This window comes from Orcinus orca, chromosome 17 (genome assembly GCF_937001465.1).
Source record: "Orcinus orca chromosome 17, mOrcOrc1.1, whole genome shotgun sequence".
Classification (NCBI taxonomy): domain Eukaryota; kingdom Metazoa; phylum Chordata; class Mammalia; order Artiodactyla; family Delphinidae; genus Orcinus; species Orcinus orca.
The window spans coordinates 45673697-45817875 of record NC_064575.1 but is presented as its reverse complement, the minus strand read 5'-3'; the positions used below and the strand labels follow the sequence as shown (position 1 = coordinate 45817875).

General features: G+C 43.1%; 1 protein-coding gene and 3 long non-coding RNA genes across 7 annotated transcripts; 2 read left to right on the top strand and 2 right to left on the bottom strand.

Annotated features, from left to right (window-relative positions):
• The first annotated feature begins 26796 nt into the window (after window positions 1-26796).
• LOC117203503 (uncharacterized) lies at window positions 26797-82955 on the top strand. The gene is made up of 5 exons (XR_004486284.2): window positions 26797-26967; window positions 63815-63918; window positions 77898-78070; window positions 79577-79666; window positions 82631-82955. It is a non-coding gene; the product is annotated as an uncharacterized LOC117203503 (long non-coding RNA).
• Window positions 82956-104801: 21846 nt separating this feature from the next.
• LOC125961608 (uncharacterized) lies at window positions 104802-114202 on the bottom strand. The gene is made up of 3 exons (XR_007472501.1): window positions 108129-114202; window positions 105929-106013; window positions 104802-104966 (listed from the first exon to the last, which is right to left on the bottom strand). It is a non-coding gene; the product is annotated as an uncharacterized LOC125961608 (long non-coding RNA).
• A 2289-nt stretch (window positions 114203-116491) lies between these two features.
• Window positions 116492-125520, bottom strand: PDP1 (pyruvate dehydrogenase phosphatase catalytic subunit 1). 4 transcript variants are annotated; one of them, XM_033438287.2, is made up of 3 exons: window positions 125025-125162; window positions 124211-124245; window positions 116492-120611 (listed from the first exon to the last, which is right to left on the bottom strand). In XM_033438287.2, the coding sequence occupies exons 2-3, from the start codon at window positions 124239-124241 to the stop codon at window positions 118954-118956; spliced, it is 1689 nt and encodes a 562-aa protein (XP_033294178.1). In that variant the 5' UTR covers window positions 124242-124245; window positions 125025-125162; the 3' UTR covers window positions 116492-118953. The 4 variants fall into 4 exon arrangements, with proteins under 4 accessions (XP_033294178.1, XP_049556204.1, XP_004275436.1 ...); XM_049700247.1 differs by lacking the exon at window positions 125025-125162 and adding an exon at window positions 124488-124617; XM_004275388.3 differs by lacking the exon at window positions 124211-124245 and having other exon boundaries at window positions 125025-125520.
• LOC125961605 (uncharacterized) lies at window positions 124543-143917 on the top strand. Its single transcript, XR_007472497.1, has 3 exons — window positions 124543-124693; window positions 136244-136404; window positions 139972-143917. It is a non-coding gene; the product is annotated as an uncharacterized LOC125961605 (long non-coding RNA).
• The last annotated feature ends 262 nt before the right edge of the window (window positions 143918-144179 follow it).

Sequence of the window (144179 nt, the reverse complement as noted above, 5' to 3'; positions counted from 1 at the left end):
ACTGGTCCATGTGGATCACAGAGGATGAAGCCCAATAACACATGTAAGAAGAGGACTGGCCCAGGGCCCAATCCAGCACATGAAGGGGGCTCAGTCCACCCTCGGGCGCTCTTGTTCACTCCGGGCCCATTGTGTTGCCACTTCTAGCTCCACATCTGGTGGACTGGTCTCGTTGAAGTCCTAAGAACAATGAGAGTGAACTGCCACAGCGAAGCAGAAACAGACCCAAAGAATGAAACACTGTCTGAGGGCATGTCCCAGGAGTCCAGGCACTGTTTGCTCCGAGAGTGACAGGCAGCAGGCAGGCGGTGCTTCCAGGCTCCCTCCTGTGCCACTTGGCTGGCGTTTCTCTGAGTACGTGCTGCACGTATGAGTTCTCTCAAAACACAGGCTCTCTCTTTCTCAAATGCTTCTCGGAGATCCTTGAGCTTCTGGCTTATCACAAGAAGTATTCCTGCTATTCCAGAAGTAATTTTTTTCATATCTGAACACCTGCTGATAATTGAGACTTGGACCTGTGAAGCAATCCTGGACCTTGTCATGAGTGAAAAATTCTGCTGCAGCAGCCCTCTCCCTGATGCTTTGACTATTTAAAAAATGATTTTTTTAAACTTTACAAAAGGATATATGATCTTTTACAAAAATTAGAAGTCAACAAGTAAAAGGAAGAAAACAAGAAACATAATCTTATCTGTCTAGTTAATACACTAGTTTGTTTCCTTCTAAATCTTTTCGTCTCCCCGGGTTCATATAATGCAAACTATTTTGTGATTTGCTTTTTGCATTTAATAATATTCAAGTAAATGTTTTCCTATATCTGCAAATATACTATCGCCCATAATTGTATAACAGAGTAGTATTCCACTGTGTGGGTACAACTATTTTTACATTTAAAAGTATGGTACGTGTCTTTATGTTCTGATGTCATATTAAAGCAGACATTGAAATGATTAGCTGGCAAACGTAAAAAAGAAAAATTTTTAATGGTGGTTTTCCTAGTGGTATATCGAATAATTGGTTTGGTTACTTTTTCCCGAGACCAATACCTTTTTTTTTTTACTGCATTAACTTAATTGGTCTGTAGCTCTGAGGTTCTGTGCATAGATCTTAAATGCTCCTGAAAAGCTAAACAAAAATATTAGATAAACATTGGATGTAGGTTTTCCTGCCAAGAGTCAGAGCTGTCTGCTTTGCTTTCCCTGGCAGGCTGACTGGAATGCTAGCCTTGTTTACGTTCTGGGGACCATGCAAAGTCATTAGACGTGGGAGGGAGGGTGCAGGAGGTGAGAGGCACTTATAGCCTGCTGCTCCTCTGGGTGCTTTCTCCTTGAACAGATTTCATCTTGTCACTGAAATGATTCTTTGTCATTTGTGGAGGCTTCCTGGCAGTAATATTTAGGAATAGTGCCTTTCTCGGTTTTCTGTCTTGTTTTATTAGCCAATGTGTAAGACAGTGCTCCCTTGCTTACCGTATTATTCTTAGGCTGTTGAGGAGAATGGAAGAGAAAACAGGAGTGTTTGCTAGAGCTTTTGAATCAAGAAAGAGCATCTTCCCTTTAAGGAGACTCAGGAAGGCTGTGCTGCATACGGCCACACCCCTGAAACTGATGTTTCACAACCTGTCACCCTGCAGCGCAGTGACACATCTACACAGGGGTTATATTTTGTACACTTACCTCCCTAGCCTTCCAAGTATGTGCTGTTAACCACTGCACCACCTTTCTGGGGAGCGCCTCTCCAGCAGCAGAGCTGCAGCTTCTCTGGAGGTCTTTCCCCTAATCTTGACCCTGAGACAGATCCCGTGTTGGTATCACCCTTCTGCCTGGCACTGGCTGGCTGGGAGTAGCCTCTGACACTGGGTTACCTCCATTTCAGATCTGCTAAAGAGCTTTGCGTCACTAAGTTCTAAGACTTCTTGTGGTGAAACAGATGAGTTGGCAGTGGGAACACAGCGTATTGTCAGAGAGCAGACTAAGAAAAGGATAAATTCAGAGGCAGAGGTTGTGTGAGGAACTAAGCATGTTCTTAGAGCTGGGTTTCCCCGAGACCCCCCAAGGGCACACAGCCCATCATCTGGGACAGGAGTTAGCTTGTTATCTCTGGCCCCGGCCTCCCTCTGGCTGACAGGTCTCCTCCTCTCTCTGCATTTCTAACCTTGGTTCCGGCTTCTCTTATCCTGGAGGCTCTTGCTCTGGCCTCTAAAATTTCCCCTGAGTTTAATGGTATTTCAGTACTAGGCCCCGACTCTTGTGTTTTGACTTGTGAAATTTGACCTCTCGGGCTTCCCTGGTGGCGCAGTGGTTGAGAGTCCGCCTGCTGATGCAGGGGACACGGGTTCGTGCCCCGGTCTGGAAAGATCCCACATGCCGCGGAGCGGCTGGGCCCGCGAGCCATGGCCGCTGAGCCTGCGCGTCCGGAGCCTGTGCTCCACAACGGGAGAGGCCACAACAGTGAGCGGCCCGCGTACCGCAAAGGAAAAAAAAAAAAAGAAGTAAAGGCAGAACTGGGATTAAAATAGAAAACTGTCTGGCTCCAGTACTTGTGTTCATCTCACTATGTCAGACACCCATTCATTGACTTACTCAGAGTCAGGTTTTGGGCCAGGTGATATGGCCAGGAAGTCACCAGGGCACGAAACAGCTGGGACTTGACCCCTGACCTCCCATACGAGCCCAATGTTCTTTCTCCCACACCACTGCAATCTTTGTGACCCAAAACTGGGCAAACCCTATGAGAAAGGCTAAGTGGGGTTGGGGGTTTGGTCTACCCTGGTTCAGAGGCACCCACCAAAATGGGAAACTCTTTTTAAGTCTGACTGAGTGCCCACTGGCCACCTCCCCTCCCCACTGCTGGAAAAGGACACCCACTTTGTACCTCATCCTTTGCTGCTTCTTCCTTCCTGGGCTGCCTGCAAGATGCCAGGGACTTAGTATAGGCTTTATTTATTCTTGTCTCCTTGAGGTTTTGCCTATGTGTACTTTCCACTTTCCAAAGTGCTGAAAGATATATTGTTGTTTTTTTTTTTTCTTCCATGCAGTTTATTGCAGAGCCACTCACAGAATAACTCATTTTAGAACGAGATTGCTACAAATGTAGCACGCACTTTAATTTAGGGCTGTCCTTGCTGCACTGTTAGAGCCATCAGTGTTGACCTCTGGGATTTGTCTCAACTAATGAGGGTTGCAGCAAATATGAATTTTGCCTGAATGTCTACATTTTTAGAAGGAGGTTTAGGATTGTTTAAATACAGGTTAAATCCATTTAATTGAGCAAGCATTTTAAGGTCCATTGAAGTGTAACCATTAATAATGTAATCTCCCAGGTTGGAGGCTGAGGGGATAGCAGGGATGAATGAGGCAGTCTGTGTCCCCTGGGAGACTTTTGTTTAATTGAAAGGGAGGCTGATGGAGAGCAGGGGTCAGCAAACATTTTCTGGAAAGAGTCAGATAGTATATATTTTAGGCCCTGTAGGCCATAAGGTCTCTGAAACAACTACTCAATTCTGCCTCTGCAGCATAAGAACAGCCATAGCCAATAGTAAACAAGTGGGCATGGCTATGTTCCAATAAAACTTTATTTACAGGGCTTCCCTGGTGGCGCAGTGGTTGAGAGTCCGCCTGCCGATGCAGGGGACATGGGTTCGTGCCCCGGTCCGGGAAGATCCCACATGCCGCGGAGCGGCTGGGCCCGTGAGCCATGGCCGCTGAGCCTGCGTGTCCGGAGCCTGTGCTCTGCAATGGGAGAGGCCACATCAGTGAGAGGCCCGCGTACAGAAAAAAAAAAAAAAAAAAAAAACTTTATTTACAAAAACAAGTAGTGGGACAGATTTGGCCAACCAGCTATAATTTGCTGACTCCTGGTTTAGAGCAAGGTCTCTGCCACAAGACTGCCCATTTTACAGCCCACTGCCTTCAACTGTGGGACTTTGGTCAATTCACTTAATCCCTCCAAGTCTTAGATTTCTTATCTATAAGTGGGAATGGGGATAAAAGCTGCCCCATGGAATAGTTCTAAAACTGAATGAGATACGGCTTCCTTAGGGCAGTGGCTGGCTCCCTGTAAGAACTCAATAAATGTTAATTATTACTACTAGGCCAGGAGCCCATTCAGAAGCCTCTCTGTGGTGAGGACATCACTATAGCAGTGATGACAGGGATAGAAGTAGAGAAAGGGGACTCTAAACCATAAAGTGCTGTAAACGAATTCTCTTAGAAGTGAAAGTCTTACACGAGGACCTTGTGAAGAGGTGTGTGAAGATCAGAGAGCCTTCTGAGGCTTTTTCTGACATCCCCTTCCCCCAGCAAATACGGCTATCTTTGCTCTGCTCTCATCACATCTTGTGCAAACATCTGTCAGGGCGTTGGCGGTTCCTCTGAGGTAACCAATAGTTAATGTCTGTCCCCACTCCACTGCGAGCCTCTCCTGGGATTTCAGGACCTGGAAGAGGGCTGGGCTCAATGTTAGGTGAAGAGTAAGTATTGTTTTTGTATACTTTTCAGTGTTTAGGATTCCATATATGTAAAGAAACAGCTCTGCTGTAACAGCCCTGAGCTCTCCATAGCCAGTCAGTCCAGCTGTGAGGGAGGGAGTTTTGGAAGGACCCTCCCATCGTGCTGCTAATATCCTCCTCCTTTTCACTGCAGTTCCTAAGCTGGGTCTTCCCCATTCTCTGCACATCTGTTTTCTTTATTTCTAAAAGTCAAGAACTGATCCTGTAACACTTACAGAATGTTCTTGAATAACCAATTGACCCCTGATTGTTAAATGAATAATCTTTTTCTCATAGAAATGAAAAACAGGTTAAAATGCCAAAGTCAAACAATCCAAGCATGGCAATTCTGTGGCGGATAGAGGCCATGCCACTGTACGGAGACCCAGATAAACAGAGTGAGTGCAAGCCAGACAGCCAGCTCTCCATTACACACCCGGTAGGCATCCTCCAGCGCCTTCCTGGCACAGTCTGGAAGCGTGGTGCCAACTGGGGACACGGCTGACATCCACCTCAGTTCTAACAGATGCAGATCAATAGAACTGGCAGCTGGTTCATCTTTATTTGAGTTGCTTTTGAAAGTCCAGGGTAGGGAAAGCCAACAGGCTCTGCAGCACAATGTGCTAGATTGGCCTTGGCCGAAGGCACTTCTGCTGTCTGCCTCTCCGCTATGGTGAGTCATTCTCAACAGGGGGAGGCGGGAGGGGGAAAGGGGCCTCTTTGCAAGGATGTGGAGCTGGCCTGCCACATCCCAGTTCTTTGTGCAAACTGGGCATTGTTACTCACTTTTGTCTGAGATACAGAACCAGGAATGTAGCAGAAGGAAGAATGGGGGCCTGGGAGAGGAAGAACAACACAGACACATATCGGTGCCTGGGCAAGCATAGTGCTAGAGGCTGACACACATCCTCATGTGAAATTCCCACAAAAAGTCTGAGTCCTCCATGCCAGAGCACTTCTTTACCCTGGATCCTAGGTATGAAGGCAATTATCCAGCCTGAATCAACCTCCACAAACCTCCAAGAGGTTCTGTCACTGCCCCACACTCTCCCCAAGACCAGTCAGCACTTGCTATACTTGCTTTTCTCAAACTCAGCATTCTCTCTTTCACCACAGAACCTTTCCAAGTGCTATGCCTTCTATCTGGAACTCTCTTCCCTTCCTGACTCCCCTTCCTCCAGCGTTTTGTCTCAGTAACTCAATATTTATACCTCAGTTCTCCTTCATCAGGAAAGCTTCAACTCACCCTGCAGTGGAGGTCAAGTAGCTTAGGTACAAGCTGCATTTCTCCCTTTCAAACCTCTTACCTCAGTTTGTAATCACCTTTATTAGCAATAAGTCAGTAGTTAATGCAGTGAGTGTTTTATCCCCATTGTTAGCACAGTTCCTGGCTCTAGAGTTGAACTATTAGGACTTAAATCTTATCTCCAACATCTACCAGCTGTATAACAAGGGCAAATCACTACATCTGCCTATGCCTCAGTTTCTGCATCTATAAAATGGACATGAGAATGGTGTTGACATCATAGAGTCATTGGGATGATTAAGCAAGTGAACCCCTGAGGTGCTGATGCTGCCTCTTCTCCTTGGTGTTGACACCTGGCTGGACTTCTGCATTCACAGGTACAGTCAGGACCTCAGCATGAACCACTCCTGACTTCTTGTTTTGACCAACTGTTTTTGCTGTCAGATTGGTTCATTTCTGCCTGGTCAGTCCATGATTTTTCCCTTTGACCTGGACCCTGTTTCTAGCCCCAAAGCTGACATGGACATCACTAGCCCTGGCTCTCATTCAGGTTGTGACCACTGCTCTGGAGGTAGGAGAGACAGTGGTGACAGCAAGGTGGAATTGGATGGACTGAGCTCTGACCTGGAGATACCACCATCTACAGGCTGGGAGTCAGCGAGGGGCCGAGATGACAAGCAGAACAATTTCAAGACTCCAAAAATCTGCCCTTTTGTCACATTTTCCCACACTCCCCTCCCTGACCTGGGCAGCATCCTGTCCTGTTCCCCTCCCTCTTGACCTGAAAACAGCACTGGGGAGAATATTGTTGGTGATGTTTTCCATTATAATCACTCTTCTACTCTGTTAAGATTACATTTTACATGTTTAGATTTTTTATTTTATCTTAAATTAGTTTTTAATTATAAAAGTAATACAAATTTACACGGTTTAAAAGTTAAAACTGATCAGAAGCATAGAGAAGTTATGAAAAAGCTCACCTTCACTTACCTATACTTGCATATCCCATCCCCTTCTGAAGGGTAGCCACACTCTATGGTGTGTCCTTCTAGAAAAAGTTTGGCAAATATGCAATTTATACAAAAATATGTATTATACATCCCTTTCTGCACTAATGATATATTATACATATTGCCCTGCACAAGGGTACTTCTTTTAATAAAGCTGTAACTTGCTTTTATTTTAAAAGATAAATAGAGATGGAAGGAGAAACAAAGACATTCAAAATGCCACTTGTCAAGCTGTGCTTCTTCAAACATTATTGATATATGACTCATTCTTCTCAAGGCAATAACATTCTGTTCAGAAAATTCAGAAAAGGTCGTCACCTTAAAACCAAAGGAAAACTTTGGTCTTAAATAGATATTTAACAGTACTTGTTCAGAGTAGGCATTTATCACCAATAGTGACACAACTATTGATATCATTATTAGTATATTCTAGAAGGGAAGACTGCCTAAGAGGAGCTGATTACTCCTTCCTTTCTGCCACTGTTATCCCTTAAATACACACTGTAGTCACATCTATATTTTAGGTTTATAACTGTGTGTTTGTATTTCTTTCCTTTTGAGTCTTATTTATCTTTCAAGCCCCATGGGCTCAACAGTGTCTGGTACATAACATGCAATGAGTCTTTGCACTGTCAATCCCTATGTAAAGACACAGCTTCAACCCTTAAATATAAACAGGCAACCAAGGACCATCAGACTTGAGGAAAGCTAAGTCATGGGATCCAGGAAATAAGGAACCTAACACAAGAAGGAGATGAAGAGAATAACCGGGATGATGGCAGAAGTAAGTTCCAAGACAATAGCTCTGCAGCAGGCCTAGAAAGAAACCAGAGGAGATGGTGCAAAAGAACAGAGGATGTCTCCAAGGAAAAAGTGTATTTAATAGGTTACCTGATGTATTTGACCATATAGAGGGAAACTTTACAGCTTTGTAAGTGAATCTGGCTGTAAGTTGGCGATAAGTACATAAAAAGAACTAAAGGAATAAAAAATAACACAATCCTTAGCTCCAAGAAAAACAAGAAGTTCTACAGGAAAGCAAAATAAATAATGCTTGTATAGTCATAAAAATATAAACACAAAATAGTAATTTAACCGAAACCTGGGATATAAACATACTTGGGATATAAATATACTTGGAAAATGAGATGGAAGAGAAGTATAATAAAGCTTATCTTTCACAGTATGAAGTCAATAGATAACGTCTATAAAACTGAAGAAAGGGCTTCCCTGGTGGCGCAGTGGTTGAGAGTCCACCTGCCGATGCAGGGGACACGGGTTCATGCCTCGGTCCAGGAAGATCCCACATGCCGCGGAGCGGCTGGGCCCGTGAGCCATGGCCGCTGAGCCTGCGCGTCCGGAGCCTGTGCTCCGCAACGGGAGAGGCCACACAGTGAGAGGCCTGTGTACCGCAAAAAAAAAAAAAAAAAAAAACTGAAGAAAAACCAGCAAGAAACTTCTGTTAAAGCATATTACTTAGACAGTATGGAGGTCCCTTAAAAAATTAAAAATAGAATTACCACACGATTCAGTAATTCCACTTCTAGGTATATATCCAAAAGAAGTGAAAGCAGGATCTCAAAGAGATATTTGTATACCCATGTTCATTACAGCCTTATTGACAATGGCCAAGAGTGAATATCCATCAGTGAATAAATGGATAAAGAAAATGTGGCATATACACACAATGGATTACTATGTAGCCTTAAAAAAGAAAGCAATTCTGCCATTTATGTTCAAATGGATGAACCTGGAGGATATTGTGTTAAGTGAAATAAAAGTTACAAAAAGACAAATGTTGCGTGATTCCACTTATATATGATATCTAGTCAAACTCATAGAAACAGAAAGTAGAACTGTGATTGTCAGGGGCTGGTTGCGGCAGGGGGGATGGAGGGTGTTGTTCAATGTGTATAGAGTTGCAAGATGAAAAAGTTCTAGAGATCTGTTGCACAGCACTGTAAATATAGTTCACACCACTGAAGTGTACACTTAAAAATGGTTTAGAGGTAAATTTTTTGTTTTTTACCCAATTAAGAAAACTCATTGGGGGAGTTCACTGGTGGCACAGTGGTTAAGAATCTGCCTGCCAATGAAGGTGACAGGGGTTCGAGCCCAGGTCCAGGAAGATCACACATGCTGCGAAGTAAATAAGCCCATGCGCCACAACTACTGAGCCTGCACTCTAGAGCCCACGAGCCACAACTACTGAGCCCTCGTGCCAGAATTACTGAAGCCCTCTCACCTAGAGTCCTTGCTCTGCAACAAGAGAAGCTACCACAATGAGAAACCCACACACTACAATGAAGAGTAGCCCCCACTCGCTGCAAATAGAGAAAGCCTGCGTGCAGCAACAAAGACCTAATGCAGCCAAAAAAAAAACCTCATCGACTGTACAGTTAAAATATATGCATTTTATTGTATGTGAGCTATACCTTAATGAATTTGAAATGAGCAAAAAAGAAGAAAAAACATGTTACTTAGAGAAAACACTAGAAGAAACAGCTCTTTTAAAAAATCTCTTTAAAGAGGTCATCTCTGGTAGTGGGGGGCGGTGGTAGAGCAGGGACTACTAGTTCACACTACGTGTACAATTAACTGTTAAATGTTATATTATGCTCATATAGTGCCCAGAAAAAATAAACAATAAATTTTAAAAATCCATTCAAGGACATGAGTAAACACTGAGGTTTCAATGGAAAAATGGGTCAAGGTTATGATTCAAAAAGAAATACAAAGAGCTAATGAAAATAAGAAAAAAGTGTTCAAAGTTATTAGTAACAAAAGAAATCCAATGATACACTCTTTTTCCTATTAAAATAACAAATAGTAATAAAAATCATATAATTCAATGATGGCATAGATGGAATGAGATGAAGGGTTTCACACATTGTGGTGAAACCTTCCAAGAGGGCAATTTGGGAATGTGTATTGAGGTCCTTCGGGTCATACCTTTTGACCCAATGGCTCTAGTTTAGGAATTCATCATAAACAGAAAATCAAAGGATTAAATCAGAGACATGGACAAAAAATTTCCAATGTTCTATTATGAAAAATTTTAAACACAGAAAAGTTGAAAGTACAATGAACACCCATATACTGTTCACCTAGATTCAACTATTGATAACAATTTGCCACAAGTAAATGGTATGACCTCAATAGTTAACAGTGGTTATGTCTGGTTATTGGGATTATAGGTAATTTTTACTTTTTATAGTACATTTTTTAGTTTTGAGCAAAAACAGGAATCAAAAATTCCCAATTACTATCTTAGCAAAAAGAAATTCCAGGTAAGTGATTTCAACAAATATTACATAGTCCTTTCCTGTGTGTAATGCCATATTGCACTCCCACTACTAATACCATTTCTGAAATCAAAATACCAGTCTTCAGAAGCGTTAGTAACGTCTGTGGCGAGCTTCTCCAGCTTTTTGTCAACAGCTTGCCCTTGAGAGAAATTTCTAAGATGCACATCGTTTATCTGAAACTAAGAGTGAGTTTCCGTCTGGGTCAATCCAAGAATGTGTTTATTACTATTTTTCCAATTTCTTTTTTTTTTTAATAACTCCAAGTGTTTTATTTTTTAAATTATTTATTGATTTATTTATTGGCTGTGTTGGGTCTTCAGTGCTGCATATGGGCTTTCTCTAGTTGCGGAGAGCGGGTGCTACTCTTCGTTGCGGTGCGTAGGCTTCTCAGAGCACAGTCTCAGTAGTTGTGGCACACGGGCTTAGTTGCTCCGCGGCATGTGGGATCCTCCGGGACCAGGGCTCAAACCCGTGCCCCCTGCATTGGCAGGCGGGTTCTTAACCACTGCGCCACCAGGGAAGTCCCTATTTTTCCAATTTCTAATGACCCTGGAAATCGTCCTGAATTCCAAATGGTCACCTCTCTTAACTGGTCTGAATCGCCTTCCTCCACCCTTGCCTGCCCAGCTCACACATACCCACTGTGGAAGGCCTTGCCCACATCCATGGTACCTGATATTCCAGAGCAACGAGAGGGATGCTCTTCCCACCTCCTGCGTCCCTGAAGCGCTGCGCATGCTTTCTTCCCGCGCGGGGTTATCACTCAGTCTCCTTACCTGCCTCCGACACTGGGCTCTTAGCCCTTGAGGACAGGGCCTGCCTTACCTCAGTGTCCCAGGACCTAGAAGAGAGTGGGGCTCAGCCACCAGGGCTTTGAATGCCTACTATGTTGCTTAGAAGATACATTGTTTCCGCCGGAAACCGTTCAAAATGCCTCCAGAGCGTCCCCCTTTTGTCTTTTGTATTTCCCCTTAACTTTACTGAGAGAAATGCCTGAAGAAGTTGTGGTTTACCGTCTGGCTACCAAGCAGGAGCTCAGAAGTTTTGTCCTGCCTCTGATTGAGTGCCTCGGTACAGGCAACTTTTTCTCTTCCAGAGGGAAAACAATTTGGGAATGACGTGGATCATCTTCTAGACGGCTACTGTGGGAGGAAGGGTGGCGGGGGAGGAATGGAAAATGAAAGTTCCTTTTGAGCTCACAGTGAGCTGAATCCACTCAGCAGATTTACCCCCTCTCTGGGCTCGTTTCCTCATCTGTGAAAGGTTAAGTCTGGACGTGATGGCTTCTCAGGCCCCCTAGACAATGTGAGTCAGAGGCAGTGGCCCTTGCTGGGAGTCCCGGATAGGGGTAGAGAGGATACCATCAACACGAGCCCCTAGAGAACTCCAAGCAAAATCAAGAGAAAGGAAATTCAGAGCATGTCCCCACCCTGGTCAGGTGACCTCTCCACTTTTGGAGAAAAAAAAAAAAAACCTCCCAAAATGAATGAGCCTCACTCAGAGGCCTTGTGTGTGTGTGTGTGTGTGTGTGTGTGTGTGTGGTGCATCTCTGGCTGGGGTTCTTCCTGAGCAAGCACAAGCTCATCTCGACCTGTAGACTTAGTGCAAGTTCGTGATCGCAGGGATGGCGCAGTAATACTGGGGCGTTTCCTGCCCAGCCTGATACAAAGTTCTGCACACACCATCGCTTCATGGAGAAGGTCCAGGGACTCTGTTAGCTACGACCTCCTGCTCACTGGCCTTTGCCCAGGGCCCAGCTACCCTGCCAGGCTGCTCAGTCACCGGTGAAAAGATTGCTTCAGTTCCGTGGCAGCCTGCTTTAGGATTTGGTTAGGTTTGAATCATTTTCAAAAACAGAAAATGGACATCGCATTCCAACTCCCTCACATCCTGTGTGTCTCAGTTGCCTTCACAGAATCGTCACAAACGAGCAGACGTAAAATCAGGCAGGAAGTTAGGGCACCGTTTAGAAGAGGGCAGATTTACGCAAAGATCCTCAAAATTTATCTCTTTTGAAACACAGAGGCTGCCTCAGAGCTTGAGAGGATGTTGTGCTGGAATGAGCACTTCCTGTGACAAAATAATTACCCTGTGGCTCCCCAGCCGGCGGCACTATGGAAACCAGCGACCTGCTGTGCATGGCCTGTGACTAATGTGAACTGAATTTTAAAAGGCATTATTTTGCCAAATAGAAAAAGCAGGACTATAATAAAATTAATGAACTTTTAAATATGACGTTTATGACTTTTTTCCTTACGTGCTTGAAATATTTGTCTTTGCTGAAATCCAGGGCACAGAGACTTAGGATCCCAATTATTCAGAATTACCTCAGACTTTGAGCGATACTGATTTGTGACAAAACAGAGAACTGGGCAAAAGTAGAACTTCTAGCTTCATACTGTCATAAAAAATAAAACAAAAGCGGTAATACAATGTTCTTCCCAGTGCCTTTTAAGACCTGCTTCCCTGGCTGCTCACAGACACGGCCTGCCCACACCACCTGATGAGAGCCTGGTTGAGTGGCCAGCCTGAACTGTGGGGTAGACTTAGGTCCCTTGGTGGTGCCTCTCAACGTCTACCACGCGGATATCCTTCGACCTCCAGGGAAATTTGAAAACTGATGATGTTTTGCTATGGAAAGTTCTGCTCTTGGGACTATGCCCAAGCTTTTGATAATGTTTACATCTATTTCTTAATAATTCCCAACACACATCATAAAAAAACCCCACAATTTAGGGTACTTTAGTTCACCCTACCAAAAATAAATCAATTAATTTAAAACAACAAAGGGAATTTATTTCCCACAGTAAGTTGAGGGGGAGAAACCCACAGGGCTGTTGTTCATTCCCTGGGGCCAGTTAGAAGTTTTTACTCCTCTTTCCCCATAGGGGAGGCCTTTGCACTCACTCCCTTCCTTGCTCCCTGAGAGCTGATAATCTGGTTGTTCAGATTCTAGAACACTGATTGGGTCACGTTCAAGGGGACAAGGGTGCTAGGAATGAGTGGTTGTCTCCTCCTCTGCATGTGGCTGAAGCAGTAAACTGATTCAGGGCAGATCGGCCCATCTTCCTTTCTCTGCTCAGTGGGAAAGGAGCTGAGGTCTCGGCCTGTTTGGGAGGGAGCCAGGGAAGCTCTCTCCCCTCCCTGTAGGGGGGCTTCTCTCATTTGCTGCCAACTAGAGGATGGCGAAAGCCTGAGAATCAGATGTGGACCTAGGAGGAAACTGAGGGCTGCCCTTCAGGCCTCAGGCTGCGCCCCTTTCTCCAATTCTTTTCACTGCCATTTTGCACAGAGCAGTGGTTCTCCAACTCTAGCAAGCATCTTAATCACCAGAAGACCTTGTTAAAACACAGACTGCTGGACACCAGCCAGGATGTCTGATTCAGGAAGTCTGAAGTGAGACCTAAGAATCTGTATTTCTAATAAGTTTCCGGGTAATGCTGAAGTCGTAAGTCCGGGGACCACACTGTGAGAATCACCGGCTTAGAGTTTCAGATACAAGCCCAGTTTATGATAAAGTAGTATTTTGCTTTCTTTTACAAACTAGGTGTTTCTGGGTCCCTTGCTGAATACCATCAAAGCCTCACTCTGACTCCTAAAAAGAGTAATAAAATTATTAAATTATCCCAGTAATAGACAAGGGGTTTTATGATGTAACGATAAAGATCTCAAAGGTTTTTACCCTAAAGAGGAAGAAGTCAAAGAATCTCAAGTAGAAAGCTGCCCACATGTCCTCCACAGATGGTTAAAAAGGCGTGAGTGGCCACGAGGGAGGGCCTGGCAGACACAAGGAAGAACTTGTAAGTGGCAAGGATGATTAAGCAGGCATGGAAATACTGTCCCTGGGGGTCTCTAAAAGCAGCATCAATGACCAATCTCACTCGCATGGCTTGAACCTGGATGAAAACACACATTTCTAGAAGAGTTGCAATTAATTTGACCCTCATTCTCTTCCAGGAACTATGCTAAATGCTATATTTTATTTTATTCTTGTAACAACTCTGTAAAGTTGGTGCTAATATTATCACCATTTTACAAATAAGGAGGCAGAGACCACAAAGCCCTCTTGCTCATACACCTGGAAAGTAGCAGAACTCAGGTTCAAACCCATGTCTCTATGATTCCCTGTCCCGATTTTAGGTCATACACGAAGCTATAATTAGCTATTGGAGGTTTGTATTTTCAGATTAAAGAGTCGTTCCTGTCCCAAGAGGTCAGAAGGAAGAAAGTTCCCTGTAACTGAATGAAAGATACATGATCGGCAAGCTTTGATGGGTTGTGGGTGAGCGAGGTGGGGTAGAGGATATTGGAAGCACAAAGGCCCAACCAGTGAGGAGCTGGGGAATGATATGAAGAGCTGGGTGCCTGTGGGGGGATTACACTGAAGAGGGTGGAGAGAAAGGAAACTCAGCTCACAGTCTGCCTCTTTCACAATTTTGCTTGGGCCAGATATGCGGAGTGTAGCCAATAAAAGAAACCCAGATTCAATAAGGGCTTAACCAGGATGGAAATTTATTTCTCTTTGATGAGACAGTCCAAGCTGGTAGAGCAAGTTTCCTTTGTGAAGATGTCAGGGGCCCAGACTCTTTCCATTTCATTGCTCTGCCATCCTCAATACGTGCATCTGTCTTGTGTTGTGGATGGGCTGCTCCACTTCCACTGCCCTATTCCAGCTACTGGCACCAGATCCAGAAGTTACACGTGCAACTTTCCTCTGTATATCTTTGGCTAAAACTTAGTCCTGTGGCCACATCTGGCATCAGAAGAGGCTAGGAGGGCTTCCCTGGTGGCGCAGTGGTTGAGAGTCCGCCTGCCGATGCAGGGGACGCGGGTGCGTGCCCTGGTCCGGGAAGATCCCACATGCCGCGGAGCGGCTGGGCTCGTGAGCTATGGCCGCTGAGCCTGCGCGTCCAGAGCCTGTGCTCCGCAACGGGAGAGGCCACAACAGTGAGAGGCCCGCATACCGCAAAAAAAAAAAAAGAGGCTAGGAAATGTAACTTATGTTTGTTTGTTCATTTTGTTGTTTTTTGTGGGGAGTTGTGTGCCCAGCTGAAAATAAGGGGTTCTATTATTATGAGAGAAAGGGAAAATGGATAGTGAGAGAAATTCAGCTGTCTGCCTCAGTAGGCCCTTTCAGCGTGGCTTAGGGTCCCTTCCCTTTGTTAAAAGCAGAATATCATTACAAAATACATTTCAAGGGCTTCCCTGGTGGTGCAGTGGTTGGGAGTCTGCCTGCCGATGCAGGGGACACGGGTTCGTGCCCCGGTCCGGGAAGATCCCACATGCCGTGGAGCGGCTGGGCCCATGAGCCATGGCCGCTGAGCCTGCGCATCCAGAGCCTGTGCTCCGCAACGGGAGAGGCCACAGCAGTGAGAGGCCCGCATACAGCAAAAAAAAAAAAAAAATTTCAAAACCTGCTTTTTTCCACCATAACAGAGGTCACCACCAGCTACCCAGCCACCTGACCAGAAAACCTGGGATTCTCCTTTGCCGCCTTCTTGCCTGTTCTCTGACAGGAAGCAAGTTCCATGAAGGCAGAGAATGTCTGTGCTGTTTGTCATGTTCCAGCGCCCAGCAAGGGGCCAGGAGTGTCACTTTCTGCTCAAACCCTGTCATATCCCCATGTTCTCAGGATGAAGTTAGTGCTCCTTTGGCGGCACTCAGGCCCTTTATCGCCTGCCCCTGTCCAATCCTTCACGCCTCCTTTCTACAGCCTGCGGGTCCCTTCCCCGAAGCCATTCTGCGTTTTTCCCGATGCCCCACGTGCCGTGTGGCGCGCTGTTACTGTCGCCTGACCCAATCCCATTCCTCAACCAACTATTGAGGACTCAGCTCCGATGTCACTCTCTCCAGGAAGTTTCTTGTATCCTGTTCTCATTCTAAACCTCCAGGCCCCTCTCTTCTGTTCCTGTCTCTGCTGAGCGATCCTCTATTATAGCATTCCTCATTTTTCTATCTTCTGGAGGCCTGAGACCTCCAGGTTTTGTCTCTATCCCCCCAGCACATTACACAATGTCTGATATATCGCTTAATAAGTGTATGTCGAGTCCACTTAAAACTCCAAGAATCAAACCGTGCTCAACACTTGTGTATCATGCACCTCACAGACCAGGACCAAGCAGAGTGTGGTCAGGACAAAGCCAAACCCATTCCACAGACATTTATTGAGCACCTGCTTTGTGACTGGGAATGAGAGCCAGGTGTGGAACAATCCTTTCCCACAGAGAGCTCCTAGACCCATGGGGAGGACAAGCCACACACCCAGCTAAGAGTTCTCACCTAACAGATATGTCATGACCGCCTTCTTCTCTCCCGCGGGGAAGTCGCCCTCTGGGGCCTGGAGGTGGAGCTTGTACCAGCCTAGAGCGGTCTTCCACCCCAGCTGCCCCAGGCCACGTGGGGAAGTGGGCCAGCGAACCCGCTTCAGAGAACAACTCAGGGCCCTGCGCTTTTCACACTATTTCAGATTTGCAACCTTGTCTCCTGCCTCAGTGCCACTGAGACATCTCAGGGCCTTTTATTCAGTCCCTTAACAATGGCGATTAAAGGCAAGCAAAGTGAGGCACCATCCAGCCACTGCAATGAAAGAAAATATCAGGGGCAATTTAGCTTCAAGTCTGAGAACAACACAGGCAATCAGTTTTTTGCCCCTTAGTATTTTTCAGGCACAGAATGAAAAAGTATCTCAGATCTGGAAAGAGATCCAAATCTGTCCCAACACATCTGGTTTCAAAGAAAAAGGTCACGTTATTTTTTTCCTGGTATTTGCAAACCCAAGGATCCGACACTGAGCGGCCTGGCTGCCTTTGCTTGGGTGAGGAAGAGCTCAGAAGAGAGCTCTGAGCTCTTGGAAGGGGATGAAGGCCAGACGTTGCTCATTGGTTTGTCACCCAGCAGTCACCCGGAGCCTCCTTCCAGACAGCCCCCGTGTCAGGCGCTTCAGAGACAAAGGTCCATTCTGCCGTGCTTCCACCAGGCAGGGCATGACACGTGTGCAAGGTCATGTGTTATTGTAACAAAAACCTGTAGACAAGTTAAGTGTCCATGGCTAACAAGCCACTTGATAAATTATGGTCCTCCCATATTATGGGATGTCAGGCAGCCATTAAAAAATATATTATCTCTAAGATATGTTGTTATGAGAAGAAAAGAAGCTTCGGAACAGTGTTAGATATTTGTTGTTATGAGAAGAAAAGAAGCTTCGGAACAGTGTTAGATTTGATTATTACAAAAAAGGGATCTATCTGTCTACACACACATACACGTGGGCATATGCGGTCTGTTTTTTTTTTTTTTGGCCGTACCACATGTGTTCCCTGACCAGGGATCAAACCTGCGCCCACTGCATTGGAAGTGGGGAGTCTTAACCACTGTGCCGTCGGGAAGTCCTGCAAATATGCAGTCTTAGATGCTTACTGGCTTACTGTTGATGCTCTGGGAAGGGAAACTGGAGACTTTAGGGTGAGAAGAAGACTTAAGCTTCACTATATATGTTTCAATAATGTCTGAATTTTAAAAAAACAATCTTAAAAAGAATGCTCCTTCTTGAGTTAAAAAAATGCAACATGAGTTGGATACCACTCTTGAATACCCTGCCAGGCAGTGGACGTGCGTCATCTCAGTCACTCTTCACAAAACCCATGAGGAAGGTATTGTTACCTCCAAATAACAGGTGAAGGAAGACAGCAGCAGCTATGGAGAGCCAGCAAGGGCCAGCGCACCAGGCCCAGGGCCTTCAGAGCTGACTGAGCCCCAGTTCCCAGAGTAAGTCTGGGAAATCAGGCCAGGAAGGTAATGCCCGGTGAAGGGGCCACGATCTGGCCAAGGGGACAGGACTGCTTGGGGCAGATAGCACAGGGACATCAGGGAACGCTTCTTCCTGAGGTCTGAGCCCTGAAGATTGAGGAGGATTAGCCAGGAGGAGTGGGAGCGAGGTGAAGGGTGAGTAGCACATCTGGGGGACAGAGCAGCAAAGGTCAAGAAACAGAGGCTGAGGGGAAATGGTGCCCCACAAAGGCTGCAGGTCCGGGTGTGATGAGTGGTGGAGATGAGACTGCAGACAAAGGCTGGAGCACAGGAAGGAGGTCGTGGGTGGCCAATGCTGAAGGTGGCCAGGAGCCACTGCAAGGTTTAAACAAAGGAGGAGGGCTTGCTCCTTCCTCATCACCTTCACTCTTTTTTTTGCGGTACGCGGGCCTCTCACTGTTGTGGCCTCTCCCGTTGTGGAGCACAGGCTCCGGACGCGCAGGCCCAGCGGCCATGGCTCACGGGCCCAGCCGCTCCGCAGCATGTGGGATCTTCCCGGACCGGGGCATGAACCCGCGTCCCCTGCATCGGCAGGCGGACTCTCAACCACTGCGCCACCAGGGAAACCCACCTTCACTCTCTTGTCTGTTCTTTTTAACGCCGATTACTGTCTACAAAATCCTGTTCATAGTTTACTTGTTTATTGTCTGTCTCCCTCAACTAATACATAAGCTTTGGAGAGCAAGGACCACATGTGTTCTGTGGGCTCCACCACCTCCATGCCTAGAGCAGTGCAGGGCACGTGTGGACACTTGGCATTGGATAAACGGATGCAGATTGACTGAAGGCCTGCTGTGCACCCCACACAAGCCACAGTCCTTGTCTCCCAGGAAGGAGACAAGACAGTGCACTGGGAGTATCCACCTGCCCCTCCAGAGCTCCTCCCTGTCTTCTCCATCCCCGCCGCATCCTGGGAGGTGGGCCTGCAGGGGCTGCCTCACCATTGTAGAAGTTCCCTTATGCTCCCGCTTCTGGGAGAGGCCAGCCAATGGACAGCACCACCAGGAGATCAGAGAGAGGGGGCTCCCTTAAGCCTGTCTTTTATTTTCTGTATCCTGAAGCTTTGACGTCTAGGGCCTTGCAGACCCCAGAGGATGCCTTTATATGCAAATGTACCCATCCAGAGTTCTTATTCCCAGCTGCCTTCTTTATCAGCTCTCTCACTCTGGGCCACTGTCCCTCTGCCCTGGACCAGGTACCAGGCAACTAGAGACAGCCTCTAAACCCCATCGTTTAAACTAGCCAATCCTAAGCTTGCTTATCCTGCCTCCCTTTTTCCTTCCAGTAGAAACCACAATAAAGGCTCTGGTCACGTTTTCTACTGTCTCCCTCTGCCTCCTGACCAATTCTGGTACCTCCCTATGGACCCCTCGCACAGTGGCGTGCTACGCCTCCTGTTTCTAGGGAACTGTAAGTATAAAAACTTCTTGCTTCATGACAGTCATTTCATGTCTGTGTGTCTTAAGGTACTAGATAAAACAAATCCTGAGTACCCTGGAAACTGGGCACAGTAAGGTCAGGGTATGTATTCCCTCGATGCCCTGCCCATGGAGGGCTGGCTGCATTCCTCAAGCGAAGGTCACAGCTCCCGTCCAGGTGACTCTCTCCGCGTCACTCTGGCCTCCTAGGTTCTGGTAACCACCCTCCCTTATTGCCCCTTCAGGCAGTGGTGATCAGCTCTCACTACTTTCCGCGTTTTCCCTATACCTTGTCCACTCCTTAGTAAATAGTCCCTTTACTAAACTCCTCGAATAATCCTCATCTGTGTGTGCCATCTGCTTCCTGGCAAGACCCCAGCTGATACAGAGCACTGTACCATTGTGCCCAGCAGGTTCTTAACAGTTACTGAATGAAGATAGAATGAAATGCATCAGGGAAGAGGGGTACAAGATGCTAGAATAAACAAAGGAGGTAGAAACCCATTGTGTTAGGATCAGGGAAGTTTTCAGGCAGGAGTTGGCACTTGCATCGGGCCCGGAAGGATGAGGAAAATTTCAGCAGGCATTGGAGACTGGGGGATGGGGAAATATTTCCCAGATGGAGAAACCAGCTCACATGGAATGGTGACAACTGGAAAAAAGCAAGGCTTGTGTGTGGAACAGCAAGAAATCCAGTTTGATGGAAGGACAGTGTTTGCGAAAGGGAGTGGTAGGTGATGCAGCTTGAGTGATGGGTTGGGAGTGAACCACGGACGGAGGTCAAGGCAGGCGAAGAAATTGGGATTTGCTGCCATTCTGCAAAAGTACGGCCATGGAGACCCACCCAAGCAGGAGTGCATAGCTGGAGCACAGTTTAGGAGATGACGGGGAGCACAGAGGGCAGGGGCAGCGGAGAGAATTCTGCAGGGAGGGAGACCAGCAAGGAGGATCCGGCAGGAATGCACTCAAAAGTCAAGAGAATGAGGATGGAGAGAACAGGCGTGATAGCAGGGGTGGGAGGAAGGGGGCAAATGTGTCCACGAAGCAGGCCAGGTGAACAGTGCCCCACGTCAGGGTTCCTGGAGGTGGGTCAAAGGCAGGAGCCTCTCATTGCTGCTCTTTCCTCAGGCCCGGATTCCATCTTCTTGGGAAGCCCTCACCTGTGTTCCACCAAAGAACAGTGAGAGAGGCTGGGGAGAGGAGCTCAAGTCCCAAAGTGATAGGAACCAGAGGTTTTGAACCAGTTCTGTTGAGTTCCCAGGATCATTGTCACCCCCATGTAGAGAGGTGGGGAGGGGTCCACTTAATTTCCTCCAAAAGTTAGGGTGAAAAGAGCCATTCTCCTAAGCACCATTTTTCTTTCTCTTCCTGATCATAACGGTGATAAGACCAGGGGCTCTGTGGTGGAAAGAGCTTGGGCTCTGGAATCAGACCTGGGTCCCGGTCCCAGCAAGCTGTGTCAGACTGGACAAGTTACTTAACCTCTCTGAGCTTTGGCTTCCTCTTAAGTAACGTGGGAATACTAATACCTACCTGCCAGAGTTGTTCTGAGGGGTAAATAGACAATGCACCATATATGCTTGTATATAAGGTGAGCTTTTTGTCTCCCTGAAAACTTAGCCCTCAGAAGGAAAAAGGAACTACCTTATATTTGTGTCCCTACTAAGTCTTCCTATTATGGGGTGTGTCAGAGGCCTCTTAAAGGCCACTTCATAGCCTCTCAGACTCACTTGTTTCCAAGGTAACTCCCAGCTGCTGTGGCCACCAGCTGTGTGGCTTCACATGGGAGTAACTCATCGACAGTGTCCCACTTCCTGCTGCACCTTCTTCCTGCCCCTTCTGGGACTCCCTGCAGACACTGCCATTTTGCTGTGAGGTCCATTCAGTGCCCATGCTGAGCATCCCAGGAGGGGAGGGACGATAGCTCCCCAAGGGCGAATATTGACCCCGGGGAGACTAGGGCAGGGGTATGAATTCTTCCCTCTCATCCCCCCTGAGCCAAGACACAATTATAAGGCCTCTTGGAGGGTGTCTTGAGAGATGGAACACTTGCTTGCCTTGATACCAGCAAGGGTGCAGCTCAGGAATGCACCTTATACCTGCCCCTGCCCAGCACCCGGCTCCTGCCTGCGCATTCCCTGATAAAGTGGTAGCTGGAAGACTTTGCCCGAGGAATTCTTTCCCTTTAGATTATTTTGATAAAGTACTGTTTGAGAAGGACAAATTGTTCTGAAACGATGTTCTGTCAGTGCAGTTTGGAATGGTTATAAGGGTCGCTTTACACAATGGATTTTTCAAAGGAGGCAAATTTAATACAGATATAGTCATAAATCTGTATTATCTGAGGATAATACAGATTTAGTCATAAATCTAGGGATATGACCTCACAATAGCAAATACTAGATATCATTGAAAACAGGCCTTTTAAGGATCACTTTAAAAAGCAATACGAATGGGGTTATTTTATAAATATCGTAAATACACATTTAGAGAATGAATGAAAAAAACCAACTGTACTAAGTCTTATGAAAATAGATGTTTGGAGCCTAAGGTAAATTTTCATTAACAGCATATTGTATGGATTCAAAAAGCAATGTTATCTCAAAGCAACTGAGTGGGACGTAAAGTCGCCGTGTTTTGGAAAACTGTTAGATGCCTCAAAAAGTGACTTTAGTTGTGACAAATACAGTGATAGTAAAGGGAATATGAAGAACTTATGTAGGATGGTTTTATGAATATGAGATTGGGAATGTTTAAAAGCAGTATTTCTAAATTACTATAATTTTTATAATACATCTTGATAAATTAATAAATATAACAGGTAGATATTTGTCTATTTCATTTACATTTCTAAAAGTTTATATCCTCACATTGGTCAAAACCTTTTTTTTGATCGTTAATCTTTCAAAAATGGAGGCTCATCATTCTTTTTGTGTTTGCTGTGTATTTAAACATTTGTGGTACATAAAGGGCTTGGCACAAAGGAAGGAGTTAACAGATGCTAGCCCCTTTGCCTTCTTACTTCCTAATTAATGGCTCAATTCTCCTTGCTCTTTGCGGCTCAGATTCCACCAGGAGTTAGTTTGCTTCACTTTGCTTTGTTTTCTCTAACAAGGGAGCCAGACTTGGGCTAGAAAAAGCACCTGAATCTTTTTACCTGATATGTCCTGGCTGTCTTTCTACCATACAGCTGATGAGGGGTGATGGTGGGGTGCTAATTAAATTGGGATAATCTAATTTTTGCGGATGAAAATGATATATCATTTTGCCCAAGAGATATCATTCTTAGGAGACCTCACTCTGCTTGCCTTGAAGAGGCAGGACACCTGCCAATTGCAGGTCAGAGCCACACAGAAAAAAAATGTGCAGGGAAATATTTCTTATTGGGAATATTTTCTCATTACCACAGAGGCAATGGTGCTCAGTGGTGGCTAAAACCAGACGGACATTAATATGGCTGCTTTGGGTAAAGAGAATCACTGAGGGGCTTCCCTGGTGGTCCAGTGATTAAGACTTTGCCTTCCAAAGCAGGGGGTGCAGGTTCTATCCCCGGTTGGGGAGCTAAGATCCCACATGCCTCACAGCCAAAAAACCAAAACATAAAACAGAAGCAATATTGTAACAAATTCAACAAAGACTTAAAAAAAAAAATGGTCCACATCAAAAAAATCTTTAAAAATAAAAAGAATCACTGATTTTTGCCCTTCCTAATCAGGGATGCCGCTTAAGAGGGCAGTAGGTTGCTTCATTATTATAATTTATTATCGCATCCACTTGGGGACTTCAACAGCACCTTGGCTCCCTAGCAGTTTGTTACTGTAGACAGGATCCATGCATTGATGGTACCATGTTCTTAGGAGCCACAGGCAGAGAAGGTGCCATTTGGGTATCTTCTTACAGCTGGAGAAGGAAAGCAATGGGTAGATGCAAGCCCTGGGACCAGGCTCTTGAGCGGTCTCTGGGTCTCTGATCACCCAGCAGGTGAGTCCAGGGCAAGGCTCTGAAACCAGCTCCAAAAAGGAAACAGAAAAATGGCTTCTTATTAGCTGACCAGGTGACCAGGGATAGCAGAGTGGTTTGGGGTCAGGCAGGCCAGGTGTGAATTTCAGGTCCTCTACTTACTAGCTATGTAAACTTGGGTGTATTAATTAATGTTTTTGCTTTCCATTTCTTTGGTTCAAAATGGGGATAACAATAGCCCCTCTCCCTTTCCCCATAAAGTTGTTGGAAGGATGAAATAAGGTAAATATGGGAAATGCTTTGCATATTGTCTGGCCCCAACTACTCCAGAGATGTGAGCTATTATTATTGAGTATATTACATTTTCTTTAAATCGCATTTGGCCACATCCTACTCATGTGTTATTAAGGAATTCCTTCTCTGAAGATACTGTTTCTCCTAAGAAAAATGTACATACAGATACCCCCCAAATTTTACAGATAATTTTAGAGAATTCAATAACCCTCTGAGTTCCAGACTGAAAAACATCGTGTGGCGTAACACAGGGCTTTACTTCTAAACATCCTAAAACATTCACAGTTTCACAAATAGAAATATTACCTCACATATGAGATTACCTTATATTCAACCATTTCCTCTGTACTTTAATCTCTCTATTTCCTTTTCAGTGGAAGACGTCAACTTGGTTAATTACCTTTAGAGCTTCAAATATCTTAATCAATAATTGGACTGTTCACAATTTGTGGGTTAAGAAGTGGAAATCTGTGCTGCAAAGTAGGCTTCAGTCCTCAAATGCACGCGCAGGGTAAAGTGTTTCTACCTTTGGGAAAACGTTGGAAATGAGAAATCCTTCCAAGTTGCTTGAATACCTGACATCCTTTTGGGGGAAAATATGGGGAATATTTTCTCAGTCTTCTGAGGTTAGATGCCCTGATTTCCTTAGAGGTCAATAGAATTCTGAGGGACACATTCTGCTGGAATTTGCCAGTTTCTGTTACTCAGTTTTCAAATATTTTATGAAAGACTCTTTCTGAATCATTGGTAATTTCAAATGCCACAGATTCTTCTAGTTGGTTTAATGAATCAAATAGGTCATGAAGAATGACTTTACTAACCAAAATGGCGCCTAAGTAGAGCAGTCCAAGTCTCCATATCAATTACCGAAGCTTTGTTTTATAGTGCTGCCAGATGTGGGGAGAAGTGCTGGATAAGAGTCTGAATAATAATTAATAATAATAACAACAGCAGCATTAATAGCAGCTGTTATTTACAGAGCATCTACTATTATAGCACTGGGCTAGGCACTGTGCTCATCAGTTCACATGCACTGTCTGGTTTAATCTTCACAACAATCCCATAAGACAGGGTTCACAGATGAGGAAAATGAGGTGCCAAGAAGAGCTTCTTTTTCAACTTCAGTGGCATCAAATCAAGAATATCCAAACTTTTCCAGAGAAAAAGCAAACCAAAGTCTTACGATTGCCTGCATTATGGATGGAATCGAGTGGAAAAGAAGTAGGAAGTTAGGAGAGATGGGGGAAGGAGGACTTGCTGAAAATTAAAGTTACCCACAAACGTGCTGCTGGGGAGGATTTCATCACAACTCGCCGTGGAGGAGGCCTTGAGGTGGTGGTGGCAGACTGAGGACCACTCCGGGTCTGTTGAAGTGGGGATTCTGAAGTGTGAATTAAACATAGCCTTCTCCCTTCTGCCCTCCAGATTCTGAATCCATTGAGAAGTAAAAAGGAGTTATATAGGGAGCAGAGCATCCACTTTCTAGATAGCCAAGCTGATTGGAGAGCATGATTAGACCATTGGAAAACATAGTGGTTTGACCCCATTCCTCCAAATCAAACCTGGGGTACTGGGCACAGGAAAGCAGCATGGAGCATTAGGCCTGGCCTTACACCTGTGAGTCTAGGAGACTGTAAGACGGGCATAAGGAGGGAACCTCAAGTGTGCCTTTAACCCATTAACCTTGCCCAACAGAGGACATGCACATCCAGGGACCAATGGATGTCAAACTCTAGTCATCTCAGCAACCAGATAATCACTCTCCCCACAGGAGGAGGGTTGAGAGGTTAAGAGTGGGAACAGAAGCATTATTCCAGAAGTCTGTCTTCTGGAGAATAGAATGGAGGAGGATTGAGAGGTTAAGAGAGGGACCAGAAGCATTATTCCAGAAGTCTGTCCTCTGGAGAATAGAATGGAGGTTCCCTCTCCTCTACAGAAATGTGAAGACAGGTTACTGAACCTCCTGCCTCAACCCTCATGTCACCCTGACGCCCAACAGGAACCTCTACCATAAAGCCCTATGTGCTCAATTTTCATTCGCTTTTCTCTAATGGATGCCACATATCGCAGGAATCCAAGATGTAGACTCAAATAGAAATAGATAAAACAATAACAGGAGCATAAAGAAACAAAGTGCTTCAGGCAGACTCTCCACCACCAATGAAAGAATAAACTGCTACTCATATGCTGCTCGGGTGTGGACGTATGAAAATTGTATGTAAAAACACATAAAGCATATAGTTGTAAGTCTATCGATGACGTGGACTATGGTGATGATTTGTAAGATACAACACCAGATGCATGATCCATGAAACAAACAGTCGATTATTATGAAGTTAACCTTATGGGAGTTCCCTTGTATGTTATTTGTCATTTTTCCCTTGCTGCTTTTAATATTTTTTCTTTGTCTTTAATTTTTGTTCATTTGATTACTATATGTCTTGGCATGTTCCTCCTTGGGTTTACCCTGCCTGGGACTCTCTGCACTTCCTGGACTTGGGTGACTATTTCCTTTCCCATGTTAAAGAAATTTTCAACTATAATCTCTTCAAATATTTTCTCAGGTCCTTTTTCTCACTCTTCTCCTACTGGGACCCCTGTAATGCAAATAATGGTACATTTAATGTTGTTCCAGAGGCCTCTTAGACTGTCTTCATTTCTTTTCATTCTTTTTTCTTTATTCTGTTCCATGTCAGTGATTTTCACCATTCTGTCTTCCAGGTCACTTATCCGTTCTTCTGCCTCAATTATTCTGCCATTGATTCCTTCTAGTGTATTTTTCATTTCAGTTATTGTATTGTTCATCTCTGTTTGTTTGTTCTTTAGTTCTTCTAGGTCTTTGTTAAACATTTCTTGCATCTTCTCAATCCTTACCTCCATTCTTGTTCCGAGATCCTGATTCATCTTCACTATCATGATTCTGAATTTTTTTTCCAGAAGGTTGCCTATCTCCACTTCACTTAGTTGTTTTTCTAGGGTTTTATCTTGTTCCTTCATCTGGGACATCTACCTCTGCCGTTTAATTTTTTCTAAATTTCTGTGATTTTGGTTTCCGTTCTGCAGGCTGCAAGATTGTAATTCTTGCTTCTGCTGTCTGCCCTCTTGTGAATGAGGCTATCTACGAGACTTGTGCAAGCTTCCTGATGGGAGGGACCGGTGGTGGGTGGAGGAAGGTCTTGTCCCTCTGGTGGGCAGGGCCATGCTCAGGAAAACCTGCTTGTCTGCTGATGGGTGGGGCTGTGTTCCCACCTTGTCGGTGGTTTAGCCTGAGGTGACCCAGCACTGGAGCTTACAGACTGTTTGGTGGGGCTAATGGCAGTCTCTGGGAGCGCTCACGCCAATGGGTACTTCCCAGAACTGCTGCTGCCAGTGTCCTTGTCCCCACAGTGAGCCCAGCCACCCCCTGCCTCCACAGTAGACCCTCCAATACCAGCAGGTAGGTCTAGCCCAGTCACTTATTGGGTCACTGCTTTTTTCCCCTGGGTCCTGGTGCACATGAGATTTTGTGTGTGCTCTCCAAGAGTGGAGTCTCTGTTTCCCCCAAGAGTGGAGTCTCTGTTTCCCCCAGTCCTGTGATCAAACCCCACTGACCTTCAAACTTAGATTCGCTGGGGACTCTTCCTCCCATTGCTGGACCCTCAGGCTGGGAAGCCTGATGTGGGGTCAGAATTTTCACTCCTGTGGGATACTTCTGTGATATAATTGTTTTCCAGTTTGTGGGTCGCCCACCCAGTGGGTATGGGATTTGAGCTTATCACAGTTGTACCCCTCCTACCGTCTCGCTGTGGCTTCCTCTTTATCTTTGCATATAGGGTATACTGTTTTGGTAGGTTCCAGCATTTTATTGTCAATGGTTGTTCAGCAGTTAGTTGTGATTTTGGTGTTTTCATAAGAAGGGGGCAAGCTCGTGTCCTTCTATTCAGCCATCTTGAGCTAATCTCCCACTAACATTTGACAGAGACGCAAAGGCAGACAGAGGAGTGGAATAGCTTTACAGGTGTAAAAAAAGGGGGAGGCTTCAGGTATGTCCTGATTGGAGGCTGTTGGCATGGGGAAGCTCCAGAGGGCTAACTAGAAATGCGGCAGCCTAGGTGACTGGTTAGGGGATGTATTTGGCTTTCTCTGGTTGGTCCTAAGTTGGAAGCTGTCAGTTATAAATCAAGTCCTGGCAGATTGTTACAGAAGTTATTGTTTAACTTCCTGGATTGTCACTGGAGATAGCAATCTGGCTTCCTCAAGTCTGACTTATACCAGGCTGGTTTCCTGGGTTGCTTATTGCAGATAAAGAGGTTGGTTTCCTGGGCAGGTTACTGTAGATTGTGGGTCAAAGTTCTTTTTTTTTTTTTTTTTTTTTTTTGCGGTACGCGGGCCTCTCACTGTTGTGGCCTCTCCCGTTGCGGAGCACAGGCTCCGGACGCGCAGGCTCTGGACTCAGCAGCCATGGCTCACGGGCCCAGCCGCTCCGTGGCCTGTGGGATCTTCCCAGACCGGGGCACAAACCCATGTCCCCTGCATTGGCAGGCGGACTCTCAACCACTGCGCCACCAGGAAATGTTGCACAACATTGTGAATGTACTAAATGCTACTGAACCGTATACTTCAAAAAGTTTAATTTCATATTATGTGAATTCTGCCTCAATTTTAAAAAGTGGGGGCATATAATTAAACCAAAATAAAACCTATAGTGAGCATCCTACGTCTTTCTAAGAGGATTCATTGCTGGGATTCAGACATGTCCAGGCCTGCCTAGAAATTATGAGCTGGGCTGCCTGAGGGACAGAGGTCCGCCTGAGAAAGGATCTGCTCCTACAGGAAGAGAAAAAGGCAAGCTTGATCCAGTAGGGCATGGGGGAGGGTGATTCAAAGAATTAAGTGTTTCCGGCCCTCACCTTTCCCTGATGTAACTGCATGTCCCCTGTATTCTAGGCCACCTGGGTTGCCCTTTCCTTTAGTATCAGGCCCCAGCTCTGTCTTGACAGTAGGATACACTCCCAAATAGTGCGAATAGCTCCAAGGGGTAGGGCCGCTAACACAGACTGCCAGGGTGCTCTCATCCCTTGTACCAAAGTTCTGCTCTGGTTTCTTCTCACACTGCCTCTGACCAATCTACTACCTCTCCACGCCACATTAGCTTCTTCCCAGCATATGTTCTTGTTGCTTGCTGGAGGCTTTTGTAATGATGGGATTGCTACCGGACGGGGAACCCCTTCCAGGGCCCGAGAGGGCTCCTGTCTAACACTCGGAAATGAATTGTCCGAGGAAACACACATACTGACAAAGCAAAAGACTTTATTGGGAAGGGGCACCAGGGCAGAGAGCAGCAGGGTAGGGGAACCCAGGGGAACTGCTCTGCCACATGGCTCACAGTCTCAGGTTTTAAGGTAATGGGGTTAGCTTTCTGGGTTGTCTCTGGCCAATCATCTTGCTTGTGCCCATATTTGGTCTGACTCGGGTCCTTCCTGGTGGTGCCCACATCTCTCAGCCGAGATGGATTCAAGTGTGAAGATTTCTGGGAGGTTGGCCAGACATATTATGGGCTGGTGTCTCCTCCCTACTTTTGCCCCTCCCGAATTCTTCCAGTTGGCTGTAGCTTGTCAGCTCCGTGTTCCTTATTGGGACTTCCTGTTGTGATATAACTCAGGGCAAGCAGTTATTATCCTGCCTGGCCAGGGTGGGCGGTTTCAGTCAATTACATCATTAAACAAGGAACCTGGCTGGGCACCAGGCATCACTTTCCCTAAAGTCCTGGGTCAAATCTACCCAGGCCAGTCTCATGGCAGAGGCCTCCTTCTGGCCCTGACCATCATCATGCAGCTGGAGCCTATTCCCTCAGTACAGAGGTCTATTTCCAATTTTCTCTCTCCTTGAAGTCTAGAAACATTTTCACTCCTCCCCCATCTCTTTTCTCCTGGACTGGCCCAGACAAAACCAAACGTCAGAGATCATCAAAGCCAGGATAAGCTACTAGTAAAAGCAGGACATTATTTCAGAGAGGGAAACATTACACAAACTTTAAAAAGAACTCAACCTAATTAGCAATCAGAGAAATACTAAATACAACCTGCACTTTATACACACCAGATTGACAAAAACGAGAAAGACTAACAATACCAGCTGTTGGCAAGGAAGTGGAGCACTCTGACTGTCAGAGTGAAATGCAGTAACGAGGGACAGTGTCCAGCAAGAGCACATGCTCAGTGTCACTGGCCTCACTAGCCCTGCGTCCTTTCACTTCATAAAGGCAGAACAAATCCTCTTTGCATCAACAGAAACATTCCAGACCAAGGTCTGGCCTCCCCTTCACGTAACCTCTCTGCCAAAGCAAAGTCTCCGTAGGATGGCTCCGCCCTCATCCCTTCAGGCGACTGGCACAAGAGGCAGGCCTGGGGTTCTTCCTGCCTCTGCTCCTCCTCGGGGCTCCCAGTGAGCCAGGCTGGGACCTGGGACCTGGGGCCCTTTGCTGCAGTGCTTTGCACCTGGACAACCGTCTCCTCAAGTAACAGAATACAAAGAAACTATAAGGGACTAAAAATAACGGCACACATGTGCAGCTGGGGCAAATTATGAACAATAAGATACAAAAAAGGCCAAAGTCCAACTGCCATTTCTGAGGTGCTGGGATTAAAAGCAGGGTATTACCCATGATCCCTGCACACAGCACCACCAAAGGGGTGAGCAGACCATCTAAGCCAGCTCTCCAGCGGACCCCCACCCCCCACCCCATTTAAGGAACCAGCTCATTCTTCCCCCACCACCCGGGGATCAAGCATGGGCACCTGTTACTTTGTTCTCTCTCCCTTGTGCTGAAGCATGAGTCCCAGTAAAGCCTTGCCTGAATTTCTCTTCTGGCCTCTTATCAATTTCTGTTGATTAAAGAGTCCAAGGACGCAGCGTTCCTACCCTGGGTCAGTGTCACAAAGGTGGATGAAAGGATTTCCAGCTCCTGCAGTGCCCTCCTTCCCCTGGGCCTTGCCGCTTTAGGGCTGGCATGCTTCGTGCCGGGGTCAGCAGCACCTTTGGCCCTGGGCACAGCAGGGTCACCAGCGAAAATGGAAAGATTTAGCGGGGCTCCAACATCAAAGGGGCGTCAGCACCAGTGTGGGAGGCAGGGGCCACTCATGCCCTGACACCGTGCCTGTGATGGCTTTCAAGTGGCCCTGGGCTAGGTCTCTGCAGGGAGCAGAGTGGGAGCACAGACATGCAGACGCCTTGGGTAGATGAGGGCATCCTCCTCGGCGCTCCAGGAAGCTGGAGTAAAGGCCCTTCCACAGAGAGAAATAAAGGCTAGGACCAGCTGGTGATGAAGGATGGTACATATTGGTTCTCCAATTTGATACCCTGCTGGCCTGGCTGGAAACCAACAACAAAATGCTAGTAAATCAGGTAATCCTCTGGAGCCAATTCTGTAGAATGCTTCTCAAAGGGAGGTCTTCAAACTATTAGCATCAGGACTTCCCTGGTGGTCCAGGGGTTGAGATTCTGCCCTTTCAATGCACGGGGCACGGGTTCAATCCCTGGCTGGGGACCTAAGATCCTGCCTGGCGCAGAGAAAAAAAAAAAACAAAACTATTCACATTAGCATCAGGTGCAAATTTGTTTAGATCTGGATGCTCAGGTCCTACCCTAGGCCTCCTGAATGAGAGCTGAGGAAACTACACTTTAAGGAATTCCTCAGGGGACTCATGTTTCCCCGCCATCAGGGGATTCAGGAGCCTCTCTGCGAAGACAGCTGAGCCTCGAGGACACCTGGGCTCCGCCTCCTCCTATTAGCTCAGCCTCTTCACTAATGATCAGGGAGCCCCACACATCCAAGGGACTCAAGGATTGTTCTCCAGGCGCATTCCATCTGCAGAACGCAAACTCCTCGTGCCAGAATTCCTTTAAGAGGCTTTGTTTTGTAGAATGTCTGAACAGTGTCCTTCAAGGAGATGTTCATATCCCTAATGGGTTGTCAACATCATTTTTTGCTTTAATTGTGATTTTGTGAAACATGAGATTTGGGACGCGTCTTAACACAGTTTAGTCTGTTATATCCCGAAAGCCGCTTGGGATTTGTTCCCTTAATGTACGTATCACATAAAGGGAGGAGGGGGCAGGGGGCTGTGTGCAGAGCTTCAGGTGCCTTCACCCCCTGCCCTCGCCTCACAGAGGTGGGCTCCAGGTCAGCTTGCCCTGAATTTTTTCGGGTTGCCTGAACTTTTTCCCATGGGTACGCTCTGTATCTTCTTCTTCCCTCATTTCCCCCCTCCAGCTTTTACTCTGGAGTCTGTAAAGGTAATAACGCCAAAGACAGACCAAAAGCAGGATTTTACACATTGACTTGAATCTCTTGTTACTCACAGTTTGGAATTGTTACTTAGTTACCAGAAGAGTCTGGCTTGGACTCCAAGAAAATTAGTTTGACGCTAAAAACTTAAAAATGCCAGATGTGCTCCAATGTTTAGACAGGCTTGGCAGATGAAAAGTTCCAGAACTGGAAAATGGTACAAGCATGAAACCCACTCAAAATTCACAGACCTCTGCATTTACGCATTTTCCCCTCTTTTTTCTCCTCCTGGTCAATTAATTGCGTATGGGTGGGCCGCAAATCCGTGCTCTGACAAACATTCCTTCACCTGCAACAAATGATTTATCGTGGCTTTTCCCAGAGGCAGTCTACATTTCTGTGAACTTAAAAAAGCAGTGGGGCTTCCCTGGTGGCGCAGTGGTTGAGAGTCCGCCTGCTGATGCAGGGGACACGGGTTTGTGCCCCGGTCCAGGAAGATCCCACATCCCGCAGAGCGGCTGGGCCCGTGAGCCATGGCCGCTGAGCCTGCGCATCCGGAGCCTGTGCTCCGCAACAGGAGAGGCCACAGCAGTGAGAGGTCCGTGTACCGCAAAAAAAAAAAAAAAAAGAAGCAGTGGTTCCTGCTCTAGAAAAGGAAGAAGGGGGAATCTCGATGGAGCCCCCCTATTATTTTTGATTTATAGAAAATCATAGATGAGAAAGCATTGCAATTTGTAAATATGTATGGTATGTCTCCCCTGCTAAACCTGTGTTATTAACACCACAGATCGAAGTCTGATCCAGTCCACCTGGGGTGGGACCCCTGAGGATTTGCATTTTTAACAAGTTCCCAAGTGGCGCTGATGCTGCTCATCTAGGGACCCCACTTTAAGAACCACTGGTCAGAGCAGCGATTCTCTCAGCCTTGCTGCACTTCAGGAGCACGGCGGGGTGGGGGTGGGGTTAAAAACCTGAATGCCTGGACCCACCTCAGAAGAGCAGTTGGTTGTGAAAGTCATGTCAGCGCTTTCAATCACTCTAGGGCTGTGTTTCCCCAATTTTGGCTGCACATCGATCACCTGAGGAGTTATATATTTTTTAAATTAATTAATTAATTTTTGGCTGTGTTGGGTCTTCGTTTCTGTGCAGGGGCTTTCTCTAGTTGCGGCAAGCGGGGGCCACTCTTCATCGCGGCGCGTGGGCCTCTCACTGTTGTGGTCTCTCTTGCTGCGGAGCACGGGCTCCAGACGCGCAGGCTCAGTAGTTGTGGCTCGCGGGCCCAGTTGCTCTGCGGCATGTGGGATACCTCCCAGACCGGGGCTCGAACTCGTGTCCCCTGCACTGGCAGGCAGATTCTCAGCCACTGCGCCACCAGGGAAGCCCACCTCGGGAGTTTTTAAAACCCTAGCGCCCAGGCTTCTGCTCACCTCAGGCCTATTCCCAGGCATTAGTGGTTTTCAAGTCTCCCCACGTGAGTCACACATGCAGCCTGCAGCATGGAGAGCTGCCGGAACGGAACGCAGGACCCTTATCACTGAACAGATGCCATGGCTCTGGGAGGGGCGCGTGCGCTTCAGAGTTAAACCCTAACCGCGTCAGGAGCAGTTTCTTTTTTCTGTCTTTTCTCCCCTGAAGTGGGTTTTGAATTAGAGGCTCTAAATCCGCTTATGTTAATGCTGGAGGGGTTCGATGGCATTTTAATGGTCACAGAAGCAAAGAGGATCACTACACTCTTTCGAGGTCAGGGAAGTTTCCACTTTGAACGAAAAAATGGGCTTGACTTCGCTATTACCTTCTTTGGGGAGTGGGAGCAGAGGCTGACCGTATCGCCTCATTGGGAAGGCGACGTTGGAGGGACACTGGGTGAGAGGTGAAGGAGCCTGTTGGTACGTTTGAACCAGCCCCACCCAATGTGGCTGCAGGCTGTGAGAGAGGAACAGAAGAAATGGAAGTAGGGAGGATGGTCTGGGGAGGCCTGCCCGGTGCTCAGGACAGCTGGGGCATGGGGGGGTCCAGGTGCCTCAGGACAAGTCAGGAGGGGACTAAATGGGGACTCAGGAGGCTTGGAAAACACCATTTGGCTTAAACCTGGCGCTGAATGTGACTTTTTTTGATGAGGGACCCAAAGAACACACTTTCCCTTCAAAGAAGGTGACTTAGACAAAGCCACTTTCTGGAGTTCTTAATCACACATGGGCCCTTAAACCAGAAAGGACCCCAAAGATCACCCAGTGTAGTTCTATCCAAACTATGTTTTGCTGAGCTCTGGGGATTCCCAATGGTTCTCTGAGGGGCCCAGAGATGGGAGGGGAGGGGAGAACCGTGGTAGAGCCCAGTAGTGGCCTGAGGGGGGGACCCTACCCCTCACCCATAGGCATAAGGTCTAGTTAGTACTGCACATGCTGTGCAGCATCAAGACAATAAAAGACAAGGCAGGGCACCTGCTCGCTCCCGCCAGCCACCCTCCTAAACACTTTCCACGTGTGAACTCATTCAGTCCTCACCAGCTCTGTGAAGTAGTTCTATCCCCCTCTTAACAGTGAGCAAAGGAGCCCAGCGAGGCCAGAGAAGTTGTCCAAGGTCACAGTCATAAGTGGCTCGGCTGAGACTCACATTGGACAGCCTGGCTGCAGAGCCCAGCCTCCAGCACTGGGCTGTCCCCCTCTGGCTCACTGCCGTGGGCATTCCTGAGTCTGCTTGGCCACACGAGGGAGGCTCAAGGCTTCCCCACCCACAGTTCAGCCAGTGTTCCTCCCAAGCCACTCCAAGGTGGCAAGACCCCTCCTCTTTATCTCCAAGAAGACACCTCTGTCTTTGCTCCTACAGATGAGTGGAGGGTGTACGTCTGCTTCCGTGTGGTGGGGTGGGCACCAGCTCCCTCACAGCCTGTCCTTCTCCAGGGCAGCCTGCCTCACAGGCCTCCTCCAGGCCAAGCCGGCAGAACCACTGTGGACAGGTGCTTCACTGAGGGCTGGGCAGGTCTCAGGGCGGACAGAGGCAGGGCAAAGGCTGCCCTCTCTCCAGCTCAGCTGTTGTCCTCTATTTTTCCCGAGAAGGTCCTTCCAACTCCGTCCCTCTGCAAAGAGAGGGCCTCTTGGGGTGTCACCTCCTTCCCTCCTTCCCTTTCTCCCCAGAAGAGGAACCCCCATTCACATCCTCAAGTTCTTACTCTGACGCTCGCTGCCCCACTTTATTTGCAGAAGTAAATGAGGAGACAGAGGTTCTGGCTGTGGATTCTGGTAACTTGCCCTGAGGCTGCTTTGGGCCCTTTGAGGTTTTTCTCTGAGGTTTTTTTTTTTTTTTTTTGGTACGTGGGCCTCTCACTGTTGTGGCCTCTCCCGCTGCGGAGCACAGGCTCCGGATGCGCAGGTTCAATGGCCATCGCTCACGGGCCCAGCCGCTCCGCAGCATGTGGGATCTTCCCGGACCGGGGCACGAACCCACGTCCCCTGCATCGGCAGGTGGACTCTCAACCACTGCGCTACCAGGGAAGGCCCTCTCTGAGCTTTGTTCAGGTGGAGGCTTGAGAGGGCACTGAGCCCACTTGGGTGAACCGGGACCCTTTCAGATCAGCCTCCTGATCTGAAAAGAGCCATCTGGGGGAGGGGAGGGGAGGGGAGGGGAGAGGAGGGGAGGGGAGGGGAGAGGAGGGGAGGGGAGGGGAGGGGAGAATAACTTTGCCAAGCAGAGGACTAGTTACTAGTTTCTGTGGGAAAGCATGCAGCTTTGGATCAAAGGAGGCTATTGATCCCTCAGCAGACCTCACACCTTGTGGAACCTTGTGGAACAACCTTTGTCCTCTAAGCTTGGCTGTGGGCCTCGCCACTGGGGTACCACCGTGATCATGCTCAGAAGCATTTGCCCTCCCTGCCGACCTGAGGCTGCGTGCCTCGTACGTGAAGCCACTCTCACTGTAAACGGCTCTTCATTCCAGGAGGAATGGTGCTGGATTCTACTCTTAAACTTGTAAACTATACACCAAGGCTCACCTGATTTAGGCGGGAGTTGCACATGCTCTTCACACCAACATAAGTTTGTTGGATCCATGTAACTTTTGGTTTCAAAAAAGGAGCCTGTGCATGGGGAAAAACATCTGAACCGTGATATTGAGTCTTTGTTCCTCATTTTAAATTTAAGAAAACCCATTCCAAGGAGAGGAGACACCTCTGGCATGGTTATCGAGCTCACCTTTTATGAAAGAAAACTAAGCCTCACATTAGGAAACAGTTTATGCAGAGAAAGAAGCGGCTGCGAATCTTTCTAGAATGATGAGAACAGTGCTGATCACAGACATTCCTTGTCCTCTCTGAGGGCCTCGCTCTGACAGGCTCTCTCTCCTTTCTTTTGGGATAGCTTGGATAGAAAGTGTGGCATTTCAAGCCTATATATAAAGCCAGACCCTTCAGGTTTCCATCATTCTCCCTGCTAGGCTGTTTTGAGGCCTGTGCCTAGATTCCACAAGGCAAAATCTGATTCTCTGGAATGTAGCCACTGTTCCCTTTTAGACTCTGGGGCAGTTTGTTTAAGATCAGGAGATGAGAAATAGACTGGATTTAGAGTTGCAGGCTATGCCTGTACGGGCACGATGATGTCATCCCTGGGGAGGGGCGCCAGGGGCGGGGGAAGGGACTCCCTCCACCACGGCCTCTGGTCACTGCCATTTAAAAGAGAAATTGTCCTTAACTTGGTTTCTTTCTTCCTCTAGCGATGTCCCTACATGGTAAATCCTTACCCCAGGAGCTGTGGGATTCAAGAGTGAAGTGGAGTGAGAGGCAAAAGAATTGTGCTTAAGAACTCAAACTGTTGCAGGAAAAAAATGGGGCACAAGAGGATGGTCACGTTCCAGGTTTCAGGGGAGCCCCTGGGATGGGCCGCCAAGTGAGGGTCCTTGGCTTCGCGTGGGAAGGAATTCAAGAGCGAGCTGAAGGAGAGTGAAAGCGTTACCGAGTCCAAGCCCGCTCTGCTCACCGCACGACGGGCCAATAAATCGGGAGATGAAGTGGTGAGGCAAGGAATGATGACTTTATTCGGAAAGCGGGCAGACCGAGAAGATGGCGGACTAGGGTCCCCCAGAAACCACCTCATCAGGGTCTGGATGCCAGTTTCTCTTATAGAACAGAGAGGGAGAGGAGGTGAGGAAGTAAAGGAAAAAAGGCCATTTATCTTGCAAAATAGGAGGGGATGTGTTGATTTCTTCTTTTCTGCAGCCATTCACAGGGGGGCAGGGTCAGAATGTCTCTCTGTGAGCTGAACAAAGTCACTTTAGTTTAACATTTAGGCAGAGGGGCAGGGTTCCCTGAGGCAGGCCATTAAGTGTATGATTATAATAACAAAAGCAACGGTAGAGCAAAGGTTAAAGTCAAAGAAACAGATCCAAGGTGGAGTCTGATTTAGCTCTTCCCCCTTACAAAAGCAAATTTATTCAGGGAGATACACACTCCATAAACAGAGTGGGGGCCATCTCAGAAAGCGAGAGGCTCCAGGGTATGGGGTTGTTAGTTTTTATGGGATGGGTAATTTCATGGGCTAATGAGTGGAAGGATTATTCTAGCTACATTGGGGAAGGGGTAGGGATTTCCAGTCATTGGGTCACCACCCACTTTTTGGCCTTTTATGGTCACCTCAGAACTGTCCTGGCACCTGTGGGTGTGTCATTTAGCATATGTTAATGTATTACAATGAGCGCATAATGAGGCCCAAGGTCCACTGGAAGTTTCATCTTCCGCCATCTTGGGCCTAATCCGTTCTAACCAGTTTACGTCATGTCCTTAATGGCTATGTCATTCTTTTAAAGGTTGTGCCCTGCCCCCTTCCCTCCTGTCTCAAAACTGTGAGTCAAAAACCAACTCTAATCCTTACTGACCGGTGATCTTAGGTCTCCATTTTCTGATCCTTAAATGGGGTGAGACTAACACACCTTTGTATCATAATTATAACAAGATAATGCAATATTTCTGGAAAGAGCTGTCTTTCATCCGTTTCACATTCTTGTTCCATTGTGTCTACTCAACCCTCTTCAGCTGGTTTTCTGTTACCAAACACTCCATATGCTGCCTTTGCCTTTGTCTAGATCACTGATGATCTGCGTGTGGCATAATGCAGTGGACACTTGTTTGTGACCATCTTCCCTGACCCATCTACCAAGCTCAACAAGCTACTCCTCCCTCCCCACCTGGCATCCACAACACGCCTCCCACCTTCCTCTTGTTCCTCGGCCCCTCCTTCTCAGCTGCCTTCAACAGCTTCTCCTCCACCCCTCCACCCCTCAGTGCTGAGCCATTCTTTCCCTCCCCCAAGGTGATTCCATCTAGTCTCCAAGCTTTAAGTTGGAAGCCAATGACACCCATATCAGTATCACCAGCCTTGACCTCTTCCAGGAGTTCCACACTTAGGTATCCAACTTCCTCTAGGACATCACCACTTAGATGCATAGTGGTCATTCCATACTTACTATGGCCAAAACAAGACCCTTAATTCGTACTCCCTCACCCCTCCCAGGAAAAGGCCTGCATCCCAGGCTTGCCTGTAGGAGCTATCTTTGATTAGTTTTTCTTTGCAACCCTCTTCCCCTCCCCATGGCCCCCTTCCCCACCACCATAGTCTAACCCATAGCCCGTCCTGTCAACTGCATCTCAAATCCTACCTCAGTCCACTCCCCTCTTTCCATCTCCACTCCTACCACCCTAATCCAATCCCTTGTATCTTATTTTGGACTTCTATCATCATCTCCCTGTTTTTTTTCTTACCCCCTGTAACCATTCTTCCTACCCTGGCAGGATCGTGCCCTCACCTACCTTGGCAACCATGCCTAGTCCATCCTCTCCCTCGTCCATTCCACTGTGGCCATATTGACCCTGTTATGATTTCTCATACTTGCCAAATTCATCCTCACTTTAGATCATTTGCTCTAGAGATTCCCTCCGTCTGGAATGCTCTTTGTTCTGACAGGGCAAACAGCCCCCACCCCTCCGAAAAGAGCACTATTTGAAAGCAAAGGGCACATACATTTTCAAATAACTTGCCACTTTATATAATCTACACTATGACTACATTTTTTCATCTGGGATGATTGGGAGCCGTCGAGAGAGAAACACACTCAGAAAAACACCTTTCTTGTTAATAAGGTAATGTGATCCCAAACGGAGGAATTCTATGAGGTTATGTGTCCGTGACTCAGAGTGACTCACACTCCACTCTGAGTGTGGTACAAATACCTTCCTGATGCCAGTGGGAGATTTCCGTGGGTAATTTAATCAATTGGACCTGTTGCTGTGTTACTGTCACATCACTTCTTGCTAAGATGTATTCCCTCCCCAAAAAAGTCTTAGTGCTGTCTCCTAAACTCTTAAATTGGCAATGAGCAATACCTCTAGAACAGACGTTGTAAGGATAAAACATGAGTGTCACAAAGGTTGAATCCAATTCCCTTCTCTAAAATGAGACACAGAGGAAATGACACAAAGGAACATTTTCCTGGATATGACAGGCTCAGTTGTTCTGCTAAAAGGGCCTCAATGCACACTCCATCCTCCCAGAGGGTGAAGCCAGGTGGGCTGCAAATGCTTGGTCACCATTAGACATCTTTGCTGGTTGTCAGTTGGCTTTTGAAGCTCCCATTCCTTGGCCCTTAGAGGACATGGCTGCACTTCAGGTTGCACTGCTGGCACCTGGGAGCACACGCAACATGTTGGGCATTTTCAGATATCTGCATGTCTGCCCTGGGAAATAAGAGATGGTGGCAAAGATCATTCCTCCACTCCCCACAGGCTGTGTGACCAGCACATTTCCTAGCCCAGGGGCGGGGCAGAGACTGACAAAGAATACAGAACACTTTGATCTGATTAGCCAAGACATTCTGAAAACCCTCATTCCCCCAATATTTGAGCCACGCCTTATTTGCCACCTTAAATTACTTTTGACCTACTTTGCTGAACAGGGTGTCAGAGGCAAAGTCCAGGCTCCAAGGCAGTACGTTCTGAGAATAAGCTCATGAACTAAAACGGTCACAGAGATGATTTGAACGTGAGCAAAACACTAGGCTCATGCTATAGCTGGCAAAAGTTTGGATCTGGAATTTGCAATGTTGACCCACCACTTATTTCTCCAGCCAAAAAATGGGTTTGTTCCGGATCAGCAGAGAATTGAAAAAGAACAAAAAGAGAAAAGAAAAGCAACATGGAGCTCGCGACTATGGTGAGCTGCGCGCAAGTCCTTTCAATGCAAGGGTAGGAGAGCACTTTTATAGAGGGGAAAAGGAAATTGGGAGGGCTAGAGTAAACCAAGTGTCCATGGCTTTTCATTGGCTGAGTCGTTGCCAGGAAAGAGGAGGATTGCTTCTTCCTGTCAGGCTCTGCTGTGGTCGCAGGACAGGACAGCTCTCTCTTCTGGTCTCCCAACTCTATAAACTTAGGTTTCTGTTTATTAATTTTTCACAGCAACTACTATGTGAAACCCTCAGATGTGTATTTTTACCTTTTACTCTTTTTTTTTTTTTTTTTTTTTTTGCAGTACGCAGGCCTCTCACTGTTGTGGCCTCTCCCGTTGCGGAGCACAGGCTCCAGACGCGCAGGCTCAGCAGCCATGGCTCACGGCCCCAGCCGCTCCGCGGCATGTGGGATCTTCCCGGACAAACCCGTGTCCCCTGCACCGGCAGGCGGACTCACAACCACTGCGCCACCAGGGAAGCCCCCACCTTTTACTCTTTTTGAAGAACAGAAGCAATACGGAAAAAACAGACAAGAGTAAAAAGTGATTAATTCCCATAAGATTTTTAATCTCAGCACCACAGAATGAATAATTACCTGTTACCCAATAACAAGCTCGAGTAGGGCAAAGGGGCACAGACAGCAGTCTGTTCAAGTCCACAACTCATTTGCAGCTGACTATAGGTTTGGCATAGACTAAACACATTCTATTCCTTCTCTTATCTAAACTCTAATGTTCAAACTAGCCCGCTCAGATAGGTGTTATTACTCCATTCAATGGATGCAAAAACAGGCACAGAAAGTGAAGTAACTTTCTCTAGATCTCAAAACTAGCCTATGGCAGGGGTCTGCCTGACCTCCAGTTCTCTGATCTCTGCACTACCACCCCTGCTTCCTTCTCCAAGTTGACTTCCCTGGCTTTCTCCTCTGGACATCCAAACATGCCCAAGCATCTCCAGGATTAGAAAAATCAAAGAAAAGGGCACAACCGTCATCAGAGCGTTCATTCTCTTCTGGTTACAGTCCTATCATTCTCCTTTCTTTTAATTAATTAAATTATTAATTCGTTATGAGATAGATTTTAATATGCTCTGACTTCGTGCTTTGGATCATTTTTGCTGTGTTGTCAATAGGAAATGATTCGCAAATTAATTCAAGCAACAGGATCATCTGAAGGAACTTAAAAAAAAATACAGATCCAGGGCCCCATTTCAGACCCGAATTAGAATTCCGCTGGCCACAACACATGTCTCTGTTTTGGTGGTGGAGGGGTGGTGGTGGTTGTGTGTGTGTGTGTTTGTGCCTGTTTGTTGATAACACAAGATCTACCTTCTTAGCAAATTTCAAGTATACAATACCAATAGCTTACCATAGTCACGTCGTTGTACATTAGATCTCCAGAACTTAGTCGTCTGATAACTGAAACTTGGTTCCCCTTGACCATCTCCCCATTTCTCCCTCCCCCAGGCCCTGCTCTTCTATTCCCATGAGTTTGACATTTTTAGATTCCACCTATAATTGAGATCATGCAGCGTTTGTATTTCTGCATCTGGCTTATTTTAATTAGCATAATGTTCTCTCAGTTCTTCTATGCTGTTACAAATGATAGAATTTTCCTTCTTCATTTTAGTTTTTTGGCCATGCCTCGTGGCTTATAGGATCTTAGTTTCCCAGCCAGGGATTGAACCCGTGTCCCCTGCTGTGGAAGTGCGGAGTCCTAGCCAATGAACAGCCAGGGAATTCCCAGAATTTCCCTTCTTTTTTTAAGGCTGAATAATATTCCATCGTATATATATGCACCATACTTTCTTTATCTGTTCACTGTTTGATGGACGTTTATGTTGTTTTTGTATCTTGGCTATTGTAAACAGTGCTGCAATGAACGTAAGAGAACAGATGTCTCTTCGAGATCCCGGTTTCACTTCCTTTGACTATTTACCCAGAATTGGGATGGTTGCATCATAAGGCAGTTCTGTTTTCAGTTTTTTGAGGAACCTCTGTATTGTTTTCCATAATTCTCCTTTAAAACCAAGCATCTTCAAGATACAGAACAGTGTGTAAAATACACCACAACTGTGTTTAAAGGGGGGATTCTTTTTTAACCTGTTTGTGCACAAGATATATATGGAAAGATACCCAAGAAACTGGTATTGTTGGTTCCCACGGGGAGAAGTGGATGGTCAGCTGCTGTCTCTCATGGAGCAGAGCCACCCAGCTGAGCCCAGTCAAGGTCAACCAACCCTCAGCAGATTCACAGATGTATGAACAATAATAAATAATTATTGTTTAGAAGTAATAGAAATAAGTAAATCTTGAGAGTGCTGTGTATCTCACCATTTTACTGTAATAATTCCCTGCTTATATATTTATTCAAGTAAGCTACAGTGGTAAGAGTCAGGCTCTGGAACCAGACTGCTTGGGTTTGAATCCCAGCTCTGGTGCTGTCCAGCTGAGTACCGTGCTCTGGTCACCTAACGGCTCTGTGCCTGAGCCTTCTCATCTGTAAAGTGGGAATTACAGGGCTTCCCTGGTGGCGCAGTGGTTGAGAGTCCGCCTGCCGATGCCGGGGACACGGGTTTGTGCCCCGGTCCGGGAAGATCCCACATGCCGCAGAGCGGCTGGGCCCGTGAGCCATGGCCGCTAAGCCTGCACGTCCGGAGCCTGTGCTCCACAACGGGAGAGGCCACAACAGTGAGAGGCCCACGTACAGCATAAAAAAAAAAAAAAAAAAGTGGGAATTACAATAGAGCCAACCTCAAAGGGCTCAGTGTTTTATAATATACATTTAAAACTGTGTAACTATTAACATAAAATGTGTTTATACATATACAGCCAAAAATCACGTGGTAAAATGCCGGTTGGTATTGTGCTGTATTTGGGGTACATCACTATTACATAAAATTAAGAAAAGGAAGGAAATGTGCTCAGTACAAGTCTGTCCCGAGCCCTTAGGAGGAGGGCAGTGTTACGTTCATGCGACTGATCAGTGGCTCCAGGACTAGCCTCACCCAAGGCTGGCAAGAGCAGAGATGTTCGTGTTATCTCCATGAGCCCACAGGTCTTCCCATCTGTGTAGCACCTGCCCATTCCAGGAACTGTAAGATATTACAAAATCATTCAAAATGTCTCTGCCGGAAGTTTAGGCTGAAAATTCGTCTTGGGATAAGATGGATTGTGAGGAATCAGTTTCTTTTCTTAACTATTAATTCTGCTTTTATTCCAAACTCCATCAAATCTAAAAAGCCTTTGGTCACCCTTTTAAGGCTTTGCTAATATCATAATGATGAGAGAGAGTTATCAGGCTTCCAAAAATCTAAGCATGAAGTACTAAAAGGGAAATCTGGACTCTCAGTCACAGGGGAAGAATATTTTGTGGCTTCTGAATTTAAGCATTTTAAAGGTGCTGAAGGTATCAAATGTTATACCTCTACGAGCCGAACAGAACTTAACAATTTTTTCACCTTCATAAACGTGTGTGTAAGGTAAGAAATATATCTTTAAGAACTACTGATAATATTTTTTGAGAAATTTTTAGATATATTTGAAAAATGTCCAAAGCAAAGAAAAGCAGAGACATTTGGATAAAAAGAATGATAAGAGCATCAATGAGAACTGAAAAAGGTGACAGTATGCCTCACACCGCTCTCTTCTAGTTTCCCACAGCTCTGGTGAGTTCTATAGTGGAATATTAGGTCTGAGCTAAACCAGAGGCTGAAGGCCAAGGTCTGTACTTCCTAGTTCTGTCTCTGCTGTTTACCTCCTGCAGAACTCTGTGCATTATCTCATAGGAAAATAGAAATAAAGGCTTAAATGAGCTAGTTACAAAGCAGGTTTAAATAATAAAAATAATTATGATGCAGAGATAATACTCATATATATCTACACACATGAAGAGTTGTAAACATGCAATCTTTGTGCTAAAAGAGACTTCAGTCCAGTCTCTTGTTTAACAGAGGAGGAAACCAAAGCACAGAAAGGTCAGGTGACTTGCCCAAGGTCACACAGTAAATTAGTGCTGTTGGAGATTAGAACATAGGTCTCCTGATGCCATTCCAGGATGCTTTGCCCTCTGGTACCTGGACTGCAAAGTACATGGCACAGCTAGGTCAATGTCAAGTCTGAAAATGGAAAACAAATAGATATGGTTGAAGAATAATTATTTGTATAAATTCTTCTTATGAAAAGTAGGGACAGATCATTTTTTTTCTCTCCTTGATAAGGGTAGAAGGGCAAGGAAATTAGTATAGATTTTAAAGGTTAAATGATAGTAAAAATAATAATAGATATTAAATAGTATGTAATTTAGTAATAATAATAGTAGTTAATAAAACACACTAAATATCATGGTGCCAGGCCCTGTGCTTATTACTTCACTTTTTCCTCGTGACATCCCTATGAGATTGAAACTATTCTTATCTCTATTTCAGCAAAGAGAAAACAGTTTTATGAAAATTTTCCAGTGAAGTGGTGGGTGGTTGGATGAGCTCAATTTTATAACCTCACTTTAACGGACACTGACAGGTGGGAGGCCATTCCAAGAACAGAAGCCAGGGATTTAAAACCTGTCACGGCAGAGGGAGCTGAAGGACCCCTTTTTGAATGTTCCTGCTAAGTTAAATGCATTTATACACTCATTTAATCCTCTCAGCAACCGTAAGACCTCGTTACTAAGGTTTTATCGGCTCCTTTTTATAGATGTAGAAACTAAGCAAAGAGAGATCAAGTACCTTGATGGAGGTGGAGACAGGATTCAAACTTATTTCTGTTTACTTTTGATTTCATGCTTCTGACCACCATGCTCTGCTTGCTCCTGAGCATCAATTCTTTCATCCGTAAAGCAGTTTATAACACCCATCATAAGATTTGAGAGAGGATTATACCGCACAGTGCCAAGTAAGTGAAGGAGCGATAGCTATTAGCTGCTATGGGAACACTATTTTTGTGGAGATGAGGTGGGAAAGGAAGCTTTGCTGGAAGCGTAGAACTTAGAACTTGGAGTTTTCCTAGGAATGTTGGCTAATTGTTTTTTTCTCAATTCTTAATGCTAAAATTCTCCATACCTCCTTGCAGTTTTCCTTCTGCATACATTACTGAAATACGTATGAAACTCCAAGATGCAAATTCAGCTTTCTTATGAAAACCGTTACCAGTGAAAACACTTTATCAGACTGATGAAGAGGAGAGTTAAAATCAAAACAGCAGGCTACTCCCAAAGGGTTGTTCCTGTCGACCCTGGGGCTCTGAAAGAAAATAATTAAAGCGGGGCCTGTGCAAGGTTCCCACAGAGACTTATGAACAGAAACTTAAATACCTCAGCGATCCTGCCTCTGTTTAATCACTCCATTGTCAGTGACCTCCACAGTGGAAAATCTGAGAGGGGAGTGTTCTGAGTGCTCAGAGTAGCAGAGACACCAAGGCAAGAAAGTGAGAAGCCTCACTCTTGCAGAGGCACTTGGACACCTGTACACACATCAGAAGTAACAGCTCTTGAATTGAATTAAAAGGTCAAGCTGTTAGGGACCGAGACCTGACCGGCCACAAATATTGTAATACGTTGTCTGTCCCTAGTAGCGTTTCTTGTCTAAATCTTGACCACAGATTCTTCCGCCACTAATATATATACTCAGACACATGCTTAACTTTCCAAAACAGAACAGTTTGCCAAAAGAGAACTCCAGGACATTTCTTGTTTAAAACAGTATTCATTTCTTAGAATTGCTACTAATCAAAGCCAATGGTGACTTAATGTCTTAAAACTGCCACAGTGAGATGTTTCTGAATTCAGTCTACGGGGCATTCAGAGCGTGGAAAACAGAAAGCCTTCAACTCCAACCCAGATTGTCGCAGTACAGGTAGTTTGTTTTCATTCAGAGAACTGACCTTAAGCTTCGTAGTATCAAATCCTTTCTATTTTTCCCCCCGTTTTTCTATTTTTCAAAATTTGTTCCAGATAATGCTTCCATGATAACCAGTATAAATAACCAGTCACCCAGCTGAAGGACTTCCCACAAGGGAATGTGGAAATAAGGGTACAGGGACACTGCTTGCTTGCTTTTCTGAAATGATTTTATAGATGTACCTAAATCCAGCTTTTGTGCTCAAAGACAAGACACACGCACGGCGCTCACCCACAGCGAAATTCACCGACCCATCCAAGTAAGTTCCCAGTAAGGCTGAGATCCTTACTGTGAAGAAAAGGGAGACAAGGGAAGGACTTAGGTCAGCTCCCTCGGATATCCCCAGAAGCCAACTTCTTCAGCTTTGGCCAAGTGGATGCACAGTCAGCTCTCCCTATCCACAGATGCCGAACCCATAGATCCAGAGCGCTCACTGTGCGATACCATCTTGTATAAGGGACTTGAGCACGGTGGGGCCCTGGAACCAATCCTCCACGAATACTGGGGATGAGTGTAGTTATGTGGTCATCTTAAATCCTTTCACAGATGTTTAGTGTAAAGCGGTTATCAATTTCCTCTGGAGACCATCGGGCACATAGAGTCTCTGGGACTCAAACTGGCGCACTGGTAAAAGAAGCCCTCATGAAAACGGATGGGCAGCAATTCCACTCCTAGCTACACACTGGAAGACTTGACCACAGGGACTCAAACACACACTTGTACACAAACGATCATAGCAGCCTTAATCACAATAGCCAAAACGTCGAAACAACTCAAATGCCCATCAGATGATGACTAGACAATCAAAATGTGCCAGACACAAAATGTCACACATATTGTATGATTCTACTTATATGAAATATCCAGAATATGGTAAGTCCATAGAGACAGGAAGCAGATTAATGATAGCCAGGGCCTGGGAAGCGGGCGGGGTACTGGGTATAACATTTCCTTTTAGGGTGACGAAAATTATTTGGAACTAGGTAGAAGTGATCGTTGCACAACATGTGAATGTACTAAATGCCACTGAATTGTACACTTTAAAACAGTTAATTTTGTGTTATGTCAATTTTAGCTCAATTTTTTTAAAAAAAGGCCAGGGAATGAGATACAGATCCCACCAGAGAGGAAGAAACTTTGCTGTTACTACTTGTCCTTTGTCCCCAGCCCAGAGCCTCTCTGCCCCCATCAATGATCTCAGTAGTTGGTATGGGTATGCAGCACTGTTACCGAACCAGTTTTGTTTTAACCTACACAGCGCAAGCAAAAACGCAGCAAAGAGAGGGTTTATTTGCAAGGTGGCCAAGTCGGGAGACAGGAGAACAAGTCTTAGATCTGCCTCCGCAAAGGCAAGGGGCTTGGGTATTTATGGGATGAAGAATACAGAAGCAGGGGGAGCATAGGGAAAGGTAATTGGAAAAAGGTACAGTAATCGTCATTCTGCGTGGGTGTAACTAAGCTACAGACCTCTGTACATTCAAAAATGGAGGCCCTTAACACCATCTGAGGGTGGAGTTTTCAGTCCTCTGACATCAAAAGGTCACCCGGTGGACACTTGTGTATGCCCAGTTGGAGGGTTGGTGGTCCTAACCAGTCTTAACTAGCTCTGCCTGAACTAGGCACAGCTAACTCCAAGTTCCTGGAAAACAGTTCAGGCAAACATTTATCGCTTAGGCTATGCTCCACTTGGAGAACCCGCAAGTCTTAAAAAGCCTTGATTAGCGAAGGCAGGTGAAATGGATTTGACTAATGATTACCCTTGGTTTCAAGTGCATTGGAAGTTGAGAAATTTCCTTGCTACTGCTTGTTCAGCCCATCAGTGTGCTTCCAGTCAGCTGCCAACCTAGCCTCGCGCTTGCCTCTCACATCTGAAGATGGCTTCTGCCCTTCGTTGCTCTTCTCAGGGAGGGTTTGCCACTACCCATTAGACCATAACTGGTGAGGCCTTGGAATGCTGCCTTTACATGAGGACCACGTGCTCATCCTCACTTTGCCCCGGAACTTCAGGGGACCAGGGAGTTAAAGGACATGGGAGGATTTTAAGGTGTCCTTCTTGTTGCCAGAGGTGTCTGACCTATATCCAGGTGGTTTTCCTGAACCAAGAAAACACTGTCAGATTCGAGGATATGAAAATTAGATTGTTGTCTTAGCCTGGGTCACCCAGAAAGCAGGGCCTGAGACAAATGCACATGTGCAGGTCGGTTATCACTTGGGAACTGATCCCAGGGAGGAGTGAAGAAGGGCGGAGTGGAACTAGGAACCAGGGAAGAGGGAAAGCCAACGTAAGCATGCGTTATCAAGTTGGCCCCTGCAACAGGTGACTACTGCTTGACCTTGCCTGAACTTTCTGAGGAGCCTCCTGCAATGTGTCATCTCGGAGCTACCAGCCCCAATTACAATAGGGGGAAATATTTGTGCATTGATACCTGTCCCCGTTTGATGAAGGGCGGCTCCATCATGCTCGCATTTCTGAACTGCACACTTATGAGTGTCCTGCAGGTCACTGTAGGATCTCACACGCTGGCATCAGAGAAACCCAGGCAGGAAAGGACAAGTGTGTTTGCAGTATTAGTCTGCTTGGAGCCCTGTCTGGAAGCTGTTTGAGTAGTGGCAGCTGGAGCAAGGTGTGGGGCTCATGGGATCTGCACTGGCACGAGGTATAAGTGCTGCAGAGGTATCGGGAGAGTGTTAGACTTAAAGAAACAAACATCTGGAACGCCCGCCACAGCATCTGTGAATGGCTGGCGTACTCTGGCATGTGTTTCTGCAGTTCTTCATACCCACCCACCGGACAGCCATCACCAGATAAGCTCTGCCTGGAACCTCCCTTCAAGCCTCAGGTATTGACTGAGCACCTCTGTGACAGGCAGTGTGCTAGGAGCTGGGCATGCAGCAGTGAGTAAGACCACAGCATCCTTGCTCTTAAGAAGCTTATATTCTAGTGGACAGAGACAGACAATATAAACTACAAAATATCAGAGAAGTAAGTTCAGGAAACTGAAAATAGGGTGGTGCGATGGGGCTTGAATGGCCAGCTTATCTTGTTACTTTGAAAGGTCAGACAGGTGGGTAGTTTGGCTTCTGGTTCCTGTTTCCAATAGCTCTGTGACTCAGTCACATTTTTTAAAAAATCCATTTCAATCACTTAGTCAGACACAGTTGCACAATTTTAAGGTCTAACATTTTAAAACAATTTCATGATTCATAAGGTCTTATGACACATAACTAATACCAACAGTGTCTTCTTCGGCAAAATGTGAGAGTCATTCTTAATTTATTGTTCTCCCTTGTATGCCACACACACATACACACACACGTGTCACGTCAGCTGTACTTCCTGACACTTCTCAAACCCACTCTCCCTTTACATCCTCTCCATCCCCATAGCATGTGTGGTCCAGGCCTTCACCACCCCTTGTCCAGGCTCTGTGGCAGCTTCCTGATGACTGTCCAAGTTTTGCTTTGCTCTGCAGCCCCATTGTCTGGTATCTAGAAGAATCTTCCTCTTTTTAACTTTTTTCCTTTTTTTTAACTTTTACCCATTGGTCCTGGTTATGCCCTCTGGAGTTTCAGTGAATAACTACACGCATTTAACCACACAACTGCCCTCCCAATGAATGAATAGAAGGACACAACACTCCCCACTTGTCTTCTCTCCAGCCTGCATCTCCCCTGTTCCTCACCTTTCTCATTGCATCATCACTTCCTGACCCTTCTTCCTCCTGGTGGAAGGAGGACGTACTTTGATTTATTGTTGTTTTTAAATCTGAACGTACTTTGATTTATTGTTGTTTTTAAAATGTACTAAAGTGTGGTCTGAACAAAGCACAGTGGTTCTATTTCCTCTTTTGAACTAATTCTCTGTTTTAAAAATATATATTATAGAGTGCCTCTCTGAGTTTTGACAAATAAATACGCCTGTGTAGCCACCAGTCCGGTCAAGGTAGAGAATGTTCCCGTCACTCAAGAAAGCTTTCTCTTGCCCTTTTTTAGCCCACACCTACCAACAGTAGCAACCACTATTCTGATTTCTCCCCCTGTAGATTTGTTCTGCTTATACAAGAATTTCACATAAATAGAATCACAAAGAACGTACTCTTCTGTGACTGGCTTCTTTCAGTCAACATAATGTAATTGAGATTCATCCATGTTGTTGCATGTGTTGGTAGTTTGTTCCTTCCTCTTGTTGAGTAGTATTGCCTTGAATGGATATGCCACAGTCTGTTTATCCATTCTCCTGTTGATGGTCATCTGGGTTGTTTTCATTTTGGGGCTATAATGAATATAGTTTCTATACACAAGCTGTTTTGTTGACATTTGTTTTTATTTATCTTTTTTTTTTTTTTTTTTTCGGTACGCGGAACTCTCACTGTTGTGGCCTCTCCCGTTGTGGAGCACAGGCTCCGGATGCGCAGGCTCAGCGGCCATGGCTCACGGGCCCAGCCACTCCGCGGCATGTGGGATCTTCCCGGGCTGGGGCACGAACCCGCGTCCCCTGCATCGGCAGGCGGACTCTCAACCACTGCGCCACCAGGGAAGCCCTGGGACCTGCCTTCTTAACTGAGTCACTGAATTCGGGGGGTCATTGACCTCGGCAACATCCCAGCCACACCTTGCTCTTTGCTGACCCCATGGAAGTGCTATCCTAGCCTACTTTTACCGTAAACTGAATGCTCTATTAGCCCCACTTCACAAATTAGATAACTTAGGTTCAGAGACACAAGAACATAAAACAGTAAATCACAGTGTCAAGAATCAAATCCAGTCTCCTGCCTCCAAAACCAGTAACGTCTCATAGGCTGTCTCATTGCCTTTCTAGGTAGGTAGTCCCCTGTCCAAGCAACGGGCCATCAGAGGTGGGAGGACTGTCAGAGCAAAGTTGTTCAAGGCCCTTCAAAGTACTAGTTTAATTATAATTGTAATCATAATTCTGCCCAATGACTGGGAATATAATATCAACCTCTAAAAGAGAGAGAGAGAGAGAGACAGAGAGAGAGAGAAAACAAAGTAGAAAGTGTTGTATTACTAACAACATAACTCACAGCCTGTCCACTTTTTTTTTTTTAAGATTTATTTATTATTTATTTACTTATTTTATTTATTTTTGGCTGCATCAGGTCCTAGCTGCAGCATGTGGGCTCTTGGTTGTGGTGCATGGGCTTCTCTCTAGTTGTGGTGTGCAGGTTTTCTCTTCTCTAGTTGTGGCGCACAGGCTTCAGGGCGCATGGGCTCTGTAGTTGGTGGCATGCAGGCTCTCTAGTTGAGATGCGTGAGCTCAGTAGTTGTAGCACACAGGCTTAGTTGCTCCGCAGCATGTGGGATCTTAGTTCCCTGATCAGGGATTGAACCCACGTCCCCTGTATTGTAAGGCAGATTCTTTACCACCGGACCACCAGGGAAGTCCCCTGATTCATTCTTACCAGCAAGAATTGCGCCACTAAGTCGGCCTCTATTCCCATTATCTGATAAAGATGAAAGCCCATCTCCAAGATGAGATATCTTGGAAAAGAAATAGAACCACAAAACTCTGGTTTGCTGGAAGTAAACCAGATAGAACCTGACTTTTGCTGCTTTGCCCAGTTCACTGAATTTATAAAACAAAAATAAAAGTTAAGCCTTAGAAGGAAGGAGGGAGGAAATACAAAGAGAGAAAAGATTCAAAGCTGCATCTGTGAGACTCCCCTAAGCTTCCCTAAATTTTTTCCTAAACGAAGAAGAAACATGAAGGGTTTATTTGTGTATTAATCAGAATTCTTTCAGTTGCAAGTAACAGAAACCCAACTCCAGCAGTTTAAGGGAAAAAATAAATGGATATTGGTAGGCTCACAAGACTGGTAAGAGTAGATAGCGTCAGGTATGGCTGCATCTAGTTAAGGCAGCAATTCTCAAAGTGTGGTCTGGGGATCTTGGAGAGTCACTGAGACCCTTTGAGATCTGCAAGGTCAAAACCATTTTCATAACAATACTATGATATAGTCTTAGTCCCTTCCACTGTCAGCACCTTGAGGCAATAGGGTTATTTTTCTCTCGCTGGGGAGGAGAGAGGATCCAATTTCATTTTCTAATTAGAGTTTGAGTCCAAGTCACGTTCCCTTTTCCACTTGTTCTCTCACAAGTGTACAGTGGAGTTTTCCAGGGGTTACATGACATGTGATATCAAGCAGATAGAATGCAGAAGTAGATAGTAGAGTCCAACTGCTCTTCTAGTAAACTGACCATTAAGGAGATTTTCAAATATGTAAAACAATGTCATGCTTCTCAGCAATTTTTTTGTTTGAGAAAATGTAATTATTTTTCATAAAAATACATTAGTTATTTTAACCAGTAATGGATTTATTGTTACTTTTAAATGAATTAATATTTTAATGTTCTTTTCTAATTTTCAAATACAGTAAATATTGATAAATATAATACACATAAATAAAATTTCTTTGGAGTCCTCAATAAAAAAAAAAAAAATCAAGCCTTTCTTCCATGTCTAGCAATCTATTTCTGTGAGTCTGTCTTTATGCCCAGAACCTCTGGATGGCAGAGTTCCAGGCCATCATTCTGCTGTTTTGACAGCTTTTCAGTTGTGCCCCCATGTACTGGAAAGCTGGCGAGCTATGCGCAGTGGCTTGGTCTTAGAACTGTAAACATTTTCAATGTGATGAGGCATTTATAAACTGGAAGTACAGCTAGGGTCCAGTGCTTCCAGGAATAATGTGTATAACCCAGAGGCTCTTTTTTTTTTTTTTAATAACCCAAATTTATTTTAAAAACTCAATAACCTACACATTCAGGAAACTCAACAAACTCCAAGTAAAATAAATGCAAAAAGAGCCACAATTATATACATCACATTAAAAATACTGAAATCCGGGCTTCCCTGGTGGCGCAGTGGTTGAGAGTCCGCCTGCCGATGCAGGGGACACGGGTTCATGCCCCGGTCCGGGAGGATCCCACATGCTGCGGAGCGGCTGGGCCCAGGAGCCATGGCCACTGAGCCTGCGTGTCCGGAGCCTGTGCTCCGCAACGGGAGAGGCCACAACAGTGAGAGGCCTGTGTACTGCAAAAAAAAAAAAACAAAAAACGAACAAACAAAAAAACCTGAAATCCAAAACAAAAATATAATCTTGACAACAGCAAGAGAATAACCACTTGTCACTTATAAAACTCAGAGGCTCTTAATAGGATACGTCGCGGATTTCTCCTGCTCTTGCCTCTGGGTGGGATCACGTGAATTTTTATGAGTTTACCCACGAGTCATGAGCATGAGACTGTTACACAGACAAATTTGGATCTTCATCCAGATTGATAAATTCTATAAAACCCACCCTACCACAGTTTCAGAAGGTAGTTTTGTAGAAGGCATTCCTAGACATTTTGTAAAACTCATTAGCCCTGACGTGGTGGAATCAACACATCCCTACATTACACATATCTATATAACACCAAAAAAAGGATGGAAATAATTCTAGAATAGAAATACAGTTGATGAGGTAAAAAGCCTTTAACTTTTATTCATTCACTCCCCAATCATTTTTTGACCACCTGTTATGTGACAGGAACGCTCGCTTGCTAAACATACAGAAATGATAAACACACTCCCTTCTTTCAAGGGGGCTCATATTTAACGGGAGAAACAAACCTATGTGCAAATAATGGTAATCCAGTCACTATGATGCCAAAGGTCCTTTGGGAGCACAGAGGAAGAGTGGATTAGCTGGGAGGCTAAGGGTGGACATCACAAATGAGGCTGCATTTGAACTTGGTCTGGAAAGACGGGTAGGTGTTTGTCAGGCAGAAAGGTTACTGTGGGATTCCAGGTAGAGGAACTCCACATACAAGGACAAAGACTGTGGTGAGGAATGGTAAGTTTGGAAAATAGCAAGTCATTTAGCTCTATTTAGGACCTAAATTTCGAACAATTGCAGTGAGAAAAACTGAAAGCCTTCTGCAAATCATATACACACACACTCTGATGCTAAAATTATGTATCCACAGTAGATCTAGGTAGAGCAGCATGGGTCATGGAAATAGGGCCAGAAATAGACTGAGACCAAAAAAAAGAAAAAGGATAATCTGTACTCAAGTAGTCTAACATATGATCCCAGTGACTCTGGACTATGGGTTTTCCCTAAATCCCGTGGGAAATGAATGGATGTTAATATTAGAGTCACAGAATATACTATTCATTTATAGATAAAATAGTTATGTTGCATACATTAACTCTAAAATAATTATTAGTTCAGTTATCCTCAGCAAATACCTTTGTTTTAATGGCCTAAAACAAATATCCCCTTCAAGTATTGATAAGGAGAGGTGCAAAAAATGGGTAGAGCACACTGATATTTGCCTTGTGGATAGAGAGGCCCCTATAAAATGGTGTCTGCAAAAGATCTGGCACAAGATAAGCACTTAATAAACGGTAGCTCAATGGTGACAAAAGGGCATATAAAAATAACAAGTGAAAATTCACAAGGCAGCCCAGGAAAGCTTTGAGCTTGCTGTCTGGGGTTTCAAGGAGGCCGGAATCCATTCAGGAAAGTTGAAAATCCAGGTCTGCGTACCTGCACATCAGAATCCACATCTATTCTATCTGTGTGGCACCAGAATCCCAAGCTAAGAAATTAAAATGGAAGTAGTATAGGAACATTGAAAACACTAGGGTTCAGTAGATGCAAATGTCGAGCTGCTCTGTAAAGAATTTGCAGCTTGCTTCCCTGGTGGCGCAGTGGTTGAGAGTCCGCCTGCCAATGCGGGGGACACGGGTTCGTGCCCCGGTCCGGGAAGATCCCACATGCCACAGAGCGGCTGGGCCCGTGAGCCATGGCCGCTGAGCCTGCGCGTCCAGAGCCTGTGCTCTGCAACGGGAGAGGCCACAACAGTGAGAGGCCCGCGTACTGCAAAAAAAAAAAAAAAGAATTTGCAGCTCTAGGTTCATAGGACCTCCTCAGGAGGGGATAAGAACAAAAAACCTTTTCTAGGGATGAGCTCATAATCAAAGAATTCACAGAAAGAGACAAACGGCCATAGAGGAAAATTAAGAGGTATAAGAGCAGGAAATAATACAGTGGCCTAAAAATGACTTGAGGACAAGAGGTTTGAGAAAGTATTGCAAACAAATACTTCTATAACTTCTACCCACATACTAAACTTAATTGAAACCTGTTAAGAACAATAAAAGGTAATTCCATCTGTAAATTCCTGACAGCCTCTTTTGTGCTTCCATCTTGAGTTGTGGACTAAATCAGATATCAAATTCAAAATGTAATTTGATACCAATCTGGCCAAAACCTACTCAGTTTGGTCAAAACCAGTCTTTTAAAGTTAGGTCAAAAGTTTTCTTGGGGACTTCCCTGGTGGCACAGTGTTTAAGAATCCGTCTGCCAATGCAGGGGACAAGGGTTTGATCCCTGGTTCAGGAAGATCCCTCAGGCCACGTGCACCACAACTACTGAGCCCACGAGCCACAACTACTGAAGCCCGTGTGCCTAGAGCCCGTGCTCCACAACAAGAGAAGCCACCGCAATGAGAAGCCCATGCATCACAACGAAGAGTAGCCCCCACTCACTGCAACTAGAGAAAGCCTGCACACAGCAACAAAGACCCAACGCAGCCAAAAATAAATATATAAATAAATTAAATTAAAAAAAAATAAAATAAAAGTTATCTTGGAAAAGGCAGAGAGATAGAAGATGCCAGAGTCAAGTTAAAACAGGCACCTCATTTTGCCCAGTGAATTAAACCGGCTCTGAAATTGTCATAAGTAATTTTATCTATTCAAATTTCAGCTGGTGGGTCCATTTGGTTTAAGTGTAGACTTCTTAGCCACTTACTTCGTTAATAAGAGATGTCAGAATCTCGACAAAAACTCAAAAAAAATTTTTTTGTATCTTACTGCTTCATTAGAACAACATTCCAAAATGGCTTTACATGATTTTTTTTTTTTTTGACCTGTGGAATTTCTAACTCTTTCTGTGACTGCCAAACTTTAGTGGGTTGAATAACCCGATAATGACACTGAAGCAGGGGCCTCAAATTCCTGTGTGTCCACCCAGAACTCTCCTGGATTAGCAGGTGCTGAATCTGGGGGCTTTTTGGATGAATACAGTTTAAGGAGTGATAGATAATTTAAAGGAGTGATGATAGATAATTTCCATTTTATTATTAAAGGAGTGATAGATAACTTCCATCTTATTATTTGATATATAAGGACATTCAAAATAAATATCTACTACTGCCCTAATTTTATTTTTAAAAGAATATTTTGACACCAAAATAAGGAAGAACATAATATCGGAAAAAAGAGCAAAGTCCTCAAATTTGTATAAAGGTAGATTTATTAAAATATATATTATAGCACCTTGTTTTCCCCATTTTGCCATGAACTAGTAAAATACTGGTCATGGTTTCAGATTGTGAGATAATAGAAAAAATATGTATTGATCTCTGCCTCCAGTTACTAACACAGAGCTCCTGAAGCCCTTGTAATTTCCTGGGTGACAGGAGTTTCTTTTATTCTAGCGAGGTGACTCTGGATGGCTCCTGATTGAGGGCTGGTCACTGGGAAGCACCAAGCTATGATTAGAAGCTTAAAATTTCCAGCCCTGCCCTCCACTTTCTTGAGACGGGAGAAGGACTGGCAATGATGCCTCCATAAAAGTTCCAATAATGTGGGACTCAGAGAGCTTCCTGGTAGATGAATACATCCACACTGGAAGGGTAACATATCCCAGCTCCATGGAGATAGAAGCGCCTGCTCTTGGGATCCTTCCAGACCTAGTTCTATGTACCTCTTCATCTGGCTGTTCATTTGTATCCTGTATCATATCCTGGTAAACTGGTAAACATAAGTAAGTGAGCGTCTGTGAGCTGCTCTAGCAAATTAATCAAACCCAAGGAGGGGGCATGGCCACTTCTGAATTATAGCCAATGGGTCAGAAGCACAGGTGACAGCCTGGGACTAGCAACTGGCATCTGAAGTGGGGTGGGGGAAGTCCTGTGGCACTGAGCCCTTAACCTGTGGGATGTGATGCTATCTCCAGGAAGACAGTGTCAGAATTGAGTTAAATTGTAGGACATCCAGATGATGTCATGGAGAATTGTTTTGTGTGGGGAAAACACCCATATATTTGGTCACCAGAAGTGAAGTGTTCTTGTGTGAGTAGTAAAAGAGAAAAACTCACAGGACATAGACTGAACTGTAGCATTTTCCAATACACAGATTCAGTGCTCTTCACTTGGGGATGCAGGGTACGTGTCCTCATAGCTGTGATACCAAAGCAGTGGTTGCATAACTCTAGAATCCCTGTCAACTTAGACTCACATTCAACATTAACATGGCAGACTCTACACCTCCTGACCTATCTTTATCACTAGACTGACTATAAAACTATTGGAGTTTAGAGGATTCTTTATGGTTTCCATAGAGCTAACATACATATGCATTCTCTCCTTCAATCTAAGGAAGAAAGAAAAGAAAAGAGAAAAAGAAAAAGAACCCTACTTCAAGAAGATCTTATCTTATCACAATCTTGCAGACGAAGAAACCGAAATTCAGAGCAGTCATTCATTTACTCATTCATATGCTCATATAGTCAACAAATATTTATTCCACGTCTCCAGGCCCTGTAGCATCCTGTTAGCTCCTGATGATGTTACGATGAATAAAAAATCATCTACATTCTTGACTTACTTAAGATATATGGGTAGTTAGCGGCAGAGCTGAGACTGAAGCCCAGGTACTTTGACTGCAAATTTTGTGCTCTCTCTAGCAAGCCATGCTACCCATTGTATCTCTCTCTTCAGTGGAAATAGTTCTACTACAGACACACAACCTGCTCCCTCCCATACAGTCCGAGCTCTGCATCTTGGCCAGATTGAGATGTGTGGCACTCTGGATTGGCTCCCATATTCAAACCAATATTCTTTAGACACTTGTTCAACATTTACTTAAGATAACTGAGCTCTGCAAAGGGGCTGGGGTAAAGATTAAGAATGGGGAGGAGGACCACTAGAAGCAGTAACCCAATCAGCAAAATAAAAGGAGATTCAAAGACCAGGTATTGTTATTTGAACATGAACATACTTACAGGCCCTTAATCTCCTCCCACCATCCCAAGCAGCTTATCAAAATAGTCTTTCCAAACATTTGTAGTTCTCTCCCTGAATGAAGATCCAATTAGTGCAATTTTCTCCACTTCCTTATATTCTAGTGATGCCTTAGTTTAACTCCTTGGCTGCCCACCCTTTAATCTTCCTCTGCACCCACTTCTTGTTTGAAACAACCTTTGTTCGGCACCTTGCCGAAACATATCCTCATTGTGCACCACCCAATTCAAGACTCATCCTTTCCAAGGAGACCTCTTTGATGCACCCAGAACATTTCATTTTCCCAGCTTGATCTCCACACATCTCAGCATCTGGTGTCCATATATTCCAGGATTATATCCAAGCCTGCACCCAGCAGTATGTGATTGGACTGACAGGTGTCCTGGTCACATGGTTGTCACAATTTTGAATATCACTCTTACATATACTGCTGGGTTGTAAGTACTCTTCTTCCATGTTTGTCAGACTGAGACATGTTAGAGGGCAGAGGCAATTTATAAATAGATATAGATGTACAGATACAGATAATTGTAATATGATTAATGCAGTGCCAAGTGATGGATCATTATACATTCGTTCATGACAGTTTTGAAGTTAAGAGGAAAAGAGAAATACCACCTTTAACCCTTCACTTACAACTCCTCTCTACGCTCTGTTTAATGGGATGTTTAAACTCTTCTATTTTTTCTGAAATAGAAAATAATTGGTGCCGTACTGAAAATATGTTAGGTCTGTCTTGAAAAATGTCTTGAAAAGTTCAATAGACAACATTTGAGAAATGCATTATCAAGTTCATGCAAGGTGGTTTTAGGTGAAAGCTTCTCTAAGGTGAACAAGACCCTCTTTCAATAGCAGTGCAAGCTCCTCTGTGAGGGAATTGTACAGTACTTTAACCACTCATTGCATTGTGGCCTCCACAGCTTTGTCAGAGGCATTGAGAGAAAAATACTTGTTATCAATCCATCACAAGGTATAGGAGTTCTGCAATATGTTAAGACATCTTAACTAAATCATCAAGTCCATGTGACTCTAGGTGATGTGAGCTCTCATGTAAGTTCCTAGACTTCACCCTAATGGACACTGAATAGCCACACACAAGATAGTCCTAACTCTTGTGAAATGTACAGTATTCATCCTCAAAAATGCTACACACAAATGGGGTAACTAACAAATATTTATTGAACAAAATTGAAGAATTGAATGAATGGAATTGGACTCTGTAGCCAGGGGTTGCTACCATCCTCAAATGACAATGAGATTAAACGATGAGAATTGTACTTTCTAATCCTAGCACTGGTCCTGGGGAAAGAGATCTTGGGTCCTGTAGATTGTCAGTAATTTATGCTTCTCTTTAAGCCTTTCCACTTCACTTATTTCAAGATAGAATTAAAGCCTACCAGCATGTAAATTTCAGGAAGTAGGTTAATTTGGAGACAAAGATTCTCCATAGCAGCCATTCTAAAAAAGGCATCAACTATTCACAATAGCCAAGACATGGAAACAACCTAAATGTCCCTTGACAGGTGAAGGGATAAAGAAGGTGTGGTACATATATACAATGGAATACTACTCAGCCATTAAAAAGAATGAAATAATGCCATTTGCAGCAACATGGATGGACCTAAAGATTATCATACCAAATGAAATAAGTCAGGAAGAGAAAGACAAGTACCATATAATATCACTTACATGTGGAATCTAAACTATGACCCAAATGAACTTATCTACGAAACAGAAACAGACTTACAGACATAGAGAACAGACTTGTGGTTGCCAAGGGAAAGGGGGGTGGGGGAGGGATGGATTGGGAGTTCGGGATTAGCAGATGCAAACTATTATATAGAGAATGGATTAAAAATAAGGTCCTACTGTATGACACAGGGAATTATATTCAGTATCCTGTGATAAACCACAATGAAAAAGAATATGAAAAAGTATGTATATATATATATATGTGTGTGTGTGTGTGTGCGTGTGTGTGTGTGTGCACGTATGTACATATATATATATGTATAACTGAATCACTTTGCTGTACAGGAGAAATTAACACAACATTGTAAATCAACTATACTACAATAAAATACATTTTTTAAAAAAAGGCATCAACTCAGTTTCCTGCATGAAAGCCATATTTATTTGTTCAATCCCTTCATTCCCTGTTAATTCCTTTTCTCTTTTCCTAGTTGAATAACAATTAGCAGAAGGTAAGATATCAAAATCCCTTCTACCTTGTCCCCAACCAAAGTAACAGGAATCCTGAGTCACAGCACTTTGGCCCACATACTAAATTTGATTTTTTCTCTATTTTCCAAAGAAGTAGATGCTTTCTGCAGAGAGAGTGGCTGGGAGAGGCATGAGATCTTGAATGAAACCCTGTGTCTCCCAAAGAATCTTCACGGGCCAACTGAAATTATGCACAGAGGCAGCTGGTTTCTGAAAGCTGCATACAGCACCTTCCTTGGAACATAAATTTTTGCAGCCTGTGTAAATAGGAAAGAGACACCAGATGTGGGAGAGGGGTGCAGAAGGATGGGTGAAAGGACATTAGAACTGAACCTGACCTTTCTGCTTGCTCCAAAGGATGAGAAGGCCCTAATGCTGCAAAGATTTATTTGCACTAACAAGCTCTTATTTCAAAATGCAATTACCCGTAGGATGATTAAGCCTACAGCACTGGAGATTGCATTAAACTCAATTAAGTCCCTGAAATCAGAGTCATTATTTGGGGGCAAGGGGAAAAAGATGCACATTCCAGTTACAAGGGGATGGAAAAGAAAATGATCTAGGGCAGTGTTCCCCAAATCTGCTGCATAAGATTCATCAGAAAGACTTCTTAAAAACAGATTCCCTTTTCTCCTCCCCACTTCACACCAGCTCTGAATCAGGAAAGACTGATGTGGGGTCCAGGAATAAATATTTTTAAGCTTCCTGGGTCATCTGATGCTGCCAGCCCAGGAATGAGAATTGGGGAACCATAGGTCTTGGAGGCTGGTTTGTTGCCCAGACCAAACTTCAGTCTGATCTTCAGCTGGACAGACATTAAACTTGATGTTGCACTAGGACTGATTGGGACCGATCCACTTACAAAGTTCACAAGAAACATATGTATAAACCAGAAAGCCAGCTCACTAATTACAAGGAGGGATAATCCTTCTCAGAGTTCAAAGTGTCCATGTTTGCCATGCAGAACACCTGGACAACCACACTCTCAATCAGATGAATGTCTGTTATTGATATATGAAATCAGATCAAAGGGATGCTCCCAATGGCATTTTCATTCAGGCTGTAGAAGTGAAGCAATAATCCTTGTACTAAATGCCCCAGACCAGATCTCCTTAACCTTGGCCAGAGCTGGAGAAATGCTGCCAAATTCTTGCCCTCAGACATATTTTTCTAGATTCTGTAGCTCCTAAGAGCAAACCCAGGGAAGGTTCTGCTGCCCATCATGCTTGGGCAACTTGCCTCCTCAAGGGCAGCTTTTCCAACCTTGCTGGGAGCAGTGTTGTGCCACCCCTAGTGGGCATGACCAGACACTTCCTGAGATGTTGCTTCTTATTGTGTTTTATAAAATAGTGTGTAGTTTACATAAAAATAAAACTTAAAAAAAGTTATCCACGTGCAAAACTATAGGTGATGAAAATGTTGGGGTTTTTTTCATTTTTTGTTAATTGATTTACAATGAAAATGATTCTGATGGTCATCCAGATTTTGCTAAAATCTTTTCTTTTGTTGTTAATATGTTTATTCTCCCTTCAAATAGCACACAATATATTTTTACTAAATTTCCATTTTCTTTGTTGAAACTGCATTCCATTCATGCACCTCTGGTCACCTATGTCATATTCCATGTGTTCACATCACTAGTACTTGGTGACTCCTTGACAGGTAAACTTATTCTCTATCCTTCTGCTCTGATCTGACACAATCTTGTGAACTTACATCCTAGTGGGGAGAAGACTTGTAATAAATATATCTTAAGAATCAAAAAATAAGAAAGTGTGAGTGCTTTGAAGAAACTAAACTAGAGTGAGAGATAAAAAGAGGTAGAAAGACTGGAGCTGGGAATTAGTCAAGGAAGACTTCTCTGCAGATGTGACATTTATGTTGAGAGCCAGAACCTCATAATTACACTCTCAAAGCATATTTATTTACAAAGTCACACAAAGCCTTATATCTCCATCATAAATACTGACATCGTTCAACTAAAGGAGTCAGTTCACGGTTTTGTAAAATTTGTTATAAACAGCTAATGGGAAAAATACATGTCTAGATAGTTTGAAAACTCTTCCACTACTAAACACAAGGAATACTGGACAAAAAATAACAAATATTTATAAATACACTATTTTAAAATGAAATATATATTTTAAATTAAGAGACAAACTCACAATAAGGTAAGAGAAATCATCAGTCACCAAAAATAATGAGGGAAGTGAAAACCAGTAAGGTCAACATGAGCCTTGAAGCTTCAGCTGCTGCAGGGAAGGAGTTTGGATACTAATCCCTGTGTAGGAACAGGAGATAAAGCCTTAAGCCCTAGAGACAAGAAGTTGGAACTGAAACTGCAACATGAAGCCAGGATGAAGCAGTGCAGAATTTTAAAATAATTTTTTTAAAAATCCATTAGCTTTGGATAGGAGTTTAAAAAAAATAAAAAAGATATCTCTGAGGATTTATAGCCACATAACCATCTGGTGTTGAAATTCATGCCATGGGCAAGATGTAGGAAACTTGAAATTGAGATAATAGCATAAAAAGTAGTGTTTAGCTGGTGATACTCCTGGAGTACCTTACAAAAGTAAAAGCAACACCTCTCTTGAACATCCCCTTAATGTGTCTCTGTAGGGATTTCAAGAGATTAAATTCCAATGAGGCCAAGTTCATTGTCTAAAACTGTGAAACATATGAGGAAACAATAATGTGAGAAAGAGTCAGCAAACAATACAGAAGACAGAATTAGAATTTTAAACATTATAATTCTTGAATAGAAATGATCTTTAAAAGGACTTAAAGGATTAACTATATAAAGAAGGTCTTAAGGAGAAAGTATAAGGTTCTCTGAAAAAAGTTCAGGCTGACCTTGAAAAGAGAATTAAATAGAACTTTTCGAAATAAAAAGTAGGGCAGTAAAAGCTAAAAGTTGTTGGAGGTGAAAGTATTTGCATATTACATATCTAACAAGGAACTTGTATCAGGAATATGTAAAGAACCCTCTAAATAAATTATTGATACATATAACAATTTGGATGGATCTTTAAGGCATTATACTGAGTGAAAAAAAACCTGTCTCAAAGGATTACAAACTGTACAGTTCCATTTATATAAAATTCTCAAAATGACAAAATTATAGAGATGATGGACAACAGATAATTTTGTCATTTTGAGAATTTTATATAAATTTTTATATAAATTTTATATAAAATGTCCAGAGTTAAGAGAAGGTGGAAGGGGGGTGTGTGATTATAAAAAGGTAACATGGGGGAGTTCCTTTGTGGTGATGGAACAATGCTGTATGTTAACTGTAGTGGTGGTTATATGAATCTACACTTGTGATAAATGTCATAGATTTATACATAAATACCTTAAAATACGATTACATGCAAAAACTTGCAAAATCTGTTCTTTAGTTGATAGTATTGTGCCAATCAACTCCTTAGGTTCTATAATGCACTCTAGTTATTTAATAGGTCACCACTGGGGGAAGCTGAACATAGGTATACGTGAACTCTCTGTACTATTTTTGCAACTTATAATTCTATAATTATTTTAAAATGAAAATTATTTCAAATTTTAAAACTACGCAATATGTATTCATTTTAGAGCTCAATGGACATGTTAACAACAAACAAGTCACAGAAAAAAGAGAACTATTGATCTAGAAGATTGATCTGAGGAAATCACCCAAAGCCCATCAACCCAGGAAGGTAAAGAGATGAAAAACACAAAAACATTGAGACATAGAGGACAAACCGAGGTGTTCCACATACGCTAATAGGAGTTGAAGATAGAAAAAGCAGAGAAAATATAGGAAAGAGGCTATTTGAATAGATCATGGTGAGAAGTTTATAAAATTGAAGAAAGATATGAATCTGCAGATTCAAGAAGCCCAACAATTTGCAAACTGTGTAAATAACAATAAACTCATCCTCAGACATATTATAATGAAACTACAGAATACCAAAGGAAAAGAGATTTTTAAAAACAACAAGCATGGTTAGTTTTATCTGTTGCTAATCACAAATTTCTTTTCATTGAAAAACCAACTGACTGGTGCTTCTCTTGTACTTACATTTGAAATCTGCTATCCAAATACACTGATACCTAAGAATGTCTAGAGTTTATTACTTTGGAGAAAAAATTAAAAACACTCTGCACTGCCTAAACTTTTGTGCAATCTCAGTAGTAAGAGCTGAGTAAATATGACAGGCACATGATCCTTGCTGGCCAAGAACCAACCAACAAACTGTAAATCTGCCTTAATTTCACTCAAGTTGTTTTCACTGCTGTAAACAGCGAATAAATCAAACCCACCCTTCCTCACAGCCTGGTCTGCAGCATGATGACAGCTCAGTATAAACACCCTTCAGTTAATTTGTCGAGCACTCAGAGGGTACAGGTTTAGCCCCACATGTCCCTTCTACCTGAGCTACCAGGCTCTGACTTTGAATTGGGAAAACTGAACTGAGAGAAGAATAATGTAGTTCTTTGTTCTTCTTTTTCTTCTTCCCCTTCTCCTTCTCCTTTTTCCCCCCTTTCTCTTTTTCCCCTCTTCCCCCTTCCTCCCTTCTTCTTCATCTCTTATACCTAGTGAACATGAGGCTTCTTCTCTGTGAATCAGGCAATTTCAGTCAAAATGGGGTGATTTACAATATAGAGCAATGGGCTGTTTCTGACTCTTCTATAAATCTCTTAAATCTCTGAGTCTTGTTTTTACCCATCTCTAAAATGGTGCAAACCCAAAACTCTATCATACTGCTTATTTCAGAAGAAATACACCATTACAGCCCTAAACTTCACAAACATATGTTTTACCATTCTACTCCACTGCAACTTAAGCTGCAGGGGAAATGAAAAGGATTCAACTTTTTAATTTATTTTTCTACAGACATTGATTAATTTGTCAAGTTAGAAAATAAAAAGACAATCCCTGAGGATTAATTGGGACAATGTGGAAGGATCATCCATCTCTTCCTGTTTGAATTTTTGGTGAATGTGAGGGATGAGGGGGCATTTCCTTTGGAGTTGCCCAAAAGTAGGATTGCGTACATGGAATATGTCCTTAAAGAAAAGGAGTCATATGGAAAATCTACTTATAATTTCCTCATTTGGGTGATTTCTGTGACTCTTCCCCATTGGACACTTTCTCCATTCTTTACACTGTCCATGACTTTGATGGACTCTGACAAGTGTATTTCTATAAACAGCAGTTAAAAGGCGGTATATTATGAACTTCTCAGTTCTAGGGGTATGAATAACCAGAATGAACCATGTAGGGAAGAAGGGTGTATCATCTCTTTCCATGTCAAGATCCTCATACACATGGATGGAACATGTTCCCAGGCTGTCTTCTCAGATCAGGAATGGGGGTTTGCTCTGTTTCCTGAGGACATGCACAAGGGAGTCATGTTGATGCCATGCAAAGATGATTCAGTCTCTGGCCAGAGGTCATCTTGATGCCTTCATGGGTGGTTTTTAATTAGAAAAGATTTGGCCTAAAATTCACAATAGAGACATATGCAAGATTTTTACTTAATCTTTACACTTATTGGCGTGTGACTCTACCATTTTCCCATCTCTTATTCATTTGCCTACTCTCTTTCTCTCTCTCTCCTCTCTCTTCTTTATTCTCTCATCATTTACTTAAAGTGCTGAAATACTTTCAAAAAATTCTGTTAAATAAAAACAATGATGAAACAGAAAATCGCTGCCATACCCAGGCTAGGAAATGACTGGAAACTCTGACAATATCAAATAAATACACATATGTTTTACCATCTCTATACATCATACCAGAAAACCACAGCTGCCTAACGAATGTCACACCTACTTTTGAAAAGTAAACATTGTGACAATAAATGTTCCAAGATGACATGCAAGTATTTTCATTCCTTAAATTTCCTACACAGATGATATGCATAGAGTCAGTATTTCAGTTGTTCCAGATAATAAATTATTCCACCAGGTTGCATCCTTCACTTACACCAACCCCCAGGCTCTGTTTGTTTCAATACTTCCTGCAGCTCTTACTTAAGTTTTTGCTACAAAATTATTGTTTATTCAAAAATCTCTCACTTGTTAGGGGATTTACCTACAGAGCTCTCACATTCAGCTTTCAAAACGTGATGATTCTTAAACATTTTGTCCTTTGTGCTAAATGTTGGAGGCGGCTTTTAGCCCTAACCAAAATATTTGCATGATGCTAATTACATTTCTGTGGACCATCAAAATAAAGTCCGTAGAAGAATAAATGAAAAATGTGCATCAAACTTCATAGTTGTAATTTCAAATCTTATGGAACAAAGGATCTTAAAATTGGAGGAAGTAAACAGCTGAGTGCCAGGCCTATGGACCAGGCCTGCTCTGAGTGCCTTCCATATTTAATCTTTAATTAACCACAGGAGATAGGTGGTATTATCAGCCCGTTGCACAGATGAGAAAACTGAAGCACGGAGAGGTTAAGTCACTTGCCCAAGGCCCTGCAGCTAGTAAGTAACGCAGTCTGAATTTAAACCCAGGCATTCTGACTTCAGAGTCCACACTTGAACCACCACACCACACTCTCCTTATGAAAGCTATTTCTCCACATTGCTATATATATATATATATATATATATATATATATATATATATATATATATATATTTTAAGTTCAATATCCTGTGTACTAGATAAAGGAGAAAGAAAAAAGGCAGGAGACTCCTTCTCCTGCCCTGATCCTGGTCCCCTTTTCAATTCATCAACCCCTGATGCCTCCCCCCTACACCCTCTACCTTCGCAGTAAACGGGAAAAGCCCCTGTAGGGCACCCAGATCCATAACATCTGCTTTTCCGATTAAAATTTATTTAAAAGATCTAGTCTCTGTCTTCTAGAAGTTTGTAATCCAAATAAACAATATAAAGAGGCATATAATTTATAATTCAAGAAAACAATGGAAGGAGGCAAATAAAAAGATCATAGAGGCATGGAGGAAAACGTGGAGGAAAAAATAGGCAAAGTTTGCCCCAAATTTGACAATAAGACAATGAGATTTGACGTGTGTAATTGATAAAGAGCCTCTGAAGGCAATTCCAAAGCCAAATTTCAACAGGGTTTCTGCCGACTTGTGGGGACAGCTATGAAATGGTAGCCCACACTTAGAATATTTGTGTAAAAGTATCTCATTCTTTTATACATACAACTCAAGTGGCTTTCACCTCTTTCCAGTCAATTTACCCGGCTTTCCCTACCTCCTCTTCTTCTTTTCATCTCCCCCTCTTCCTTCATGTCTGCATTCATTCCTCTTGTCCAGGTATTCATTTAACAGCTCCTTATGGAAGACCCTTTTCCAGGCACTGAGGGCCACCAAGAGCTAAAGGCAACATCCGCCTTGTTGAGGAGCTTACCTGCCGCAGGATCATCTTTTAAAACTGAGATTGTGATCCCGTCCATAATATTTAAAACCATCCAATGGCTCCATTGCCATTAGGACAAAGAACAAAGTCGGCCACAGGGTCTCCCTAAAGCCCTGAGTGGTTGGCCCTGCCCCTTCTCCAGTCACAACCCCATACTGTCCCCTCTGTTCATGTCTCTCCAACCTGTGGTCAGCTCCTTGAAGGTGCCAAACCAAGATTTTAGTTTTATGACTTGATAGCATCCTCTCTGCCATTCAGAGCCCATATCCTAATTTACAGATGCATGCTCCTGTGATCATTGATCAGTGTTGATCTCCCCCACCGGACGTAATCTGTAGGAGTGTGGGCAAGAGAGCCCCAAAGAGGTAAAGCAGAAATGTTAGTGGAAGTCAGATTGTGAAGAGGTGTCCAGGTGCCAGACTGAGGAAACCGGACATTACTTTGTATGCTCTGGGGAGTCATTAATGGTGTCTGAGCAAGGAAGCAAGGTGATCAGAGTTGTGCTTTAGGAATAGAGTTGAGTCTAGTAGCATAAGCGAGGTGGGATGGAGGAAGACAGAGCAGGGGCCCATTTGGGAGGCTGTTGATGTAGTCTGAGTAACTGGTATGAGATGTTGCACAAAGGTGATGGGGAAGAGAAGGAGGGGACAGATTCAGGAGACTGGGCCAAATCAGCATTTGATCTTTGTTTGTCTGTGGAACTTAGGGACAGGGAGGGTCTGAAAAGATTCAACTTCATAAGTAGAAATCAATAGGTAAGAGGAGGCCCCTCTGAGGAGAAGATGATAGAATCAGTTCTGGGATTGTTCAGCTGGAGGCATGCCTGGGGGTGGACAGATGGAACTGGATGTCAGAAGAAAGAAAGGTCACAGCCGGTGAAAAAGATCTGGGCATCATGTGCATGGAGATGGTCCTCATAAATAGGAGGAGGGGGAGGAGGAGAGAAAGGAGCTGGGAAACAGGAAGAGTGATGGGAGAGAAATAGTAGAAGCTGTGGTCAGTAACACAAAGTGTTCTGCCAAGACTGAAGCGGATGAAGCGTGAGAAAAGCCGACTGACATAGAGAACAGACTTGTGGCTGCCAAGGGGGAGGAAGGTGGGAGAGGGAAGGATTGGGAGTTTGGGGTTAGCAGATGCAAACTAGTATATATAAGGTGGATAAACAACAAGGTCCTATTGTACAGCACAGGGAACTATATTCAGTATCCTGTGATAAACCATAATGGAAAAGAATATGAAAAAGAGCATGTATATGTATAACTGAGTCACTTGGCTGTACAGCAGAAACTAACACAACATTGTAAATCAAACCTACTTCAATAAAATAAAATAAGAAAAAAAAAAGCCAACTGAGATGGCCAAGTTGCAAGGGAGGTCTGAGTGAGCAGCGTGGTGAGGGTAAGCCCACATTGCAGGGGTTTTATTGAGACTGCAGAGGTCGGCAGTGGTTCTACTGCCCTCTGCTGCGGAACTTGATTTAATTAAGTAGGACAAACACCGGTATTTACTTGACCACTGGCCATGAACCAGGTGCTTCAGGCTATTTAAATAACTTTTCACAACAGTCTTGTGAAGAAAACATCTTTCCTCATGGTAGTGTTTTAGTGTCCATTATTGAATAATTTACAGTTTAAAATAGAGCTCAGGGAAGTACTGTAACTTGCATAAGGACAGTGAAAAAAGTTGCTAGGCTATAAGTTCCACAAAGGCAGGACCCGTGAGTTTTATTCATCATCACTTATGCCTAGATAGAGAGCAATGCTCAGCATATAGGATAGGATGATTTTTCAAGTGAATGAATGAATGAACTAATCAAGTTTGGTGTCAAAGTTAGGTCTAATTCCACAGCCCATAAACCTTCCAGATATCCACTGCTGTCTCTTACACACTCTTATTCCAACAGAAGGGACTGTCCTATTGCCGATTTCCTCAAAAACTCTTAAGAAACAAGAGTGAAGAAGCTGACGTTGTGAGAGGTGTTATTTCTGAATAAAAGTATGTGATTATAACCTTACTTTGAAAATTACCCAGCTGATAAACCAATCAAATAATCAAGTCAATCAAAGCTAAATTCATCATGTGTATGTCAATGTTTACAAGTAAGTAAATTTGTATGAATTTTAAGAAATGTATTTTAGGAAGGGAAGTGCCCCTCAGCCATCCCAAAAGTCAATCTTGGGCCAAACTGTTTCAAATTATAGGCCACAACTTTTCACATATTTTTTAGAGAGAATTATTTTCCTAAGGTGACATTCCTTCATACATTTTTCAGAAGACAAATTCATGGGAAATAGTGGTCACATATCTGAAACTAATTATGAGAAGTTGAAAGGGAAGAGATTCAAAAATATTTGAGTCTGTTTCTGAAAACATTTGGAAAGGACATTTCATTATAAGAAAGATTTGAACCACAACAATCTATGTGTTTCCTGTCATGGAGGCAGGCGTCATACTGATATTCAGATTCTTCCAAGTTCGGCTGGGAGCTGGGAGGCTGGATGGTCCATTAAAAAACATCGTAGATGGAAACAAATTTCAGGTCTGTCTGTAATTAAATTCAAGTTTGGAAAATCAGCTGGACCTTCTAAATATCAGTTTTCCCACCTGTAATATGGGATTAAAAGTGCCTGGTCTACTTAACTGACAGAGTTGTAGGCAATATAAATATAAAATTGAAAGAACTGTCAAAGCACTACACAAATGCAGTCTCATAAGCATTGTCTCTTCCCTAAAAGATGCTTCTCATCCATTCCCATCCAAACAGTAGAACAATCTTCAAGGAGTCGAGTTGCTGTTGGGTTTTCTCTGTGTCATCATTATTATTATTATTATTATTATTTTGCGGTACGCGGGCCTCTCACTGTTGTGGCCTCTCCCGTTGCGGAGCACAGGCTCCGGACGCGCAGGCTCAGCGGCCATGGCTCACGGGCCCAGCCGCTCCGCGGCATGTGGGATGTTCCCGGACCGGGGCACAAACCCGTGTCCCCGGCATCGGCAGGCGGACTCTCAACCACTGCGCCACCAGGGAAGCCCTCTGTGTCATCATTTTATAGAAACACAGAATTGAGTGACTCGTCAAGAATTCTCCAGGTCAGGCTGCCTTTAAGCACCCTGGAAAGAAAATTGTCTTCATTCACCTAGAGTCTACCTCTTGGAAGCTTCCAGATGGTCCTGAAGTTTTGAACTTCCATGAAGCTTCTAGAATCATATATCTCCTATAGATTTGAGTATATGACTTCCAAATCTTGAGGTGGAAGCCCCCATTAGTATCTTTCCCAAAGTAAAGTTCAAGGAGGCTGTGGCCAGTATTACCTTTGGGAGTATCTTTCCAACCAGGGAGGCCCCTGAGACCTAGGGTTAAGCTTAGACTGCAGTGTTCTTCCTCTGGGCCCTACCTTGGGTTAAGGAGATGGTTGGAAGTGGGCCTGGCTCCCAGGAAGCCAGCTGCCTTCTCCTGGCTGAGCAGTGCAGCTGCAGCTCTCTCTCATGTTGCTAGGGGCAGATCTCCAGCTTTGGGCTAAAGTGGATAATGATCTCTGGTCAGGGCCTTCAGAATTGGGACACCCCTTGAATGGCTCTAAGTGCAAACTAAGATGAGTAGAGGGTGTGTAGGAGAGGACAGGTGGAATGCAGACAGCCAGGTTCACGTTTGAGGGTTACCTGGAGTAAGGTAACAGAGGGCAGTGGAGATGTTTGCCAACAAAAATAATAGTTACCATATATTTATTCAACCCTTCTTATGGGCCGGGAACTTTAAATATATCACCTCATTTAATCTTTATAACAGTATGAAGTATGATTAAAAAGCATTGTAGATGGAAACAAATTTAATCCTTCTAGGTAGATATCATGGTACCCCTTTTACAGATGAGTAAACTGAGGCACAGAGTCTCATTTCCACAAAATATTTATTGATCACCTATCATTTTTCAGACACTGAGAATATAGTGACAAATACAGCACATTATTGTTGAAGAAGTAATGACCAAGAGGAGGTCACATAACTTCCCCAGGACATTGTCCCTGACAGGATTTAAGAGCCGGAATTTAAGAATAATCTGTATGCTGGAAGCCTTCCTACCTGGAAGCTTCATTCAGTCATTTGTTGGTTCATTCAGTCAAGAGTCAAGTATTGAGCACCTATTGTGTGCCGGGCAGGATGTCAAGGGTAGAGCAGATAAAACCATGAGTCATATCAGGCAGAGTCAGCTCCCAACTTCACAGAGCTTAAACCCTGTGCTGCCACAGGGGTGCGGTTCACCAGGGGAGAGCCGCGGTCCTCCCCTCCCAAGGAGCCCTGCCACTGATTTTAGGCTGCTCTCCAAGGCCCTAGTTCATGCCGGTTTTGTGGTTATGTCAGGCATCACAATGGGGACGTTTCTAGCTGATTTTTCTTTCCATTTATGGACAAAAACATTTTCTTTCGGAAAATGCCGGTTCTGGACAGATGAGATCATTCAGAAGTGAGAGAAATACAAGTAAGTAAATTAAATAAAATAAAAGGGACAGATATCCCGTATTTCCAAAGTTGTACCCCTTGAGGTCCAGCCTCTGTCTCCGTGACACACATCCTCTGGGCTGAAGGTAGCAAAAGGGCCGGCTTTGTCCTGGGGCTGCGTCACAGCCCACGCAGGATCCATGCACATCACTGTGCCGTCAGCTGCCCACGCCTCACCTGGGCTCGAATCATATTTCTCTGACCCCATTAACAGGATTGTGCGGGATGTGTGTATATTTGATTAAGCGTGATTGCCACCGCAGGAAGCCGAGCTCTCTGCGCAAAAGCCCTGCTCCCTGCTGAAATCTTAGGGGTTAGCAGCCCACTAGCTCCATCTGTTGACTACTCCCCGCAACTGTCATTGCCTCGCCAAGAACCCTCTTAAGCGTCCCAGAGGCTCTGATTCTCTTCGTTCTAATTTCCTTTAGCTTTTGACCTCAGAGTTAATTGTAGGATTAAATTATATATGACTAACCCTTGCACTGCTGACAGTAATTTTGTATTTCTTCTTAGTATTCAGAAAGGAAACTGTTGGTGCCATTCTTAATTTTTTTTTAATTTTACTGAAGTACAGTTGAATTACCATGTTGTGTTAATTTCTGCTGTACAGCAAAGCGACTCAGTTATACATATATATTGCTTTTCATATTCTTTTCCATTATGTTTTATCACAGGATATTGAATATAGTTCCCTCTGCGGTACAATAGGACCTTGTTGTTTATCCATCCTATATATAATAGTTTTCACCTGCTAATTCCAAACTACCAATCCTTCCCTCCCCCACGCCCCTCCCCTTTGGCAACCACAAGTCTGTTCTCCATCTCTGTGAGTCTGTTTCTGTTTTGTAGATATGTTTATTTGTGTCGTATTTTAGATTCCACATATAAGTGTTATCATGTGGTATTTGTCTTTCTCTTTCTGGCTTACTTCGCTTAGTATGATCATCTCTATTTGCATCCATGTTGCTGCAAATGATGCCATTATTTCCTATTCATACAACAGAGGTGGACTGATGTTTGTGTGGTTAGGGTCCTGACAGAAAAGCTGTAGTCATTGTCACACCTATTACTTTTGTCACATCTCCTGGCTCTTGTCCTATATCCTGGCTTTCACCACCTTTCTGGTGTCCCTAAAAAGCCCGTTCACACGCCCCTCCACTCTCAGTGATGGCTGTATAGTCCCTCCTTTTCTGGGGTTTGTCTGGGATGTCTCACCATAGCACTGAAATGTTCTCTTTGCTATTTACCCAACTCTTTTCTGTTATTCTCCCAAGTTTTGTCTGCATGTCACATCTCAAGCCAGTCAGTATTTTGATGTATGGAAGAATGGATATCTACCTATCTCAGCCTCTATTTTTCCATAACAAATAGGTACCAGTGATGAAGATGGAATTTTTCTTAAACTGCTTTTAGGTCAAATTTAGCCTTGATAGGCTGGGTTGCCAGATTTAGGCTTAATAACGTAAGGGAAAATTCTTAGCCTATTTCCCCGCACAAAACAAAATTTAATAAATGTTTATTTTCTTCCTTCCTTGGAAGAAGTTACTTAGCCTAGACTGTCTTAGAGAGTCTCCATTCTTAGATATACATGAGCCTGAACTCAGGATGAGAGCAATCAGAGTTCGGCACATGGGCATCTCCACCTTTCCGAAGCAAACCAATATGGCAGACCTTGTGAGATAACAGAATCTTGGAGCGAAAATGGCCCTTTGAGATCATCTCTATTGACCCTTAGGCAATTTTACAGGCTTTAAAATAGATTAGTAATGTTAAAAATAAGCAGACAGTGAGGTGATGGTCATTGCTGGAAGATCTCACCTTGGTGTTTTTCTTGAGCAGTCTCCAGTGAGATAACCATGTTGATTCATTGTGCCCGGGAATGATCCCCTTCCCAAGAAATGATCCACTTCTCCCAAGAACTGATCTGCTTCCCTAGGGTTCGTCTCCTTTGATATATCAGTTGTTTTTTAAAAAGAATTGCCACTGACTTAGGGTCGTCCTTAAAGAGACACTGCAGGCCTCTTGTGAGATCCTGTAAGTTTTAAATTGGGACAACTCCCTTCAGAAACCACAGTGCATCTAAACACAGGTATGCCAAACAAGAGGGGGCTTGGCCTACGGCAGAAAGCACAGGTTTTGGAGTCAGGCACACCGGGATGTGAGTTTGGAGCCTGACACTTTCTGGTTGTAGAACCTAGCATCAGGGAAGACAGCAACTTCTCTGACCCTCAATTTCCAAATCTGCAAAATGGGAGAGTAATACCTATCACTGGAGATTGCTGGGGAAGTAAAATGACTTCATGTATGCAAAGTGCCTCGCACATAATAATCACCAAGTGCCATTCATTTACATTCCTTGTGGCACATTCGAACATCACAGTGTCAGACAGTCTCAAAAGATATGTTATTGACTCCCTATCATGTCACTGAGAGTGGGAAAGGGTTTCGGACAAGGCTTTGCTAACAACACAAACTATAATTTTTTTCATGGTGGTCTACAACCACTGACAGAAATAGATTTCCTGATAGATACAATAAGAAGGCAAAAGAAGGGCACTTTGCTGTTGTCTTAAATGTTGAATTCCACTTCTGCTGTGTTACTAAATATGCCTTGTCTTGCTTGGAACTATATTTACACAAGATTTTCTCTTTTAATTTGCTACCGTATTTTTAGCATCTCTCATATATTTTATTAGGTGTCTTACATACATTTTTCTCACTTAAGACTCCCAATAATCTACGGAAGGAGTGTTGTTTTTCCAAGATTACAGATGAATCTCAGTGAAATTAAGTGACTTTTCTGAGGTGACGCAGGCTTACCTGACACGAAGCTCCCTCTGCATTTTGGAGTGTGTGTGTGTGTGTGTGTGTGTGTGTGTGTGTGTAAGGCTGGCTTTTTTATGTGCATGTCACTATGTTTAGCAGGCATGAACTGTGAGTTCTTTTTCCCATGACGAAGGTGATTGGTGCTCAACAGCTATTTCTTGTATAAATCAATCTTCTCTTTCTCTTCAGACCTTACTTGTAATCAGCACCGGGTCTGTGATATAGCCAGCAAAGTCCAAGTTTGGAATTTTCCTCTCTCGGCAAAGTACTTATTTTCAATTTTGCTCCGCTAACCATGTAGGATGAAGGGAAGGGTCATGTACAGTCTCTTCTTACCAGCCTTGTACTGTCCGGCCCTTATCTACCCTCCAGCCTCCACACTAACTACTCTCCCCCAGGTTCCCTACTTTCCAGCGACACTGGGCTTCTTCCAATTCTTGATGGTGCCATGATTCTTCGGCTCTTCACATGTTGCTCCATCTGCTCGGAGCACCGCCCCCTTCTACCTATTCTTCAAATCTTAGCTAAAATGGAACTTCCTCCAGAAACCACCCTTGGCCCCCTGTTTCAGTTATCTAGTGCTGTAGAACAAACCTCCTCAAAAGTTAGGGGCTTCAAACCACCACCATTCATTTGTTTGTGAGTCTGCGATGGAGTTGGGCTTGGTGGGGACAGCTCAGCTCTGCTCCACGTGGCATTCGCTGGGCTAGCTGGCTGAGGCCGGAGGATCCCAGGTGGCTTCACTTATATGTCAGGCACCTCAGCTGAGATGGCCGGCTGGGACTCACTCTCTCCCCACGAAGATTTCACTAGTGGGACTTCTCTACGCGGTGGTTGACTTCTAAGACGGTGAAAATGGAAGCCACAAGGCACCCTAAGGACTATGCTTGGCAGTCATATGGTGTCCCTTTTGTCACATTCTGCTGATCAGAGCAAATCACAGGGCCAGCACAGATCAAGAGGAGGGAAAGTAGACTCCATTTCTTCGAGTGACAAGTGCTTAGAGGATTGGAAGGAAAAGCCGGTGGCTGTCTTTGCAGCAAACTTCCACACCCTCCCAGACTAGATAGTTCTGACTGTTATATAGAGCACCACACCTTCTTTGTAAAACTAAGAGCACTTGTAAGTGCTTATTCAATGTCTGTCTACATTCTCCTGTCACCTCCCACACCAGCCTGTAAAATCTATTAGAACAGAAATCCTGTCTGTCATGTTCATTGCTAATTATAAATACGGAGTGAACGAATGAATGAATAGGTGAGCGTACTGTAGTCCAGACACACAATACAAAGCAGTTCTCACACATGCAATAAGTGTAGTGTTCCTTTCTTGTTGATCATAAGCTTGACATTTAAAGTCCTGTGGCCCTCCCGTCTCCTCTGGCAATATTGACGTGCATGTCATGAGGATTGAAATTTGGCAATCTCTAAAGGTGCAGAAAAGCTTATGGTCCTTTAGACAGCTTGGAAAATTCTGACTTCTCTAGGAGGAAAAGGCAACGATCCTGTTGTCAGTAATCTTTCTTAAAGTTTTTGTGACTTGTTTTGGGTGCCTGCAAAGCTGTTACTGCAATGTTAGAATATCTTGCCTTGTTGATGTTTGTCTAGAAGTGACTGTTTTGGAAACACACTGGAAAATCCCTTCGCCCTTCCCCATCTGTCTTTTTTGTTCTAAATATTAACAAAAACCAGAAGGGGATTTCAAGAGAATAGCAAAACCAAACATGGCTATGTAGCGTTCATGGGAGTTTGTTTTAGAAACTCACATTTCAAATGCTAAATTAATTGCAGGTTTATGCAAGGGAAAAAGAGAAATTTCTTAGAACCAGAAAAAAAAGAAAAAAAAGTAAGCCAGGGAAATCAATCAACGTGCATTTTTTTGATGTTCTTTTCCATGAAAACAGAACAGGATGTGAGGCACAGGGAAATTGGGACTTTTTCAGCCAGAGCAAGTCTTAAAAAATCTGGTTTTGACCTATGAGTCATTTGATGCACAGATGCCAAATCTGGGGCCTCACTGGTCCCTGCCCATCTCCTTGGCCTTCATCTGCCTGAGCAACTGAGCCAGGCCAAGGCAGACGACAAGCAGAAGTCGGATTATCAGCCACTCTTGCATTGTGTCTCCCATGCTCATCTCCATGTTAATTATGCTTAGGTGCCAGGAGTGTTTGCAAGCATTTCTAAGAATAAATGAATGCCTGTTGGCAATAATGGTTCATCGCAAACTTTGAAAAACAGCTTAATAAGGAAGAACTCTGATTTGCTTCAAATTCCTGTTAAATATATATATATATATATATACACACACACACACATATGTTTGTGTATGTGTGTATGTGTATGACTTTTCTTTTTCAGCAACTTGAGAAGATAGTCTGGAAATAGAAGAATGAGGCAAGCATGGCCTCTTAGCATCCCAGAATAAATACAGCATCTCAGAGCTGAGAAAGGCATGTTTTTCATTTGGATTTCTAGGCCTAAGTTTATCATTTATTTCTTTATAAATACATATAAACAAAGTTTCTAGGCAACCATCATGAAATAAAGCAACTAGCTCTGAAAAGCAGAATAATGATGTTCATTTTATTCTTATTTTTTGCTACTTAGAAAATCTCTCCCACTCTATACTCACCAACCGCCCCACCCCACTTTCCTTGATAAAAACAATAGTAGTTAATAGGGTTTTATTTACCACCAAACAGGGAAAATTTTCTTGGGCCTCAACACATTATCAGAGGCAAATGCCTTCACAAAATTCCATCAAGGTAGCGCCCTAAATTGGTGAGTCTTTCCAACCAAAACATAAATCAAAGACTGCCAGTGATTTCACTGGCTTCTGACATCATGTGCCTCAGCGCAGGTTTCTTTCATCACTGCATGGTTGCCTAGCAACCAGCCCCACTCCTTCCTGCTCTTTTGCTTACATTGGTCCTCACAGGGTTTTTTTTCTGTTTGTTTTGCCCCACAGGAGCAGGATCTGAACACCCAATACCTGCAAGGATGGCTTAGAAGTTGTCCAGGATAGTGTGGCAGTCCTCAGATGCCGAGCTGTGGAGTCTCTCCCTCATTTGGGAAATGACAGAGAGCCACTGTTATTCTGAAGCAGCGACAGGATCAGAGCTTGCTCCTGCTGAGGAAGTTGTGAGTAACAGACCACAGCCATGACCATCAGAATGGGAAAGAGGGTGCAGATGAGACTCACGTGCCTGCGGGAGAAGCAGTGCCAGGCTGCGAGGGCCCTGGAGATACCAACGGTGTGGGCATAGCTTCAGACCTAGGGGCGGGGCCGTCTACAGGAGCAGCGAGTCAGGAAGATGTGTGCCAAGTCAGACATAATGAATCTGAAGTGTCAGAGGAACAGAGAGGCCAAGATGCCCACGTTTTTTCCCCTAAGTGTCCTCCAGGAGGTCTGTCACCAGAGAGGCTATTCCAGAACAGGAACTTTACTCGGTGACTTCCTTCAAATCATAAAGATACTGCGAGGAAGTGGACACATTGGGACAGCTGTTAGTGATTTCCTCAGAAGCCCCACCATGCCACCACCCACCCCCAGGGCTGTCACATGACCCAGGCTGATCCGAGCGTAGCACCTCCTCCCACTGGCCCCATGATTGGTCCAAGCTGGGCAGGGGTCCTTGGCAGAGGAATCAAATTCCCTGGAAATGTCTTCAATGGAAGCTCAAAGAACAAAGGTTTTTATCTGGAAAGATTTGAGTCTAGAGCACGTTCCCTGCTATTGAACGCTGCCCATCTTCAGAAGCAGAGAATGAAACCAGTTTTCAGAGTCAGCAAAGAAGAGAACCTGACAGTGCTGGTGGTGATCCAGTCCTTGAACCCAGCCAGCTCTGAGGCGAAGCTTTTCCTTGGCTGGGCTCCATGAGCTAACAAGAGTCCCTTTTTGGATGAAGCCATTCAAGTTGAGTTTCTATCACTTGCAACTTAAGGAGTCCTGAGCAGTATCGTATTGCCATCTTGATTTGACAGAGAGGGGAAATGATGCTCAGAGAAGTTAGCTAAATCCCTTGTGATCACAAGAACACATTAGGGTACAAGCTTCGGAACCTGAGTTTGCCTGGACCCCAAAGCCAGTGTTCTTTTCTTTTTATCATTCTGCCTCTCAACTTGTCCCACAATTGTGATGCTCAAGAGAAGAGGTAAATAAACAGGTGTGTCTGGATCTCTGCACACTGTCCGTAATCCTCTAGTGAAACCATCTGTGACATTTTTAAATGCCCGATGCCGTGGAAAACAGGAGATCTGCTCATTTTACAAATATTCTCCGTTCTTCTTTCAATGATAACTCTTCCACCTGCTCCAGCTTTACAAACAAAACACCTACTTTCAGCTTGAGAAGAACCGTCAGACAGGCTATTTGCAGTTTGCCACTTAGAGGGAGTGTGAGAGAACTTTGTGTTTTGGGGCACAATTCTTCACTAAGGACCAGGGTGGAGAAGGGGAAAGATGCTCTAAATGGGGCAGCCATCCACCTTCCAGCTTGAGAAGAACAGGAGCTGATGCGGTTGAAGAGAGTGTGGCTGGGGATTCAGGATTGCATAACATCATGAAACCTTCTCTCTAGAACATTCTTGTTAGCATGTGTTGGTTCCAGCAAAGACAACTTCTGAGCTTGTTTGTTCCAAATTTCAGATTCACAGAAGACAGATACTGCTTCATACAGGACAGATCAGAGGACAAATCCTAAATTACCCACCCACGGAGGGGGCCAGCGTCACACAGGTTAGCGGGACCATAGGGGCCAGAGGAGAGAGGGTGGTGGTGAGTCAAACAGACATCCTAGGAGAGGTCCACTGCAGCATGATGGTGGCCCAGAGGTGGTGATAACATACTCTCTTGCTCTGCGGGCAGGGCCGTGGGAGGACCAAGAGATCATGGCAGATGTTACTTGCCTGTGAGCAAATGTGAGACACAACCTGGAGACCCAGCAACATGAAGGATGAGGCAGCTAGTGTGGTTAAAAATGAATAGTAATCGTTTTCAGTTACTCAGCCTGCATGTACACAGCCCTGTCCTCAGCTCTTACTTGTGCTATCTCATTTAACCCTCACCACCACCCGATACAATAGGCACTACTGCGCTGGACAAGTGAGACAAGGATGGAGAGATTGAGCGACTTTCCCAAGGGTACATGCAGGGGAGAGCAACATCTTGGCTTTGAAGCCAGACACTTCAACTCCAGAGGCCTTGTACCTTACAGTATTTTACTCAGCAAATGGGGCAATGAAATACGGGTACTGCTCTTACTGGGGCCCCATTTGAAGCCACAGACCACAGTCAGGCCTGCTGGGGGCATCTGGCTTGTGTCCTGTTGTTGCTTTAGATCAGCCTTATTCACCACTTTACAAAACACGTCCAAGGAGTAGTTAATTACTCAGAAATACTTTACTCTTCAGAATCCACATATGTCCTCACATATGAAACCGTCCACATCCTTGTGGCTACAACAACCTTTCTCTGTTGTAACCCATAATGATGATACCATTACATCCCATAGCATGCAATCACTCTGTCTCATGTACAGATACTCAACTGTGTCATCCAGGGGCTTGTCCAAAGGGCACCTAAGTCTGGACTCGTATATTCACAGAACCACCCGGTCCTTTCTAGAGGAGGGCACGGTGTACACCTGCTGGGATTTTGTGTTTATTTAGAAGTTGCTGCTACTGTTGTTTTTAGTTCTTCCTCTGGCATTCGTCTTAATGGTCCAAATAGCATTTACTTTTGAACTAGACCTTACCATGCTGATACACATCCGCTAGAGGCTTTCCTAAGTCAACAAGTATGGATTTGTACACATACATCCAGAGTCAGGAATGGGGCTGGAGGGTGAAGAAGCAGCTTGTGCAGGTGGGTTTTAAACAGATACACCACCAGAGGGAGCTACACAGGAATGCCTTCAGGGAATGGAGCAATTCATATTCACAATCCCAGGAGAGTCGATGAGTAAGGTCTTTATCCAAGAAAGACTGTGGTCTGGGGCTACATTTCTGTCATGAAGAAGATTTGCCATCTAATTCCTGCATGTTTAGCTAATTATATTTTCTCAGCTCCCCTTAATTATACAGACCAGATTCTTTATGACTAGAAATAAACTCAAAAACAGAAAGAGCATCAAAGACAAATCATCTGTGATGAAGGGTCATAAATTGAAAGAAAACAACAAATTAAGTAGTCTAGTCACAGTCACAATTCACTTGTCGCAGTTCACCTTCTGAATTCAATTAGTTTTAGCACTGACTGTAATGATAAGCTTTTTTTTAAAATTGGAGGCAAAGGGGCTTCCCTGGTGGTGCAGTGGTTGAGAGTCCGCCTGCCGATGCAGGGGACACGGCTTCGTGCCCCAGTCCGGGAAGATCCCACATGCCACGGAGCGGCTGGGCCCATGAGCCATGGCCGCTGAGCCTGCGCCTCCGGAGCCTGTGCTCCGCAACGGGAGAGGCCACAGCAGTGAGAGGCCCGCATAAGGCAAAAAAAAAAAAAAAATTGGAGGCAAAGTATTTTGGTTGTTTTCTTTTCTTTTTTCTTTTTTGAATAAGCAGTAAAGGAAGATATCAATGCTAATTTCCATCTCCCCGGCAATAATCAGGATTTCCTGTTAGTGTGTTTTCTTCTGGACTCTTCTCTAATTGTTTATGTGGGTGATGATACCCTATCTGAAGGACACATTTCCCTTATACCTTCCGATCAGCCAGGCTTGTGTGAGGCCTTACAAGACATTGTAAAAAGCACCGGGCTTGGATTTTGTTGGCCTACATTTGAATCTCTACTCTGTTCCCTGTTATGTGGCTGACTTTGGAAAAGCCATGTAAAGTGCCCTGCAAATGGGATTAGCAAACCCTGTTTCACACATGTGCTCGTTCATTTATTCTACAAATATTTTACTGGATTCCTTCTAAGTGCCAGGCACCTGGGCAAAGCTCTGGTCTAAGGCGGCTCACAAAGAAGTAAACAGACAATTAAAATATGATATAGTATAATAAGGAGCATGTCCCAGAAGTACAGGGTGCTCTGGGATCATGGCACGCAGGAGTCAGGGATGGCTTCCTGGAAGAGGTGATGACTAAACTGCAATCTGAATGATAAGAAGGCATTAATCGGGCAAATAGGAGTTTGGGGTGTGGGTCAATGTGTTGGAAGTTTGGGGAGGTAGAAGCAGTTTTCTAGGCAGAGAAAGTGTTCTGTCCAAAAGCTCCCTGGCTGAAGAGAATGAAATACATTTTAGATTAAAAAAAAAAAAAGTTCAATAAGCTGAAGCTTGGATGAAACAGATAATTTGGAGGGGACATAATTAAAGATGAGGTGGGAGAGCTTGGCGAGGACTTTATATACCATGTGAGGGAGTCAGAGCTGATACCATGGACAGTGGGGAGCCACTCAATGTAACCAGGTGCATGCTGTGTTCAGATTTGCCCTGGAAATGGTGAGTGCTGATAATATTAGCTGTTACTCACACACTATATTCCTTTAGCCAACATAGCCTGCACTGTTGTCAACAGTGGTTGCTATCTAAGAACCAATTTCCAAGAGAAGAAGGAAAAGAAAGAGAAGGCTGGCTGGAGAGGGGCGGTGTGACAGTTGCCAGTGGTCATTTGGAATCAGTACTCCTTTACTTGAACCCTTCACCCCAGTGGTCGCTGTGGAGTCCAACTGTGACTTTCATCTTTTTCCTTCCCTTAAAACCAGAGACCGAGAAAAGATTGAAGGAGAAAGACAGGCAGATCTCCCTAAATCTGCCCAGGAGCACAGAATCCAGAGACTCAGGGCTCCAGGTCATCGCTGGTCCTGTCCTGTTGGGAGAATTTCTGCTGTTTAGGTAACCCCCTGGGAGTCACGTGAGTGGAATCATCGCGTTAGAGGCCAGGCTCCACTCACCTCACACATGACACCCGGAGACTTGCTGCTCTCAGGAGCTCTTTCAGCACAGGACCAGGTCATCAGACGGGAGAAGAAGACTACAATTCGTGTGGTGTGTTCTTGAAGAGGCCACCCCTCATTTCTCCTCAATTCACTCTCCACATCTCATGTCTTCGTTGTTAAAGAGGAGGGAGATGGGAGGGAGGGTGTGAAGAAAATGGTAGACATTGCCATCTTTTCTCGCTCACACATCCCATGATTCTTGCATTTGGTGAACCTGTCCAAAACAGCTCAGTAGGAGCCAGTGTCTCCGATTCTCCTGGGAAAATCGCTACCTTCATAGGGTGCTGGAAAGCGCACTGCACCAGTCCCAGCCAGATGTCTACCTGGGGATGAAGCCACAGAAGCACCAGCAGGAAGACAGAGATAGTGCCATGGGACCTCTTGAAATATTAATTGAGGCATTTTCCCTTCTCATCACTAGAACCAGACCAGACTTACTGTGCTAAGGAAGGGAAGACACAAAGGAACCCCAAGAGAACAGTTCCATTCTTGACTTTGAGTTCCAAGAGTCTTCAAGTCATGGTTCTCAGTTGCAAGAACCAAGCAATAGGGTGGGAATTGGGAAGGGGTAGATTTCTTTGGATTCAAAAAGCTTAGCTTTAAATATCTGGTGCCAAACCTAGAGAATTCAGAGCCTAGAACAGAGGTCAGCAAACTCTTCTGTAAAGGGCCAAAGTCCTCATCTCAATGACTCAACCCCGCCATTGTGCAGGCAGCTCACAGACAGTAAGTAGACAAATGAGTGAGCTGTGTTCCAATGTAACTTCATTCACAAAAACAGCCTTCAACCGGATTTGCCACATGAGCCCTAACCTAGGGTGTTTTTTGGAAACCAGAGAATAGGAAAGAATAAGGTCCTTTTCTCTTATTGGTCTGGGGGCAAAGTTTTAGAAGGGACTGGAACAGGAAAGCAAGAAAACTGAATTGCTAGTGTAGCCTTCATCTCTTTGCCCTCACCTGAGTGGACAAGGGAGGTGGTAATAAAATCCTGGATGGGCTTGGAGATTTTGAAACAGAGGGCCTTGTACCCATTATTCTTCCTAACTGTAGGAGGAAACAGTCCTAAAGAATACCCCACATCATCATAGGATGGCCAGAGGAGAGCAGAAAAGGCAGTGTGGTGAGTTTAGCAGAGAGGGTCTGGGTCAGCCCTCCCACACCCCCAGGTCTTCCTTGCCTCCCACAGTACAAAGAGGAAATCTGAACTTTCCACATGCCCAAGTAGGGGTGTGGAAGGAGTCTTGGAGAGTCCTGGTCTGGTCAAGAGGACGGCGAGGAATGAAGAGAGCAGACCCCATAGCAGAGCCAGCAGGTGCAATGCACAGAGAGAAATCACTTTGGTCGGAGCCAAGTGGATGTTGGTCAGCAGAAGACCTCACCCGGCTCCCAGGCAGTCCTCAAGATTGGCCTTGCTAAAAGAAGGGACAGGTAACATCAGTGATGGATGCCCGGGGAAGAGAATCCGTGGAGCTCAGGCTTCTTCCCCGGCACCATCACATGTGTGATGATATACTAACTCCTCGGCTTAGGTTCCTGCTGGGCAAGAGGAAAGAAGAGAAAGAGGGAATCAGAGATTGTCTAGGGATTGAAATATTAATTGAGGCATTTTCCCTTCTCATCATTAGTACCCAGAGGGACATAGGGTCTAAACTGGAATCACCTGGAATTGGCAAGATTAGGTTTTCTATCACAGCGTGAGAAGAGGCTCTTTGAGAATGGTCCTAAGTTCAAGTACAGGGAAACAAAGTTATATTTGGGAGCATCAGACTTTGTGACTATGAAGTTGAACTTAGCTGTTTAGGATAAGAAGGGAGAAACCAAGGCAAGAGCATGAAAATGTGCGCAGGTCCCTAAGGTAGACAGTGTCTGCACCTCAGGGACACATTCAAGTCTGTCCTGGGCTTCAGGTTACATAGACGGTCACCTCGACCCCATCACTGAGGCCCGACGGAATTTGAAGAAGGCATAATTTTTGAGTGGAGGATTGCAAGGCCTCAGAGGCTAAGGTGTAGAGTCTTTCCGAAGTCTGTGGGTCCGGCTGGTCCATACCTGCAAGTGTGTCCAGCCTGTGTAGGTGTCCTCACTTCAAACAAACATTGACATCTCGGGGGCAGAGACGGGGAGGCCCTGAGTGCTTAGAGTTTCCAGCAGATTTCTTTTCACAGCTTATGATTCACAGGGTAAGTAATTATCCAGCATCTGACACGGGGCTTGCATGTTGCAGTTTGAATAAATTAATTAGTTAATGAATACCTCTACCATTTCCTCCTGGTTCAGTTATTTGCTCATCTTGTCATTGTCTCATAGCAATTATGCCGCACTGTAATTATTTGTTGAGCTCTTTGTCTCCCCAGGTGAACTCAAGAGCAAGGACTGTGCCTTTATTATTTTTAGCTTCTATTTATGCAAACAGATAAAACGTAAAACAAATTTCCAAATACTCGATCCATCACTGTTTCCTGAGAGAGAGGCAGGAGTTCAGGGACAACTGAGTGGCTGGCTCAGGGCTGACTGAGTCCCGGCAGGGTGGGTGACGGGGCTTGTCTTCTGCCAGCCACATACCGCTGTCTTTCCCGAGTTCCATTTCACAACCTGTTTTAAATACGTAGATCCATAGTTTAAAACATTGAAGACACTGTCTTAGATGGAATATTTATAGCATTTTAAGGTATTTTTGTGTTTTCATTCTATCTCAGTTTATTTCCACAAAAGGACTCTCAAAATTTGGATCGGTGATGATCAACACTGAACTTTACACAGAAAATGTACAACTGATGTGAATTGATTGGGGATGAATAACCTGCTCCATCACAAGGAAGAGTTAAGACGATTTTTGCTGAGAACATAGCATAGACTTATCACTAGCATCACAAAACAGCCCCCACTAACGACAATAGTTAGAGGTAGAACTAGATGATAAATCCTTGTGGTTACACTGGGGCTACCTGGGTAATCTAGAATAATCTCCCCACCTCAACATCGCTAACTTAATCACAACAGCAAGTCCCTTTTGCTACGTATGGTAACATATTCACAGGTCCCAGAGATTAAGACATGGACAACTTGGGGGTGGGGGGGGATTATTTAGCCTATAATGCCACCCTTGACATGATGTCAGAACCAGAGCAAGCCTGCCACAGGAAGGCATCCCTTGATCTGCCTGACCCTGGATGAGAAACTCAAGGTCTAGAACAACCAGAAAAATAAGCAGCTATAGCTCTTCTCATCCTTTCCTCTCCCTTTGCTCCACCTTGTTCTACATTCAGTCCGAGATTGTCAGAACACAATTAGAAAACAAGTGAGATTGGGAGTGGGGGACCAGCAGAGGCACATTGCACCCTGGGAAATGTATTTCCTACAAGTAAAGTGCTGTGGGAAGGGCTGGTGACCAGGGGACCCTAATAGAAGTGCACTCTGGTAGTTGTAGGCTGTTGTGTCCTAGCTCTGCCAGAGAATCTGAGGACCAGGTAATGGGGATAGGGATGCAGCCTGCCTCTAGTCAGGAGAACTGACTAAGATAAAAGACAGCTAGAGAGGGTATTGTGCTCACCCTCCTGCCATTTATCTAAGGAGCTGAAAGGGGGCTTTGGTCTCTTCTTTTGGTTTGGCTTCTTTCAGTCTGGGAGTCCACCTAAACAGTCTAGAGAGATCTTTTCATATCTGACCCACAACTGAGAGTTAAATTCAAGTTTTATCCCTTGGCATTCCTAGGTCCAAGCCAAACAAGGAATAAGGATTTCCACTTATGTTATGAAAGATAAGGTAATTAGGACCAATCCACCCACTGAGGACAACCAAAAAAGCTGGAAGAAAAAACATTTCTTAAAGCATCAAAGAACAAACAAGTTAGTGAGGAATTTCTGGGTTCAAATCTAGGGAAGGATAAGAACTCAAAGAGGTAAGCCCAGTGTTCAAAGCTCCCTTTGTCCTGGAAGCATTTGCTGATACAAAAGAAACAACTGAATACTGTGTCTGGCAGATATCCAGGCTCAAGAAGATAAAACTCAAAGCCCAGAACACACCAAAAATACATACTGTGTTAAAACATCCCCTATTTAAGCTGGGACCCCAAAGGGCCTTAGCCTCGGAATAAGGTGAACCAGAAGGAAGCCTTGTAGGGACCCATAGCCTAGTTTTATCACATCCTAGCAGTGGGAGAAAACTCAAGACTTAAACTTAGATGAACAGGGTCCTGGACTAGAAACACCCCTAGGCACCCAGCAAAAATAAATGAAAAAGCTCTCAGGAAAGACATGTCCTCATCCTAGGCCTCATAATTAATATTTCAAAGAACTTTTCAAAAACAATGACCAGCACATAGTGAAAGATAACCAGACATACTCAGAAACCAGAAATTCAAACACCAGATTCCATAAGTAAAAAGGAGCAGAAAGACCAAACAATAGAAATAGATGTACAAAGACCTAACTACTAGAATTATCATATTCAAACTATAAAACAACTAGGCTTACTATGTTTTTAGAAATAAAACACAAGCTTAAAAGTTTCAGCAGGGACCTGAAAATTGCATCTTAAAAGTAATATGGCAGAGCTGAAAAGAACCAAATAGAAATTATATAATTTTAAAATGCAATAAGTAAACTTAATAGCTCAGCAGAGGGTTTAACAGTAAATTGTACATAGCTCAAGAGAGACTTGGCAAAGTGGAAGATGGGAGAGAAGAAACTATTAGATGCAGCACAGAGAAACAGAGAGATGGAAAATACGAAGCAAAGAATAAGAGACTCCAAGGATCCAGTGAGAAAATCTAACAGGTTTTGAAGTTCTGGAAGAAGAGAGGGGAAAGAATACAGTAGAAGCAATATCTGAAGAAAGAAACAATTTGGATATGGATATCAGATTCCCTGAATATTCCATCAGAGATTAACTTCCTGAAACATTCCCAAATTAGTTGCCTGGTTAGTTCAGAGCACACAGGAGTCCTCTAGGGGGCAGCGTTGCCTAATGCCAAACACCAGTCTGAACACTGCAGATACGAAAATGTCCAAATGCTCTGGTGGAAGAGGATGCAGTTAGCCAGAGGAACAGGGGAAAGAGAGTTCCAACCTGAGGAAGTTGCATATGCAGAGGCTGGAAGACAGAAGGAGAGTAAGAGACAAAGACAGAGAGGGAGAGAGAATATGAATAACTCTTTCTAAAAACAGAATGTCTGGGGCATAGAAGGGGATGACAAGATGATTAAAGAGCCCCCAAAGGGACATGAAGAACCTCATGGACCATGAGGACATTTAGGTCTCATTCTGCGGGCTATGGAATTTAAAAAGGGAAGTTAGAAGAATCAGTCTGGGTAGAGTATGGAGAATTGATTAGAGTGGGGAGAGTGATGGCTGGGGACCACTAAGAGACTGTTATAAGTCATCCAGGTGGGAGCTGAGGGTGACCTGCTTCAGGTAATGGCATTTAAGAAATGACAATACCTAATGTTGGAGCAGGTGCAGGAAACAGGCATTCTCAAACGCTGCTGTTGAGATAGTTGCAACTTTTTGGAAAGCAATTTAGTAAAATGTAACAAAACTTAAAAATGGATATAACCTTTGATTCAATAATTCCCCTTCTAGGATTTATTCTAAATAAATAATTAAGAATGTGCAGTTCATCACAATATTAATTATAAAAGAAAAATGTTGAAAACAACCTAAATGTCCAACACTGGGTATCAAATATATGTACACAAATAATACCTTAGACATTAAAAACATATTTTAAAAGATTCATTTTCTTCTTTATGCTTTTATCTTTAAAACTTTAATGTACATGGACTACTTTTGTAATTAGGAACAAATCAATGAAAATGTTTAGAATTTATGAAAACATATACAAAATTCACAAAGAACACAGGAATGTTTCAAAAATGAAAATTATGCAAGGCATACGCTTCAGCCACTAGAAAATAAAATTCAAAAGTAACGCGATATGTGTAACTCGCTCCACCCAGGAGGGATGCAAGTAATACCACATTTTATTTATTTCTTAAATTAATTGGAACTGGTTTGAGTCCCCACATTCCAGACTGGTGAGAGGTCATGGACTTCATTCTTGGGCCTTTCTCTTATCTATGGGCCCTTACACTCTTCCAAGGGGTTCATTTAGGCAGTTTAAAAAGGAAAACAGGCAGGCTTTCATTCTGAAGCAAAGAAGAACTCTAGCTTCTTTAAGCCTGCTGCCACCTTCACCATAGTTGCTTCTTGCTTCACAAGACAATTTTGCTAGCCTGGGTCTTCCTCTAATTTTGCTAGCCTGGGTCTTCCTCTATCTGTCCAGAACTGCTGGTCCCTGTATCCCAAGTCATGCCTCAACAATGTCCTTCAAAAGGGAGCAGCATTGTGAGCAAACCCACTTCTTCCATGTGAATCTCACTCCCCTTACATGGGCCCCAGTATTGCAGCTCTTGGTATCTGGACCTGTCTTCACACACAGCCACTTTCCTCCAAGGTCCTACACTTCAGCGATGTTTTGCAAAAGGGGGTTCCATCATCCTCTTTTCCTTAAACCAGTCTCTATTCCCAGGACTTGGAGATCACACCTCGGACTGGAGTGCTTTATTTTTTCATCCACTATCACACATCTCCAAACCCTCCTCCTGAAATTAAAGGTCCATCAGGTTCCTTGCTTTTATAATAGGGCTTGCTTGTCTGTGATGAAGTTTCAAACTTTAGAAATACACACACACACACAAAGCCTTTCTACTCAAAGAGGGATGAGGATGGAAAGATAGTTTCCATTCTTTCCTGATGAGTCACTATTCCTCAAGGACAGATCAGAAGACTTTCTGCTGAAAGAGAAATAAGCAGTGTAAAGATCATCCTAACTATAAAGATAACAAAAACTTGAAAGAATCTTGGACAATAAGAAAACAAAACAAAACAAAACAACTCTCCTAAATACTTGGGGCAAACCAAAAGCTAAAGCATAGTTTATAGACAATACTATACTCATTTGAAATTTATGGAATATTGTCAAAGCTATGCTCAGAGGCAAATAAGTAGCCTTAAATGTTTTCTTTATTAAACAAGATAAAATAAACTCCAATTAAATATTCAATGTACAAAATTAGAAATCTAACTTAGGCAAACTAAAAAAAGGTCAAATTTAATGAATTAGAAACAGAGAAACTGTAAATTGGTTCAAGTTCTGTTTCTTTGCTGGGAAAAAGAGCAACAAAAGCAGTTACAACAAAAAATCTCTAGTAAATCTAATTAGTGAAAAAAAGGAAAGCAAAATAAACATAAAGCGTTAAAAGGAGGGAATGCAAGAAGAAATAAATGTAAAAACTTTAATAGAATAAACTATTCTCTGGAAAAATGTAAATTATCAATGTTTATCTAAAATGTTGAAAGTTGAATACACTGTCATGTAAGAAATTAGAAACTTTTTCAAAGAAGTATCTGCAAAACAGGGTTCAGAGCCAAATAAATGTTACCAACTCCTTGCTATGTGAATTACTTCAGAAAACAGAAAAGGTTAAAAAAACTTCACAAACTATTTTACAAAACCAGTATTACACTAATGCCAAGAGATCTAAGATAACAACCAAAAAAGTAAAATTATTGAGATGTATATATGTGTATTTATGCCAATTTATATATGAATAAAGTTGCAAAAATCCCACATAAATACTAGACAATCAAACTCAACCATATTTGGGGGCTGGGGTTAAAGGTACTGCTTTTTCAAAAAAAAAGTTTTTCAATTTTTTATACAATTTTTAAAGTTTACTTTCCATTTATAGTTATTACAAAATATTGCCTATATTCCTCATATTGTACAATAATCCTTAAGCCTGTCTTACAGCTAATAGTTTGTACCTCTCACTGCCCTAACCCTATATTGCCCCTCCTCCCTCTCTCCACTGGTAACCACTAGATTGTTCTCTGTATCTGTGAGTCTGCTTCTTTTTGTTATATTCACTAGTTTGTTGTATTTTTTAGATTCTACATATAAGTGATATCATACAGTATTTGTCTTTTTTCTGACTTATTTCGCTTAGCATAATACCCTCCAAGTCCATCCATGTTGCTACAAATGGCAAAATGCTGTTCTTTTTTATGGCTGACTAGTTCTTTTTTTATTCCACCTTTTCTTTATCCATTCATCTGCTGATGGACACTTAGGTTGCTTCCATATCTTGGCAATTGTAAATAATGCTGCTATGAACATTGGGGTGTATCTTTTCAAATTAATGCTTTAGTTTTCTCTGGATATATACCCGGGAGTGGAATTGCTCATTCCACTCATATGGTAGTTCAATTTTTTAGTTTTTTGAGAAACTTCCATACTGTTTTCCACAGTGGCTGCACCAGTTTACATTCCCATCAAAAGTGCACAAATGTTCCTTTTTCTCCACATCCTCGCCAACACTTGTTATTTGTATTCTTTTGATGATAGCCATTCTGACAGGTGTGAGGTGGTATGTCATTGTGGCTTGATTTGCATTTTTTCATGTTGAACTTCTTTCCATGTGCCTGTTGGCCATCTGCAGTTCCTCTTTGGAAAAATGTCTGTTCAGTTCTTCTGCCCATATTTTAGTCAGGTTGTTTGATTTTTTGATGTTGAATTGTATGAGCTGTTATATATGTTGGATATTAATCCCTTATCAGTCATATAATTTGCAAATATTTTCTCCCAATCGGTACATTGGTTTTCCATTTTGTCAATGGTTTCTTTTACTGTGCAAAAGGTTTTAAGTTTAATTAGGTCCTATTTGTTTATTTTTGCTTTTATTTCCTTTATTTTAGGAGAGGAGTCCAAAAAGTACTGCTGTGATTTATATCAAAGAGCATTCTGCCTATGTTTTCCTCTAGGAGTTTTGTAGTATCCATATATTTAGAAATGCTATTTTAAGTCAACCATATATTTTAAAATGCTATTTTAGTTTTTAAAAACCTATGCCATAATACATTTCAAAAAGAAAAAAAAGAGACCAGCCCAATATATGTCAAAATTACATTTGATAATATTCAAAACCTAATGCTGGCTTAAAAATGTCTCACTAAAATAGAAAAAGAAGAATATTTACCAAATATAATATAAAAGTACAGAATACAATATATATAGTAAATACAATGTATCAAACCACCAGTCAAGATCACACTTAATGAACACTGGAATCATTTCCTGTGAAATAAGGAATAAAAAGGAGTTATTCATTACCACTCCTCTTATGTAAATTTTTTTCCTCTTACGTAATTTTAACTTGAAAAATAGTGTAATAAGAAACTCCAATGGAAGATTGGTTTAAGATGGCGGAGTAGAAGGACATGTTCTCACTCCCTCTTTTGAGAACACTGGAATCACAACTAACTGCTGCACAATCATCGACAGGAAGACACTGGAACTCACCAAAAAAGATAACCCACATGCAAAGACAAAGGAGAAGCCGCAATGAGACGGTAGGAGGGGTGCTATCACAATAAAATCAAATCCCATAACTGCTGGGTGGGTGACTCACAAACTGGAGAAAAATTATACCACAGAAGTCCATCCACTGGAGTGAAGGTTCTGAGTCACATGTCAGGCTTCCCAACCTGGGGGCCTGGCAACGGGAGGAGGAATTCCTAGGGAATCAGACTTTGAAGACTAGTGGGATTTGATTGCAGGACTTGGACAGGACTGGTGGAAACAGAGACTCCACTCTTGGAGGGCACACACAAAGTAGTGTGCACATCGGGACCCAGGGGAAGGAGCAGTGACCCAAGGGGAGACTGAACCAGACCTACCTGCTAGTGTTGGAGGGTCTCCTGCAGAGGCAGGAGGGGACTGTGGCTCACAGTGGGGACAAGGACACTTGCAGCAGAAGTTCTGGGAAGTATTCCTTGGCGTGAGCCCTCCCAGAGTCCACCATTAGCCCCACCAAAGAGCCTGGGTAAGCTCCAGTTTTGGGTCACCTCAGGCCAAACAACCAACAGGCAGAGAACCCAGACCCACCCAGCAGCAGACAAGTGGATTAAAGTTTTACAGAGCTCTGCCCACCAGAGAAAAAGCCAGCTCTACCCTCCACTAGTCCCTCCCATCAGGAAACTTCCACAAGCATCTTAGATAGCCTCATCCACCAGAGGGCAGACAGCAGAAGCAAGCAGAACTACAGTCCTGCAGCCTGTGGAACAAAAACCACATTTACAGAAAGATAGACAAGATGAAAAGGCAGAGGGCTAGGTACCAGATGAAGGAACAAGATAAAACCCCAGAAAAACAACTAAATGAAATGGAGATAGGCAACCTTCCAGAAAAACAATTCAGAATAATGATAGTGAAGATGATCCAGGACCTCGGAAAAACAATGGAGCCAAAGATCAAGAAGATGCAAGAAATGTTTAACAGAGATCTAGAAGAATTAAAGAACAAACAAACAGAGATGAACAATACAATAACTGAAATGAAAAATACACTAGAAAGAATCAATAGCAGAATAACTGAGGCAGAAGAACGGATAAGAAATGTTTTTGACAATTCTGACCTAGAAGACAGAATGATGGAATTCACTGCTGCAGAACAAAATAAAGAAAAAAGAATGAAAAGAAATGAAGACAGCCTAAGAGACCTCTGGGACAACATTAAACACAACAACATTCGCATTATAGGGGTTCCAGAAGGAGAAGAGAGAGAGAAAGGACCAGAGAAAATATTTTAAGAGATTATAGTCGAAAACTTCCTGAACATGGGAAAGGAAATAGCCACCCAAGTCCAGGAAGTGCAGCGAGTCCCATACAGGACAAACCCAAGGAGAAACATTCCGAGACACATAGTAATCAATTTGGCAAAAATTAAAGACACAGAAAAATTATTGAAAGCAGCAAGGGAAAAACGAGAAATAACATACACAGGAACTCCCATAAGGTTAACAGCTGATTTCTCAGCAGAAACTCTACAAGCAAGAAGGGAGTGGCATGATATACTTAAAGTGATGACAGGGAAGAACTTACAACCAAGATTACTCTACCTGGCAAGGATTTCATTCAGATCCGAAGGAGAAATCAAAGGCTTTACAGACAAGCAAAAGCTAAGAGAATTCAGCACCATCAAACCAGCTCTACAACAAATGCTAAAGGAACTTCTCTAAGTGGGAAACACAAGAGAAGAAAAGGACCTACAAAAACAAACCCAAAACAATTAAGAAAATGGTCATAGGAACATACATATCGATAATTACCTTAAATGTGAATGGATTAAATGCTCCAACCAAAAGACAAAGGCTTGCTGAATGGATACAAAAATAAGACCCATATATATGCTGTCTACAAGAGACCCACTTCAGACCTAGGGACACATACAGACTGAAAGTGAGGGGATGGAAAAAGATACTCCATGCAAATGGAAATCAAAAGAAAGCTGGAGTAGCTCTACTCATATCAGATAAAATAGACTTTAAAATAAAGAATGTGACAAGAGACAAGGAAGGACACTACATAATGATCAAGGGATCAATCCAAGAAGAAGATATAACAATTTTAAATATATATGCACCCAACATAGGAGAACCTCAATACATAAGGCAACTGCTAACAGCTATAAAAGAGGAAATTGACAGTAACACAATAATAGTGGGGGACTTTAACACCTCACTTACACCAATGGACAGAGCAACCAAACAGAAAATTAATAAGGAAACACAAGCTTTAAATGACACAATAGACCAGATAGATTTAATTGATATTTATAGGACATTCCATCCAAAAACAGCAGACTGAAATTTCTTCTCAAGTGTGCACAGAACATTCTCCAGGATAGATCACATCTTGGGTCACAAATCAAGCCTCAGTAAATTTAAGAAAATTGAAATCATATCAAGCATCTTTTCTGACCACAATGCTATGAGATTAGAAATCAATTACAGGGGAAAAAAAGGAAAAAACACAAACACATGGAGGCTAAACAATACCTTACTAAATAACCAAGAGATCACTGAAGAAATCAAAGAGGAAATCAAAAAATACCTAGAGACAAATGACAATGAAAACACGATGATCCAAAAGCTATGGGATGCAGCAAAAGCAGTTCTTAGAGGGAAGTTTATAGCTATACAAGCCTACCTCAAGAAACAAGAAAAATCTCAAATAAACAATCTAACCTTACACTGAAAGGAACTAGAGAAAGTAGAACAAACAAAACGCAAAATTAGCAGAAGGAAAGAAATCATAAAGATCAGAGCAGAAATAAATGAAATAGGAACAAAGAAAACAATAGCAAAGATCAATAAAGCTAAAAGCTGGTTCTCTGAGAAGATAAACAAAATTGAGAAACTGTTAGTCAGACCCATCAAGAAAAAGAGGGAGAGGACTCAAATCAATAAAATTAGAAATGAAAAAGGAGAAGTTACAACAGACACCACAGAAATACAAAGCATCCTAAGAGACTACTACAAGCAACTCTATGCCAATACAATGGACAACCTGTAAGAAATGGACAAATTCTTAGAAAGGTATAACCTTCCAAGACTGAACCAGGAAGAAATAGAAAATATGAACAGACAGAATGAAATTGAAACTGTGATTAAAAATCTTCCAACAAAAAAATGTCCAGGACCAGATGGCTTCACATGTGAATTCTATCAAACATTTAGAGAAGAGCTAATACCCATTCGTCTCAAACTCTTCCAAAAAATTGCAGAGGAAGGAACATTCCCAAACTCATTCTATGAGGCCACCATCATCCTGATACCAAAACCAGACCAAGATACTACAAAAAGAGAAAATTACAGACCAATATCACTGATGAATATAGATGCAAAAATCCTCAACAAAATACTAGCAAACAGAATCCAACAGCACATTGAAAGGATCATACACCATGTGGGATTTATCCCAGGGATGCAAGGATTCTTCAATATATGCAAATCAATGTGATACACCATATTAACAAACTGAAGAATAAAAACCATATCATCATCTCAATAGATGCAGAAAAAGCTTTTGACAAAATTCAACACCCATTTATGATAAAAATCCTCCAGAAAGTGGGCATAGAGGGAACCTACCTCAACATAATAAAGGCCATATACGACAAACCCACAGCAAACATCATTCTCAATGGTGAAAAACTGAAAGCATTTCCTCTAAGGTCAGGAACAAGACAAGGATGTCCAATCTCACCACTATTATTCAACATAGTCTTGGAAGTCCTAGCCATGGCAATCAGAGAAGAAAAAGAAACAAAAGGAATACAAATTGGAAAAGAAGAAGTAAAACTGTCACTGTTTGCAGATGACATGATACTATACATAGAGAATCCTAAAAATGTCACCAGAAAACTACTAGAGCTAATCAATGAATTTGGTAAAGTTGCAGGATACAAAATTAATGCACAGAAATCTCTTGCATTCCTATACACTAATGATAAAAAATCTGAAAGAGTAATTAAGAAAACACTCTCATTTACCATTGCAACAAAAAGAATAAACTACCTAGGAATAAACCTACCTAGGGAGACAAAAGACCTGTATGCAGAAAACTATAAGATACTGATGAAAGAAATTAAAGATGATACCAACAGATGGAGAGATATACCATGTTCTTGGATTGGAAGAATCAATAGTGTGAAAATGATTATACTACCCAAAGCAATCTACAGATTCAATGCAATCCCTATCAAAGTACCAATGGCATTTTTTACGGAATTAGAACAAATAATCTCAAAATTTGTATGGAGACACAAAAGACGCCAAATAGCCAAAGCAGTCTTGAGGGAAAAAAACAGGGCTGGAGGAATCAGACTCCTTGACTTCAGACTATACTACAAAGCTACAGTAATCAAGACAATATGGTACTGGCACAAAAACAGAAACAGAGATCAATGGAAAAAGATAGAAAGCCCAAAGATAAACCCACACACCTATGGTCAACTAATCTATGACAAAGGAGGCAAAGATATACAATGGAGAAAAGACAGTCTCTTCAGTAAGTGGTGCTGGGAAAACTGGACAGCTCCATGTGAAAGAATGAAATTAGAACACTCCCTAACACCATACACAAAAATAAACTCAAAATGGATTAGAGACCTAAATGTAAGACCAGACACTATAAAACTCTTAGAGGAAAACATAGGAAGAACACTCTTTGACATAAATCTCAGCAAGATCTTTTTTGATCCACCTCCTAGAGTACTGGAAATAAAAACAAAAATAAACAAATGGGACCTAATGAAACTTAAAAGCGTTTGCACAGCAAAGGAAACCATAAACAAGATGAAAAGACAACCCTCAGAATGGGAGAAAATATTTGCAAACGAATCAACGGACAAAGGATTAATCTGCAAAATATATAAACAGCTCATGCAGCTCAATATTAAAGAAACAAACAACCCAATCCAAAAATGGGCAGAAGACCTACGTAGACATTTCTCCAAAGAAGACATACAGATGGCCAAGAAGCACATGAAAAGCTACTCAACATCACTAATAATTAGAGAAATGCTAATCAAAACTACAATGAGGTATTACCTCACACCAGTTAGGATGGGCATCATCAGAAAATCTACAAACAACAGATGCTGGAGAGGGTGTGAAGAAAAGGAAACCCTCCTGCACTGTTGGTAGGAATGTAAATTGATACAGCCACTATGGAGAATAGTATGGAGGTTCCTTAAAGAACTAAAAATAGAATTATCATATGACACAGCAATTCCACTACTGGGCATATACCCAGAGAAAACCACAATTCAAAAAGACACATGCACCCCAATGTTCACTGCAGCACTATTTACAATAGCTAGGTCATGGAAGCAACCTAAATGCCCATCGACAGATGAATGGATAAAGAAGTTGTAATATATATATACAATGGAATATTACTCAGCCATAAAAAGGAATGAAATTGGTTCATTTGTAGATACATGGATGCATGTAGAGACTGTCATTCAGAGTGAAGTAAGTCAGAAAGAGAAAAACAAATATCGTATATTAACGCATATATGTGGAACCTAGAAAATGGTACAGATGAACCAGTTTGCAGAGCAGAAATTGAGACACAGAAGTAGAGGAAAAAACGTATGGACACCAAGGGGGCAAAGCGGCTGGGGATGGGGGTTGTGGTGTGATGAATTGGGCAATTGGGATTGACATGTATACACTGATGTGTATACAATAGCTGACTAATAAGAAAATAAATAAATAAACATAAAAAAAAGAAAGTCCAATGAAGTAAGAAAGGAAAGTAAGAGTTGTTGGAAAAAGAGATAAATGTATCATTATTTTCAGATTGCATTATTTTCTATCTATAAAACTCAAGCAAATTAATTTAAGCTATTATAATTAATAACAGAAGTTAGTGAAGAATTAAGAGAAAGAGAGAAAAGAGGAGAGTGATAGGAAAAGTGAAAAAGAAGAGGAGATGGCAAAGGAAGGGGAAAAAAAAGAAAAGAGAGAAACCATTGTCTCTGCTTTGTCATAGACACCAAATTCTTCTATTCTTTTTTTTTTTTTTTTTTTGGCTGCATTGGGTCTTCGTTATTGTGTGCGGGCTTCTTTCTAGTTGTGGTGAGTGGGGGCTACTCTTCATTGCGGTGCGTGGGCTTCTCATTGTGGTGGCTTCTCTTGTGGTGAAGCACAGGCTCTAGGTGCTTAGGCTTCAGTAGTTGCGGTGTGTGGGCTCAGTAGTTGCGGTGCATGGGCTTGTGCAGGCTTCAGTAGTTGTGGCATGCGGGCTCAGTAGTTGTGGCTCACTGGCTCTAGAGCGCAGACTCGGTAGTTGTGGTGCATGGGCTTAGTTGCTCTGTGGCATGTGGGATCTTCCTGAACCAGGGATCAAAACCGTGTCTCCTGCATTGGCAGGTGGATTCTTAACCACTGTGCCACCAGGGAAGTCCCCATAGACACCAAATTCTAAATGCTATCCCTACTGTTGGAAGTCTAAATCAGTAATAGAAGATGCTTTCCAGGGATCGTTTATCGAGTGCATTTTATGAGACAAGAATTGTTTATGTACTTTGTGTGAGTTTTGGGCATTTTTGACTTGTTAGCTGGGACTCAGACACTGTGAACAGAGAAAACATACCCATAGCCAGGCCCCAGAGTCTCTGTGCATTCACTCATATATCTGGAGCTTCATTTGTATAACTTGTGATTGAAAGAGGAATTTGAAGAGAAACGATGAGCAAGGTTTTTTTTCTGGCTCCTTGAATAATGTTTAAGCCCAGAAACTGAACTATATTTCTTGAAATAGTTAGTGGGCTCATGGGCCAGAGGTTATGCCCAGAGGTGAAGAAACAGAAAAACTTTCGAGGCTCCCGGCATAGTCTGAGCTATTTCAGGGCTCAGGAAACAAAGTTGCAAGAACTAGGGAATAGGCTATTGTCTTTTTCATGGAACCCAACATTACTCTCGTACCCACCAAGAAGTGGAAACTTGTTAACAACTATAGGGATAACCTTGATATGAACATTGGCATTCTTGTGAGCAGGACGGGCTTCCACCCAAGTGACTTTCAGGGGCTGCAGACTTGGATAACTGGGAGTCAGAGAAAAAGAGTGGGAAGACACTGGATGGTCACCCTGGAGACAATCTGATTTGGAAACTCATACAAGCCCTGCCCTTCTGGACTCTCAGATACTAATGTGATACACTTCAAGGACACTAATTTCTAGTACTTCAGGGCATAGGAGACTGACTCACTGGTTCTAAAATTCATGTGGCAATGCAAAAGCTCAAGGAGAATGAAGGCAATCTTAAAGAAAAAGACTTAAAAAAAGCCTGAAGACTTAACCCCCGCCAGATACCAAGACCTATTACAAAGTTTTAGCAGTTAAGACAGTGTAGCATTTCCACCAGGATAACCAGAAAGGCCAATGGAGCAGAACACAGTTGTACATGAACAGAAACCTAACTTATGACAAAGGGGACAGTGCCATATCCTTTTCAGAGGCGAAAGGATGATTTTTTCATAAATAGTGCTGGGTCAGTTGGATATATAATGGGGAAAAAAATGTATCTTGACCCCTACCTCACATCATAAACAAAAATGCATTTCAGATGAATCACAGATCTAAATGTAAAAGGTAAAATAATAAAGCTTTGAGAAGGTAACACAGGACATCCTCAAGATCTTAGAGTAGGCAATGATTTCATAAACAAGACAAAAAGGGACTCACCATAAAAGAAAAAACTGAAATACTTACAATGTTAAAATTAAGAGCTTCTGTTCACCAAAAGACATCATTAATAGAGTGAAAAAGCAACCAGAGTAGGATAAGATATTTGTGATACATATATCCAACAAAGCCTTATACCAAATATATAAAGAATCATACAAATCAATACAAAGAAACCCACCACAGATGATTCAATAAAAAAAGTGTGCAAAAGATTTAAACTGATATTTCACAAAAGAGAATATCCAAAATGTTCAATAAACATATGAGAAGATGTTAGATTTCCTTAGCCATGAAATGTACTTTAAAACCACTATGAGATAACACTATACCTCCATCAGAATTGCAAAAATGAAAATAAAAATACCAAGTTCTGGAAAAAATATGGAGCAACCAGAACCCTCATAGACTACTGGATATATAAATTGGTTCCAATCACTTTGGAAAACTATTTAGCAATATCTACTAAAACTTAACATATGCATAGCCTGTGACCCTCTAATTTCACTCCTGGGTGTATACTCAACAGAAACACAAGCATATGTTCACCAAAATGTATGTACTAGACTTTTTAGAATTTTCGTGAACCGTACTATTTTTAGGAGCCAAAACCAGAAAGTTACCTAAATGTCCATTAACCAAGAAAGGGTAAATAAATTGTGGGGTATTCACACAATGGAATATTATATGGCATTGAAAATGAATGACCTCGAACTACATGCAACAATACGGAAGAATCTCATAAATGTAATGTTGAGTAGAAGAAGCTGGGCAAAAATTGTACCTACTATAAGATTCCACTTATATAAAGTACAAATAAAGGTACAACTAATCTATGCTGTTAGAAGTCAGGATAGTGGTGACCTGGGAGGGTGGCCAGTGACCAGAGGAGCATAAGGGGGACCCCTGGAATGATGGTATCTTCTGTTTCTTGATCTGGGTACTTATTACATGGATGGAAGTTCAGTTCATTAAAATCCACTGACTGCATATTTATGATATGTGCAATTCTGAGTATGTATATTATACTTCAGTAAATATTTTTTAAGTAAAAACCTACGTGACCTGTAGTCATGTGACTATTCTGTAGTCACAACCATATGGTAGAGTTACTATTATGTCCACTATACAGAATAATTGAGGCTCAAAGAAATTAAATAACTGGCACAGAGTCACACAGACCTTATGTGGTAGAGCTTGGACTGGCATTGAAATCTGTTGAAATCCAAGGTCACGTGAAAGATTACTCTAGCCCTTCTTCAGGCTCTGATCCTTCCCGATAACCTTCATAACTCTATGTCTTTTGTCTATTTGTCTTTTCTACCTAGAGTGCTCTCCTCTACCAAGAAAATTTCTACTCAGTTTTCAAGGACCAGCTTAAGGTCTTAACCTCTGTGAAGTGCTCCCTTATAACTCTACTTCCTTTCTCATCTCCAGCTGTTTACAGTAGAGATTCCAAAGGACCCCAGCACATATTGTAAATGAGGGAAGCAGCAGCAATAACAGGGAGAAGTGAGGAATGTGACAAAATGCAGTGGGCAAACTCCATCTAAAGGTAGGAGGCAGCTACTCCATTCCAACCAATTGCTGCAACTCAGGAATACAATATCGCTGAAGCCAGAAGTCTAGATTATTCTATGAAATCTTTGTTTTAAATATTACTTTTTAAAAATTAACACAAACAAAAGACACCATCAGCCAAACGCAGCATGTCCGAGGGCCAGATTTAATTTATGAGTCCCAAACTGCAACCTCTGTTTAATTTGGCAGGGTCAGACAAACTCCAGCTGATTAAAAACTGACAGACTTCTTTCCTAGGGGTTTTGCCTTCTTCCTGCTGGAGATGCTCTTCAGATATGGCAGAGGAGGTTTGCTTACTAAAGTTCCAAGCTTTCATTTTTACTTCCGCATATGTCCCCCAAAACCTGTGAGGAAGGGATGGAAGAAATATTTTGGGTTCCCTTCAAGCCCACCACTGCCCCTCAATGTCCTATGATGTACTCACTCAGAAACCATTCCTCATTAATAGGTTGTTTCTCAAGGAAGCATGAGAGAAAAAAATGAGGCAGCATTTGAAATAGAAGGAAATCTGCCACATCGGGGCAGTATAACCACATCACGGCACCAATCCCCAACCACCCGGGATTCCAGGTCCCAGCCCCCAATCCCAAAAGAGCAGCCCCAGGTGATGAATGAAGCGCGCAAACAGGGAGAGGCTTACAGAGGGCAAAGCATCCGTTTGGGACATTAAAATCTCTAGTTTAGAACAAAAATTGAACTTGAACATACGTAGATCCATATTGTGAGGGAGAATCAAGAGGGAGTTCAAGAATAGAGGAAAATGCATCATCAAGGATCTTACTGGTGTTTTTCTCTTGGGGGTTTCAAAGTGGGTAGTTTTTCTCTATGAGTTAGCCAGGTAAACACCTTGTCACGGATCTGTTGTGTTTGGAAGCAATCTAAGTGAAATCTGCTTTTATTAGCAACAAACATCCAATTTCTGTTTTCTATTCAATAGACAGGAGAACTGAATAAACATACCCGAGCTTACAAAAAGGTCATTTCCAGAAGTGTGCCGTTAGGCTAATTTTTTGGAAGTTAGAATGCATTTTTGCACAGAAACAAAGTGATCTCTGAGAATTAACTTTTCATGAACAAGTCAAAAGAAACGATTTAGCCCATAATGAAACTAAAATATTACTTTTGCAATTCAGAATAGAAAATAACTCTGTACTAAGAAAGAATAACTTAGAAATCAGCCAACACATTGAATAATTTAGTAATCATTTATTACATATGTGCTTGTGCAAGATGCAGCTGATTTGAGTTTTATGTTTGGAGGATTAGCAGTAGCCTGTGAGCGCAGACTTAGTGGGGTGAGAGAAACAAAAGCCTGATGAAAGTGGATGAAGGTGGAAGAGGCAGTGAGAAAGTGGAACCAAATAAGATTGTTCTTTCTAGGACCCTGACTGGGGAAAAAGGAGAATGTCATCATGATAGCTGGAGAAGGATTCAGGACCAAGGGGTCAGAGCTCTTTGAGTATGCTTTTAGGCAACTGGAAAGCCAAGACAGAGGGAGAGGCAAAAATACAGGTTAAAGGGGGTATAATCAATGGATCTATATTCCTGTGACAAAGACTAGTAGTTGTCTCTGCTCTCTGATCTCTGCCTATCTAGAATGAGAACCCTGATTGTAATCAGGGTACTGATGCACTTAGCTAGAAGGCCACATTCTCCAGCCTCCCTTGCAGCTAGGTGTGGTCTTATGACTACGTTCTGGCCCAAGGGATACAAGCAGAAATTTTAGGTGGGACATTTCGGGAGATTGTGGACTCAGGTGGGAGAAAGCCCTTCTGTCCTTCCTGCTGTTGAAAACTATAAATGTTAAAAATGTAATTCCCACACATTATCTGAGCACATGCCACAGTATAATTAATTCATTAATGAGGGGAGCCAGCAAGATGACATAGCTGGTTTAGTAGGGAAAAAGAAAGAAATCCTGGAATAAGAATGCTAATAAGATACAAAAATGGCAAATGTTATTCAAGGTAATAAAACCATCTATCCTGAGAAAATTTCATTTGCGTCTTATTGATTTTTTACAAATTAACATCTAATTTTAGAGTCTGAACCCTGATCAAGAGTAACTAAAGGGCCATTCTCCAAGTGAGATGACCCTTGGGGGAACTTGACAGTGTTCTCCTATGACATTGGTAGGACACACAGCCATCCTTTTGCTTTCTTTCCAACTTTTGGGTAACTTTCCTGAACATCAGCTTCCTTCTGCCTGCTGTCTGGAACGTGGATGCAGTGGCTGGAGCTGCAGCAGTCACGAGGATGGAAGCCATGAACTGGAAAGGCAGGGCAGAAAGGGAGAAGGAGCCTGGGTCCCTGATGACTGTGGAACCACCAAAACGGCCCTGCACCACTTTACTCCTGGACTTTTTTTATGAGACAGAGAGAAGGAGAGAAATACACTTCCCTCTTAAGCCACTGCTGTTTTGGATTTCTTTTATAAGTGGCCAAGCTTAATCTTCTAATGGGGCAGGAGGCAGACAGAGAGAGAAATCATTATTAAAGAATGCTGGAAATCCAGTGGACCATCGCACTCAATGAAGTTGCCTATAGGAAGGGATTCAGGCAGGGAAGCCTCTTAGTGAAACTACCAGTGGAGGTATGGAGGACGTGGGGCTTTCCAGACCACACACAGTGAAATGCGGTGTCATTCACTACCCACTAGTGGGTGGTGGTGGCTTTACTACAATCTGGAAGAAGAAACTGAAGAACCAACTAAGGGCTAGAGAGGAACTGATAAAGTTATCTACGAAAACTAGGATGGTGACAGCAAATGGGAAGATGGAATATTCATTAGTTTGTTCAAGGTTCCTAAAAAGCTTACTTAAGTAATCCCTCTTTGGAATTTCATGCTATATATTACTGTATACTTTGTGTAGTCTTATGCAGTATATATACCTTACACCTATATATTACTGTCTGCTTGGTACATTCACACCTATATATTACTTTACAGGACTGTATTCTCAAAGCCACTTTTGACCTATTGTTATGGATTATTTAATTACTATGTGTGACTTTTCCCTATGTACTGACTTCAGAATCTAATCTCCACCTTAAGATGTGATTCTACCCTAGAGAAGCTGAAGGTGGATCTGATTAACAAGTCTGGTGGAGAGGTGAGACTTAAAACAAGAGAGAAGGAGGGAGGTATAGAAACAGATAAAGTTGCTGGCTAGGAAGTAGGAAATGAAGCAAGTTCTCACTTGATTACCTCAATGTCCTCAGTATGAGACAGCCATCTGTTGAAAGGTGATGGGGAGCTTGGGGAAGTGATGGTGCTTTGAAATAGCTGCTCCGGGGAATGGGCTTGAGAACTGACCAAGGACTTGCAAGAAGATAAGCAAAGGGATATGCTTAAGCCTGAGACGTGATTGTGATTTGGCTCCAAACTGGCATCCTCTTCCTCTCTCTCTGTTTCTAGTCCCCGCTGGGGGAATAGGGGGACAGGGAGGAAAAAGATCGAGCAGTTATGTATTAAACCTGCCCACTCAGAGTAAATACAGTCAAATTTGTAAATAAGATAACATCTGGCAAGTTGTACAATTTGATTACATTTGGCTAAGAGCTGATATTTTAGTCACTTGTTTTAAACCTAATTTTATTTAATTTTTAATATTCTTTTTTAATTGAAATATAACTGATTTACAATATTATATTAGTTTCAGGTGCACAATATCATGATTCAATATTTGTATAGATTATACTCCATTTAAAATTATTATAAAATAATGACTATATTTCCCTGTGTCACTCTTAAAAATCTAAGGATGCATGGTTGTCCCCCTCATATGTCAATTTAGTTCACTAGTTTGTCTCCTATAAAACCAAATGGATCCTAGGAGTGGATTCCCACCTATTCAACTAAGCAGAAGCTCTAATTGCAACTGTCATGCTGGTATCATTACTAAAGTATGTCAATGTGGCTTCTGGCTCATGGTATATGACCACTGATCTGGCAAATGTGTTGTCGTCTATTCTCATCAGAAGAGAGTAGTAGAAGCAGCTTGCATTCACGTGGGATAGTATACATTTACAGTCTCTCTTTAGCTTTTAAGTTAACTCATGCCCTCTGTCACAATATAGTCCCAAGGGCCTCAGACTAACTGGAAATTCTGTAAAACATTTTATTGGTCTGCCATACTGATGATATTATGTTCATTGAACTGATGAGCGGGAAGTGGCAAGTACGTTGGAGGCCGTAGTAAGTGTTTTTAACTTATTTTAGAATTAAATTCTGTTCCTGATGCACAGTAGGCACTTAATAACTGTTAGAATGATTGGCCAAATACAAGCAACTGAGTGGCCTGTAGCTGTCTGAATTCTGCAGAAGCCATTGTTTAGAAGAAAGACTTGTCAAGAAAAGATCCCCCAAAATGGCAAAGAATTCACCTGTACCCCACCTGTGAAGACCTGGGGAGCTTGCATGTCTGTGGCTGCTGTTTCTTCTTGCTTCCAAGGGCGTAACTTCCTTTTTCTTAAAAAAAAAAAACACAAACATCCTTTAAAGTCAAAAAGAATCAGGGAAAGGTGTCCTGAGAGAAAAGGATTTACATGAAGGTTAGAATCTTACATAACATATATTTTTTTATACCACAGTTTAAACCTAATACCGTTTCCTTTAGTGTCTATATTTATTTTTGAGAGCACCGTATTTTAAAATTGCATGCTGGGCTGAATTGCTCTACACTGTCTAGTCTACCCCAGGACCTTCTGACATCACTGGAGTAGCTGGCTGTGTTGGGCGTTCACAAATGCTAATGAGGCAAGGCAGCATCTTTTGTGGATCTAAAGGTGGGAAGCACCTTTCATCTCCCCCAGGGTTTTAGACAACGATCAAATCAAAGAGGAGGCAGGAGGCAGAATCTGGCAGCAGCTGCCCAGTCTTATCAGCCTTTTCTCATGAACATGGAGCTCAATTTCTTGGTGTCTAAGGGAGGTAAAGGTCAGTTTGCCATGAGAGGAAGGAAACCCATTTCTCTCTGCAGAAAGTAAATGTCTTCGGTAACTAAAGGAATTTAGTTGAGCCAAGACAGGGAAAGACTTCCTCTTCAGGACATGGGCAAAGGTGACCCTGAATGGAGAACAGACTGGATATAGGACAGAGTTGACAGACCCAGAAAACTTAGTTTGAATTGTCTCCCACAGTGATCAAACATGAACTTTGCATCCAACTTTTGTGATGGCAGCCAGCTTTTGGCTGAGTTACCCTCACCGTTGTAAGAGAGCTGGTGACGTGACAAAAAAGAGACCAGCAAGTTTGCCGCTAAGCTACAAATGCAGAGCCAGATCAGCTTTCTTGAACTCTTACTATGTGCCAGACAAAGAGGCCAGCATACGAAACTCTAAATGGGCTCAAGCCCTGGAGCAGCCGCCACAAAGTCAGGAAGCAGCTGCCCCCTCACCCCCAAGTGGGCTTGGCTGCCTGTCGCCAAGGTTGGGGAGCTGTGAGAGGTGAGGGGCAGGCCTTTTCTCCAGAAAGGGAAATGAAACTAGGCAAAGATGGTCAAACTCACATGCAGATGAGGTACAGCATAAAGGGGCATTGGTGAGGAACACATGAGCCACTGTCCAAAGAAAGAAGATAACTTGCCAAAGTACAATAACAATAATTCTTTTACGAACACGCATTTTAAAAATATACACAAAAACACTAAGATGAAGTCCAAAACCTCAGAAGCTTAATGTGACTGAAACGCAACTGGACAAAATCATTTGGGTGTTGTCCTGTTAGCCTCCTGCTTTGTCTCCTCTGCCAGCTGCATAGATGGGGAAGGGGGAGGGGAGAGAAGAGGTGGGAAGTGTTGGATCGGACTCACTAGAGAAGAGGGGCAGAAGGGAGGGATCTGGCCAAGCCAGGAGGGAGATGTGAGGCCCCTAGGATTTATTAGGTTTGAGAGAAGAGTTGAGGGTAAAGGGTTTAAAGATTAATCATGAATTATGACTTGGATTATTTAAAATTTTTAGAGATGTGAGACTGAAATGCCTGTTTGAGCTGTGCTTCTTCAAATAAGTGTCCATTTTGAGACTAGACTGTGTGGGCTGTGACTGTGTAAGTATTCTCCAAGCAGGATCACGAGGCTGACTTTTTGCCCTTTTGTGAGCACAGGAAATTGCAGAAAATGGAGTCATTCTCTTTGATTATTTCAAGTACCTTCTCTGCTACCCAAGACCAATCATGTGCCAACTTCTTAATAACCTCCAAATGATGGAACAATACATCCTTACATTTATCTGGGGGCAGGGAGAGGCAGGGAGCAGGTCATAGCTCAAATGCCATAGATCCTCACTGTTCTGAGATTTAGTAGGTTTTCTTGAATAAATGTTTCTTCATTTGCTGTATGACCTCAGGACAATCTCCAGAGATTTTTAAATGGTTGCGTTTTAAAAAATAACTTTCACCAGTTATGATTGTTTCACTGGACAGCAGGTCTGAGAAGTTCCTCCTGCCACCATTCCAGAATTGGATCTTTGGTACTTGTATTTGGCATTTTAGTAGAGAGGCAAAGCATAGTTCAAGTCAGGTTGGGAGCCAGAGAAAATAAATGAGAACTTGGAAGCCAAAAAGAATCCATTGGTCATGGTTACTTACCTTCTGGGGATTTTGTGGTCCAGCTCACTCTAGAGTTAGAACCCTTCTTGGCTGAACCAGCACCAGCAAAGCTGTGGGCAGTGGTGTATGACAGCCTAGATCCACTGTGAGGCATTGATGTTACAGACAGGTTGCTCTTCTGACCAGAGACCAGAAAAAAAGTGGGCTAGAGAGATAAGGCAAAAATGGGGTGGGGTGGGTGTGGGATAAGGGTCCAACTTCATTCTTCTGCATGCAGATATCCAATTTTCCAAGCACCATTTATTGAGAGACTATCCTTTCCATTTTGTGTGTTCTTGGCACCTTTGTTGAAGATCAGTTGACCATGTATTCATGTTTTTATTTCTGGGCTCTCTATTCTGTTTCATTGGTCTATAGCTATGTTTTTATGCTAGTACCATAATGTTTTGATTACTGTAGCTTTGTAATGTATATTGAAATCAGGATGTATGATGCCTACACCTTTGTTCTCCTTGTTTAAAATTGTTTTGGCTATTTGGGGTCTTTTCTGGTTCCATATGAATTTTAGGATTGTTTTTTCTATTTCTGTGAAAAATGCCATTGGAATTTTGATAGGAATTGCATTGATTTGTAGATTGCTTTGGGTAGAATGGACATTTTAACAATGTTAATTCTTCTAATCCATGAACATGGGATAACTAAAAAGATATTTGTCATATATTATTAAGTGGACAAACAGGTTACAAATCAATATGTATAGTACAATCTGATTTTATATTAAATGTATATATGCATATCAAAAGATCTGGAAGGATAATAGTGAAAACGACTCCCAGAGCACTTTATATGCATTATTCTTTATAATCCTCACAAAAAGCCTATGAAGAAAGTGCTATTGTTATCTCCATTTTACAGATGGGGAATCTGAGGCACCAAAAGGTAAAATAATTTCTGGGAGCTGGTCAACTTGGGACACATATTTAGGTCAACCTGTATCTAAGCCAGTGTTAATTTCACTATACTATACTGTCTCCTGATATACTGACTTGTTAATAATTCTTATCGTTGAATAGCAAGATAATGGTTCAACTTGATTATCTATTAATTATGTCTGCTTATGTGTATTTTCTAATTTTCTACATTGAGCACTTATTATCTATATAATAGAAATAGAGTCTTAAATTTATTTTTTAAATAGGCTTGTAATAAACAGGATCGTACTATACAACCTGATTTTTTTCACTCAATATATCTCAGAAACGTTTTCTGCATAAAAATATATATTTGGTCATTGCACATCTTGTTTACCAGATAACGTTCAAATTGGAGACATCATCTGTTCAGAAAACAGTTGAATGACCAATGTCTGGGTAACCAAATGTAAAATTTTCAAGAGCATAACAAATTGCTTCAAATCGTAATGTCAAAAACAATGAACAGTTATTTCTGTGAAAATTAATATAGGCATACCCCAGAGATATTGTGGGTTTGGTTGCAGACTATCACAGTAAAGCAAATATTGAAATAAAGTGAGTCACACAAAATTTTCGGTTTCCCAGTTCATATAAAAGTTATGTTTACATTATACTGTAGTCTACTAAGTGCGCAATAGCATCACGTCTGAAAGAACAATGTACATACCTTAATTTAAAAAGACTTTATTGCTAAAAAATGCTCACTATTAACTATCATCTGAGCCTTCAGCGAGTCACAGTAGTGACATCAAAGACCAAAGATCACTAATCACAGATCACCATAATAAATACGATAATAATGAAAAAGTTTGAAATAGTTTGAGAATTGCCAAAATGTGACACAGAGACAGGAAGTGAGCAAATGTTGGAAAAATGGCACTGATAGACTTATTCAACTCAGCGTTGCCACAAACCTTCAACTTGTAAAAAACACAATATGTGCAAAGCAAAATAAAGTGAAGCACAATGAAATGAGGTTTGCCTATAAATAGAAACCTCATTGAAAATGAGGAGGTCCAGGGACTTCCCTGGTGGCGCAGTGGTTAAGAATCCTCCTGCCAATGCAGGGTTCGAGCCCCGGTCCCGGAAGATCCCACATGCCGCAGAGCAACTAAGCCCGTGCACCACAACTACTGAGCCTGCGCTCTAGAACCCACGTAACGCGACTACTGAAGCCCACGCGCCTAGGCCCGTGCTCCGCAACAAGAGAAGCCACCGCAGTGAGAAGCCCGCGCTCCGCAGCGAAGAGTAGCCCCTGCTCGCCGCAACTGGAGAAAAGCCCGCGCACAGCAACGAAGACCCAACTCAGCACACCACGCAAAAAAAAAATTTGAGGAGGTCCAGAAGGGGGAGCTCTCATGCTGTACCACTGTAAATCAATTGCAGACCCAACTGGAAGACATGTACCTTTGCAGTTACAACAGGAAGAAAGTTACATTACTACCCAGTAGGAGGAAGGAAGAATTTCTCCTTGCCTGGCAACAGCCCAGCCAATGAGAGACTGTCACAACTCAGCCAATGAAACTCCACTATACTTCAAACTCTCAGTTTCCTCCAATGGACTCTTGTTTACAACAGCCCGTCCCCCTTCTCCTCTATAAAACAAAAAGGTCCTCTCTTGTGTTCTCCGAATCTGCCTGTGATTTGCCATAGATTGCGTGTCCTGAATTGCAATTTTTTACTGTTCCTGAATAAACCCATTTTGCTAGTAGAATAACTGGCTGCGTTTTATGAGGGTTTAGAATTTGGGTGCAGCTTTTCTGGCTCAGGATCTCTCATGAGGTTGTTAATCATGCTGTCAGCCAGAGTTGCAGCCTTTGGAAACTTGACTGGAGCTGCAAGGTCTGCTTCCAACTCCACTCATGTGTCCATTGCCAGGAGGCACCGGTCTCTTTCCATGTGGTTCTCTCTACAAGGCTGCTCACAACATGGCTCCTCCCAAGAGAGAGTAAGAGTGACCAAGACAGAAGCTGCAGTGTCTTTTATAATCTGATCTCAGGAGGGACATGCCATCACATCTGCTGTGTTCCACTGGTCACACAAACAAATCCTGGGAGCATATGACACAGGGCATAAATGCCAGGCGATAGGGACCATTGGGAGCCATCTTGGAAGGTGGTTACCACACAGCCAAGTACCCAAAACAATGAACAAGCCCAATAAACACTTGCTAGATTGGACTGAACTAACTGGTGGCTGGCAATTCAATCCAGTTACAATGTTCCAAGACTTTGATGCGTGACTGGTTAGGTCTCCCAAGTTCAGTTGTCAAGTTACCCCATACCCGAGTAGAGCTCAGTGATCGTGCACTATGGTAACTAAGGAATCAAGAGGAACAAAAATATGACTGTGTTTGAACAAAATGTGAGTGTACACACGTGAATGACTAATGGCAATATGTAAATCACAAAGATGTTCTCTTGCCTAACCACCAATCCTTCCTCACTTAGAATTAGTCAAGTCTCCCACCTATGAGTGGCTAGAAGCCAGATTTCAGCCTGGCATGGCTCTGGCTAACATCGTTTTGTACTTCTTCCTCCCACCCCTGCCTCTACCAACTCTTGCATCCCACGCCTGCTTGGCGAGTCTTTGCCATCTCAAGTAGTTCTCTAAATGTATGCTAGCTGCAAGGATGCTATGGCCATTGTGTACAGTTGACCCTTGAACAACAAGGATTTGAACTGTGCAAGTCCGCTTATATGTGGATAGTTTTCAATAGTAAATACGACAGTGCTACTTGATCTATGGTTGGTTGAATCTGCAGATGTGGAATCACAGATACAGAGGAACCGTAGATCTGGAGGAATGAAGTATATGGAGGGCTGACTGTAAGTTATATCCGGATTTTCCTGTATGCTGGGAGGTCTGGGGCCCCTAGTCCCCTTCTCGTTCAAGGCTCAAATGTACTATCTACCTAAGGCTTTTTCTGCAGTTCCTATCTTTCTACCTCATCTCCCACCGTGGAGATTTCAACAAATGAATTGGGAAACTGAGGAACTGCACACCTGGACACTGCAATGCATTCCTCACTTGGCACACTCTGTGGGTGGCTCCATTCCCTACGTGCTAGACTAACTGCTGGCCTACATCAGTCTTTGCTGCTTCTTCTGAGGATCGTTATCTCAGCTTTGCAAGGGCTCACTTGTCTATTGGCCACTTGACAGTCCTCGGGTCTTCTCAATTCCAAAGGGATCATTCTGGTTACACGGAGAGGCTGGGCAATGTGATGTGATTAAACATGCAGGCTTTGGAATATACAGGTATGGCTTTGTTTGGTGTGTGATGCTGGACAAGCTACCGTGCCTCTTTGCACTAGGTAAAATAGGGGAAATCATACTTCAGTTTGTTTTAAGGATTGTATTGGTCAGGTCCTGGTAGGAAACTGATTTCACCTTACATTGTTCAAATGAACGGATTACTCACAGAGGTGTGAGCAAGGACGAGGGAACAGACAGGGTTGTTGAGGCACCCAGAGACGAGCAGTAGTAGGAAGTCTTTACCATCCCTAAGGCTGAAAGGACAAAGGGAGGAATAGCGTGACCTGAGCCCACTGAGAACCGGAAGTGTGGAAGAGGTGCAGCCCTAAGGGGCTATAGTGTGGAGGGACACAGCTAAGGCTGGAGATGTCACTTGAAACATGGAGAGAGCTAGGAAGAACTATCCCAGCATCTCTCTCATCCCACCCTCCAATCACCTGCTGGTGCTACCCACTGGTTGAATGGAAATGATAATCAGAAGACAAGCGAGGGACTTCCCTGGTGGCGCAGTGGTTAAGAATCTTTCTGCCAATGCAGGGGACACAGGTTCGATCCCTGGTCCAGGAAGATCCCACATGCTGCAGAGCAACTAAGCTCGTGTGCCACAACTACTGTGCCTGCACTCTAGAGCCCGCGAGCCACAACTACTGAGCCCGTGCACCACAACTACTGAAGCCCGCGTGTTCTAGGAACTGCGTGCTGCAACAAGAGAAGCCACTGCAATGAGAAGCCCATGCAATGCAACAAAGAGTAGCCCTGGCTCGCTGCAACTAGAGAAAGCCCGCGCACAGCAACAAAGACCCAACGCAGCCAAAAAAAAAGAAGACGAGCAAGCCTGGGAGGTGCAGCCTGGAGGAGCTTCCAGGCACACAGGGCAGGGCAGAGATGGCTTAGAGAAGGGGTTGAGGGGCCAAACAGAGACTAGCAGCACAAGTATTAAATGAGAAAACACAGAGCATATTTTCCACAGGACCTGGCACACAGTAAGTGCTCGAGAAACAGTAATCGTGGTTACCTTAGCATTACTAAGGCTGCGAGGTCACTGGACTTTCCCGTTATACCTGAAGCCATCTTTGCCCGTCTAAGCAAGAGCCATAGGTGTGTGACCCCACAGTCAGGAGGCTTGGTTTAGTAACATACTCTCTCTGGTCTGCTCAGTCTCACAGCTCTGTTTCTACTGACACCAGGGCTTTAATGATCTAGTCTCTGTTTTCATCAGGTGAAATTAGGCTGTTTAACTTGTCCCCAGATTTGGAGCAAGAAAAAATAATTTCTAAGCAACGTTCCTTTGAGAAAACTGTCCATCTGGTCAGTTTCCCTTTCCATGTGGTCAAAGACTTTCTTTTTTCCCTCTTATCTAATGAGCCAAGACAAAATGGTCACGCTAATGGAAACTGCCTTGCATTCCAACTGCTGCTGCCCTAGCATAAAATCCATGATTTCATAAGGGCTTAAAAATGTTTTTTTCAATCCTTTATGTCACCACTATTCAGCTGGCTGCTGTTTTTCCTCTGCTTTGCTTTCATCCCTGTCACTGGTCCAAGGAGTCAGAGGATCTGATGCTCCCTGCCCCCATTACTGCCTCTAATCACACCACTCTCTTCCTTCTCTCGCCTTTTCTTTTTTCTTTCCCTTAGATCTGTCATGTTTCCCATTATTCTCAGCTTTTATGCTTGAAGGCTCGCCTCTTAGTCAACACTGCCAGCCAATCAAATTGGTCTTGTCCTTCAAGGAGACAGATTGATTCAATCACCGCAGGTGAGATAAAATCTTTGGTTCTTTGACTCTTCTTGGCTGCTGGTGGTGGCTCAGTGCTCCAGGTCTGAGGTTTCTGAAAGGCTGCATAGGATCACTAACCTCCTTGCACTGTAGTAAAATCTGATTGTTTGGGTTGGTTGAGCATGTGATGCAGGCAGGAAGTACGTCAGTGAACTGGGTATGGCTTAGAAGAGAGGAGAGGTGTGACTCTAGGGCAGGGTCTTATGGCTCCCTTGGGGTAAGAAGGTGACGTGAATTACTGAGCTCTTTTGGAGCTAGGTGCCAGGTGCTTCCAAACAACAGCTAGAGTTCTTCGCAGGCCCTCAGAGGGCACGCCTCCCACCGTGTGTACAAAAGGAGCTGGGGAAGAGGGCAAGGGTTAGATGGGGAGCAGTTAGCAAAGTTTTACTGGGGGAAATGAACTGACTTTTGGGGTCCGATTGACTCGCTTGACTATTGAGTCTTTGAGGTCTCTCCCAATGAACACAAGAAGCATTCTGCTGTCGAGGGCTAAAGGTGTGATGGGCCAATTTGTATAGTGATACTTTTTTTCTTTTGAATATTCTTTGCAACAGGAAACTAGTTCAATTTTTAGAAATCATTGACTTTTAACTATAAAAGTGAAACTAAATTTCAGGAATAAATTATTTCTCTGCATCTAGATTGATGTTAACTTCTGACGAATGAAGAATTTCTTAAAGTTCACTTGTTTGTTTTTTTTTTTACTTGATGGTATGTCTCTAATGTACAATAAAGTGGATGCAGAACATTTTTTATTCAACATCGTGTTGGCTCAGAGAGAGAAACAAAATCCACGGGCCCTGACCTTAAAGAACTGAAAATCTTGATGGACAAACAAGGTAAAGTTAAAAATTAGAACAATTTTAAACCAGATATGTGCATATTTTACGAACCTAAATATTGGCTACATAACTGAGTCTAAATTGTGTGGTCCTTAAAATATGTGCATTGGATAATCGTTATTAATGGCACATGAAATGCATGAATTTCATCATTCTTAATATATTTACTTTGAAGACTTATAATTTGAAAGCTATTTAGAAGACAGTACTGTGTATTGTTAGGATTCAATCCAAGGTATGAATTTTGTCATAAGAACCGGGCTGACTGGATTTAATAAGATTAAGCTTGGCTTTCAAAGTAAACTCTGAATGGAACAAAGGAAGTGACCTTCATACTGTAACAAGTTAACTCAGATATCATTAACGTCTTCATTTACCCAGCTTGCCCAGGCCTCAGCTTTTGACGATCTGAAAAATTCTATAGTGAATAGCAATTGTTTTATTTATGATAAAGATCATAATTAAGGTATGTTCACCTACAGACTAAGGATAGCAGTTACCTAGACCCTCTTGCTATACCCAAAGACAGAGCTAACAATAACCCATATTCAGGCATGTGTTTGACTAGTGAGCAGGAAAGCTTGTTCTAGGAAGTATTAATTTAGTTTAATAAAAGCAGAGATATTCAAGTCAGCTACACCATCCCAGTCCTAACTTAACAGTCAGCATTTAAGCCACTTCCTTCCCCAACCCTAATCACAGCAATGGTCGATGGAGTGATAAACCAGGACCATCAAAAACTGAGGTATTATTTGTCTTTTTCTTATAGGATAGTCATTAGCTCAATCACTTAATGAACTAAATCAACTCAACAAGATTATCAGTGGGAGCGGTACAGAGAGGTCATTAGCAAAGGACCACTCCCTAATCCCTCCAAATTTTTCACCATGAAACATTTTCATCACTTGTTTAAAGGGCATTTTTTAAAAAGTCCTAGCATTAAGGTACAGAACATAAAACTCACCTGTAATCAATCACATCTGCAATGTTAAATCTATACTTCAACCAAATAATATCCCTGGGAATTGCTAACCTAAAAGTTAGCTCTAAAAGGGGAGAGGAAGGGGGCTAATAATGCCCATCAACAATGGATAAATTGTGATATATTCATACTATGGAATGCTACTTGGTAATAAGGAAGAGACTATGAATACACTCAACATAAATGAACCTCAAAAAAATGAACAACCGTCAGATACAAAAGAGTACATATTATATGATTTCATTTGTATGAATTTCTAGAACAAGTAACACTGATCTATGGTGACAGAAGTCAGAACAATAGTTTTGTGGGGAAGGATTAACTGGAAAGTGGCATGAGGGAATTTTCTGCTGGAGTAATGGAAAAGTTCTATATCTTTATTGGGGTTGTGGTTACCAAATCTCAAACTACACATTTAAAACCTGTGCATTTTACTGAACGTAAATTATACCCTAGTTTTTTTTTTTTTAAGTACTATCTATCTAGAGGATCCTAAAGTTAAGTATAATCTACCCCCACAGAAAGCATCTAATGAATCTTACTATTAATTAAAAACCAACACAGGTCATTCAGAAAGCAGATATGAAGCTTTAATTCACTGTGGGCATTTCTCTGACCATTCTCTATATTATATATGAACTTTTCACATTTCTTCACACAGATACAAGACAGTTGTTTTCCCCAAGTACTGTGTACCATACCACCATCCCATTTAACTAGCTAAGGACGTATTATAAATACCGTGAGCCACTGACTAAATACAGAAGTTGATACATATGTTAGAAAGTATAAATTAAAAAAAGTTTAAGGCTAAATACCATGAAAGTTTACACATATTCTTTAATTCTAGATATCAAATCACAGTGACAACCAATTATAATAAAATCTCAACTGTTTTTAGATGATAATATTCATATTTCTAACATCCAATTATTTTCATTTTCATTATTTTCATTTCCATACTGTTAACTCCACACTGCATTTTCATTTCTATAGAGAGTAGACAGGCTTTTGGACTGCAGACCAAGTTTCTTGTGTAATAATAAGAATTACTATCTTGATCATGACCATGGGAAACCAAATTTATATATACTGTACTATATAGAGACGAGACTTTACTAAGTATAAGATAATGTGGAATTCTTTAGTGGTGGTGTTCAAGAGAAATTCAAATAGTAGCCTGAAAATGAGTTTTAACTGCTACTGCATTCTACATATATTTCATTAAAAGATGAAGTCTCTGTCAAAACATTTATAAGTAAGTATATAGTACAATAGCTTTTCCCCCTCCAAAATACTGCCTGGGAGGAAAGTTCCAAGCTGACTCAAGGGAAAAAAAAAAAAAAGGAAAAAAAATAGACCTCAGAAAACAAACATATGGTCTTCTGAGCTGCAATCTTCCTGAGTCTATTTTCAATTGGAACAAATTTTGCAGCCAATTCTACCTTGCTTCAGTGTCCACAGTCCAGAGGGAGTCCTTGAATATCTAGTTCATATTCTACAGAAATCCGAAAGGACCTAAACACCCCTCAGCTAATTACACAAGGGAAAACTGATCATGTTTTGTATTAAAATCTATGTGAAAATCAAACATAGTCATAGCCATTCTTTTATCAGTGATGCTACAATAAGTGATGAAAATATATGCACAGCTGTACATGGATCACCATTAAACACGGGAACAAAATGCCATTTGATGCATATTAAATAAGCTCCCAAAAAGCCAATTTGAATATATTTATTTTCATTTACTTTGATACAGCATTGGAAGAGACTGCATATAATTATGGCGACTGCTGCAAACAATACTTGATGCTGCTAAGTGTTCCATTAAGCATGAGGCATGCACAATAGTTACCTTTAAAAATTTCTCATGTATATATCTTAACATTCCTATTTATAAGCTGTAATATGTTTAAAGCATTTAGTAATTTTTAAACCAATGATTTTAATTGACCTACATCTAAGTGGGGAAAAACAAAAAACTTCCTCATTTCAGCACCCGAAGGTAATATTAAACCTTACTCCCCAAAATTATATATTTAAATTTATTTTATATGTGTCATCCTTAAAAGTCCAAAAGTGATGAAAATTATTATCACTACTAAATTAGAAGTATGATTTCCCAGCAGCAGTCTACCCAGCACACACAGCATGCCACGCTTCGGGGGATTACATGATAAGAGTGACGTGCTGGTGGCTGCAGATGACAGTAATTGAACATATCAGTCTCTTCTCTTCATTCTGGATCTTTTATTTCAAACTAAATAAAGCTTTTCATTAATATAAACTGAAAAAATTATTTTTCCTTTATTTAACATCAATAAGAGTAGATAAAACTAAACACCTTTATTGTCTTCAAGTGTGTGGCAAGATACAAAATGTTTCAATCACATTAGGTAATCAGGGGTGGGGAAGGGGGTAGCGTTTGTTTTTCCATTTAAGCAGGATTCCAGTCAAATAAGCACACACACTTACAAATTCAGATTACTTGGTTCTCGGTCCTTTATGGCTTAAAGCACTGGATTTGAAAACTACTTCAGGTTAAAATAAAGTTATATGAATAATGCACAGGCTGTATATCTAGGAGATCATGCAATAAATAAATGTTCTCAGGTACAGTGGAATCTTGGTGATGAAAGGGGTCTGCAGGTGTGAATAATGTTTTTTCGTTTTACCAAGAGAATATGCCCAGCAAGTTCCTTGCTTTGGGCCTATTCAAGATCCTGTTTGTAAGGTCATCCTGATTTTCTCAGGTTGAAAAAAGAAGCCAATGTCATAAGACATCTGCAGTAAGGAACTGACGTGCCTCAACTGCAAGTGCTGTGAGGTCCGAGCTAAGCAGAAGGAGACTCAGGATCCTGCCACCTGGCTACAAAGTCAACTTGGACTACTTGGCTGACTAGAGTATCAAATGGGGAAATGCTTAGAATGACCCACTGGAAATGTTTACTATATTAGTATCTTTTAAAAATCTATCTGCTCTTTAAATCTATTTCATGTGAGAACTGCCAGGGTAAGATCCACTCACTATTCCTGGTTTTGATATGCCCCTACGACATGAGAATTGAACTGAACTACAATGATTGTAATGTCATCCCTGTACATCCTAGCAAGCTCTTCAGGAAGACTAAGCATTTTGGAGAGGCGCTCGTGATCAACAGCCCCAAACTCGTTGTTGCCCACAGCATGGCGAATTAGATGGGTTGCTGCATTCTGATCCTCAAATACCGATGACATCTTGGCTCTCCTTTCTGTTAAAAGGCCATGCATCTGTCCCAGAGTCACCTTATAGCCGCCAACAGCTATTGGCTGTTGGTGATGCATGCCTGTTAGGTACTCGCCCACAATCCTAACCACATCCTGCCTATGCATTGTCTCCCACAATCCATCAGTCGCCAATACCAGAAATTTATCCTGTGGCCTTAATCGGTGGTAAGTTACTTCTGGCTCAGCAGTGAGATAAGGAGGTGTGTAATAATTAGGAGGGATAAACTTGGTATATTCGTTGTCATTCAGCTGGTCTGGGCCAGATTCTATCACTCTCTTTTGAAGGTCAATGCTCCATTTGAACTTTACGTCTCCAAAAGCCCTAAAAGGCATCAGTAAGCCAAGCAGCCGATCCTGTTTCACCACACTCTTGGCCTCATTCTTTGGGTGCTCCAATTTCAGGCGTTCCACTTCTCTTTCATTCTGAGCATTGTGGTCATTAGATAGAGTGACTGCTGACCAAGAGCCGTCCTCTTCCTGAACACCCAGCATGGCTCTGCTATCACCAGTATTGGCCACATGAAGGTCAACACCATCCACATGGGCCACACAAGCTGTGGCCCCAGAAAATGCCACTCGAAGCACCAGGTAGTTGAGGAAAGAATTGGGATCACCGACTTGAGCCTCCAAGGAGATGTCATTATCAAGCCTCTTGAAAGCATTAACCAAAGCCTCCTTAACATCAATTTCAGTCGACTCCCCAGTGTTAAGGTCTATAAGCTCTTGCCAGTAAGTCCTCAAGCTGTTGAAATATAATTTGGACGCCTCCTTACTGAAGTAATCATTGGGATGCTTGTGCCACTGGAGAATGGGGAGCAGTGCTCGACCGCTCTCCACCGCATTTTCGATCTCTAGCAAAGTCTCATGGGGTAACAGAGAGACAGCAATATAATAAAAGAGTCTTTCACTGACCGCCTGGGAGCAAGCACAGCCTGCATGGCCATCGAAAACCCCCAAAAGCATCCCTCTGGTCTGCAAGCAGGTTGCTGCACTTCTCCGGTCCTCAATGGGTGCATTCGCAGGCAGCTGATTGCTGTCAAATCCAAGGACAGAACTGACATTTTTGCCATCAAATTCTGGCACTTTGAAACTGTATTCATTAGCTTTCAGGATGCTGTTGACTTGTGGAGGTGTAAGGTAAAATTTCTGTGGTGTGGAAGCATATCTCCTTCCTTGGGTGTACTGCCACCAGCTCTCCTTTGGCCTATAAAAGGTAGCATATGCCGGATGGGGTGTGTATCTCAGGCGACTCTGAGGAATGTAAGGGGGTGAGCAGCAGAGATGTCTGTGGTGGCAGTAACATGCAGTGCCATAGATTCTGCTCAGTTCACAGTGACGGATCAGAGGGAAAAACAGTTGAGTTGGTGCTGGCATGGCATCAGAGAACAGCGGCAGGCTGGAACTTCTGACTGGGATTCCTAGACAGCAAAAGTTACATTCTGATTACTTAATCTATTTTTGCTTTCATAACAAATGTTTAGCAGGTGAATCTACAGGCTCCCTGTGCCTCCTAAGGCACTACATTTTACACACATATCATGTACTATTTCTACAGGATATACTCTGTTAAGCACACCTCCCAATCACTTATGGAGCCAGGACTGAACTGTCGTCGAGCTTTACTTTTCTCTCTTCCTTGTATTTCTTTGTGCAGCACAAACTGTGCAGAATGTACAATAGATCTGGCTGGGGAGAGTGGAGGAGACCAAGGTTATATAACATTATGCAGTGGCAGTCTACCTGGCCAATCACCCTTCTCCCTATCCTTAAAAAAGGCCGTGGATCTCCCAAATTGCACAGGGACTTCTCCCATTTATGAAAATCCTGTTTCTAGACCAGTGGTCGATTGTTAGCATTTGATACACATGGCTACTACTATAAAAGTGTTGGGATGCAGCCCCAACCTGTGTGTATTCATGAATTATTTGTAAGTTATATACGTATGCTACTACATTAATATAATGTTCGTTATAACCTGTACAAGAAAAATTTTACATAATGAATAAAAATAGAAGTTCCAAAATGCCCTCCCTGCATCCTAGTAGATGGTCTTGAAAAAATGTTTCTCCAGACCACTGTGCCAATTTGGCAGGTTTAGGGACATAGGTCTGCCACCAATTCACCACATAATCCTGGAAAAGCTGGATCACCGCTTTGAGCCTTGCTTTCCTAAGCTGTACGTGAACACATCAGAGCAGATGCTATCTGAGCACGCTTCCTGGACTCTGTGCCTTTATAAAAAGTGTGCACTGAAGTGAGGCTTTGATATTAAATGCAGGGTTCATTTATTTGTTGTTCAATTTTAGTGTATTCTTTGTGATAAAAAAAAAAGTAAGTATTCTAGCAGCTCTAAAACTTTGTTAATAACATAAATGGTCGCAGTTCTGGAATTTAATTTACTTGCTACCGTTTTCCTCTGCTTATCAGCCATGAAAGAAAGCTACAGAGATATGATTTTCGTCTACAATGGAGCCCAAGTAGAATTCACCCCTAGAAAAATATTTTCTCTTACATTTTATAAAAAGGTTATCTATTTGCACTTGGAAATTAATAAACAGTGAAATAGTAGTCTAATGGTCTAAGGTTTGGCTAAAAAAGGTAGAGCATTATAATCATGAATAAACCAAAATCATATCACTTACTATATGACGCTGAAAACATTTTGCTGGGCATTTATCTAGAAAATTTAATAAACATGTATCATTAATTCAGGTAATTTTTACAAGAAGAGAATCCCTCTTGTAACATATATTGCCCCTGAATTCTTGAGGTATTGCATCAAAGTATTCATCTGGCCTATAAATAAACAGGCTTTATATTTTAAATAAGAAAACAAATGCAGTAAACAAAAGGGAATAAGGAATATAAAACCATCTGAGTCTGAATATCAACTATTCCTTCCTAGGGTTGAACACATTAAGAAAACATTTTACAAATATCATAGAGAGTGTTAGAATATATTACATTATTTTCACGCACCCTCTTTTGAAACACAGTTAGAAAAAAGATAAGTGGAATGCGGTGAAGGGGGCAGAGAAAACACTGAATTTGCTTCTGTAATAAGTGCTGTATAAGCCAGTCATATAGAACCCCTTTTGCATGTGATAGAAAGTACTGTTATTTTAACTACACTATTTAAGAAGGGATTTGTTTACAAAATTGAGGACAAGATTAGGCAACAGAAGGAAATGATTAGAATTTTGGAAATAAAATCAATAACTAAGTAAGTATTCTGAAAGGCAGTCATGAAAAACAGAAATTCCAGAAGAACAGGAATCTATCAAGACTAACCACTTAACTAACAGCACTTCAAACTGAATACCTGAAAGTCATCCAAAGGTTAAGTGTACATGACTGAGCCAGGAGATGTGCTCAAACGTGGGGCCACATGACACTGGCTTCTAGATATGAATCATATCTCTTGCTAGGTTTGTATGCAGAAAGCACATTAACTTATTTCATACTTTGTATAAAGATTTTTTCTGTTATTAAAAATGTAAACAGACACCAATCTTAATGAAAATAAATTTTCTCTGTAACTTTATATACGTTTGCATTTATGCTTACTTTAAAACTTAAGAATCTTAGAGGGAAAACGTGTATTTCTGTATGGAATGTAGATTGAATCAAAGCACTGTGTGTGTGTGTGTGTGTGTGTGTGTGTGTGTGTGTGTTTGGAGGGGGGTTTTCACAGATAGATGCATACCAGGATTTGGCTATATGGTGTCTGATCAAGGAATAACAAGTCCAGGAAACCCACACTTTCCTTAAATTCCTTTGCTTTGACAATCCTCCTGCTTTTGAAATTGACTGCAAAATGAACTATTGTGGCAAAAAGAACCGATTCATGCAGCAGATGCTTTGAATAATACGTAAATTCAAACAGCAAGCACTCTAACATACATTTTTCCTTCAGGCATAAATTCTCAACATTAAAAACAAAAAAGCAGAGAGTGAATTTTATTAACTCTATCTTTCAGTTACTCAGGGGCTTAGTATATGGACTGACTCCCAACATGCCTCCAAAAGTCAAATTCTTAGGGAAGTTACCTACTCTGTGATTAATGAACATTCTATCACCACCAGTACAAGTAACATACTCTCTCCATCAGACCAGTTACTACTAGAAGTCGAAGTACTTTCAAATGCTATCATAAACCATTAAGTGAGCATTCAAAAAACTCTGTGAGTATCCTTCTGAATATCCTGTGATTCAACAACAAAACCCCATGAAATCAAAACTTCTGTCGACAAACTTGCTAAATTAATGAAGTAGACGGCTCTTGATGAGGCAGGAAGAACCGCAGCAAGGTACAGTTGTGGTAAACTGAAGCACTGTCAAATTTTCCAGTTATTTCTGGCCACAATTTCACTTAAAAGGTCCTATCCCATGATCCAGACTTAGCCACCTTACATGCAGCATCTTAGTCTTAGGCAGATTTTGCCAATTTTGCCCACGACTAATAAGGAAAGATGAGCTGTAACCAGCAACAGGAAAGAGATCCATCCATTCTTACTGATGTGCTCAACAGAGTTTGTGCCAAGAAATGATTCAACTTCATCAATAAACTCGCAGAAGAAATTAGAGAATGCAATTACTGTACCGACTCCAGAGCTCTTTAGGTTTGCAAAAATTTTGGTGTAAACGAAAAAAAAATGCTATACTAATCATTAAATGTGTCAGAACCCCAGTTTACGTAATTTGATTGCATTAAACACCCTGCATAAAGACTCTCTGCGATTTTTCAGCATTTTTGGTTAATGTCTAGACATTTCACAGCTCCTGTTATCTCTACATGAATGAAGAAACCGGTTGCCTTCGGAAGACACGAAGCCCTAAGCCAGCACTTGTTTGATTAGTTTCCTTTGTCCCTACCTGAAAATTGCACTCACTAAGGCATCAAAGCTATCTATCTCACCTCTTAATTCCACGCCGACCCACCTAAAACCATCCACACACAAAATCAGTCAACATCCTTCCTGGGTACCCAACGCAGGTAGTTAAGTGAATACCTACCAATTCGTCTGGGCCCGGGACACACACACATTCTCCTGTCATCACAACACGGAGCCGACAACATCCACAACCCGCGCGGACAGCAGCAGCGACAGCAGCACCGGCCCATTGAAAGCAAGGCAGAGATGCTCATTAGAGGAGGCGGCGGCAGGGGAGGCGGGAGCGGAGGAGGGGCGAGGTCTCGCCCCAGCCCGGTGAATGGGGCTAGGAGGGGGGAAGAGGATGGAGGAGGAAAAAAGGGGTGGGGAGAAGAAGGAAACCAAACAAACCAACCCACCCCGCGGGAGAGGCAGAGCTACAGTGGAGGCGGCGGGGGCCCCAACGCCCGCAGAAGCGCGCCCCGGGACCGGCCCGTCCATCCAGCCCGGGAGAGGAGCCCACGGGCGCGCGGCATCCTCCGCCCGCCCACGCCGCACCGGCTTCAGTCCTGAAAACTGAGGGTCGGCCCGCGGCGGCTGACTGTGGGATCACCCTGGACTCGAGGTGTGTAAGGGGAAACCCTCAGGCAGAGACGCCGCGCCACCTGCGTCGCACCTCCCGGGAGCCCACCCTCCCGCGGGTCCCCACGGCGCCCCCGGCGCTGACAGCGGGCGCGGCGGGCCCGCCCACCACCCGGAGCCTGCGGCTGCCCCCAGCGCCGCCACGCCCGCTGCGGCCCCGACGCCCTCACGCGCACCTGGCGCTCCGGGGTTAGTCCCTCCGCACGCCCGCGGCCGCCGCTCCCCAAGCGCGCCGGCCGCCCCCTCACAACTTTGGGCTGGTGGAGGAGGATTCCGGAAGGGCCGGCTCGGGGCCCGGAGTAGGGAATACGAACCGGGCACGGCAGGGGAGGAGCCGCTTCTTCTCAACAAGGAGGCGGCCGCGGCGGCGGCACCTCCGGGCGGTCCTTCCACGCAGCCCGGCGCAACTCCCTGTAGCTCGGCCCCTTGCCCCAGCCCGGCCCACTCAGCGACCCTGCCCCGCAGGGCAGCCACCCTACCCCGCCCACACTTTCGGGCCGGAGCTCTTCCCGCCTTCCGATTGGCTGCGCAGTGGCGAGTGGGTGGAGAGGAGGAGAGCTGGCCGCTGCCCGGCTCGTGGGAGCGGAAGAGCGGCGCGCTCCCCGCCGGCTTTGTGACGTCATGGGGGTCAGACAATCCCTTCCATTCCGCGCGGGGTGCCCATTGGTTCCGCGGGCCCGCCTCACGTGACCGCGCCCGCGCCTGGTTGCCTGGTGGAGGGTGGGGCTGCGCGCGGTTAGTGGGTTGGCGGCGGAACGGGTTGGAGGAAGCGTCTGGTCCGGACCAGCATCCCCAAGCGAGCTGAGCCCCGGGACCGGCTTCTGCCTGCCGGGCAGGCTTCCGCGAATCTGTGGCCTCTGGCGGGGGGCTGGCCGAGCCTACCCCGCGCCTTGCGAGTGGGCCGGGGCTTCGTAGGTTTAGGCTGTTGGGGCGGCTCCCTGCCCAACGGGAAACTGCATTCGCTGCAGTCGCCCCTGCCTGGAATAACAAGGCGTGATAACCCGGGAGTATCTGTGGCCTCATTCATTTGATACTTTGCAGATTTTAGGAGTGTTGTCGTGGATGTTTTCTGTCATTTTCTGGGCACCTCTCAGGGCCCAGGGAGAGAAAGGCGGTCTAAACAGCAGCAAGAGGAAGTTGTGATGAAGGAATTCTTTCCCCTGTAGAGTAGGTGTGTGCTCACGTTTTCTGAAGGGCTTTGAAATCAGTATTGACTTACTTGCCCTGAATGGTTACAAGGAAAAGGGTAGAATGCAGTCTGCATTTGTGACGAAGTGGGAAGAGCCCTGGACTCTTGTGTCAGGACTTTCATCCAAGCCATTTCCGCTCCATAAGACTCAGTTTCCCCTTCTGTGAGATGAGTTGTATTTGGGGTGGTATTGGCAGCCTGGGGTTAAAGGGAAGACATGTCAAGGGCTATTTCATTTCCTTCTGTCCACACGTAATCCCCTCTTTATGGGAAATGAGTCACTGATAGTGACTTCTAAAAGCTTCCTCGGAGATGGTATCAGGTAGATCATTGCACTTAACCCGCCTACTGTTAAACAGTTTACTTTGATTTATTAAGCATGTCTGCTTACTAGCCAATAAAGTTCATAAAGTGATGTAAGCTGGATATAAAAACTGTCATGTTAACAGTATTGTGGAGTTTTGTTTATTAATTTGCATTATCTGATTTTTATGTAATAAAGGAAAATTTTTATAGACACAAAACAGTGCCAGGAACTGGTTCTTTATAACTCCTACGTCTTTCCAACTGCCTCCTCTATTCTCTAAATAAATTAGAGGGCCTTTTTGCCCAGCACCAGGCTGCCCATGGAACTCTTGTGGCTATCTTTATGTGGCCTTCATCCCATTTTACATGGGTCTTGCCTCACTTCACCCCTCCTTTCTACTTCTCAAATGAGCATCCCGTAAGTTTGTAAATATATATATATATATATATTTTTTTTTTTTGCGGTACGCGGACCTCTCACTGCTGTGGCCTCTCGCGTTGCAGAGCACAGGCTCCGGATGCGCAGGCTCAGTGGCCGTGGGATCCTCCCGGACCGGGGCACGAACCCGCGTCCTCTGCATCGGCAGGCGGACTCTCAACCACTGCGCCACCAGAGAAGCCCAAGTTTGTAAATATTTTTCATTGTCCTTTATTCTATTGAGTATCTGATTTATGTATCTGGTTTTCTGTGGTCTCATAGAGGCAGTATAGGGTGGTATATAGCAAAGTGAGTAAGAGCACAGCTGGAGATAGACTGCCTGAGTTCCAGTCCCAGCTCTGCAGCTTACTGTGTGGCCTTGGGCAACCTCTTCCTGGCTCAGTTCTTTCATAAGTAAGATAGGAATAAAAATAGTAATATTTTAAAACTTTTTACCCTCACAGGGTTGTATTGAGTTGATACATATCATGTTAAGTAAGTACAAGCAGGTAGTAAGGGCTATATAAGTATCAGCTATTATTAGTATTATAGACATGTCCAGATGAGTGTGTTTGTTTTAATTAAGGACTCCTAGCGAGTAGGAAACCCAGACCCTCAAGTGGAATATGTTCTACAGCTAGATACTAAGAAGTCATAATATTAATAGATTGGAGATTCTTAGAACCTTAGGAAATCAGGTTAAAGTAATTTATTTACATGAGGAATGTCACTACCTCTTAGCCCCTACGTTGCAGACATGGAGACCAGGTAATTGAAGGTAAGTGGATTTTTATTTTGAGAATTTCTGCCTGAGGACTCAGAAATGAAGCTTACACTAGGCTTGCCTGTTGTCTATAAACTTTTTCCTAGTGATTGTGAAAATAGAGTCATGAGACTCCAGAATATATACATCCATATCAATGACTTCTTCAGCTCATCTTGGTGGCGTATCTCATTATTCCACACCAACATTGCCATTATTCAGAGCCCTTTTTAAATTACCTTTTCAAATTGTTTTTGGATCTGCCCAGGAAACTCCAACTTAGTTTACTATAACTAGCACCTTGGTTTTTACACCAAAATAGTATTGCTTCCCTCCTGCTAATAGTCTTAGTTCTGAATGACCTATTTCTGAAAATAACACCCACTCTCAAAAATTGGTATTCGCCACCAGTAAATATAGTCAAAAGAATTTGTCATGAGAACTGAAGGCAATGCCAAAGTATTTCTGGAGTCAGAATAAAGGCTCCCCAAAGTAATGGCTTTGAAATAAACTCATTTAGAGGTGTAAGTTTTGTTCTCTAGCTACAAAGTTGTATGATTCAGTGATAAGTATGTTCTAAATAAAGTCATAGTACTTCTGCAGAGGAACCAACTGCTTGTACCACTGGGGGAGATTCTTTAGCGTCTCAATCTTGTCTTTCCTCTGGCCTGGCTTTCTTCCTGTCTCTAGATGGAGCTCCATTTGGCCACCCAGTAAATAGGCTTGCTTCAGAAGTGCTGCTTGTTTATCACATGGCCATCTGGCCAAGGCCAGGGAAGGTCTTTGGGTTTGCTGCTCTGACCCCACGGACTGTTTTAGTCACTAGAACACCTGTTGACACTGTGACATTGGAAAGTAGATAAAAGTAGCACTGAACAACACAGGATTGTTGTAAGGGCAGGCAAGGAGAAAGGAAGGGGCTTCTAAAATAGTATGGTACAAAGAAAGCACTGCACAAAAGTACCTGTTTTGTCTACACAGTGTTTTTTGTGATAACAAAAATGAAAGACAGTTCCTGAATTAGACCATTAACATGTAGTCATTTTCTTGCCCTAGAATAAACCTGGAGATGAGCAAGTGCTCAGCCAGATTGGCCTGGTGTTCTTGTGGGTGGATGATAAAAACCCTTGGGGGTATTGGAGGTTAGCTGTGACCACATGGAGATAGTCCAGTAGAATCTCAGTGGTGCCAGCCAGGAAGCTTAAAATAGACCTGCAAGTGGGTCTGAGAAGCTGTCAGCCTGATGCCTGGTGAACTACCATGGCCTTTGCCAAAATCAGTGATTAGAGGGAAGAGAGGCTGCTAGACACTCATCTTTAACTCCTCCAGGTCTTGGATAGGAAATCAGCAAGTACTTACCAAGTATGTAAGCAATAGGTACCTGTTTTATTACCATCCTGGGGTTGAGAACTGCTTCTTTGAAATTAAATTATTTGGAGTTATGCACTGAGATCAACAAATCATCTGTAAGAAAGAAACAGATCATGGAATGTGGCTCATTTCTTGTGGGCCAGAGGCTGTTATAGGTGCATTCAGTTTTGTCTTATTTAATATTTTAAAAGTAGTCCATTCTCATCAGAATACATGAGGCAGTAGTATGTTTGAGGGAAATATATATATCATCGTTCTCTTACAGAATTAGGGACAAAAATCTCCTGGGAAGGAAGAAGCTTCTGTGCATTAATTTAACATGACAAAGAATATGAAAAGTGGGTATCTAGAGTTGCTTTATTTCAGAAATCCCTGCTTATGGTGCTGTCTTTAAATATTAAGGATGATATGTTTGGGGGAAGGGGTATTCTTCTCCAGCCATCAGATAATCAGGCAGGATTACTTTTTCATTCATTACTTTTTGTAATTCTGTAGATAATTCTCCAGAATACAGAGGGTAAAAGGTGAAGGGTTTCAGGGGAACTGAGACCTTGGGGTGGGTCTAGAGCACTTTACAGCAGGTGCCCCGTCATGAGTGCCCCTGAAGCAGGTCATGCCAATATGCGGACTTCAGCAGAAGCTCCCACACTGTGAACTCAAAAATAGTAGCTGCTGATCTGCACACTTCTTAAAAACTATAATTCTTTGCTTACCTGTACACCTTCACTGTAAGAGTATAAGCTTCTTAAGGGCAGGGATCTTGTCTCTTTTATACACCCATATAAACCCACAGCTTGGCGTATAGTGAGAACTAACAGGTAGTGAGTGCTTACTTTATACTATCCCCTGTTCTAAATGCATTGTCTCATTATATCCTCATAACTCTCATATGGGGTAGGTGTCACCATTATATCCATTTCACAGGAGAGGAAACTTGAGTCTCACTGAGGATGATTGGCACTATTTACATAAGTAGGAAGTAGTACAATCATCTGCCTTGCATCTTAGCTTGCGTTCTAAAGCACTATGTTATAGTGACCACTGCACACAATAGGTGATCAATAATGAACTCGTTTCAAGTAGAGACAAAAGTAGCATGTTGCAACAGGTGAATTGTGATAATTGAGGAACTACAGAAAGTTTCACATTTTCATTATAGATTTGAGGATAAACTATATCCTTATAATTGCAAAATTTCCACCCTTGTTATTGTATCTGTAACCAGCAATAAATTTTGCACAGATAAGTGTATCACCACTGAATGGCCATTCTTGTCAGAGCACTGAAGTGTTTGGTTATGTTTTTTCAGGAAAAACAATTGTAGTTTCGAGGTAGGAGATAGATGGGCCCCAGGCTGAGCAGCTACAACTGGCCCCTGCTAACACCTTGAGATAAGACACCTGCAGGAGCATCAGGCCCTGACTGGGTGAAAGACAGAGTGACCACATTTTTCACATTCTTGTGGTCAAAGGGATTTCCTAGCCCACACAGGCATAGAGAAGGTCCTCAGGGTTCAAAGGAAGGAGGGGTGTCAACCCATAGTATGTCCTGCCAAGCTCCCAGAAACCTTCACACTGGAATCCATCTGGATGGAGAGATTCATGTACCAGGGAGGGCCCTGAGTCCAGCCAAGTATGGACACAAGTGAGATGATTGGCCAGAGACACTCTGGAAGACTGTATCCACGTAAGCAACCTAAGCCGTCCCCATTCTGCGCCTCACTCCAAGTCCACCTGTATGATCTTCCACATGTACTTTGCTTCTAATAAATGCTTTATCTCCTTCACAATCTGTCTCTTTGCTGAATTGTTTCTTCAAAGAAGACAAGGACCAAGGTCCTGCTTCAAGCCACCGCACCCCTTACCCCAAGATATCAGCTATAAAACCATGTTTTCCTTGGAAACTAGATATTATAAATATTTGTAGATGAATACCTAATGTATTCAATTCACATCCTAGTAATAAACTATAGTTGACATGTGATATGAAGTGAACAATTTAATCTATTTAAAGCTATATGTTCAGTTTACAATATTTTATATTTAAGCATATCAACAGGAGAGGGAAAAGTTCACGGAGAGAAAGAAGACAGAGGAAGAATGTTAATAAGAGCTATCGCATTATGTATCCAGTTTCTGCTAGGAATAATGGACTCGGGAAGTCTAATCAGAATATTTAGGGGACTTCCCTGGTGTCCCACTGGGTAAGACTCCACGCTCCCAATGCAAAGGGCCTGGGTTTGATCCCTGGTCAGGAAACTAGATCCCACGTGCCACAACTAAGAGTTCGCATGCTGCAACTAAAGATCCCACACCAGCAACGAAGACCCCTCATGCTGCAGCTGAGACCTGGCACAGCCAAATAAATAAATATTAAAAAAAAATGTTTAGGGAGTTACTAAGGTACAATATCTGGGTTGTGATTTTATCCCTTCTGAAGGCATTGTGGTTTTGTAAAACAAGCATAAGTTGGAGCCAGAGACACCAGAGTTCAAATCCTAGCTCTGCTTCTTACTAGCTGGCTAATCTTTCCAAATTTACCCAATAGCTTCAACACTTTTAAAATCTAAAGAGTGTTATAAGGATTAATGACAATCTAAAGGAAAATGCCAAATGATGGCTGGCAAATAGCACAAAATAGTAGCACCTGAATGAATTTCCTATTGCTGTTGTAACAAATTACCACAAATTTAGTGGATTAAAATGGCACACATAGCTTACAGTTCTGGAAGTCAGAAGTCTAAAATGGGTCTCAGTTGGCTAAAATCAAGGTGTCAGCAGAGCTGCATTCCCTTCTGGAGGCTTTAGGTGAGAATCTGTTTTCTTGCCTCAGCCAGCGATGAAATGCTACTGCAGTTCCTTGACCCATGGCTCTTTTCTCCATCTTCAAAGGGAGAGAGTAGCATCTTCAGATCACTCTCACTGTGATCTCTATTGCCTTCTTGTGATTACATTGGGCCTGCTGGGTGAGAATCCAGGATAATCTCTTTACTTTAAAGTCAGTCCATCAACAACCATAAATCCATCTGCATACTTAATCATCCCCGTGCCATGTAGCATAGCATATTCACAGGTTCTGGGGATTGTGGTGTGGACATCTTTTAGAAAGGGATGTTGCTCTGCATACCATAGGGCTTTTCTCCCTTAACACTTGTTCATTCATTCACATACTTATTAAAGGAAAATATGAATAATAAAAGTATCCTTACCCCCCCACACACAAGAATCCTTCTGTTTAGGTAGAGAGCTTAGATTTATACATAAAAAAATTAACTGATAATACAAGATAGTATGAACAAGCCCCAATATGAGCCATTCAAAAGGAGAGATCACTTAGATGAATGAGGGAGAAAAAAAGAATCACTGAAAACTTTGATTTTCTACAATAAATAGTAAGGGTGCCCCCTTCCCTCCACAGAAGGTAAACGTGATCTTAGTTTGCATTAAGGTAAGAACTAAGGAGGGGATAGCCTCCCTCCATTTTACCTTGGTGAATCCCCAACAAACTTTGAAGGGTATAAAAAATCTTCAGTGGAGCCAGAGGAGGGCAGCCAACAGGGTGAAGAGCCTAGAATCAGAACATGTAAGAAATTTAGGGATATTTATGGTATGGTCTTCAAATACCTAAGTGACAGACACATGAAAAGAAATCTAGATTTATCTTTGAAAGCTCTGGAGTTTGAAAAAACTAGAGTAAATATGTAGAAGTTAGATTTACACTCAGTGTGCTAACTTGATTTGGTTATAGTTTTCTGAAATGGAATGAGCTACCTGAGTTTCCTGTCCCTGGAGTATTCAAGTAGAATCTAGACAAATGTCAAAAAATGTGCTCCCAAAGCACTTTGTTCAGGTCTTGAACATTGTACTTACATTGTAATCATTTGCATTCCAATCTCCCTGTGCAAACTGAGACCTCTTTGGGGGCTGAATCTATCATATTCATTTTTACTTGGCTTAGAAGTTACCAAATGAATGTTGGGTTGGTGAATAGGTGATGCATGAATGAGGCTGAGGGTTGGACAGAGTAACCTTTGGAGTCCTTCCAACTCAGACTCTCAGTTCTCAGCTAGGATTTCAACTAGGTTTAAAGGATGGAATTGGCTGCAGAAAGGGAGTGGTGGTGTTGCGTTCTGGATTTCACAGTACAGAAAAGGCCCAGAGACAAGAGGGAGCAAATGTGAGTGGAAGAGCTATGTTGGGTGAAGAACAGGAATGAGAGTTGGGGCAGGCGTTTGGGTTCTTTAATATCAAAGATGTCAGATTTTCTCATGCTGCAGTCTGGACCCAGGCTGACAGTTGACTAAATCCTGATGAAAGAAGAGAGAAAAAGTGCTCTTACAATCCTATTCATTTTGGTTCTACTGGGAAAGACTGGAGACTTACTATGGACTGAAATGTCCCCCACAATTTTTTTTTTAAATTTTTTTAACACCTTTATTGGAATATAATTGCTTTACAATGGTGTGTTAGTTTCTGCTGTATTACAAAGTGAATCAGCTATACATATACATACATCCACCTATCTCCTCCCTCTCGTGTCTCCCTCCGTAACCCCCAATGTGAAGGGTTAGGATGTGGGGCCTTTGGGAGGTGATTAGGTTTGGATGAGATCATGAGGATGGTGCCCTCATGAATGGGGGTGGGGGGTTAGTTCCCTTATAAAAAGAGACACCAGGGAGATTTCTCTCTCTCTCTTCCCCTCTCTCTCCCTCTACCATGTTAGGAGACATGGAGAAGGGGGCCATCTACAAGCCAGCAAAAAGCACCCTCACCAGGAAACAGAATCAGCCAGTACCTTGCTTTTGGATTTCCCAGCCTCCAAAACTGTGAGAAATTAGTGTCTTTTGTTTAAGCTGCCGAGTCTATGGTATTTTGTTATGGCAGCCCGAGCTGACTACTACAGGGCTATTGCCTAAATATGACAGTAAAGAGTTAAAACTCAGAGCTAGGCAGTGGCAGCAAGAATATAAAGGAGGGGTCAGATGGGAAGAGACATTACTGAAAACATTAAGACTTGGTGGTGAGGTCAATAAGAAAGTGTTTAAAGGGGAGGGTATCAAAGAGGCCCAAAGCTTTGAGCATGAGTGACCATGAGGGTGGACATTTATGTCCACTGCGTTTCTTATTGCAATGTAAGGAATATGAGAAACTATTTGGAATATCCAGGATTTTCCACAGCTGTTTCCATTAAGTTTGTGGGGGGAAAAGGACTATTTTTAATATTGATGAGGACGGAAAGTCAAGAGTATTAGGCTGTGAAGGGAAAACCTTTTTTAGAGATGAGCTGTAGTACTGGTAAAACTCTGCCCTGAATGGCAGTAGTAACAGCAGACACTGTTGTATAAGCCCCACTATGGGCTGGTATGATACGAGACATAGTGTCATCATCCCATTTCCTTAAATTACCCCTGAGTGTGAAGGCCTGAGCCTGTACCCCATACAGTGTCTGCTTTAGGGAGTGCCCAAGGAAAATTCTCATCCATGTTAGCACTAAGTATAATTATATGTTTCTTCAATAATGGGATTTTCTTGGGCTTTCCTGGTGGCGCAGTGGTTGAGAGTCTGCCTGACGATACAGGGGATGCGGGTTCGTGCCTCGGTCCAGGAAGATCCCACATGCCTCGGAGCAGCTGGGCCTGTGAGCCATGGCCGCTGAGCCTGCGCGTCCGGAGCCTGTGCTCTGCAACGGGAGAGGCCACAACAGTGAGAGGCCCGCGTACCGCAAAAAAAAAAGGGGGTTTTCTTTTTAAAGTTTTTGGACTCTGAGCTAACATCTGACCTTATGTGTGTGTGGTGCACTTGTGGGGGTGGGGTAGGAGGAGGCTGGAGGAATTATGCTAAGTTTCAGAGCCAGATTGTGGCCCAGTTTTAACATGTGTGTAATGTATTATTATTTTTTTTTTTTTTGCGGTACGCGGGCCTCTCACTGTTGTGGCCTCTTCCGTTGCGGAGCACAGGCTCTGGACGCGCAGGCTCAGCGGCCATGGCCCACGGGCCCAGCTGCTTCGCGGCATGTGGGGTCCTCCCGGACCGGGGAACGATCCCGTGTCCCCTGCATCGGCAGGCGGACTCTCAACCACTGTGCCACCAGGGAAGCCCGTAATGTATTATTTTTTAACCTCTTTCCCATTTCTTATTTTTCCCCTATCGTTGTTTTTCTATCCTCCCTCCTCTTTTAATCTATGCTTCCTTATATTTTATGTATCCCTGAAAGTAGTCTTAAATTTGTTCTGGAACAAAGGAAATTAAGTATAAATATATTTCTATTTATATCAGTCCCCATTTTATAGATGAAGAAGCAGAGGCTCAATTAATTTATCTAACTTACTCAAGATCACAGTGGGTGTATTAGTTACCTATTGCTGAGTAACAAATCACCTCCAAAATTAGCAGCTTAAACCAACAAACACATATTTTCTCACTTGGTTCCTGAGGGCCAGGAATCTGGGAGCGGCTTAGCTGGGTGGCTCTAGCTCAGTGGCTGCTAAGGTTGCAGTCAACTGTCTGCTGGGGCTGTAGTCATCTGAAAGCTTGACTGGGGCTGGAGACTGCTTCCAGCTCACTCACATGGCTGTTCACGGAACATTTCAGTTTCTTGCCTCACAGGCCTCTCTTTAGGGCTGCTCACAACATAGGAGCTGGCTTTTCCAGAGCCAGTGATCTGAGAGAGACAAAGAGAGAGACTTCGAGGCAGAAGCTGCAGAGTCTTTTATAACTTAATCTCAGAAGTGACGTACAATCACTTCTGTAACCTATTGGTCACACAAACCAACGCTGGTAAAGTTTGGAAAGGAGTCCACAGGGCATGAGTCCCAGGGGTGGGATCCTTGGGGCCTGCCAGCCTCAGTGAGGAAATAATGTAGCTGTGCCTGCATGATGTTGCTTCTACAAAAGCACTGGATTCAGATATGCTCAAGTTTGGCCCCCAGAGCTGTTTTCATTTCTTTAGCCTGAAGAATAGGTGAATGAGCACAGCAAGCTGTGAGGCTCTGGGTTTCAGTTTTCTTCCTCTGATCCCACTTACAGTTGCCAATGCTGCCACAATTTTATCCATAAAGCTTTGTGTAGCTTCATAACTATTTAATCACTGCTAAAGGTAAATTTAAATTTGATCCATAAGACAACACTAAATGATTTAACTGTTGGGTACCGCTAAGAAGTGAAAAGTAATAGCTAACATAACACTGTATAGGCTGACAGCCTCTGAATTTGTCAATTGTTTCTTAAGAGACAGTCTAGGAAACAATTGATTATCATTTTAATTCCTTCCCCTTTTTATGTTCTTTGCTTCATGGAGATATATGTGTATAAAGGATAAAAGTTTTTGGTGATTCCGCCCCCCATAAGGTGATTCCACCCCTCATTTGTCAATGTAATGAGAAAATCCATAAAGATATTTTTATGGAATATATTTTTACTGCATTGCTGATCTGTGGCCAAATTATGTCAGGGTAATAAATTAGGACATGTTGTTTTCCTGAATTTAGGAAACTGCCGGGTCAGTGTTCAGTATTCAGACCACAGATCCATGACTCACCAATAAACCACCTGCATAAATGAACACAGTGGATCTCATCTGCTGCTGGCTATTACCCTACCTCTTGATTCTTACTCTGTTCTGCAACCGGAAATTCCATTTTCATTTGAGGTATGTATAAATCGATGTCACTCTCCATGTTTAAACACGACCCCAAACCAATTTCTTAGCCGAGATTGTTTTTCAGAACAATGATGTTGACTAATTATTTAAACTTCAATTAAAATTTGCAAGCCATAGCTGTGTGCCAATGGTATTTGATGTTGTTATAACTTCCTTTACATACCTCTAGGACCTCCCTCCAGGGCCTATTGTGGTATGCCGGTTTGCAAATAAGATGGTCAGTTTTGTCTAGGGAGAGAATTTTCTCTTTACATTTGACTGACTTATGTACAAATTAATTTGATAAGTTCTCTTAGAGTGCTTACTGTGTTCTAGGTTTTGTGCCATGTTCTGTACGTGGATAAAAGGGTAAGACACAATCTTTGTGCCTTTAAAAACTTGTGGTCTAGCTGCTAGAAAAATATTAACAGGAATAATTATGAGGGCTTCCCTGGTGGCGCAGTGGTTGGGAGTCCGCCTGCTGATGCAGGGGACACGGGTTTGTGCCCCGGTCTGGGAGGATCCCACATGCCGCGGAGCGGCTGGGCCCGTGAGCCATGGCCACTGAGCCTGCGCGTCCGGAGCCTGTGCTCCGCAACGGGAGAGGCCACAACAGTGAGAGGCCCACGTACTGCAAAAAAAAAAAAAAAAAAAAGGAATAATTATGAAACAGTGTGATATAGCAGAAGTATTCACAAAATGCTTGAGGAGAAAGAAGGGGATTAGTTCCACCCAGTGGTGGAGGGAGATGATAATCAGGAAAGACCTCTTTTAGATCAGTGGCGGCCAAATGTTGCTCCCAGGACCAGTGCCAGTCTCTAATAGAATTTTCACTGACTTGTGGCAGAGTGAGAATAAAACTAAATTCCATAAGCTAACTTTAAGATTAAAACAAATTCTTTATCTTGCAATTATGTACTGACATTCTTTCTCCTGTTATGTTGTCCTTTGCTTTATGAAGTCATGGTGGTAATATGTATTATTGTTTGTTTTCTTTCATTGCAAATTGAAACTTGGCAACCTTGAATCATCCAAAGTTTCATGTGTTCATTCATTTATTGGTCCTTGAAATCCAAAAGGTTAGGAGCCCTTGTTATGGACGGTTATATTTGTGCTGGGGTTGGAAGAAAGATACACTCATATAAAGGCATTCCTGCTGTTTGCCTGCCAGTGGTTTAACCACATCTACATTAAGGGGAAATTAATTTGTGAGAAAGAAAAAAAATACACTTGCTTTTTATTTTTAAATTTTATTTATTTTTTTTGCGGTACGCGGGCCTCTCACTGTTGTGGCCTCTCCCGTTGCGGACCACAGGCTCCAGACGCACAGGCTCAGCGACCATGGCTCACGGGCCCAGCTGCTCCGCGGCATGTGGGATCTTCCCGGACCGGGGCACGAACCCGTGTCCCCTGCATCGGCAGGCAGACTCTCAACCACTGCGCCACCAGGGAAGCCCCATTTGCTTTTTAAAACTGGTTTTGAATGTTTTTCTAGTATGTGTCTGGGGGAGTGCAGGGGGAGGGTAGGTGTAAGAGAAAAACACTGTGCCTGCACTGGTGCAGAATTTGAACTGTAGCTTTGGAAAGCCGCTGTTGCCAACATGAATACTAGTTTTAGAAGGATTCCCACCCCCGTCTCACCCCCACCCACATAAAATCTTAAGAAGTTTAGATAAAATTAAGCTTGATGATTGTAAACCTTCTACTTCTTTCCAGGTGTTGGATTAAAAAATAACCTTTGTATATACGGGCCCTTTATTTCCCCTAATTTTTCACCAGGGGACAGGAGAAAGAGTGAGCCGTTGTATCTGTGTGTCTGAGCAGGTCAGTGGCAGTAGCATATTTAACGTGTCACGTTTTCAGTCTGCCTTGTTCATCTCACCTACAGTAGAAAAGCTTTTCATCTATTTGCAAATGGTTGCCTCTCAGGAGTTGAGCTATATCCATAATTTTAGAGAATGTTTCATCTTTGAAGAGGGATTCAAGGAGAATGACAAAGATGATAAAAGGGCTGAATATCAAAAGATATTAGATTTAAAAAGAACACTTGTAGGGATTCCCCTACGTGAACTCTGGGGCAGTGATCTTACAGGAACTTATCTGCCCTTAGTTCCTCCCAGCATAAATACTTTAAGAAATGATCAAAGATTTCCTTGAAAATTTGCAAGACAACACTTGCAAATAACAAGCTCTTCTTATACTGTGCGTTTGGAAGCAGCCCCTTGTGTGGTGAAGTAAGAACCTCTGAAGTCAGAGGATTCAAATTCTTGCCCACTCCTTACTACTGTCAAGTCACAATCTTGCTAAGCTTTAGTTTCCTCCTCTCTACAATGGGAATAATAGTCTTACTGCATAGGGCTGTTGTAAAAGAAGTAATAAACATGCAATAAGCACAAACTACTACTATTCTTATATTTAAAGTTTTATTACTGCTACTTTCTCCTGGAAGGAGAGCCTCTCTCCTGGCCCTTCTCTCCTTCTCTGCTCTGCACTGTCTTCCATCTCTGAGTCTGGAGGGTCCTGATTCAAGTGAACATGTGTATTGGTTGATTCTTTCAGCTTCCTTGAAACCTCCATCTGCACATGAACAATGACAACAAAATAATGTTTATAGGGCAGATCATTTATTTTGCTTAACTGTCATATATTAAAGCAAATGAATCAAAATTGTATGTCACAATATTTCTAGACAAAATCAAGTACAGAAAAAAATGTGGGGTTTTTTTGTTTTGTTTTTTTGCGATACGCGGGCCTCTCACTGTTGTGGCCTCTCCCATTGCGGAGCACAGGCTCCGGACGCGCAGGCTCAGTGGCCATGGCCCACGGGACCAGCCGCTCCGTGGCATGTGGGGTCCTCCTGGACCGGGGCACGAACCCGTGTCCCCTGCATCGGCAGGCGGACTCCCAACCACTGCGCCACCAGGGAAGCCCAGAAAAAATGTTATTTAAGCAAATTATACACTCTATTAACAATCCACAGGCTTTGCTCTCCCCATGACCTTTAGCAACTCAGCGATGGAATATTGGAAGAATATAAACACACTAGTGATGATGAGATGAAGGAATATTCCATGTCCTTCCTGGTTCCTGCTTTGCAAAGAGAGAGAGAGAGAGAGAGAGGGAGAGAGAGAGGGAAACATGGCCTCAAGGGATAGAATCATGATGTGGTCTGGCACACAGAGGTGTGCTGTCCACCCTGAAATGACCAGCTAAGCTGTTGGAGGTTAAGATAGAGAAGTTAAGAAGGGCCCTTTACACACACTCCCAAGCAGCAAATTTTGTAATTAAGTTAAAAGATGGTGAAGGGGTCATGAGGTTACATCTCTTGCTTAGAAATGTTGAACTGACCTAAACTTGAAGAGTACTGAGTCATTCCTTCATTCAACCAATAATTGTTGGACACCCAACGTGCACCAGACACTGTTCTGGACACTGGAGGGCAAACAGGACCAAGCCCCTGTTCTCATGAAACTTGCAATCCAGTGGGGAAAGCAATGTGTTAGGGGAAACACTGACTGAAGCTGCCCACCCTGGCCAGCACCACAGTAACCATTTGCATGAGTTATTTTACAACAGGAGGTCCTGGTAAGCACATGGAACTAACAAGCCACCACCAACCAGAAGAATTCGGGAAAGGTCAAAAGGAGACACCAGCCCGTATGTCCTACCAACCTCCCAGAATCCTCCTCGCTGGAATCCAGCTTGGCTGAGCCATGTGTGCACCACCAGGAAGGACCCTGAGTCAGAATGATTGGCCAGAGACTAATCCAGAAACTAATCCCATCACCATAAAACCCGGGACTGTGAGCCACGTGGCACAGCAGTCCCTCCTGGGTTCCCTTTCCCTCCTGCTCTCCACGCGGGTGCTCCTTCCCACTAAAGTCTCTTGCTTTGTCAGCACGTGTGTCTCCTCCGACAATTCATTTCCGAGTGTTAGACAAGAGCCCACTCTTGGGCCCTGGAAGGCGTCCCCCTTCCTGCAACAAATACAGAAAAGACTCCACAGGAATTCACAGCAGAACCAAACTTCCGGTGGCATAGGAAGGCCCTGAGGGTGGCCTTGGTGACTGATGGGTCATAATCACCCTGCTTAATGTTCACTCAGAGATTTAGGTGTGTTTTCGTGTTATTATACTAATTACCAAAGCAGTAATTTCCAATTAAAGCCACAAGGGGTTTTGTTCTCTCAGAAATGATTGACATGGCTTTGGAGATCTATTTTTGTCCTGCTTTCTCAAGTTCATGTTCTCTGTGGTAGCCAACAAGGAAAATACCACGCTGCCACAAGTGTAATTTTATAAGCTCTATGTTATCCGTGACACTTGGGCTGTCATGATGCTGACATGCTGAGAAGCAAACCTTTGATTTACCTAATGTAATTTTGTGCTTTAAGCATTGGGGTTATCTACCTAGGGCTTTACTCTTTGATATAGTTAACTTTTTTTGGTATGCCTTCTTAAGTTTCAATGTAAATTTTAATGAGTCAGAAATCTTGCCTGAGACCAAAACCTCGATAATATTATATGTGCTGGTGAAGCCATGAGAGTGACCTTCAGATTTCTGTGGGCAGGTGGTTTGTAAAGGAGGAGGGTTAGTTTTAACCTTAACCCCCCTAGAACCCTTATGGAAAACATGTGGTAAATCAAGTAGGGCGTGTTAGGTGTTGCATTTCAGCTGTGGAGTGATATCTAATACCAAGTCAGCATTTGTTGTTTACTCTGGATGTACTGTATTAAGTAGTTAAGAACAAGTCTTCTCTCAAATATCCCCCGCAGATAATTCATTAATTACAACAGGAAAAAAATGGTAACTTTACAGTGGGGAGACCTGACAGGTACCACCATCACCAGCGAACCCGACATCCTCAGCGATGGCGTTGTTGACCGCCATGAAGTTCTGCCAGAGATGCCATGGGAAGTGCACAGCCTCACCTGGGTAATATTCCTACCAAAGAATGGTTAACCTGAATCTAATCATGAGGAAACAAGCAGACAAAACCAGATTGTGGGACACTCTGTTAGGCAATTGGCTCTGACTCTTCAAAATTGTAATGTTGGAAAAGATAAAAAAAAAAAAGTGGGTAAATGCTCCCAATTAAAAGAGAAAGAGACCTGGCAGCTGGAGGATAAGATGCTGAAGGAAACTGAAGGAAAGGACAGTAGAGGGAAGGGGAGGGGAGGAAGGAAAAAACTATCTATAAAAGATATTTGGGGGGAAGTTGGAGAAATTTGAATATAATCTTTATTTGATTATCCTTTTGGTGTTAAATTCCTTGAATCTGATCATTATGAAGGAGAATGTCTTTGCTCTTAGGAGATACATGATGAAACATTTTAGATGTGAAATGTCCTGAGGTCTGCAAACTTTCAAGTGCTCAAGACAAAAGTAAACATAGAAAGAATAAGAGAGAAATAAACATGGCAAAATGTTAATTGGTGAGTGTAGGTGTAGGGAATATGTGTGTTCATTGTGTTATTCTTTCAATGTATCTGTCTAAAGTTTTTCAAAACAAAAAGGGGGAGACAAGGGAAGTCTATTTGAGGGAAATTATTATAGAAATCTGGAACAAAAACAAGAAGTAAGAAAACATACATGCATACAACTTAGCTGTGGTGCCTCAGAGGAATAAAGCCCAGGATGGGGGACAGACCCTGGAGTAGGAGTCACAAAGGTTGTGTTCTGGTGTGTCCTCGGCCATCACCCTCCCTGGGATCATGGGCAGTTTGCCTAACTCTGTATTCATTTCCTAGGTCTGCTGTAACAAGTGCCACAAACTACACGGCTTGAAAAAAGCAGAAATGTATTGTCTCACAGTTCTGGAGGCTGAAGTCTGAAATCAAAGTGTTGGCAGGGTCAGGCTCCCTCTGAAATCCAGAGGGAAGCATCCTTCCTCTCCTCTTGCTCGGTTCTGGGGGGTTGCCAGCAGTCCTAGGCGCTCTCAGCTCGCAGCTGCAGCCCTTCAATCTCTTCCACCATCTGTTACGTGGTGTTCCTCCCTCGTGTGTCTGTCCCGGTATCCCTCCTCCTCTAGTAAGGACAGCAGTTGTATTGGATTAGGGTCACCCTAGTGACCTCATCTGAAGCTTGATTACATCTGCAGAGACTCTGTTTCCAAATAAGTTTGCATTCACAAGTGCTGGGGTTAAGGCTTCAACAAATCTTTTCAGGGGGTACAATTCAACCCATAACACTCTCCATCCTTGTTTCTCCAACTCCCAACAGGTGTGGGGTATGTGGTGGAGCTGGTCATCCAGAAAGCACTCTGAGGTCCCTTCAGCTCAGAGAGTCTGAGGCTCCAAGTGTCCACCATTCTAAGTGCAGAATTAGTCATCCTTGGACAACTAAGGAGCCCAAGAGAGAATGATTAGAAGGAAGTTCCAGGTCATTATAAAACAGATAAGAAACATGGTCTTTGGAAACATGATTCATGTACATTCTTGGTATAGCAGGCTATTTTGCTCGTCACAGTCACCTTTCTGGTTTTCATTTTTATTTGTTGAATGATTGTTGGTTAAAAGTTTTCTAAGCTGAATTCCCATCCTGTTACCCATAAAATTACATAAAATGAGTTGCTAGAGTTAAAAAAAACATAACTTTCACATCACAACTGATTTTAGATGTTGGCTAGGCTGCCAGCTGGAGCAGATTAACAAGGAAAATCAAGACTCCTCTCTCTGTCTTTGTCCTTCAGGCTAAAAAAAGGCAAGATAAGAAGAGAGGACGCTCTGTAATGAATAAGGGTGTTCGTGCCTCCTGCTGGGTCAGCCCTGGGTATCTGGAGGAGGAGACCCTTTGAGGCCCTGGGGGTGGGTTCTGGCTGGGAGGAGAATTGCAAGTGGAGGGGTGGGGGCAGCATAAATGGAGATGAGAACTGTCTACACTCTCTCCTGATGTTCCTGTCCTTCAAAGAGAAAACTGTGTCACAGCCCGGGAAGGGGAAAGCACTGATCACTGAGTTGAAAGAGGACATTTTCCCAGAGTTCTAGGCCCACAGTCCTCAGTGTGACATGTGTACAAAGATGCATCTGCCTCCCTCTTGCGTCTCCCTCCACATGACCTAAGGTGGACACCAGATATGTAAACAAGGACAGGGCAGTGTCCCATCTGGAAATCTCTGACTCGTGTGCCAAAAACCTCAGCAAAATGGAATCTTCTCCAAAATTAAATAGTGCTATTTTTTTCCTGGCTTTCAGAAATTATTTAGATAAGCAATGGGTAATTTAATTATAGTGTTATTATGAAAGCCGGTCCTGTCACCTGCTGCCAACGCAAGGTAAAAACACTGGGAATTCACACTGTGTTGTTATTATTCTGGTCTTTCTTTGCCACTCCTTCAGCAATGGGAGTTATGGATTTGTCAGCATTTCCATTATTACCTTTTATTTTCAAGGCTTCTGTCTTAGTTGCTGAAATTGCATTGTACTGGATGGAAGCCTAGAGATAATTTCCTTTAGTGTTATAGCAGCTGCATTCTTTCATGGTTGTGTGTGACTGTGCAAGTGATTTCAATATCTTTTTATTAAAAAATTAACTCATGCGTAAGTCTCAATTCTTTTTTTTAATGCATATAGCTCTTATACAAGATTGAGGTATGAATCATATGAAGTAAACATTTACGAACAGTCCACAACTCAAGAAATGCATTGCCTTGGCAGTAACAAAACAAGGTGTGGCAAGGAAGTAATGAGATCAGTGTGGTGATTATTAGTCATAGTTCTTTATGGTCATACATTGTGTATCTCTGAGATTTACAATGTAAAACAGAAGGAAAAGCAGATATGGTC

Bases quoted from the DNA above. Each gene is read 5' to 3' on its own strand.
- PDP1 (XM_033438287.2), bottom strand. From the start codon at position 124,241: ATGTGTGTGTGTCCCGGGCCCAGACGAATTG. The intron at 120,612-124,210 runs GTAGGTATTCAC...TTTGCTGTCTAG, and splicing joins TCCCGGGCCCAGACGAATTG to GAATCCCAGTCAGAAGTTCC.